This window comes from Engystomops pustulosus, chromosome 2 (assembly GCF_040894005.1).
Source record: "Engystomops pustulosus chromosome 2, aEngPut4.maternal, whole genome shotgun sequence".
Taxonomy (NCBI): domain Eukaryota; kingdom Metazoa; phylum Chordata; class Amphibia; order Anura; family Leptodactylidae; genus Engystomops; species Engystomops pustulosus.
In genome coordinates this window covers 213,861,223-213,997,951 of record NC_092412.1, presented here as the reverse complement: position 1 = coordinate 213,997,951, position 136,729 = coordinate 213,861,223, and the positions used below count along the sequence as shown (strand labels likewise).

Genomic DNA, 136,729 nt, shown 5'->3' with positions numbered 1-136,729 from the left:
TGTTACAAGCTGCCAGACGCAGGGGCCCTTTTCAGTACCAGAACTCTGCCATCTCCATTTTCCCTGACTTCTCTGCAGCATTGCAGAAATCCAGGGCATCGTTTCTGAGCGTTAAAAAGCGCCTCCGTGACTTAAACATCCAATACAGCATGATCTTCCCAGCAAGACTGAGAGTGGTATATGAGGACAACTCTCACTTCTTTACATCTGCGGAGGAGGCCGATGCATGGGTTAATGCGCTGCGGAGGTCACCACGCCGCTGAGTCCCTGGACTGTCCCACACAAAGTCCTGAAGAAGGTCTGGAGAGGCTACCCCTCTCACACCAAGATCTGCTACTTGGTAATATGCTCCATATATAACGCTATTTATTGCTACCCGCTATATATTGGCTGCTGCCTTAGTTAATGCAATAACAATAATGAACCCAAATGCTGGAGCACTAGTCTGATACTGTTTTATCTAGTACAGACTACCCCCTTGCTTACTTGCCACGTACGTCTTAGTTCTGGTTAACCCGTAAAAGGGTACTACAATGTCACCTGTTCAGGTGTTACACATGGTTAACTGTTTTGTTTTTTGTAAGTTGCTTGCTACTATAATGTATATTATTGTCCAATGGCGATAGATATATTGTCTTGGAATGTGAGAGGGATGGGAGAGACTAGGAGACGTAATATGATATTTGCATATATTAGGAGTCACTCCCCTAAAATAATATGCCTTCAAGAAACCCATCTCACCCCCCAAACCACACATTGGCTGCAAAAGCCCTGGATACAATGGGCTGCTCATTCGACTCACACATCACACTCTAGAGGGGTGTCTGTCCTAGTCCACCGGGCGGTTCGGTGGGAACTGGGGACAACAAGAACAGATACAGAAGGCAGATACCTTTTTATTCATGCTTGGGTTAACTGCGTGCCTGTGGTGATAATAACTATTTATAACCCGCCAGCCTCCTCTCTGGAGATCTTGTGCGAGGCAGCTCATTTTGCTGCATCTTACCCCAATGCGACAGTGTTGTGTATGGGAGACCTAAATCTTTTATTGGATCCTAGACAGGATAAGCTCTGGCCCTCTGGTACGCAACCCCCTGACTCAAGTGTCACCCCGCTCCAACGTTTTCTTCTTGAAATGGGTTGGCATGATTTGTGGCGCAACCGCCATCCTCACACTAAAGAATTTACCTGTTATACTCCGGGTAGAAACTCTCTCTCACGGATTGATTATATAATTGGTAACAACTTAGCTCATGTCTGGGCTACCTCGATAGTCCATCTCCCTAGGGGCATTTCTGATCACTCCCCGATCTTGGCCACTATACAATGCACTCCCCAACCCCCGAACAACAACATGAGGAAGGTGCACCCTTTTTGGCTCTCGCTGATTACAGAGGGAGACCAAACCCCGAGCCGCTTAGCGGAGTTTATTGAGACCAATGACCCATCATTTAGTCCTTCATCATTTTGGGAGGCGCTTAAGGGATGCCTTAGAGATTGCCTACAGCACGCTATCAAAAAGGTCAAGCGGGCCACAACATTAGAGGAGAAGGAATTGGCTAATAGGTGCACGAACCTGGAGGCAGCATACATAGCGGACCCCTCTGATACCCACAGGAATGAATGGTTGAATGCAGGGAGGAAATATATGCTCTGCTTGTATGAGAAACAGAAGAGACGCACATTCTTCACACAACAGAAGTACTTTGAGCATGGCAATCAGTCCAGCAGCTTGTTGGCCCACCTTATACACCAGAATAATGCCTCCCCGACGATTTTAAGGGTCAAGAGCCCTGACGGGACAATACACACGGACAACCCCGCTATACTGACAACATTTACCGACTTTTACAGAGACCTGTACAGCACACGGTGTGATAAGACTCAATTAGAACTTAAGGATTATCTGAAAGATCTGACATACCCGCGACTATCAGATGAGCAAAGACAGGGACTAGATGCCCCGATCACACTGACTGAATTACAAGAGGCCCTAGCAACTATGGCTAAGGGGAAAGCAGCCGGCCCGGATGGCCTTCCAGTGGAAGTCCTGGTTCAGTACCAAGAACAGCTGCTACCCGCCCTACTAGAGGTACTACAACGCTCTCTAGATAGGGGTAGTCTCCCGTCCTCTTTTTATAACGCCAATATTGTCCTAATCCTTAAACCAGATAAGGATCCAACAGAGTGTGGGTCCTACAGACCCATATCTCTCCTAAATTCTGATTATAAACTCCTCACCAAAGTATTAGCCTCTAGGTTGAACCGGGTTATCACAAATCTCATACATACTGATCAGGCTGGCTTTATGCCAGGACGAAGCACATCAGACAACCTAAGACGGGCTCAGATACTGACGCAGATTGGAGTAGCTGGGAAGAACGATTGGGCCTTGGCGTCTCTTGACGCCGCTAAGGCCTTTGATTCTGTAGAGTGGCCATTTCTACTAGCAGCGCTTGAAAGTTTTGGTATTGGACAGATTTTTATCAAGTGGGTCACGCTGCTGTATGAGTCCCCTAGTGCTTCCATATCACGTAATGGACAGACATCCCCCAGCTTTGAACTTGGGAGGGGCACTCGACAGGGATGTCCCCTGTCGCCTCTTCTTTTTGCCCTGGCCATAGAGCCTTTGGCCATACGCATTCGTAATGACCCCATATACAAGGGCATGCTACTGGCAGAGAGGGAGGAGAGACTAGCGTTATATGCCGATGACCTTTTGCTGTTGATGTCCGACCCAGACATATCTCTTCCAAGAGCTATCCAATTGGTAGACGACTTTGGAGCAGTTTCTGGACTTCTTATCAACTGGTCCAAGTCCAATGTCATGTTCATATCACCAGAGAGAATTGACACTTCACAATATGTCTGCAATTTGGAGGTATCTGACAAATTTAAATACTTAGGAATTGTCATAACCAAAGAATCTGCTAGATCACTAGATTTAAATGTTAACCCTCTCTTAAACTTATTCAAAGACAAATTCAAGACCTGGTCTAACCTTCCACTATCAGTACCGGGCAGGATTAATCTGGTGAAGATGGTGGTCTTGCCAAAATGCTTATATGTTCTGCAGCACATATATACCCCCGTTCCACATTCCTTTTTTAAAGCCCTAGATTCCCTATTAATAAAATTTATATGGGGGTCTTCCAGAGCCAAGTTGCAGCTGGGCAAGTTACAACGCCCCAAGGATTTAGCAGGCATGGCAATGCCGAATATCTTTATATATTACTTAGCGGGCCAACTTAAATTCCTGGGCCCATGGTTAGGACATGAAAGCCCAAACCCTCCGGAGCTACATCTAGCAATGCACCTGAATCAGCGTTCCTTATGGGGAGTGTTGGAGACCACTAACACGTTTGACGGGAGGCTCCTTCCAGTACACCACACGGCGCGGAAAGTCTGGAGAGCGGCCAAGAACATTGACCCGATAGATGGCATCATAGCCCAAACACCGTTATGGGGCAACCCCTCCCTCCCACACCTAGGAGATTTACAGGAGAGCCATTTTTGGTCAGTGTTGGGGATACACACAATAGCGGATCTATATGTAAATGACTCATTTGTTACCTTTGATTCCCTACGGGAACGTTGTGATCTGTCACATAGGCAATTTTACAGATACTTACAACTCAGGCACGCCCTATCGGCACAGTTTCCCAATGCAGAACTGCGTATCTCCAGGTATCCTTTGATAGGGGTAATTCGGTCTCAGGGCCCAGCTGGGCTTGTATCCCTTATCTACTCACATTTGATTAATGCAAAGGCAACCTCTACGCCACTGCAGGCGATTGAGAGATGGCACACTCTAATGCCTAACTTGGATACAGAACAATTGGAAGAAGTCTGTCAGTCACACCTACATGTGTCGCCGGCGGTGAATAATAAGATGATACAATTGCACATCATTCATCAAAGTTATCTGACCCCCCTGAGACTATTCAAAATGGGGCGTATGTCTGCTCCAGAGTGTCATAGATGTAGGCAGACGCCGGCGGCATTTCATCACATGATGTGGGAATGTCCCACCATCCAGAAATTTTGGGAGGAGGTGACTGCCTTATTAGCCTTGGTATTAGAGAGGCCCATACCGCATTCCCCAGAGGTATGTCTATTTGGGTTGCTGAATGAGGAGCTCTGGACCCATTATGAGAGAATTTTTCTTCGGCAGACCTTATTCTTAGCCAGGAAATCCATTGTTCTAAGATGGATGGACTCTAGGCCCCCCACCAGAAGCATGTGGGAAAACTTGATTAATACTGTCATTCCATATGAAAAGGTAGTTTTCAAACACAGGAAATGCCCTTCTAAATTTCATAAAATATGGGATAGATGGTGTGACTCAGCTGACACGGCCCCTGATACGCGGGACCTCTCTGAAGCCATCAGAAACTTGGCACAACCCCCAATTGCATAACTAGAAACCTGGACCCCCAATATATCTCTCACTGACCTGAGGCACGAAGCCTGACTTTAAAACCCTCCCTCTCTTAACCTGACCTAATTGCACATTAAAATCTGATAACCCAAATACTAAAAACTAAGTGTAGCAAGCGTGTTATGTCTAGTTAGTGTTAGTATGTTTAACTGTTCTATTTGAATGTTACTGTCAAGTATTTTTGCATATCAGGCTACTTGTACATTGGAATACTGTCATATTTTACATCTTTTATGAATATTGTATGTATGTAACCTGATTTATGCACTCATTAATAAAACTGAGTTTAAAAAAAAAGAATAGAGATATGAAGAGAATGCAATTCTGCTGCAAACATATCATAGGAACTTAGATCCTAAAAACAGATGGGATGTTGGATGCGGCGGGCTATCACTCCATTTTGGCAGACTTTCTATGGGATATTTGTGAATATATAGCTTTGGAAGCAATTTATTTAAAGCTGCTTATTTATTCTAATGTCAAAACTCCCATTAGAACACAATGTGAGATGTCTTTTCTATCCCACTATACAAGTTATATTCCTTAATTATATCTATTTCCATGAAAGCTCCCAAATGACAAACCTACCTGTTGATTTAGTGATACATTCCCTTATCATGTTTTGCTTAATAGATTAGCTCACCAACGTTTACCCCACTAAACTATAAGCCCCCTCAGGTAACGTCTTTTCTAGAATTACCTCTTTACGTGAAGTCTCCTTCACCTATAAAAAAAAAATCGCCTCCAAAGTCATATGAAAATGATCTGAGAAGAGTCATTTATTGCCTGACATAAGTCACTTTTAGCAGCAGAAGATGGACTGCCACCTCAGACGCCCCTATCTTCAGTTCTTTAAAAACATGATTTTTGTCATAAAACTTTTGCATTATTATGGCTCCCTGCCAGCAGCATGTGGTGAGTCCCAGGGGGGAGGCAGCTGTCTCCTCATGCATTCCTCTTCTCCTCCACACCATCCCAACTCCCTTCCCTGACTGTTCAATGCAGTTGACAGGAAGTGGGGAAGGGTGAAGGAGTGATATTTTTACAGGTAAACGGGTGAGATTTAACTTAAGAGGGAATACCAGAAGAGATATTTCATATGTTAAAGAGAACCTGTCACATTAGAAACCCCCCACAGACCTCAAGCAGTACCTTTATAGACTATTATCCATGTAGGAGTTTTCATATCCTGTATGCACTGATGTATTTGTTCCAAAATGACATTTATAAATGTCCTGTTTCTCTTGAGATCCAGTCAAGGAGGTGTAGGACCTCAACCACAGTCAAGAGCTCCCCCGCCACCACCCGGCTGTTGTGACAGGTTCTCCCTTTAAAATCTGGCGACAGAGGATGGTATCACACACAAAATTTGATCGAAATGTGAGATCTAGGCCATGACGGCTAGTACTTTTTGAGAGTAATAGTACAGTATGTTGTGTATACAGGTGTTGGAGCACATTAAGTTTTTACTTTGACCCTTCATCAGGCATGGGAATGTACCCGATGTAGGCTCCAATCCAGAGCTGAAATACTTGTGCTGTTTTTTAATAAAAAGCAGAGCGGAGTCTAGTACATTATGAATTGACCCTAGAATGAATTTTAAAAAACCTGATAGTAAGGTACAACAAAAAGCTGAGGGACAATCCCATATGGCAGCTATATTGGTTCTATGCCAAATGCCAATTCCTTCCAAGATGAAGGAACCAATCTACAGAGTTGCAGCCTTTCCATATGTTGTTATTGTTTGTTAGAAGGACTCAGTAACAGGTCCTGGTTATTAATAGGTTACCACCCTAAGGAAAGTCTATGCCGGTGTCCCGGAAGGCTTGTCTGCTGACTGACAGATCTGTCACCTTCGCTATGTAAATAACAGTGTTACATTGCACTAAGGACACTTTCAAAGGATGTGGCCCTGGGCTGCAACTAATAAATGAAGACATCTTCTGTGTGTTAAGGGGTTAAGAATCTCCTGCATTTTTTAACTCCAGAAGTTCTTGCTAGGAGCCCAGCGCTCCAGAAATCAGACACCAGGGGTCGGGGATATTAATAGAGTGACTTAGATGTGCGTCTGTCAGCAGCTGTGATTGCAGAGAGTCAAGTGACTGGATGCAGTCTCCTGTTTGTTTCTTACAAGTCCTGTTGCTCTTCTCAGATTTCTTGTCATTTCGAGTGGAAGGAACTGTTCATACTGGGGGCTTTATCCATGAGTGTTAAAATATTAGAAAAACTGTAAAGCTGTGCTGTAAATATAATTTTGGCTTTACCAGTCCAATTCTAATTAAATTCATAGGGGGGTCTTTATCATTGTAGTTATGTCCGTTTTCTGGGGGACAAATGTTTCACAGTCGTCTCCATTTTTAGTGACAGTTTCCAACCTACTCCACATGTAGTTTACTCACACCAGGTTTATCAAGTGAATCCAGATGTGGCAGACAGATTTATAAAGTGCAACTTTTCAAAAAGTTGCAAATTTAAACAAATTCACCCTCAGTCCTTTTCACCAAAATGTCTCATATCCAGTGAAGACATTAACACCTCATGTGACATATTTATCAAGCTGTCTAAGCCACTATGATATATCAAACAGACAACAGATTAGATGACGTAAGGTTGAAGGGGAGGACAGGTGATCTAGGACCTGAGAGGTGCAACGGAATACGAATACGTTTTCCAAGGTGTTAAATGGAAAACAATGCCTCCTTTTGCTACCTTGAAAGGCAGCCCCCTTAACACCAAGTATGACCTACAAGAAGTCTATAAACATGATGTGTGATTAACCAAACCAGTATATCTATTCCAGAAGGAACAGACTCCCATCTGTAGACAGCACTGTTTCCAGCTGTTTTGGTCTCCTCAGTACAGTACCAATTCCCTACGCTGTACTGTGGACACCCAACCCGGTCAAAACATTGCTGTCTACAGTTAGGAGTCTCTTCCTTCTGGAGTAGATATACTGGTTTGGCTTAATGCCACATCATGCTATTAGACTTCTTATAGGTTATACCTGGTGGGGGGCGTGGCCTGATGCCGACCTAGGAGGACGTGCACCGCGGAGCTCCCGGGACCTGGCACCCTATCACCCTTCCCAGGCAGCCATCCTTACCTGTACCCCCTCCAGTCTGCTCCCCGGTGCCGCGGGTACTTGCCCCCATACTCCGGTGGCGGTATCGCGGCGGTCACCGGCTCCGTGAGGTCCCCTCCAGCACTTCACCTCCTGCGGCCTTCCACGTGTCCCGCGCGGCGGCGGGACCATAGCCGCCCGGCATCGCGGCTGTATACCGGAGAGGTGCTGAATACCGGGGGAGGGAACCCCCCCCCCCGTGCTGTGCCGCCGACCCGCTGTGCTGCTGACCTGGGGGATCGTGGCAGCGCTCCAGCCAGCCCTGTATCCGGCCGGAGGCGCCATCTTACTGGACTCCCCTGCGCTGCCTGAGGCCTAGGCGCGCAGGGTTAACCCTGTCACTGCCGGACTGCAGCCAGGAATAAGGTAGGGAAGTAATTCCCCTGCTACTGCCCTCCTCTCACCTGGGGACCCCAAGCTGTGCAGCCCACCATACTCCCAGTGACCCCCTGCTCCTGGGTTTTGTTTTATATTAACCCTTGCAGTGCCGCTGCAATAGTCCACGTGGGTTTGGACTGTATCTCTGCTAATTACTGGACGCTAGGCTCCTCGATTGTTTATCACTGGCCCCCTCTGTCCAGACGCCATGGGTAACCGGAGGAGGACGGCTAAATTGCAAAAAGCGGCGTCCGGGGTGTCTGCGCCTCCATCGGATGATGAATCCATCCATGAAGATCCTCCATTCCAGTCCCTGGAACCCCTGGATGCGCAGGAATGCTCCACATCACAAGCCGTTCTTGCACAGATACAGTCAAACGCTGCAAAAAAATTGGGGAGATTCTCCCGCACACAGCCCTGCTCTCCTCAGGGGTCCCCAAACTCCTCTCCCTCCCTCTTTGAAGGCTCCCAGAGCCCGCCGCAGCTTGTAAGTTATGAGGAGGGCGCTGATCCGCCTGACGTGGCCACTGAACTGGACCGCAAATTTGCAGAGGTGCTGGCGGCCATTAATGGGTGCCAATCCAAACTGGTTACCAAGGTGGATGAGCTGCGACAAGACTTTGTTCTTTTAAGACACGATGTTCACAAAGCCAAAGAGCGAATAACAGAAACTGAACGCAGAATATCTGAAGTGGAGGACGTCCAGAGGCCTATGCCGGCACAGATAAGAGAGCTTCAGCGCCAAATGTCTGCTTCCATCGACAGAGCTGATGACCTCGAAAACCGCCTGCGACGGAACAACGTCAGAGTGGTTGGCCTCCCCGAAAAAGTGGAGGGGTCTGACCCGGTATCCTTTTTTGAAAATTGGCTCAAAAATATGCTGCCTGCAGATACCTTCTCCCCGTTCTTCACAGTAGAAAGGGCCCATCGTGTGCCATTCCGCCCTGGCCCCCCAGGGGGCAATCCAAGACCCTTCCTGGCCCGGCTGCTGCACTTTAGGGACAGGGACTCTATCCTCAGGGCTGTCCGTACCAAGGGAGAAATTCTCTATGCCAACAGCAGAGTGTCCTTCTACCCTGATTTCTCTGCATCCGTCAGGAAACAGCGAGCACAATTCACCGAGGTCCGTGCCCGTCTCCGTGACAAGGGGTATAAATACTCCATGATGTACCCTGCCAAGCTCCGAATAGTGGATGGTCAGAAGACTCGATTCTTCACTTGCCCAACCGAAGCACTTCACTGGGCTGATGCAGCTCCACGGGCTCCAGCTGCAAGGCCCGCACCTCCTGAGTGACTGGACTCACATATCCTTTTGTCTGATGTGCAGTGACTGTGCTGGACTTGGTCCTGAGTGGTTATCCAGGGGTCCCAAATCACTGTTACAGTATTCTAATATTTGTTTACACTTTACGTGCCTCACAAATGTACCCTGTGATTGATTTGCGCATTCTTCTTGGTCATCTTGACCAGTGCGCCATTTATGGCACTCCATTCTCTCCCTCCCTCCCTCCCCCCCCCCCTTCCCACCTCCCCCTACCATTACCTCCCCCTACCATTACCTCCTTGCGTCTTCCTCCTCCCCCCCCCCCCCCTCCCCTATTTCCTCTTGGTTCTCTCTAAATATGGCTGCCTAATAACCTCCTGATCATCTATTCATTAAGGGTTGAAGGTCCCGGGACAAATGGTGTAGGTTTGTCTTGAGTTAGGGACCACTGTTCTACTATTTGACTGTTAGTGGGTATAGGTCTACACTACTGCTGTTAGGGTGTTAGACAGGGGGTTTGTATTCTTGGGATTGTTAGTTCAGTTCTGTTATATTTGTTATGCTCACTGTTGTCTGTCTGTCTATGTCTTTGTGGTATGAAAGGATGAATGCTTGGTTGCTCACGTCTCCTTCCCCACACCCCTTTCCCTTCCGCTAAGATGTCTTCACTTAAGGTAATGAGCTGGAATGTGAGGGGACTTAACTCCAAATTCAAGAGGGCCCTGATGTTAGACGTCATTAAGCGTCAGGCCCCCCATATTGTATGTATCCAAGAGACACACCTTACGGGTCAGAAGGTCCTCTCCCTGAAGCGGGCCTGGGTGGCTAGAGGTTACCATTCCTCCTACTCTGTTTACGCCAGGGGAGTATCCATACTCATATCCAAAGCGCTTCCCATAGAGGTCATACAGGTAGCACCGGATCACTTTGGCCGTTATGTAGTCATACATTGTGCCTTGTGGGGTTTTACCTTTACTATTGCGTCTATTTATGTCCCACCTCCCTTTGATCCAGCAGTATTGCATCTAATATCCAGTAAGCTGGCTGCTATGCCTCCAAGCCCGTTACTCTGTATTGGTGATTTCAATGCCGTCCCTAATCCCTCCTTGGATCGTACAAGTGGTCTGGACACAGGCTCGGTCCGTCTGAACGAGTGGCTCACCTCTCTAGACCTCGCCGATGTTTGGCGTAGTAAACACCCTCAAGAGAGAGAATATTCATTTTATTCCTCTGTTCATAAGAGCTTCTCTCGGATTGATCTGGCCTTTGTCTCCCCCGATATGATGCAGCACGTTGACCAGATATCCTATTGCCCGCGCAGTGCGTCAGACCACTCCGCCTTGTTCATTAGTCTCCTTATAGGCCCTCCCAGCGACTCCCGCTTATGGCGCCTGCACCCGGCTTGGCTCCTGTCCCCAGCGGTCCAGAGTACTGTTAGGGCAGCGCACAGCGAGTTCTGGGATGTACACTCAACCCATCCTGATCCCCTTCTAGTCTGGGACTCGTACAAGTCCTCGGTACGGGGGGCATTCATGTCGGGGGTAGCTGGCCATAGGAAGTCCTTGAATGCCCAGGAGGAAAGGCTGACGGCTGTACTGGTGACTGCAGAAAAGGATTATCTAGAGAAACCTACTCCGGGGAATAAAAAGACTTGGGCTCAGGCGCAGAGGAACCATCTAGCTGTAGTGAAGGAGCGCACCAGCAAACGCCTGCTAGCCAGGGAAGCGTCCATCTTTGAATTTGGAGATAAAAACGGGAAGCTGCTTGCGTATTTATCGCGGGCTGAACGCCCCTGTGCTTCCGTTCCCTCTATTGTTGATGGTAACGGAGCATTGATCACAGAACCCCGGGCCATTAACTTGGTATTTCATGAATACTATTCTTCTCTTTACAGCTCCAGATTGTCCGCCTCTTCCGTCGAGATCTCCGGATTCCTTGACAGTCTTCCACTTTGGAGGCTCACACAGGCACAGTCATCGGAGCTTGATGCTCCGCTCTCGGCAGAGGAGGTGGAACTGGCCATCCAATCGTTGCCCCCCGGTAAGACACCTGGACTTGATGGGCTGGGAGGTGAGTGGTATAGGGATAACTGTGAGACTCTGGTCCCCCTTCTCCTCAGCCTATACTCCGATGCGCTTGATAGTGGTTCCCTCCCCGACTCCATGCGAGAGGCCCTTATTGTAGTTCTTCCTAAGCCTGGCAAGGATCCCCTGCTTCCTGACTCATACCGCCCAATTTCCCTCCTAAATTCAGATGTTAAAATACTAGCAAAAATTCTGGCAACAAGGCTTAACAAAGTAATACTATCATTGGTTCACCCGGACCAGACAGGCTTTATGCCTGGGAGGGGAACTGACATAAATATACAAAGACTACACCTGAACATTGCAGAGGCAGAGCGGTCTCCAGACCCTGGGTTTATATTATCCTTAGACAATTGTAAGGCGTTTGATTCTGTGGAGTGGCCCTATTTGTGGACCCTTTTGCCTAGAATGGGTTTTGGCCCTCGATTTACAGCATTGGTTAAGCTACTGTATAACGATCCCAAGGCTAGGGTGCGGACCAACCTTAACATCTCACCTACTCTCCCTATGGCCAGGGGCACTAGACAGGGTTGCCCACTATCTCCCCTCCTCTTCGCACTCGCCATTGAGCCCCTTGCTGTGGCGATCCGCCACTCTGAGGGCATTAAGGGCATAACTAGAGGTACTATTATTGAAAAGGTATCTCTCTATGCCGATGATACACTTGTATACCTTGGGGATGTGGGCCCCTCTCTGGAATCCCTTCTGGCCCTGATAGAACGTTATGGGGGGTTCTCAGGCCTTCGGGTTAACTGGGACAAATCGGCCCTATTTCCCTTATCTGAGGTAGGGGTACACTCCCTCCCCGTCCCAGTCCGGGTGGTGTCCACCTTTAAATATCTGGGAGTCCAGGTGTCACGCAAGGTCCAGGCATTTACGGAGTTAAACATTACACCCCTGATAGCTGCAACGGAATCGCGCCTAAAAGCCTGGTCCACTCTCCCCTTGTCTTTGTACGGGCGTATTAATATATTTAAAATGATTTTTCTCCCAAAATTTCTATACCTTTTCCATGCCTGCCCTATACTACTTCCTAAGAGTCTGTTTAAACGCTTGGACGGCATTCTCAGGTCCTTCTACTGGCAGAGTAGTGCCCCGCGATTCAGTCTAGCGCTGCTTCAGGCTCCCAAGTCTAGGGGTGGACTGGCTGCCCCGGATCTGTATCTTTATTACCTGGCTTCCCAGCTAGTATATGCCCAGTGGTGGATAGATATAGACATGGGTAATGCAGCTACTGCACTGGCTGGTGCCCTGGTAGGTTCCTACGAGGCCCTTACAAACCTGCTGTACAGGTATAAGTCCCCATCTGATACCCCACTTCCCCTACGTACGGTAGCGGTGTGCTGGCGTAGGGCACAATCCCTGGTAGAACCGAGCAGCTCCCCCCCCCTCTCGCCTAGGACTCCATTGTGGCTCAATCCGTGGCTCTCTCACTTCCTCTCCCTCCCAGGCTGGACAATGTGGGGGGCAGCAGGGGTGAAATTTGTAGGCCAGCTCTTATCCCCGGAAGCAGAGTTACTCAGCTTTAACGAGATAAGGGAGAGACATACTGTACCCAATACGGCCAGCTTCCATTACACGCAACTGCGACACGCATTCAAAGCCCAATTCGGCTCCTTCAGCCTGACAGTGAAATTCTCCAAACTAGAGACTCTGATGAGTACCCCAGACCTCCCTAAGCCACTCACTCAGTGCTATGCTCTCCTACAAGAGCAAAAGTCCAGACCGTTTGATAGAGCCTGTGAACGCTGGAGACAGGATATCCCTGACCTGTCAGATGATGACTGGAGGGAGGTCGAACTGTCCTACTTCACATCTGTAGTGAGTGCGAGGGACTTCCTGATCCAATCTAAATTCCTCCATAGAGTATACTTCACCCCTGCTAGACTATTTCGCATGGGAGCAATGCCTAATGATCTTTGCTTTCGCTGTCAGGCTGAAGTCGGATCCTTCCTGCATTGTGTCTGGTCCTGCCCTAGGGTCCATGTCTTCTGGTCCGAAGTGCTGGAGTTCCTTAATTTACACTTTGATTTCCCACGCTTACTATCTCCCTCTGTGTGTCTCCTCGGCATCATAAATGAAGTTGTCAATGGCCACTATGACAAAATTTTCTTTAGGTTTGTCCTATACTACGCCCGAAAAGTGGTGGTGATGACCTGGAAGGACCAGGAGCCCCCTCCATTAAAAAGATGGATACTTCTCATTAATAGTGTCATTCCCCACTACCGGTCCCTGTATACCAACAGGAAGTGTCCCCAGAAGTTTGACCGCATCTGGTCCAGATGGTGCGCGACTCCCCATACAGCCTTATAATCACATGTGACATATACTCCTCTCCATGATGAAGGAGACTGAGCGTGATGGTATGTGTGTGTGTGTGTGACTGATTGTCTACGTGTCAATAGTTATTTGTGTTGTATCAAGATGTCTGGCTGCAGTATCCTGCTGTTATCTACTATGTAATATCCCTCAGGTAGTTTTGAAACGCAGTAAGAACCTGACTGTTACCATGGCTGTTGTATAATAATCCTGTATTGGGGGGAAGGAAATATGTGACAGACAATCTTGATTTCTGGTTTTGTTTATTATGTTTGTATAAAAATTCAAAAACTGCAAAAATAAATACTTTTAAAAAAAAATAGGTTATACCTGGTGTTAAGGGAGGCTTCCTTTCAAGGTAGCAAAAAGGAGACATTGGGCCACATTTATCACTTTTGTGTGCCTAAGTGTAGTAGTTGCGCCTAAATTCGGGCGCACTGTTTTGCCAGAATTATCACAAGCTACAACCATCTGTGATAAGTATATTTTCTGCCTCTTATTAATCACTTTACTTTAACACAGTTTAGGCGCAGGTTAAGGCGCAGTTTAGGCGCAATGTTAGATTCAGGCACTTACATGTCATCCTGCTACAAGCTCCTCTCTGCTTCTCCCGCAGCCCAGAATGAAGATAACACTCACAGCAGCACCCAGGTGTGTGACACCCAGCACCCAGTGACCTCCTCAGCAGTGGCTTCTCCTGGAGGGGATCCCCCAGTGCTGGTCTCCTGCTGCACCCCTGTAATTCTGCACAATATCCCCCTCAGACACTGTGCAGAATTACATGGGGAACACTTGTTTGTAGCATCTGCAACATTCTGCAAACTTGTGCAAACTTCTCTTCTCTCTTGCTGTGAGCTCAGGAGTTTGCAGAATATTTTGTAAATAGAAGGTGATGAACTGTAAATAGTCTGCAGCTCCTGTCTGTAATGTATCTAATTGTATCTATTATATGTTCCAGTGTCTGGCTGAGCTTTGCTGCTAGAAATGAGCTCTTCTGCAAAGGGGCTCAGTGCTTTCTTCTCAGATAACGCCACCTTCGAGCTGGAGTGTTTTTGCGCCCGTTTTTGCGCCTAAATGCAAAAGTCGCATGTGATGAATATCATTAGGCGCAGCAAAACATCTGGAATTGAACGATAGATGAGGGAAAGGTGGTTATTTTAGCTGCACGGCTAATTTGACGTTTAATCGCAAAAATGGCGCAAAAACGGTGCGCCTAAACGAAAAGGCGCAAAAACAACAGAAAAAACAAGTGATAAATGTGGCCCATTGTTTTCCATTTAACACCTTGGAAAATGTATTTGCATACTTCCCAGAATTCCCTAGTTGAGCATCTATGGCTTTAAGTCTCCACACGACTATAAGGCGGCCTTAATTGGCAACCTCTCCATAAGAAGAACTCTTACCTTATGACTGTAATACAAATAGGAATAACAAATAGGACCTGCTCGATGTTGTGAAGAGATGTGGTGTGCTCGCCTCACCTCACCGTAACCGTGCACAATAGACCTCTATGGGGGCTAACTCATGCCTTGTGCCCCCCCATGTTATACAGTTGTGGGCACATAGCCTAAGGGTAAGTTTACAAGTTTTCAGTAAGTTCTGTTACCAGTTCCATTATTAATAATGAAAAGAATAGCACAGCAGGAGGAGATTTTTCTCTACTAAAGATGGATGTGTAATGGAATATTCATTACAATCTATGGGGAATGGAAGGTGAACAGAAGACTATCCCGTTAACCTTCCGTTTTAATTCTTTATTTTAAGGGGAGCGTAATAGAAAAACGGACTCAGAATTTATTAACGTAAGTAAAGGTGTCACAGTTTGTATGTTCTCTCTTTGTTTGCGTGGGTTTCGTCCGGGTCCTCTGGTTTCTCCCACACTCCAAAACATACAGGTAACTTGATTAGATTATGAGCCCCATTGGGGACAGGGACTGATTTGTGCAGCATTGTGTACTCTGTGTGCGCTATATAAATTAAGGAATTATTATCATCACTATAATCCCATCTAATTCCAATCTCATTTCAGTCATCTGGATGTCTCAGCAGCTATTCCTTATGGGAAGCTCCCTGCATCTTTCCAAACACCTAGGATCAATGATCCCTAAGTCATTTTCTAAAATCAGCTGGGAGACATAAGACTAAAATCCTCCTATTTTGTAGCTCAAAAATGGAGACAGAATGGTATCATTTTACCAAGTAGTTTCTCCAGTGAGGGGGACAAGGATGACTAAAGCACTTCTACTCCTAATATATGCGTTTCCTATTAGGTCACGCTAATAACGTGTCCCAGACTCCCATATGACAGGTCTTTAGCATCCTCTATTATCATTCACATAGCCCCAGTTTCCTTTGGTGTTTCCTGTAATTGTGATCTGTATTTCCTTCAGTAGCTTTATACCTCTGAAGAGGGCAGCAGGTCTGTCTGTAGAAGCCCATTTTCTCTGACATCAAATGTTTATGTGCCGTGATTATCTATTGTTTCCAGCATCATATCCTCCCTTGTGGTTTGTGTTACTGATGTCTTATATCTAGGACTTGGTAGAACATCTCACTAAAGTGATGTGAACCATTTCAGTGCAGTCAACACAAGACACAGGGGATCACCTTCATCATACTAGATCTAGCCATCTTAACTATAGGACACAGCATAATATATCAGATCATATCTTTATTGAGAAAAACACATTGCATATAAATAAATAGAAACAATGACATCTCTTGGAGCAAATGACCTATATTTGCCCTAATATCTGACTTTTATAACAATAAAAGAACCTAACGCATTTTATATCCGGTATTACATCAGTGCATTATACAGGCTCATGCCTGGCTAGTACTAATACTAGTACTAAATACTGTAAGTCAAACCAGGTCACACTAATAACCATAGAAGATCTATCCCAGTCCACATACAGTAACTAATTCAGCATGGCACCTCCTTTCATCTTAGCCTTTGGCATGCATCTTCACTTATTCCTAGTTTTCAGCATAGAGCCTTTCTCATTCAAGCCCCCAGCACAACCTCCTTACATTTCTGATAACCAGTCTGACTAAAAGACAAATATTACCTAATTCAATCCCTGTTGTTTGTTTTTATACAAGCAAAATCAGGAGATAGCATGTGCTTAGCACCTCAGTTGTGGACTGTAGTTCAGCATGACATAGACTCCAGGGGTCTCCAGCTCCCTGTACAGTGATGAACACCGACCTGAATCCAGACTTGTGGACTGTTATTACCCATTCCCTGTACTGGACACAATGGGGAACATTTACTTGTGCCAGTTTTCTGTCAGACTTTGCACATTCTTTCTAGTGCAAACTGCTTCCACAGGTATTTAAGAAGTGTCTGAGACACTTTCTGGTGCACGAAAACGTTTTGTAGCGAAGCCGCACTAGGCATCAAGCGGCACAAATTAGGGGGCATTCCGGTGCTCAGACAGACAGTGCACCAGATTTATCATGCAATACACAACGTTGGGGCACATTTACTTGCCCGGGCCGGAGGAGATCCCGAAAGTGCAATGTCCGACGACAATGCACTGTGCCGCGATTCAAGGAGATTGTTTGCCCGATAATCTGCATGTGTCACTTCCCCACTCAGTTCCCCTGGAGTTCACCATCTTCCTCCTGGTGCATGTAAATGCATGGCTTGCAATACAATTTTTAAGTTAAACCCCGCGGTTTGTCGGAATACGTCGGTCCGCCCCCCTCCCCCCCCAATTTGTGTCGCATGTAAGCCGGCGCGATTGTGACTAAATTCGATCACGTGCGACACAATCGCCTGCTAAATACCTGTCCCAGCGACATGATCCCTGAAAACATCCGTAATGCGGCCATGGGATACTTAATAAATAAGCCCCAATGTGTTGCACGCTCTACGTTAAAGGCGCACCAAAAAAAGTTGGTGAACTCTGTAGGGGCAGTCCTGGGAAGCACGAGATTCATGATTTTTGGCGCCTGCTCTTCAAAATTCTGGCGCACCCTGCACTATACATAGTCAAGCCGCATTTAGTCCCAATATATTCTTCACCAAATGTATCAAATTTCACAAAATAAATTTTGGAGATGTCTTCTTGGTTTCATTGCTATCATATTGTTTTAATGTGGAATATTGTGAAATGTTATATAGTTATATTGTAGTATTGTTTTAACCATTCTCAGTGTTTCCGCAGCTGTACACACAGGAGCTGCATCTATTGATTAAAGGGGTATTCCCATCTGGGCATTTACATTTAATTAAATTCATTTGCCATATGTAAACATTTCTTCAATTGGATGTTATTAAAAAAAATGTTCCTGTGTGAAGATAATTTCTCATAAATGTAGTTATTCTGTCCCTTAGAAACGAGATAGCTTCCTCGGATACGACCACGTCACACTCTGGCAGCAGTGGCCATGCGCTACAGAGTCCTGCCAAACCACCAGGATTCAGCGATCATTACCACAGGACGGTTGTGCGACATGTAGTAACTCCCGGACATTCTATATACAATAACCTTTTGTTTCTTTGTGCACTCAATCTATCATACGTGGCCGTATCCGAGGAAGCTATCTCGTTTCTAAGGGACAACATGGTTACATTTATAAACAATTATCTTCATACAGGAACATTTTTTTTTAATAACATCCAATTGAAGAAATGTTTATATATGGAAGATTAATGAAACGGAATGTAAGTGCCCAGATGAGAATAACCCTTTAAGTATTTGGATGTTGCCTAATAGTTTTATAGTATAATACAAAGGTTATATATTCAATAACAAATTTTCCCCTTGAATAGTATCTATTACATATTGGTGGTGCAAACCGTGGGTGCATTTCAAATATTACACCACTATAACTATATATGAATACAGTACTATCACCCCGAGCATTACTATTTCTGTAAATATGGGTACAGCACAGTACTACAAGTGCTGTGTAAATTAAGCAGTAACCTGGGATTATCATTGTATCAAAAAGGCCTGCATTTTCCACTTAAATGGGTGGTACGGGAATAAAATAGTCTTTTCATATATGGCTGGGGGGTGCTATGCAAATATAAAACGGAAACTCCTGCTTTAGCAGGCGCAAGGCTTTGGTTGGGACAGTGCCGCTGGTCTTTATATACACACAGAGGATGAAGTGACTATAAGAAAGGTGATTATAAGAGGTTTATTATTTTTAGAGCCTTAGAGCCTCAGCAATATGTTATTTTTTTTTTATTCCTCCCCAACCCCTCAGAAGACAGAATTGTGCCACATTTTTTGGTGTATAATAAATCTGGCAAATTTGGTAGTGTGTTTATACCATCTATTAGCATAGTCTGTGCCAAAATTTTTCAAGCCATGTTGCTTTCTTTCTGCGCCTTCTGCTAAACGAATAAGAAAATGATGCCTTAGTCTAACATGGGACATTTTTCACAAAAAAATTTACAACGTTTGGCAAATTTTACAACAAATTCTTAGTGCAAATCAGTAAATCTGCTTAAATGTGTCTTCCCTCAGGAGATCTACAATTTAGATAAAAGTAAATATCAATTGTTCAACAAATTCTATACAAACTTCAAATCCGGATTTCTACTTTCTAGTTCTGTCTTTTAACACAGGCAATTACAATGTCTCCAATCACTTGCTAAGATTGGATAAAAATGGGAGCAGATACTAATCCTACGATCCATATTCCATCAGGATACTAATCCTACGATCATATTCCATCAGGATTCTAAGGCTAATGTACCTATAATTATATATTTTGGAACAATAGAGTAAATTATATTTTCAAACTGTATTTTAAAACAATCCCAGGAATATAACCAATAATATTACAAAGAGAAGATCCCAGATACATATCCGTCGATGTTATATGGACACCAAACACAATATGAAGCAATAATCCTCAGTGCTTGTGTGTTTAGCATGGGGAGGTCAGGTACACACAATGACATCATTTCAAAAAAGAATAAAGAATGAACTTTGCTCCGTGTTTCCACTTAGCAGAACGTGTGTCTTGGGTAAATAGAGACTTGCCTATATGGGAACATGTGCCTTCTGTATGAGTCATTGTTAAGAATTGTTCTTTTTCAGATACCATTACAACTGCAGGTGGAGTGTGAAGTAGTGTGGGTAGTTATGTTATTTAGCAAGTCTTCATACCTAGATACAGTGCAGGGGAACTTACCATGGTACTGTGGCCCCTACATAGTAATAGTGGTTTATAGAGAGGGGGGGGGGGGTCTATCACTGCTTCCACTCCAGTTATTCTTTCACAGTATTAGAATTTGCAATTATATTAGTGACTACACCACCTGGTGTAGAGGGATGCGGTGGCCGGTGATGTGGGTGGGCATGTCCCGTATCTGTGTACTTTTAAAAAACCTGTAAACTTTCGTTTGCTGGTTTTTATGCAAAACTACACCTGGTTAGACCTGGGATAGTTTTGCCCGGCAGCCGCGACACCTGACGAATAAATCAAGAAGCTTTTGCCTCTTCATGTATTCGAAGGGACACAGGGGGAGGGGGGCATTGTGGCGGCTATCATATGCCGGCAGAGTCACACTTCCTGTATCTCTCTCTGCACCTCAGACAACTTAACTCTTCTGCAACCCCCTGCCCCAGTCCCTAGTTTTAACCCTTACTACTTACACAGCACAGACTATATACTTCATGTTATTTCACCACTGGTTTCTACTACTTATTCCATGCTCCTCTATGTGATGAAAGCTGTCATGTTAGGAATTATATAGATTCTTCATGTGCAGACTAATCAGACCTTGGTGGATTTACTTGTTGGATTTGTTACTTAATTCCTATATGAAAGAACACAGGGTATCAAGAGAACTGTGGACCAGATGTAATTGACTCAGCTTTAATGTAAAGACAGGAAAAGGTTAGTTCCCATCCACTTCTCTGCTACTGAGGAACAATTCTAACAGCACGGTGGCAGCACTGTGGGTAGCACTTCTGCCTTGCAGCACTAGAGTCCTGGGTTCTAGTCCCACCCGGGGCAACATCTGCAAAGAGTTTGTATGTTCTCTCTGTGTTTGCGTGGGTTTCCTCCGGGTCCTCCAAAACATACTGGTAGGTTGATTAGATTGTGAGCCCCATTGGGGACCTGGACTGATTTGGCAGCGCTGCGTCATCTGTGTGCGCTATATAAATAAAGGAGTTATTATTAACAAGCTGATTCAGAAAAGAAAAATCCCATAACTCTGAAATTATTCTGTTTGTTTTGAAATGGGGAATCACAGTATGACAATTTGCTGACAATCCTTACGGGCCCAGAGGAACACTTCAATAGTGCAAACTTAGCTGTGTTAAGACACTGTATTAGCCACTAGGAGAGGTCATCACAGGTCTTGTTTCAGAATAGGACAGGGTTTGCTGTATGTCTACTGTTATATGGGCTCTGGTCTGCATGCACAGACATAATACACAGCTAAAGCTCCCTCTAGTGGCATATACTGTAAACTAATAAATATCATCATATTAATTTTAACATCTCAATTATGTAAAGCCGTAAAAAAATGCTTTAACCCCACAATGCCAAAGCCCTTTTTTGTTTTTACGTTTTCATTTATTTACTCCCCACCTTCAAAATCTATATCTTTTTATTTTTCCATGTAAAGTGTGAAGACTTGTTTTCTACCTAACAAATTGCACTGCATAGTGACAATATTTAAAGGGAACCTGTCACCAGGGACCTCATTTTTACTAGAGACAGGGGTTGCAGAAGCCCATTACATCTTCAGTGCAAAAATGCCTTGCTGGCTTTTATAAGCATTTGCATTACAATATTATTGCGTTTTATAACTTACCTGGCACCCTGACACTTTGTGCCCCTATACAACTCCTCCCTCCTGTTCCTACACAGAGGTCACAGCCTGCTGAGATGACATCAGTGGGGGAGGGAGGAGTTTTACAGGAGCTAAGATCTAAGGAGTTATTAACAAAGACAAGTCACATGTTGTTTTTTAAAAAGCATCAAAACCAAAGCAAAACCCCTGTGACTACCCAAGGATTCTGTCAGGGTCCAAGGTAAGTTATGACACACAATTATATTGTAATGCAAATGCTCAGAAAAGGCAGAGAAGCATATTTTCACTACAGGTGTGATGGGCTTCTACAACCTGTTTTTAGTGATAATGAGGTTCCTGGTGACAGGTTCCCTTTAATATAACATGCCCGGTACTGGGAAGCATTATTTTCTTGTGGGTTTGGTTTTATGGCTTTCACTCTGCCCCCCCTCCCCCAAATTACATGTCTCTTTTATTCTTTGGCTTTGTGTGATCACGGATATACTACATTTGTATATGGGTTTTTTTTTATGTTTTCAGTCTTTACTTTTACGAAAACTAAAACCTTCTGTACAAAGAAAAAATTTTGTCAACTTTTGTCAATTTTGATAGATCTGACATTTTAAGACACTGCAATACCCAATATGTTTATGACTTTTACCGTTATATATATATATATATATATATATATATATATATATTATAGGGAAAGGGGGTTTATTTTTATTTATTTTTTTTACTATTTTTCCGTCCCCTCCAAGGGTACTTAAACTCTAGGTTGTCTGATTGATCCTACAGTATGGCAGTATGTGAGGATTTTGTACATCATCTATTACAATGTGCAAATCGCATATTACAATAGATAGCCTAAAACAAGACAGCCTTGGGTCTCTGTATGACCCAAGGCTGTCATGGTAACAGATCCCTACTCCCCAATGACATCACGGGGATTGACGATCTAAGCCAATCCCTCTTCATACACCCTCAGCCCTCATGTGATGTACTATTACATGCCCAAAGAGCTTTGTGACATGACTAGTAGATAATAGCTAAACTAATAAGTTTATACCCAAAGGTAAAGAAACACAGCTGTATTGATCTATAGGGAGCCGTCTTCTTTAAAGGGAACCTGTCATCAGAGGCTATATTTCACTGGGTCCAGGTTCCCATACACACTGTAAAGTCTTTTATAATACCTTAGTCTTCAGTTGTTATCCCGCAAAAAAATTCTTTAGCTGTTCCCCATAAAACCTGTAAATTAATAAATAATTTGCGTGTGTATATATAAAATCCCAAAATGAAACAGCACTCCAGATCCTAAACTGGGCAGTTTTGGAATAAAAACTCTTCTTCACTTTTACCTGCTTGGATCTGGAGTGCTGCTTCATTTTTGGATTTTATGCATACATGGGTTCCCACCCCAAACTCTGAGGCCTCTGCACATCCCCCTTGTAGGGGTACTATGGACATTGTGCAGCTGTGGACTTTCCCTTAGTAAAAGAGCAGGAATTCCTTAGATAGGAATATCCTAGGTCAGTGGTTCTCAATCTGTTTGCGACTACTTTGGGGGTATAATGGCTGTTTCAGATGGGTGGCCTAAGACCATGAGATATAGGTGCTTTCTGATGGTCTTAGGAACAGAGACAGCCACCTCCCATGTGTGGCAGCGGAGCACGGCAGCTTTGGGATCGCTGTGACCATCATTACGATTCATAACACTAGCAAAAAAAAAAAAAAAAAAAAAAGGGGGAGTTGGTGAAATTAGGAAGGTTGAAAACCACCTAGGTGGAAGTGCACTGTAACACACTGGGGAATATTTACTAAGGGTCGCGCGCTGCACTTTTGTCAGACCTTGTGCATTCTTCATGGCTAAAACGGCTTACACTGGTAATGTGTGCGTGCGCTGAGATTGTGTAGAGCACACAACCCCAAATTAGGGAGCGTGCTGTTGGATGGTCCAACTGATTATATTTAACTTGCAAATTGTGTTGCATGTCCTATGTTAAACATGCACGACAAAAAAGATAGTGATCTCTGTCGGACCAGTGCAGGGAAGCGACAGATTCACGATTTCTGGCGCACGATCTTAGTGAATCGCTGCACCCAGCTTTATCCACGGGCAGATCACTTTTAGTGAACTCAAGCGACCTTGTAGGTATTGTTCCCCAATATGTAGTATGTTATCTGTGATTAAACTTTGCCATCTAGTGGCTTTAAACCAAACTGCAGATTGTATTTTCTACAATTGTTATAGTATCATGAAAAAAAAAATCACAGAAAATGAAAAGAAAAAAGCAAAAAAGATCTGGTTCAGCTCCGTTGACATTTGCACCATGCAGTTTATATTGGAAACAGCAATGTATAGCCAGATCTGTCAGACACAACATACAACTGCCAGCAGATGCTCCTCACTGATTTTTAAATGAGCCCCATTGGGGACAGGGACTGATTGGGCAAGTTCTGTGCAGCGCTGTGTAATCTGTGTGCACTATATAAATAAAGGAATTATTATTATTAAATGGAATCTACCATTAACATCAATCACCAGGGGAACTGTGATTGTTGTAATCTTATATTTACCATCCATGGCCCCCTCCCTTTAAAAATCTACTTTTAGGATTATAATAATGAGCCAAAAAGGCTCTGGGGGCGTTACTAAAGCTCCTCCATGCTGCAGCTTCACTGGCTACTGTACAGGAGCACCCCCCTCCACACACTGTGTGCTGAAATGCCCTCTGTGAGATTACATCAGGCAGAGGGAGGGGGAAGCAATGAATCTGCAGCACGGAAGGGCTCTGGTAACCCATCAGCAACTTTTTGGCTTAATAGATTAATTGATTTTAGAAGGAAGCTATGGATAACAAATTATTTTGTTATTATAATTAGTATATTACAACAGGTAGGTGTCCCTGGTTAATCATGCTTGGTGTTGATGGTAGATTAATGATGAGATAATTTAACATGGTTTTATGCATGTCAGTTGCGATAAATCTGCATGTTAGATTTGTCACATGTGAGGTTTAGTTGTTACCATAGCCTCACATTTTTGCTACGGCCGGTTCCACACTTGCGAGAGTGATGTGATGAACTCGCATTACACTCGCAACGTATGCTGTTCGGATCGCACTACCCGAACGCTGCACACCGGGACTGAACAGACATGCTGAGTTCACTCCCGGTGTACAGCGTTCGGGCCGTGCAATCCCGGCAGCATGCGTTGCGAGTGTGATGCGAGTTCATCGCATCACACTCGCAAGTGTGGAACCGGCCTAAGACTCATAGTGTGACCTAATAATGGCAACTATAATCTAAGGTGTGGATGTCTAAGTAAATGCAATAAATGTCCTACTTTAAGACAAAGTCCAGTCCAGAGCATTTTCATCACCCCACATATGGCACGTGGTTGGTTTATTTACAACCAGGACAGTCGCTTAGGAGCTATTACTTTTGGCAAATAATAGCCATAATATCACACGATTTCATAGTTAAAATACATGATTGGCACAAATTTAGGGACGACAAACAAAAGTAAGGTGCTAGAGGTAAAAATAAATAACAATAAAATCTGTCCTTTACATAGAGCGGATGCAGCCATTCTGTGAGCCATATAGGATATACAGGGGTCTAATCAATAATCATGCAGCTGACAGTATGGCCGCCTCCAACACATAAGCTGTTCACAATTCACATACAAACTGCATTTATAGAATTGTATAGTTATTTTGCAGTGGTTGACTTTCAGGGCCTTTCCGCTATCACAATTCTTAAAAAGAGGTATTAAGGGAAATCTTCCACCAGGATGAAAGACTGTAAGCAAATGAGCCTGAGGAGCCCCATTACACCTATGGAGCCTGGAGCCCCTAAGGCTCATTTGCATACAGCCCTTCATCCTGGTGGTAGATGCCCATTAATTTCATGTTATCCACAGGATGGGATATAACTTTGTGAACTCTACGGATGATATGTGAGGGGGGGGGGGGAATAGTCTTGTAAACCCTGAATGAATGCAGTGGCTGGTTGCGTACCCATGGGACTGCTGGAGATAGCAAAGTGACTGCAGGAGTCACACAAAAGTTGATCGAGCGCCAAGTCAATGGGACAGGGTCTTACTTGAAATTAAAAGAAAACCCCATTTAAGTTTATATCCTAACTTGCACATGAAAACGGTTACAGTGCACACAGCAGTCAAAATGCATTAACCACATGTAACAAATGTGAATAATAATAACACGTGGATAATAACCGGCCCATTGTCATGTGATGTCACACAGGTGCACGGCTCGTTATATCACAGAGAGCTGTGTGTTATAATGAGCCGTACACCTGTGTTATATCACATGACCATGGACCCGTTTTTATACACAGGAAGTAAACAATTAAACTAACTGTTGAATGACAGCAAAACTGTGATAAATTGACACAAAAACTATGCATTAAAAATTATATACACATTTATGACAGTTTTCTAAATCTCTGTTTGCTGTCACTCAACAGGAAGTTTCATTCTTTACTTCCCGTGTATAAAAGCGGGTCCATGGTCATGTGATGTCACACAGGTGCACAGCTCATTATAACACACAGCTCTCTGTGATCCATACACCTGTGTGACATCACATGACAATAGAGCGGTTATTATCCACAGGAAGTAAACTATGGAACTTCCTATAGCAAATATCTACAAAACTGTGATACAGGAATGAGAAGAAATTATACAGAAACTATATTGGAAATTTGTAGAACGCTTCATTATATAAACAATATCAATTATTTGCGGAGGGTGGACAACCCCCCCCCTTTAAGAGGGAAATCAGCGTCCCCCAGTTCAGTTACTTGATAAGGTTTGGAGTTGTGCTTCGTATGAGCCACTAGTCATGTAAGGATAACTTACATCCCGTGTTCCTTTTCAGGAAAGCTGCAGCAATGTTTCTGGATCTGTAGACATATGCGAACATCCTTAGGCTCCCTGCATGTAGAATTTGTCTGTGTGGTATTCATTGATTTTTACAAGATAGCGCATGGACCATTGCTTTTCGATGGGTCCGCACACACCCATGGCTTGGGTAGGTTTTTCTACCATCATCATAAATACATGATTTTCTAGGAATAACCTTAAACCATCTGCTCCAGTGGTGTATACTAGACATCCTTTCTGTGTCCACCTCAATATACATTATATGGTGGACACACATGCTCAGTCGTATCTCTCTTTCTCTGCATAGAAATAGTTTAGATGTAAATTCAGACAATTATTATGGGTCAACCTCTTTGTGGAATATAAGTTCATTTTACATCTAGTCATGAATTTCAGTTTTTATCGATCTTTTATATGCAAGAACTCAAATGCTAGAAATAAAAAGCTGGCGTAATAAAAAAGGGGATTTAGGTCTTCAAGATTAAACATCACATTTTTGGGAATATGAGAAATTTGCTAAAAAACTGTCAACCCCTTTACTGGGAACATATAGGAGATATTGTGGTTGGTTAAAGAGGTATTCCCATTTTGGCAAATTTATGTTATTGTTTGTATTGTAAAAAGTTACATTGGAAAATTGTATACTTTCTGTATCAATTCCTAACAGTTCTAAATCTCTGCTTGCTGTCATTTTATAGAAATTTTCCATGTTTACATCCAGTGGACAGAAATCTGAACATGGTCACACAGGTGCACTGCTCGTTATATCCCACAGCTCTGGTTACTCTCTATGATATAATGAGCCGTGCACCTGTGTGACCATGGTCAGGTTTCTGTCCACTGGTAGTAAAAATAGAAGCTTTCTATAGAGGGACAGCAAGCAGAGATCTAGAAAACCGTGAGGAATGGATACAGAAAGTACATTGGAAAATTGTATAACTTTTTATAATACAAACAATAACATTTATTTCCTGAAATGGGAACACCCCTTTAAACACTTATTTAATTATCACCTACTGACCCTGATCAGTCAATTACCTTTGGCTTTGCATTGGAAGTTGTTGGCCCCAACATACAAGATTTTTGGCAAATCTGATAAGACTTAGGCCCGTTACACACTAGTGAGTGTGATGCATCCAACTCACATCACACATCCGTCCCGAACATTGACAACCGGAACTCATCTGACATGTAGAGATCAGATGGGGTTGTCAGCATTTGGGTGGGACGCCCATCTTTCAAGGGGTGATACAGCTGGGCAGTGTGCAATGCTCCATTACCCTGCAGTGATATGCATCCAGAAGTGGCACTTGACATTAACTCCTGGTTTAAGTTTTAAGGTGAATTCAGGCATAAACAGGTAAAATAATGCCACACAAAAAGGTATCTGACAATCAATTACCGTTGGATATTTGGCAGATTTAAGGCAAATCCATACATAAACACATACATACACATATACCATACAATGACAACAGGTTAAAATGACATTTTGTGATAATTTACAATATTTCCAACCAGCACAATTCAGAGCTTTAGTTGGGGGTAAAATAAAGATATGAAAATGAAGATAGAAAACAAGTGCGCCCACCGGGCTGAGCGGCTCACACACAAGCAATGTTAGGACGTCTTCCAGACTCTGTTAAGAACTTTAACTACTTCTTCATAGATGATAAAGACAATGGCGACATCCAAACACACTCTGCCCAATCGCGGTACCGTCCCCTTGTAGAACCTAAGGAGAGAAGATATTTTAGACTTGGGAAATTGACATCAATCTTAGACAGGATTTGTGTACAAGTGGTTATCATAAGTGTCATAGAATAGAAATTTTAGAATATAGACACCTGCAATATGAGGCTAGGCTAGAAATTAGGTCAAGTATTTTAAGGTTCCATATGTATATGAGAAAAGTCTGTCAAACCAGCTTATTTTAGTAGGACTACAGAACTAGATAATGTAAAAGAAGAGAATGATTGCTCACGTGAAAGGGAACAGACCACCGATTTTCATACAACTTATTTACCCCTTCCTGACCACACCATGTAAACTAATGTGCTGGGGAACTAAACCCTATGCCTACAGCCTGTCAAGTTACAAGATGCTTTGATGGTACCTGTCCGGCAGACAGTGCCGTTGGCGGCATCAGGCGGTCACACTGACAGCCGCATCGGCGCCGCTTTCATGCGACAGAAATGGAGGGTGTGCCGTTGGACGATTCGACTGATTCGGTCAGAGCGAGGGATTTAACAGTAAAATTGTGTCGCAAGCCATGCACTTGCAACAGGAGGAAGAAGGTGAACTCCGAAGTGTCTGAGCGGGGAGCAACACACGCTGGATATCAGATGCACAACCTACGTGAATCGCGGCAGAATTCATTCTCGTCGGACACTCCGGATCGGGGAACGCACAGGGACGGGTAAGTAAATGTGCCCCAATGTGTGGCACGGTCAAATATGTGTACATTGAATAACATTTGACCTCTCTATACGGTCGTGAACAAAAACCCTATTTTAACATTAAAACAGCTGTTCCAAGGTTAAAAAACATGGCTGCTTTCTAACAAAAACAGCACTACACTACTGTCCAGGGGTAGTACATGGCATTGTAACTCAACTGTATAGAGATGAATGGAGCTTAGTTACAATATCAGCGCTACCCATGGTCAGTATTCTAGTGCCGTTTTTGGAAGAAAGCAGCTATGTTTTAGTCTCAGGACAACCCCTTTGTTCCTCACAATACAGAGAAGTTATATGTTATATGTGTGCTACGTTCTTCTCCACTGTATATTGGGGCTAAGTACCCGACGCAAGCACCGTCCAAACTCTACTGGGTGTGCGGTACCCCTGTTTCCTGGATTATATGTTATGTAATACGCACATATTTTACATATAAATATTATTCAATGCGCAAAATAACCCAATCTATAGCAGAGGAGAATAAATTCTGCAAAACTATCAGATATTCTCTTCAGTGTTGAGTAATAAGAAGGCCCCATATGACCCCATAAGATAGTATGAGCAGCAAAGAAACTTCTCACTTATGTAACCTGATGGGAAAAGGTCAGAATTTGCCTGAAAAGTTACTTTTTGATTAATACTTGGTGCATGGATACATTTTGATTAAAAGAATGTATTAACTAAAAATACATTGCATCTGACAATAGTGTGCACCATGGTCCACATCTACTTGTACTACCAGGTTACAGAAATCCTTTGGTAGGGAACCACCAGAGTGTGTTAAATCAGGTAAAGTATTAAATATGCACTTGGTCTACTCTCTTGTCCCACCTCATCCTTTATTAATCCTTGTGATGGTACAAGATATTTGTTTTATTTTATATATTTAATTTATTTAGCACTTTTCAGGAAGAAAAGCATGAAGATGAGTTACTTACGCCAAGGGCCCCTCATTGCGGAGTATCTGGCTTGCACAGTCTAAAGTGCCCTTATATTTGTGAGCCTCCAAGCCCTGGTAAAGAGAACACAGTGACCACATGATATAAACTGAATTTTAACCAGAAACATTGTCAAGACAATAAGCAGCATGAAGGAGACAGCTCCATTCTTTATGTAGTGTGCAGTCCAGGTTACTACAGATCAACTCCTATTCATGTCAATGGGATCTAAGCTGCAATGACTCAGTTAAGCCACTACACTGAGAATGGCACTGTCTGCATCCTGTCTCATTCTCTAAACACATTACCTGCATCCTGGTCTTGATAACATCAAGAGGTGTATTACCAAAGACACTAGCCGCCCCGGCAATGGCACCAAATGTTCCTGTCACTATAGGATTAATCGGTCTTTGGGGATCATCACCTAAAATCAGAACAGGGACCATGTCATACATAGCACTTAGCAATAGGAGGAATTGAGAAAAAGTAGAGGCGGGTGGGATATAATTCCTGACCTTGCACCATAAACATAAACATATAGGGGGAAGTTTATCATACGCCACCATTGTACTTCAGTGTATGATAAGAGCCACACACTCCAGGACATAGGCCCCTTGCTGTATCCATTGGGCGGCGGCACTGCCAGGCAAAGCAACTTTAGCACAATTTTAAAAGGTGAACACCAAAATATCCAATACAGACAGTATCCCCGGGTTACGTACAAGATGTTTTTTTAGGGTTGTTCTTAAGTTGAATTTGTATGTAAGTCGGAACTGTATATTTTATAATTGTAGCTACAGACAAAAAATTTTTTTAAGCCCCAGTGACAATTGGAGTATCAACATTTTTGGCTGTATTGGGACCAAGGATTGTCAATAAAGCTTCATTACATACACTTTACAGCTGGTTATTGCCTGGGACTATAGTAACATCCATAGAGCTTCACCAGAGGTCACAGTGGGCAGAGAGGTCAGTCTGTAACTAGGGGTCATCTGTAAGTCGGTATCCTTAAGTGGGGGCTGCCTGTATATCATCGATTTTTAACACTCTCCTCATTATAAATATTATAGCCCACATGTTACAATTTTATTCTGTTTGTTATTAGCTCTTATTGTGACTAGATCTACCCCTATAATATACTTCATGTTACGTGGTTTATAAAAAGAAATCTGACACAGATGTCATCGTAGTCGTAGATACAAACCAGAACCCTGTAACCAAGCGACTACTCACCTAAGTACCAGTTACGTAATGAGGTCATGACGTAGAAACGGATCGCCTGGTTTGAGCCCTGCTTTAAAATAGTTGGAGTGAGTCCTTGATACGTTCCACGTAGCCCTATAAAGTAAAGTAAAGGCCCATAAGCATTGGAATTCAGAAAATTCTAAATATTGCTTGTTAAATGGATCTGTAAAGCAAACAACTAAATATAAGAGGTTAAATAAAAGGGGTCGTTTGGCTCCAGGGTTATGAAAATAACAAAAAGGTTGTTCCAATGCAGTTTGGCACCTCCTGTCAGAGGCGCAGTGGTGACGATGCACCCCCACTACAGCCTCACAGATTGCAGCCAGGGGCTATAGCAGGCACACATTGAGCTTCTGTATAGCAGCTGTGACACGAGGCACTCAACTGCACCAAAACGAGGAGAATATATCTTGTGTGTTGTTTTCAAACGCCCTGGTGCCCACAGTATACAGGCAAAAAAAAAAAAAAAACTGGAATCCCGGACAACCCCTTTAAGACCCTTCACTCTCTCTTCCTAACGTTGAGTGATTCAAGGGTCAAGAACCTGAACCCACCTTGCTCTCTGATAATTTCCCGTACGCCATGGAAGAAGCCACGGTAGCGGGGGGCAGAGGAGGCCTGGTCATGGATGAACTTCACCTGTCACAGTCAAGGAAACAACTGAAGATGAATGGACATGGTTTGAGTTATTCTAAAAAGTTCTATGTCCATCATTATACACCAGGGAAGCAAGTGTCTGAGATATGGCCCATTACATAGACTATACAGTAATTACAAATCTCATGTGTCCTCATTCACAATATTTTTTAAGGGTTCGGCTAATTCTAAGATCCTGTCAAACTCCAAAATTGTAATTGTTATGTTTTTAGCTTTTTGTCATGAACATGTAAAATCCTATTAACATCCACACAAAAAATCACATCATACAAATTTGGAGATTTGTTGCTAATCTAGTCAATGTCACCAATATCTGCAAAGGTCACATATAAACACAGCGCTGCACCGCACATGTCCAATATGGGGGATTGGCAAGGTGAGTACTACAGATTTTGATATGTTTGACCATTAAAAAAATCTCTAGGTGCTGGAACATCCAGCGGATAAGATTTTCAGGCCCATGTAAAAGGAAGACATAACCACATACCTTGATAGTTTCCATCGGACATACAATCAGAACAGCTTCTGCAACACCGGCCCCAAGACCACATAGAAAACTGGACTTCCCATCCAATTTTCCTGTAGAACTCCTGGCATAGTTACTAAGGAATTCAAATGTGCCGAACCTGAAAAGATCACATTATGGAGACAGTGCTGCATTACACGCCATCTTCTCTCTTACTCGGATTATACAGAATGTTACTTTACAGTCATATAATGCCTTACAAAAAAGTAAAAAGTGTCAAATCGGTAGAAGTCTCAAGTTACAGCAGATCTTCTTTCCCCTCCCTCAGGACATCTCACAGAATAGAGAGCAAGACAACTTTTTTAATATATGTCCACATGCATATATCCCTATGTCCCCTTACCTCACAGCAGATTTAGGGATGGATCCATATAGCAATGAGCTCAGACCTCGATATAACCCTCTGACTCCATGATCCTGTACAGTTAGTGTGACGCAGTGCCCTGTAGTGAGACATCACAGATTACAGTATATTATACAGAATCACCATACACCATCTCTCCAACATGAACTGTAGTATAGGAAACACAGTTTTCCAATTGTTATGGTATTTCTATTTGGGATGAGGGCTCTCATTGTATCGTATCTCATATAATTGCAAAAGCTGTGATTATATAGCTTATACCATCTTTGTAAAGTTATCCCCTCTCAACAGAACACGAAATTCCTTTTCAGCAAGGAACCCCTACCCATCATGAAAATATAATTCCCTGCAATTCAGACTACAAGGGTTTTTAGCTGGAGTAATGGGTGGAGCGGCAGGTCGAGCATGTGTCCTACTGCTCCATTCAATTGTAGAGTAGTGTTGGAAACTGCTGAGCACAGCGCTCACTATCTATGAGAGTGCTGAAGATAGTAGAGCAAAGCGCTCAGCAATTTCCAACACTCTCCTACAATTGAACGGATCAGCAGGAAGCTTGCTCCTATTGCCCCTGCACCCATTAGTGAGACAGGACCCCTGTTCTCCAGACTGCTCGTGGTCCTGTGGCTCCCAGAAGTTGGACACCCAATGATCAGCTTGTTATCCCCTATCCCGTGAATAGGGGATAACTTAAATAGTGGATACAGTCCCATTTAACCATCTTTAAGGGGTTGATGGTTGACAATTACCTACTGTAATTACCATGATCCAATTAAGCATTACTATATTTGCCCAAATAGTATTGCGCCACGTGTTTATAGGAATGTGAACGTCCACATATTGACCTATTGACACACCAGATGGGGCCATATTAGAAAAGTAAATTCTCTTTAAAATCCTCACCGAAATGTTTTCTAACAGCATATAAATGAGAAACTTTTTATTAAAGAAGTATAGCATAAAGATGGGACAAACACTGATCAACCCCCCAGTGCTGTAAAATCTAAATCCCTTATTATACATATACTCCTCTCCATTCGAGAAATGTGATTAGATCATTTATCCAGAACTTTTGTTTCAATCAAAACATGGCGGGTGGTCTATTTAAAAGACCATGGGGCTTATTTACAAAGGGTCCTGCAGCCGCATTTTCGTCGGATTTTCTGACTTTTTGGGGATAGCGCCAGGGATAGTGTTGCACGCGATCGGATTTTGGCGCATCATGCAACAGAAATGGGGGGGGGGGCTGACGATCCGACGGATTCAGACAAACCGTGGGATTTAAATTTGTGTCACAAGATCAAGCACTTACATGTACCGGGAAAAAGAAGGTGAACTCCGGCGGACCTGATCGGGGAAGCGACAAATGCTGGATATTGGGCGCACACTCGTAGTGAATCGCGGCAGCTGTGCACTAGAGTTGGGGAACGCACCTCGGGGATCGCGCAGGGACGGGTAAGTAAGTCTGCCCCATGTGATTTTATATTGGTAACAGGAATCAGGGATCGACTTGTATTAAGGCTCAGTATTACCGGTACTTTTTTTTTTTTTGGAAGGCTCCAGATCACACTTGTCCGAGTTCCTAAACAAAGAGGGAGTTATTCTGATATAAAGGCTTCCAAATAAAGTAAATATTTAAGTGGATATGTTGGATTTGTTTTTTCCCCCACTAGACTGCCTATCGTGCCTATACACCAGCAATGCACTTCACTCTGGAGATAAACATGTCTGAATATGACACTATGGAGCAGACGGAGTAGTTTCGCATAAGCAGTTCTGACATTTAATAGACAGAATGACAGCACAGCAGCTTTGTGCAATGATGCATGGCCCGACCATCCCTGCAGATCATCCAACGTCTGGGACAGCTCAGCTGATATATGAAAAGTCAGATACAATATAAATACGACCTACGTGAACAATTTAATTTTGTAGAACTTTGTATAGAAATAGCTTAAATAAAATATCTGATAGATTTGTTTTATTAGAAGGTCTAAAAATAAGGTGCAAACATTTCCACTGTAGTCTAAAGACACAGTAAAAGTGCTCTTAAAAACCATCTCTATAAGCAAGTCTTTCCCTAACTGCATGAAACTTTAACTCTTTCTTTACTAACCCATCCCATTTCCTCCTCCCATCTGTTACCTATCAAACTCCTAATACCAAGCTACAGGCTTCCCCGGAGCCCAATAGACCTTGGACCATAAGGGTGCATTCAAATGTCTTTCAGTTTTCAATTTCCAAACTAGGTGTGGAGTGGAAAAAAAGTGTGGGACTGGTCCCTGCACAATAGATGGGGAGCAATAAGCTCATTGTTCAAAAAGAATAGTGACTCTGTCCAGGTAGCAATCGCTTCTGGAGATTCTGTAGCTAAGAAGGCATAAGGGTATGCCACATATGAAGAATGCTATTACAACCCGATGGTCCCTATATTCAAAAATTATCTATTTAGGCTTTTCTCTGTAGACAGTTTGTTAGATATTTAGGGAAACCAATGATCTAGCAACCTCCCCCCCACCCCCCACCTAAGAAAAAAAAATTACATAGTCTGCCCACCACTGTTAACTTAACATGCTGACATATTTGTCCATATGCTATGGAATTCATTCCCTTCAATGGATATTACAGTAATAATTCCCTATTCGCAAAATAAGATTTAACTTGCACTTGGTGGGGTCTATCCCCTGGAAATGTGCATGAAAACAGATATAAGTTGCAGATACTCCATTGCTTTTAAGGTTCAATAGAACTTTATTGAAAAATGCACTTAGACATAAATACGTAATTATAGGTTTAAATGCTGAGTCACTTAGGTGCCGGCACAACAATAAGAACAGCATCAATAAGTGCAATACGTTATAAGGTATAACATGAAATGTATCCATAACATACAACAGTGATGACCGAATTGACCCAACTTGGCCAGTACTAACTAAACGCTGTAGGAGGAAAACACACACAAACAAGACAGGACACAGAAAGGAATGGAGGATAGGGTTACAGAGACAATATCCGAGGCCCAGGACGCCACCCTGGAACCGGTGGTGCCAGCTAGCCAAGTGTCCACAGTGGTTATGCAACAGACAGAAAGCCAAGAGGACCATGTCACATAAAAGGATTCATGCCTCTCATCGTTACTAGCACATAACTCTTCCATGTGCCTAATGGAGTCAGAGCCTCTATCCATTGCGCCCTGGAAGGGGCCTCAGGAGATCTCTAAAGTCGGTGGATTATTTGTCGCATTGCCATAATAAAGTGCCGGAGCATATTCTTTTTGAAATTTGGTATGGGGACAGGAAGCCTGGGTAGAAGCACCAACTCTGGGGAAGGGCAAACCCTCTAGTGGCAGATGTACAATTTAATGATGTCCGGTCAGAATTTTTGGATTGGAGTGCACTCCCACCAGATGTGGGATCTGGAAACATTCTAAGTAGTCTGAGTGGAGTTCTATACCACATGGTAAGTATCCTGTCATTTAGATCCTGTAAACGGCATAAAACTGATGCTTTGTGCGTTAGCACAAGAACTTTGCCACTGGTCGTCAGAAAAGGATTCAGATACTCCAATGTTTTTAATGGGACTGCCATAATGCACTCGGTTATTCCCCCAGAAATTACTGAAGAAGCTGCATATGTGCCCACAACCACTATATTTGTTGTTGCTATAAATGACCCTTTTTCGTGACTGGTGGGTATCTCCAACGACTGCACATTATGTCCTATACTGAGGAGAGGGGATAAATTAAAATGACTGGAATACCACTTTCAATACATGGAGCAAAGAAAAGTAGATGGATATGATGTATTTTATTTAAATTTATTTAGATTTTTACCTATTCCCCGATATCGAGGAGGATTGGCCCGCTCATCCAGCTGCAGCTGCGTCTTGACATATTCTGTAGGGAAGGTGATGCAGATTTCGATGCCCCCGGCGATTCCACCTGACAGACACAAATCACACTTTATATCAGTGACATCCTTTATAACAATGGGATACATAGATTCTTGAAAGGATGAATTTACATTTTACATGTTATTAATATATTTATATATAAATGCTAGGCAGCCAATTCTCATATATTACAGAATTACATGAAAGCTAGTATTGATTGACTTTGGCATGTCATCACTATATGTCTGCTTACTATTATTGGCTTATGGGGAACAAATTGATTTTCTTGAGTAGAAGAAGGATAAATCGTCATCGGAATCGGATAGATGGACGGAATCACTCATCAGGTGTGCAATCCTTCATGACAGCAGTAAACAGGCCATTTTATCATGTGTCCTTCAAAATCATCCCATTTGGTCACCTTATTCTTGTTCTTAAGTGAAATTTGTATATTTTATAATTGTAGCTCCCAATAAAAATGTTTTGGTCACTGAGAAATAAATTAATGAACTAAAAAAAGATATATATATCAGCTGCTCCCCCATTCATGCTGCCCTACAGCAGTCCTTTTCTCTTCTCTATGAGAGATTTAATAATTTAGGCAGGTTTCTTTGCTGTTATTTGTACATGTACATATTTGTCATGTGATGCATTGGTAATTTATCTAAATGTAATTTTGTTCTGTGTTTTAAATGTTAGAAATTTTGGTTATCTAATAAAGTATTAGGTTTTAAAATTATATGCATATCACTGTCCCCTTGTTTTATTTTCAGTACTATTGACATATTTTGGATACAATATTTAGATTGGCTGCGGTTACGTGTTCCGTTTTCCCCCTGCTGTGGATTTGTGGTGATAATATAATATAATAGCCATGGCCCGATGCCTTGTGTTGCATGGTCCTGCCTTGGGCTGCAACCAGGCATTTGGGTATTGCCTCTATAGATATATATCCAATATATCAGGAAAGCGTTTCTGGTAATAAGGTGATGGTGTATATGAATAATGTATTATAAAATGACCATAACCAATTTACTAATGGCACTGCTTACTTGTGGAACAATACAATAAAAGCAGAGTAAATCAATGGCTGGAGACATCCACTAAAACACAGCCAATAATAAAGTGCCTTTATCTTAATGAATTAAATCATGTCCCAGAATATAAAAAGGAAATGACGATCACTTTTAAGATCCCCCAAGGTTGAGATTTCCGTCATTGGCAGAAGACAAAATCTCTCCAGATATGGCATCCATTATCTATTTACAGGCCAAAATGAAATAACATTTGTTATGGTGCTACGCCAGGGAGGGAAGCGCTGTCAGAAATTGAATTATGTATGGATCACGCCGAGATCTTGTTATCCTGAAATACAATGACAACCTTCAGATATATAGCACAAAAAAAATCCAATTTAATTTACCTGACGTCAATAAAACTGCCCTGCTAGAAACGGGGAAGAAGTCCAGAAATATGACAGATTAGTCTGCAACTGTCTTTCATTCTTAGTCATTTTTCATCCCCATCTTTCCTCTTATCTTAAGAGGTTTTCCCAGGAATGTGACCTTTTCTACAAAAACAGCTACATGTAGTTTCCTTTCAGATGACCATGGTCCATCCATGAATCACGCACACATTTTCAGTCATAGATATACTTTGTGTGAACTATCCCCTAAAGAAAAGCAAGTTAGAATATGTACCTGTTAGACACATCTCCATAAAGGAGATCACCCAGAGCACAGAAGGGAATTTGTGATATCCGCAATATAGTCCCAACGACATATATATAAACAACCAATCATCAATCACAGACATTTTGGCTTAAATTCAACCATCTAAACATAATCTGAACAATAAATATATTCATGGAAATGGAAAAGAATTTTTGATTGACAGGACTCCTAAAAAACTGTGAAATGAGTTTCACATGGCAGTATTCATGTCAGTGTTTTGCATCAGTATTTGGAAGCCAAAAAATAAGGAAGGGGACCAAAAGAAAGAAAATTTACAAATAGTTCCATTAGAGCACACAAATACGTAACCCATTCGTTAAAAAGTAAGAGCACGTGCTAGTCAAAACCGCTTTCCACAGATCAGTCATAGACTATAGTTACCGTAAATGGGGTTTCCCACAAACAAAAATTAGGGCCTCACTTGCTGATCAATGCCAAGAACCCCACAGATCACGAAATCGAACGGCCGGATGGGGTCCCAAGTACCTCTGTCGGACCCCTCGTCACTCCGTCAGATTAACGGAGCAGACGGCCGCGCATGACCGTTCTGCTTCATTTAATCTCAATGGTGCTGACGGAGATCGCCGAGCGCCTTTAAGGAGGATCCATGGAAAGCACGGACTCACGTGCCTACTCTCAGTAAGTTCACAGACAGCATATAGCCAAAAGGGAGAATGTTATTAAAAAAAGATGATTACTAGGATTATAATTATCATCCTTCAATATCATATTAAAAATATAGAATGATAATAAAATTTGACAGATAAAATAGGATAAATAGCTAAACCATTAACTGATAAGGTGATTTACAGGCAAGTGGTCCAGGGGGAAAAAAAAAAGTATAAAAATAGGTTGGCAACCGTTTAGAAGACATTTGTCACGCTACACGACTTTCCGCAGGCTCCTGAAACAAACAGGTCCTCTAGATCCCTGGCAGAGGAAGCAGGTGTCAAGTTCTTCCTAATCTCCTCTACTTTGGATGGGGACCAACTGGAGGAGGGGTAAATAACCAGAAACAGCAATAGGGGAGGATTTCTGTTGGGCAAGATTATTGGTCCGAAATATTAGTCACTTCTACAAGTAAAGAAAGCCAAATTGGAACATAAAATACTATTTTTTTCCAACACAGCAAACATCCCCTGCTCTATTCTAAACACAGTAAACACAGCACCACCGGTGCAACTCCGTTACTTTGATGGGGTCGAACTGCAGACACTGTTTTTGGTAGAAATTTGCCACGTAATTTTGCAAATCTTTAACTTCTTTAAAGCCAAATACTAATCTATTTCCAGGAGGCCAACAGACATGAACAAAGCAGTTTTTTTTAGACACAGCAAACACATTGGAAACACAATGTCACACCATGTGTGAACATGGCCTGGTGTCCCATGGTAGTGCCCTCATTACAGCACTATACAGTATTACTGTATACACACCCCAACTATATTTCAGTGGTTGGAGGGGCATGCAGATATCCTTGGCACACCTGTCCAACCACTTCTATAGGTATTGTGATCACAGAGGGGACGGGTATAGAGTAATGACTGCACAACCCTTTCCGTCCACCGGAAAGCCAGCAGGACACAAGGCATCATAGGGAGGTCAAATGAACTGTTGGTCCCCACACCTTTACAGAAACTTTACCACGCCAAGTACTCTCTTAGTGACCATATTAAGATCTCGTTCTTAACCTTTTACCTCTTACCATTTCCCTTGGTTTCCCAAAAATACATATAGAATAGTACGAAAAAAATAAAAGTATTTTTATAAAAAGTATCAGTATAAAAAGGGTTGAAATCATGGGATTCGCAAAGCTAATACAGGTGGTCCCCTACTTAAGAACACCCGACTTACAGACAAACCCAAGATGTTGATAATTTACTGTACTTTGGCCTTAGGATACAATAAACAGCTATAATAGTTATCAAAGGTGTCGTTGCCGTTAAGCTTTATTGTTAATCCTGGTTTTTGCTCCAATCCAATATTTTTTAAATCCAATTGTCACAGAGACCAAAAAATTTTGTCTGGATTACAAATATAAATTATACAGTTCCAACTTGCATACAAACTCAACTTAAGAACAAACCTACAGAACCTATCCGGTACGTAACCTGGGTACTGCCTGTATACATAAAATGATTCTCATATAAACAAAAGTAGCAAATTCCCGCTACTGGTCCCAGCAAATGGCTGAAAATGTCACTAGTGTCCCCAGTAATTGGTAGCAGGAGGAATGGTGGTCCATTTTAACCCCAAATGTCTATAGTGGGAGGTCGGACATGCACGATGCTACTACATTCACTGCCTATGGAACTGACAGCGGTAGTGGAGTCCGGTCTGTCAGCATCTAATAGCTTTGTTCAGTTGGGGGTACAACAGACCGCCATTTTCATGATCTGTGGGGGTCCCGCCACTGAGCCCCCCCACGAAAATTGATGTGGATGGACAACCCCTTAACTAAAGACAAATGGACAATTGTTCACTACATAACTAGTGTACATGATATAGCCATATATCCCAATTTTGCTTTTATGACAGATTTGTATATTTGATGGTCATTCCATTGAGATGTCTCCCTGTGCGGACAGTTCTTGTACACCATGACCCACACCTGGCTCCATGACCTCCGCAGGTTAAAGGTGTTTACAAGTGTCACATATGTCCACAAGATGTTATATTGTAGAAAAAAAGCAGTGCCAGACACAACCGCTCTACAGATATGGTGCCATGTTGTAAGAAGTTAAGCAATGCCTCTCCCCGCTGGCAGCGGGCACACACAAGGGTATAAAGAAAACTCACTGGCATAGGTACGTTATTTTTTAAAATGTTTTTACCTATAATATACATATTTAGAGCTATACTTTTATATTACACCCATGAATATATGAAACCACCAGAGAATTCAATGGTTTTGATAGGACAATTAATACAATACATTTACACATCTGTAAGTGCAACAACGTTGCAGAGGTCAGCATCCATTTTTCACTGAACTGCGGTCTATGAAGAATCTGTGAAAAATGTCTCGGACTAGGGAATGTCATACTTTTTAATGGATCAGTCCCATGGTCTGTTACAATAACAGTGATGGGTACTGGTTCATTAACAAGTAATGCATCTTCCACTTTCTGACAGGTTGCTATATATTCTATGTAGTTTTTCTTGCTTCTGGGAAAGCTGGGTGACACTGCCCATCAGTGAAGATCTTACAGGAGGATGTCCAGAACAGATGTGACTGTCTGCAGGAATCTTTTCCCTGCTGTATTGCAGCACTGCCTTTCAGGAGTCTGGGAAAGATGGGTAAAGACCCATGTGGGAGTGGTAATAGGAGTTGTCACCCAACTTTGCTGGTTGTCTCCTGAATATAGGAGTAAAACAAGATCCCTTCTACCTGAGCATCAGGAGACCATGATGACTAGTGAGATCTCACAGTCACAAGACTTCAGGGCACATACTCACCAGCCAGTATGGCTTTGCCAGGGTGTGTGATTTTCCCTTTCCCTCCTCCCGGTGCTGCAGCAGCCAGGGACCGGGGGACCCGCTTGTTTCCAGCCCGCGCTAGCTCGCAGGGCCCCTCCGTGATGGTGAACGGCTGCAAGATGGAAGACATGGCAGCACAGGAGGCAGCAGCGCTGGAATAAAGGTACCGAGACCACCGAGCTGCGAGGACCCTGCGCACAACAACCACACCCCCTCATTAACATGCCACATTGATTCATGGCACTGAGGTCACGCCTGCTAATGAATATTAAGCAGGACGGTCCCCCTGAATCGCCACGCCCCCCCCTTACTCTTCTACACGAGGCTCATTAATAATACAGTAGGCGGTAGAAGATTATTGGCTCTTTTGGCGAAGTCGGTGTGGCGTCTACGTGATGGATGGCGGAGCGTGAGTAAATGGGCGGGCTCTGCTACCTGATTGGCTGGACGAGTACTAGGGCGATTTGCTGATTGGCTAGTGTCAGATAAGGCGAGACGAGAAGATGAAAGGGGCAGTGTGTGATTGATAGCGGATCGCCCGCTGCGTCTCGTCACCTCATAGACTTGACCTGATCTGCTGATCCTGAGCCCGCCATAACACGGGCGATGGGTGCAGCACATACAAAGACATCTATGTCTGCCAGTATAGTCATCAGCACAAGATGGACTTGTACTTTCCTTTCACATTATTACAAATTCTAAAAACTTTTTTTCTAAATAATAAGCGTCATAAATGTGTAGGATTCCACCTACAGATTTACAGTTACCGCTTTCATGGTAAATGTTGCCTGTTTATTATCTTTCCTGAGATGAGTCACTTTAAGAGGCTGCAGACTAAGCATTCCTTGTTTCTGTAGTACCCAGAAACATTGTTTAGGTGTCATATTAAAGATAAGAATCTCCTTTCTCAATTTGCACCAGGTTTTTGGTTCTGATAGCTACAGAACTAGATAGACACATATTTTAAGAAATAGGCAGGGGCTGGTTCTTTATCTGCAGCTCACTTTCCAACTATGGGGGAAATTTATCATACATATAGTAAAGGCCACGCCCCCTGTGAGCTTAGGCCTCTTGATGTAAGCTTCAGGTGACGCGCCCGCCGGGCAAAACTACATCAGGTCTGACCTGGCATAGTTTTGCGTAAAAACCTGTGAACAAAAGTTTGCAGGTTTTAATAAAAAGGGACTAGGCAGGAACTTGTGCCCACACACTCCGCTGGTGGCATGACACCCATCCCCCCCCCCCCCCCCCCCCGGTGCCCCTCCACAACCACAAGGCGTGGAGGTGGCGTAGGTGCTGTTAAAATCTCAAATTATTCACTGCTTCTACTACTGGCTTGGAAATCAGTGATATCCCCCTATGTTGTTAACATCTTGTATCTCTGGTCATGCAGCTCACAGAAGCACAAGCCAGGAAGATAATATTCTTATCTTTAATATGTTCCCCGGTAATATAGATCCAATCATAGGGAGGCATCTGCAGGTAGGGGGCTGGTAGTTTAGTGGAGTAAAGTGTCCCTTTAATTTAATTGGGCTGTGTTATATCTTTTCATGGGTCTTTCATGGCTCCCCATAACACTGATGACATGCATCTACGGGTTGCAGTGGTTTTAGCCTCATAGTATGTTGTGTTCCTATAAACCATATGTAAAATATTCTTACTTCCCCATCAATACATCCACATACATATGTTTACATGGTTTCTATTGCAGGATGCAGTTATTTATTGTTTCTATTAGTAGTCTTGCATTAATATTACAAGGTGCCGTAGTACACTTCCGATTTTGGGCTTCAAGTTTAACCTGACAAACCTGCTTTATGGGGGACATTTATCAGGACCTGTACACCAGTTTTCAGTGATGAGACCCCCACGGATCACGAGAACGGGGGTCTGAGGCGGCCCCTGGTCCCTCCGTCAGACCCCTCATCGTTCCCAGAGATGAATGACGGCCGTGCTTGTCCATTTACTGCATTCATTTCTATGGAGCTGAAAAAGATTGCTGAGTGCGGCGATGGGCAATCTCCGTCAGCTCCATAGAGATGAATGGAGCAGAACGGTCATGCGCGGCCGTGTGCTCCATTCATCTCTGGGAGTGAAGTACCTGGGACCCCGTCGGACCCCCCATTCTCGTGATCTGTGGGGGTCTCATCACTGAGACCCCCCTCCGATCAGCAAGTTAGGCTCATGTGGATAGAGCTTAACTTGATGGGTGGGAAAACCCATTTAACTTATCAAGTGAAAACGGCCCAACTTGTGTAACCCACCGTAGGCATGATACGAGAAGAGCAGGTTTACCCAGATCTGCTCAACCTTGTTGGTGTAACTCCCCACTGGCCTTGAATGAATGTATTCCCTTACATCAGTCTCTGTCTGAACACCATGCATATGCATGAACTCAACATACCAAATGCTGCAGTATTACAATGTCTTTTTAGATAAAATTAATGAGTTTATTAATGAGGTTATCTCTAGTGGTCCCACATTCACACAACGCCTTATATACACATGGGACTGCATTGTGAGTTTCACAGTGGTCAGAACATTTAGGGAAAATGTAAAAGAGAATACAGCAATACATCAGATTTGCATTGCTGTCATTCTCAGGATTACTGCGGTTTCCAAAATTGTAATTGAGGATGTGCTATATACCAATTTTGCATTGCTGTCATGCGCAGAATTATTGGGACCCCAGTTTTTTGAAAATTCAATAGTGTATATGGCTCTGGTTTAGCCCATCCACACCTTCAGACTGGGCCGCAGCAGCTGGAAAACAGAGACTGCTGCAGTGGAAGCAGGAGCCAGGGTAATACACTTTTTGTTCCCTCCTCAATGGTTCTCATGGTCTACACCACTATTCCTGGAAAACTCTATTAAAGGGAACCTGTCATCAGGAAGGTCCAAACAGCATAAGTCATGGGTTCCCTTTAAAGAAAATGTGGAACAGGATACAGTTCCAGGACGCATTCTCAGAATTATTAGGGGTACCAAACTACTTATAACCTGACCCCTTATCCTGGTAATCCATCAGTTTCACATAACATCTGCTAATATGCTAAAATTCATCCATGGCCAGATTTTGGTTTTCATTATTGCATTATTGGGACTAAACATATTCTATAAAATATTCTATCTATATTATTATGAAGTGTAGTGTTCATTGATACGCACGAGTACAGAGCTCGCCGATCTTCATCAGCACTGCGTAACTACAGTGGTAGCAGCCGCTATGGGGCCCACAGTGTGAGGGGGCCCCAGCATTTGGGGTATTGAGCGTATACGGTATGTGAGTGTGTGCTGTGTATATAATCTATGCTACATGTCTGTATATGGCATTTTGTGTATGTGTATAGTTGCTGTAAGTGTGTGTTGTGATGTGTATATGCTGTATGTATGTATGTATGTATGTATGTATGTATATGTGTATATTGTATGTATGTTTATGCTGTATGTGTGTATATGGTGTGCATTTTCTATATGACTATAGACTGTATATATAATCATATAATATGTACAATTTTTTAAGGGGGTAGGGGTCCCAATTCAGAAATTTGTTATGGGGCCCAGCCACTGCAAGTTATGCCTCTGATGACAGGGATGAATAGAGAAGGAGAGCGTATGTGCGACTGTATGATCTGTTAATTTTGGATAAAACTGACCCCCATTGTCATGGAGGTCCTATCACTGATATCACCTACCAGCAAGCTAGTCCCTATCCTCCCTATCCTAACTTGTTGTGACTGGACAACCCCTTTAAGCTTCTATATATGAGTTTCTCTGCCCATGTGATAGTGTTAGGCCAGAGGGGTCTATCCTGGGGTGTAATGGCTGCACGTAGGCCACATCCCTCCTGCAGCCATGCTGATGTCTAGACTTGGCTGGGGGCCATTTGTGATTTGTTTATGTTACTACAGCTGAGGCTCCAGGGATCTGATAACCTGAGCACAGACAATAGGAGTCTCCCAGATAACCTGAGGGGGAGCGGGGCGGTCACGGACAACATTGTGCCCGGGCGGAGGGAGAGAGCAGGCCGCAGCCTCGCCCTCTATTCTCATGGAGACGCGTCCCTGCCGCTCCATGGTAACCGCCTTGTTTTGCTGACAGGGGATGAACAGCTGAGATCATCTGCAGAGCCGGGACAGGAGGAAGATCATCGCACCATATCTCACAGATCACAGGTACCACCACTAGCTGCTGCTGCTGCTGCAGAACCTCTTTAGTAGAGTCCTGGGAATGTATACATGAAATGTATATGATGGTGCTTATCATAACATATAATAAGTGTAAAAGTCACACCTGGACACCTGTTCTTAAGTAGTTTTTGTATTATACACATAATGATACAATGGGTTATATTGCTGTATATGTCTTTATACTTATGGTGACATTTTTATAAGAAGGTGACAAGAGTGGATGTGTCACCATACTAAGCTTATGCTGGGGGGACAGGTCTGAACACCATCACATGATGGCATCTTCTAGTGCAGGGGTAGGGAACCTATGGCTCGGGAGCCATATGTGGCTCTTTTGATGGCTGCATCTGGCTCTCAGACAAATCATTGATTAATAGCAATCGTCAGTGTGTACATCTAAGACACACAAGTTGCTTTTTTTTGCCGTCACTACCTATTTACTTGGGGCATGTTTTGGCGCTACCTATCTACTGGGGAAATATGTGCTGGCACTACCTATCTACTGGGGAACATGTGCTGTGGCTACCTATCTACTGGGGAAATATGTGCTGGCATTACCTACCTACTGGGAGGCATTTGCTGTGTCTACTGGGACCTGGGGGCATGTGATGGGGCTACCTGCCTGCTGGGAGGTATTTGCTGTGGCTACCTATCTACTGGGGGCTTGTGCTATGACTACCTATCTACTGGGGGCATGTGCTTTGGCTACCTTTCTATTGGGGAGCATGTGCTGTGACTAACTATCTTCTGGGGGGTCATGTGTTATGGCTACCTATGTGCTGAGGGCATGTGCTTGGGCTACCTTTCTACAGGGGGCATGTGCTGGGGCTAACTATCTACTGGGGGAATGTGCTATGACTACCTATCTAATGGGGGCATGCGCTGTGGCTACCTATCTGCTGGAGGGGGCATGTGCTGTGGCTACCTATTTACTAGCAGGCATGTGATGGTGCTACCCATCTACTGGGGGGCATGTGCCGTGATTACCAATATACTGGGAGGCATGTGCTGTGGCTACCTATCTACTTGGGGGCATATGCTGGGGCTAGCTGTCTATTTGGGTGGATGTGCTGGGGCTACATATGTACTGGGGGGCTTGTACTGGGGCTACCAATCTACAGGGGGGCAAGTGCTGTGGCTACCTATCTACTGGGGGCCATGTGCTGTGGCTACCTATCTTCTGGGGGACAAGTGCCGTGGCTACCTATCTACTGGGGGGCAAGTGCATATTGTATGGCTCCCCACAGAATTACATTTTTAAATATGTGGTGTTCATGGCTCTCTCAGCCAAAAAGGTTCCTGACCCCTGTTCTAGTGATATGGGGATGGAAAGGCCACATTTAAAGATACACTTCCCCCCCTGATTCACTCCTGTCACTCACTTGTGTATGGTAATATGTCTGCTAATCTTGTCCAATGCAATGTGATCAGCAGGGGGTAATTTAGGCACAATACTGTCCTTGTATGTCATGGTGATTGCAAATACAAAGCTCCTTGTCATCAAAAGTCACTTCTATATAATAGGCCAGGGTCAGCAAAAATCTCAGACCCTATAAAATATGCGATCTCTAAACCTCTGGATAAACAACAATACAGATAAAGGGAGGGCTAAAATAATGGTTATATAGGGGGGAATGTATATGATAAAGGCCACTGAAGGCATAGTGGCCTTTTCAACTATGCCAGATCCGACTTTTTAATAAAGTACACAGGCAAGATACAGGAACTGTATGCCCTATCCACCAGTGGCTGTGCCCCTCCACTTGGCATGGAGGAGGCATAGGCGCAAATATAATTGCAATTTCTTGCAGTGCACAATAAATTGGAATTATTTTAGTGCTTCTATGTCAGAGACTGGCATAGAAACACTGATAAATGTCCCCCATGATGTCCAAGAGCACTGGCAATGTGTACATCTTTCCCCTAAAACATAGGGACCCATTCTTTAGATTGTGAGAGTCCCTGCATTTATACATTTCCTACCAGTCCTTTATATGGGTCATGAATATGTTTATGGAGAATCCCGTTTAAACAGCCAAATTGGCTGTGAGTTGTTAGCCATGGGAGGGGGATAAATCTGCCATCAGTCCTGACATATGTAGTTTTCAAGGCTTTTATTATAGGGTGGTTCCCTGAAGTAAGTTTAACTCTTGTGGCTTTCTGTGAATGGATAGCACACGGCTGCACTAAATGCAATACTTTTTAATGGATCAGTACCCAAGTTCATTATTTGCATATACCGTGCAACTGTTTTTGACCATAGATAATGAGGATCCATAAAAACAGGTGTCACACTGATGCAATATCGCTGTGAAAAACATCCTTCAACATCCATTTTCCATGGCCATTTTTTCTCTCTTTTGTGTAGATTTTGTCCGTCCACTAACCTCCACCTTGACCTACTATGCATGAGAAACCAGAATCTAGCTTAAGAATAATCAGAAGGGGCCTAAACGTTGCTTAATGTATTATGTTTACTTTGCTTTTCTGCAATACCATAAACCAGTGATGGCAAACCTTTTAAACACCGAGTGCCCAAACTACAACCAAAACCCACATATTTTTCGCAAAGTGCCAATGCGACAATTTAAGCAGTAACTTATTACTCCCTGCTCTGTCACAGGTTTAAATTGTATTGGCACCTGAGGACACCAATACAGTAGAAAGAAGGAGAAGAAGTTTGGATTATCATTGTAGCTTCCTTCTAGGGTCCTGGACTGCCTGGGACTGCAGGAGGTGTGAGTCCTGTCTGGCAAACTCTACCCTGGGGTGATGGCAAGGGTGCCCATATAGAGGGCTCTGAGTGCCACCCCTGGCACCCGTGCCATAGGTTTGCCACCACTGCCATAAACCAAAGATACTTAGGGTGATGCCACACGTTGCGTTTTGAACACGTTTTTGGCCCGTTTTTAACCCCTTAATGACCGCCCTATCGGGTTTTTACGGCGGTCATTAAGGGTACTTCTTCTGATGCGACGCCTTTCTACGGCAGCGCATCAGAAGAAGCTTTCGGGACCCCGGGTCTCGCTGGTGCCGGTGTCGGGCTGTGATATCACAGCCCAGACCCGGCGCTAACACCCGGGATCGGAAAAACTCCGATCCCGGGTGTTTAACCCCTTGCACGCCGCGGTCAAGCATGACCGCGGCGTGCAAGTGTGTCCCCCGTGTGCTTACCGGGGGATCCGATCCCTCCTGCCGCTGCCCCGGGTTCCGACGAGTGACCCGGGGCTGTCGGCTTCTCTTCTCACCGGGTCCTGCCACTGTATTGCAGTGTAAAGGCTTGAATAAGCGATCGGATGATCGCTTATTCAAGCCAAGAAGTAGAAAATGTAAAAAAGTTAAAAAAAAAAAAATTAAATCTTTTTATAATATAATTAAATAAATAAAATAAAAGTCCCATAATCTCCCCAGTAACACATAAAATGCAAATAAAGTATATAAAACACAAAACACGTACATATTTGGTATCACCGCGTCCGTATTAATCTGTACAATAAATCTAAATCAATATTGAACCCGCTCGGTGAACTACGTAAAAAAAAAAAACTCGAAAAACTTCCCATAATATACAATTTTTCATCAAACACCATCACAAAAAATGTTCTAAAAAGTGATCAAAAAAAGTTACGGTACCTAATATGATACGACTGAAAAGAACAACTGTTTTCGCAAAAAATAAGCCCTCAACCAGATCTGACAACAGAAAAATACAGAAGTTTTGGCCCTGAAAAGTTGTCAATAGTAAAAACAATGCGATTTTCTCCAATATTGGTTTTGCTCAGGAAAATTGAGCAAAATAAGAAAAACTATATAAATGAGGTATCACCGCAATCGTAGTGAACCAGAGAATAAAGATAAAATATTATTTTTACGTTACGGTGAGCGGGGGGGGGGGAATGCTCACAATCCAAAATAAAAATTGATGATTTTGTTTGTGTCCCCCTTGAAATAGTTAATAAAATCTCATGAATAAGCTTTAGACTCCCAAAATAAATTATTTATACATTGTATCTCATCCCATAAAAAATAAGCCCTCATATGATCGCATTACCAAAAAAAATAAAAATTTATAGGTCGTACAATGTGACAATACAAATCTACTGTGCATGGCGCCTCCATTCATTCTATGCTCGGCCATGCGCCCGTACAGCAGTCACCACCACATATGGGGTATCAGTACACTCGGGAGGAATTGGGCATCAAGCGTTGCAGTGCGTTTCATCATTTAATTTATTCTGAAAATGTCAGTTTTGGCCTAAATGAATGTATTTTCCAAAAAAATTCCATAGTTTCTAAATCGCAGGTCCATATTTTTTAACCCATGTGAAACACTTAAAGGGTTAATGAACTTAATAGAAGTTGTTTTACATACATTGAGGGGTGAACTTTCTATAGTGGGGTAATTTATGGGGTTTTACTATTATTTAGGCCTCTCAAAGTCACTTGAAAGCTGAGTTGTCCCTCAAAATGTGAGTTATGGCAATTTTCATGAAAATAAGAAAAATCGCACCTAAAGTTCTGCGCCTCATAACATCCTAGAAAAATGACCGGAAGCATAAAATATCATCCCAACATAAAGCAGATATTCTGTAAATGTTAATTATCAAACTTTTTGGGTAGTTTTACTTCCTGTCTGGAAACCAGAACATTGCAAACTTGGAAAATGAAGAATTTTTACAAACTTTTGCCAAATTTTCACTTTTTTTCAGAACGAAACGCAAAACTTATCACTTAAATTTTATAACTAACATGAAGTACAATGTGTCACGAGAAAACATTCTCAAAATCACCAGGATATGTTAAAGCGTTCCGAAGTTATAACCAATTATCGTGAGACATGTCAGATTTGAAAAATCGAGTCTGGTCATTGAGCTGAAAACTAGTGTCGGTGATAAGGGGTTAAGCAGTTCATCATTAAAAAAAAACGCATGTGTTTATTAACAGACTACTTAAAAATGGGCCACAAACACGTTCAAAGCGTGGATTTGATGATAGATGACCTTTATGTGTCATAAACACCCCGCATGTCTGTGTCAGTAAATCAAGTTATTTACAATAAAATAACATCTGGAATTAATTGTTTTCTAGAACTCAACATTGTACAGTTCCTCTGTAATTACTAATGGAATTTACTGTATAAATGTACAAACATACCACATTAACAAGAGGAACTCTGATTCTATTAGCACATAACATCGGAAGAGCACAATTCAGAAATCTAAGAGAAAATGCTCTAGAATTGTGGTTCACAGGTTCTCTTTACCACAAAATTGTCAACTTTTGCCATTAGATATTGGATGCTCGATGCGGGTGAATTATTGTAAAAGGAAAACAACAAAGAAAGAATACAGTATTCACTTTCTACTGCTTCTTCTTCGCTACAGAAAGAAATAAGACATAAGATTAAAATGTAAGAAAAATGTAGTCGGTGCCTGGCCACATAGGACTTATATAAATACACCAGTTTACTAGTGGATTAGTAAGTTTACACGTCTGGGCATACATTATTAGCAGGTAACATTATACCATTGTCTCATCAGTCACTGACCTGTTCTTAATCTTTTAATCATTAATACCTCTTGTGTTGTAGAAGATATGTTATCTACCTTTTGTATGCTATATCCTTGTCATCCTAAAACATCATCTTTTCTTTCAAGTCTCAGATTCACAATAGATGCTGAAAATGGCCAAGCTTGTCCAACTTCCACCCAAGTTCCTCCCTAAGGAGTGGAGCCTTGCCAACCAGAGCCAATATGCCAGTGCGGAGGTTCAGAGGTCACGATCTGAAAGGCTAGTTGCAGAAAGTCAGAGACTGGTGGATGAGATTGAAAAGACAACACAAAAAACACAAAAAGATGTCAACAAGAAACTAGGTATGACCTCTGTCTATGAGGCCTACATTAAAATGAAGCTGAATAAAGATTTGAGTAAATACCGTAGGCCCCTTTCACACTTGTGGTTTTCAAGTGTGTGTTCTGTGCGTGTATTTGACATGCAGAACTCACATTTGAGCCATTTGGGCTTATTTACTAAGGGTCTGTCGGACACATTTTCGTCGGGTTACCCGACGATTTCTGTTTTGTGACGAATTGCTCTGGGATTTTGGCGCACGCGATTGGATTTTGGTGCATCGGCGCCAGCTTGCACGCAACAGAAATCGGGGGCGGGCCGCAAACCGTGGAATTTAAAAAAGGATTTATGTCGCAAGATCAAGCACCGCGAAGAAGCAGGTGAACTCCGGCGGACCTCGGCGCAGCGGTGGCACATGCAGGAAGTCGGACACGCGATCTTAGTGAATCACGCCGGACCCGAATCCTCGTCGGACAACGCACCACGGAATCGCGACAGGACCGGGTAAGTAAATCAATGGGTTCTGTCAGACTTGCATTTTTTTTCACGCACACACGTTTTTTTTTAATGCACGTTAAAATTTCAGCATGCTCTATTTCTGCCACGCACGTGAAAAACGCACCATAAAAGTCTTTGGAGACACATCAAAAACGTAAGTGTAATGTGTTTTTCACTGATCAATTGCCATAGAAAAGATTGACCACAGTCTTTTTCAGGCGCGTTGTCTGCCCATGAAAAATGCATTAAAAATACCAAAAAAGTGAGTGAAAATCTGAGATAATAAACAAACTCTGAGGGTGCGTTCACACATTCCACTAGCGTCGTGTTCATAACGCAACGCTAGCCCACGGGGGGCGGGGCTCGGGCCGATATGCGTTTCCCGGGAAATGCATGTGATTTATAACCCGAATGAGATCATCCCGAGCCCCGCCCCCTGTGCGCTAGCGTCACGTTATGAGCGCGACACTAGAGGAACGTGTGAACGTGCCCTCACTGAAAACCGACTGAACTCTAATGAAAAATGTCAGTTTTTCACTGACCAAACCCTGATCACACCCTGATCAGACTCTGCAACCCAAGTGTGAAAGGGGCCTAATGAACACTAGTAGCTTAGGTAAATTAGCATGTTTGTTTTGTTGTGAATAAATGTATAGACAGTATATACATGTGTAAAGGTATGTATATACAAACACATGTTTCACTTCAGTGTATGTCCATATACATTTATATGTATATATCATCAGTGTGTACAGATCCTAAAGCGTGTCAATGGCTGTGAATTCTCTCCCACAAAATCTTTTGTTGGTCCCTGTTCCCTTTAAGTGGCTTGCTTAGCATATGACATATATTTCTACAGAGCAGAGGCTGGATGAGATCCAGTTTTGGAAGGGAGAGGTGGACAACAAGCTTGAAGATACAGTTAATGATATAGAACAGTTGCTGGCGTATAAGATCCGTCTGGAAAAAGCCCTGGAGAGCTGCATGGAGCCCCTGTCCATAGCACAGCAATGTTTAGTAGAAAGGTAATGATAGAAAGCTTTACAACAGAATTAACTTATCTTCTGTTATCTTCTTCTTTTGTGCCAGATTCCCAGTTAGAGAGTGAGGACAAAGCTTTTTGGATATTCGATCTGATCAGAGAGTGATCCCCATAGAGTCGACATTTAATTAGAGATGTTGATTTGTTACCTGTATTTGTAGGAACCTTCTGTTTTATCTTAGATGCTTAAGGAAAATCCATCATGATAAACCAGGGATACTAAGGCTGGATTCACATATATTCCCGCAGGGCCATAGCCGGGTGGCCATACGTCCGAGGACATGGAGAGGAAGAGGGTGACCCCACTCCATAGAAGTGCACAGTGTAAAGGCCGTACACACGGGGAAAGATAGGACATGTGGCAATTGCCATCTATGTTTGGTCGCAAGCTTGCGGACGTACATATATCCCCCATACGGTTGTGTGAATGTAGTCTTATTCATATCAAGGCACAGTGACTGTGGTAATCTAATCATAATGGTTTTCCATGGTCTCCTTCCTTCTAAAATCAACTTTTAAAATGATGCTAATGAGTCTGAAGGCTGTTACTCTGTCACACCCTCCCCTGCTTTCTCCTGCATTTTTGCAGTATCATTTTAAAAGTCTATTTTAGAATGAAGGAGGCCATGGGTAACAAATATAAGATAAAATTATCACTGCGAACCAGCAAGTATAATGCGTCCGACTCACATCACACTTGTGCTGGCTGGAATGTCTTGCCTGAACGTGTCAGTTCAGTTCTGGTTGTCAGTGTTCGGGTATTTGTGACAGCCAGTAAATGCTATGAGTGTGATGCAAGTTGGGCGCATCACATTCGCCAGAAGCCTAAGGGCTCATTCAGACAGTTGTGTGTTCACCCAGACCAGTTCCCAGCCAAACACAGGGCCGGAAGGAGCAGGGGAGTCGTGAGCTCTATTCACCCCTCCGCCCTCTATAGATAGACTAGAGGCCGCATGGCAAAACATTCAAAATATATGCAACGTCCTATAATTTGCAGTGCAGCTGCCCAACCCAGTCACAATGTGGTGACACACAGTGCGCTCTCTGCATCGTGACCAGGAATCATATAGGTCTATGGCAGGGGTCCCCAAACTTTTTACATAGAGGGCCGTTCACTATCCCTCTCATACCGTTGGAGGGCCGGACTAAAGTTTGAAAATAAATAGCGGTACATGTGACCGCATCCGTAATACACTGGGCCCCCCTCAATTAATTATTTAATATACTGCACCCCCTCGTGAACTATTTTATATATTGGCCCAATTAATTAATTAATTGGGTCAATTAATTTTGAAATATACGGGGACCACTCTCCATTAATTATTGAATAATGCTGCCCCCCCCATTAATTACTAGACTTCCCCTCATAATTATTTCCTATGCTGCCCCCCACCATTAATTATTTCATATGCTGCCCCTCCATCATTAATTATTTTCTGATGCCCCTCCATCATTAATTATTTTCTGATGCCCCTCCATCATTAATTATTTTCTGATGCCCCTCCATCATTAATTATTTTGTACAATGCCCCTCCATCATTAATTATTTTGTACAATGCCCCTCCATCATTAATTATTTTCTGATGCCCCTCCATCATTAATTATTTTGTACAATGCCCCTCCATCATTAATTATTTTGTACAATGCCCCTCCATCATTAATTATTTTGTACAATGCCCCTCCATCATTAATTATTTTGTATAATGCTGCCACAATCTATTTGCTGCTGGTAAAAAAAAAAAAAATCCTATACTCACCTCTGGCAGCGGCTCCCGCGTCTTCATTCGTCTGGCTGCTGTTGGACAGGAAGGGGTGCGCATCCAGGTTCAAGCAGCGATGTGCGCCGGGGTTGTCTTCCGGCCACATCTCTCCACTTGCAGTAATAGTGCTCGAGCGGCCGCATCGGCCGTATCGAGCACTATTCAGTGACGGGCAGGAGTGGTTTGGGGACCACTGGTCTATGGGGTCCCTGATCTGGTCACAAACCATGCCACCAGATCACTACCACCAGTATGGCCATGGCCCTAAGTATCCCTGGTTTATAATGCTTGATTTTGATTTCCATTAAATACCATATATACTCGAGTATAAGCCTAGTTTTCAGCACAAAAAATGTGCTGAAAACCCAAACTCAGCTTATACTAGAGTAAAAAAAACCTCACCTTTCCGGCTTCCCCTGCTGCTGGCTATGTACTGGGGCAGGGGGCTGGATATATACTGGGGCAGGCTATATACTGGGGGATATGGGCTGGCAGGCTATATACTGGGGGGCAGGGTCCGGCAGGCTATATACTGGGGAGACTGTGACCAATGCATTTCCCACCCTCGGCGTATACTCGAGTCAATAGGTTTTCCCAGGTTTTTGTGGTAAAATTAGGGGCCTCGGCTTATACTCGAGTATATATGGTAAATAATAATTCCTTTATTTATATAGCGCCTACAGATTACACAGTGCTGCACAGAGCATGCCAAATCAGTCCCTGTCCCCATGGGGCTCACAATCTAATCAATCTACAAGTATGTTTATGGAGTGTGGGAGGAAATCCTGGGAAACCCACGCAAACACAGAGAAAACATGAAAACTCTTTGCAGATGATGACCTGAATAGGACTTGAACCCAAGACTGCCAGGCTGTAGTGCTAACCACTAAGCCATCATGCAGCATTAATATTTTTTTCATCATTTAGATTTGAGGTGTTTTTTATATTAGATTAAAAATTCTGTATGTATTTATCTGTTTTGGATTTTTAATATATTGTATTACACTACTTCTCCGCCTCCTGCACTATTCACTTTCTTTAAATCTACTGCTACACTGCATCTTAAAAAAAAGAAGGGGTAAAACTAATTATAAATGCAGGACACAACTCAGATTATATTTAGTGTTATTCCTTATGTACAGAATAGTTTACACTGAAATTCATCTGCAAAAAAAGATATGTGTAGTAAACTCTTTTTTTCAATCCATTTGTCTAACATACTGATCACCATTTTATAGAGAGAAAAGAGTTGGTATAGATCTGGTTCATGATGAAGTGGAACGGGAACTGATCAAAGAGGTGGAAGTGATCCAGGGAGTGGTGGCACTGCTTCACAGGACACTGGAGCAGATCACTGAGCAGATCAGGTAAGTTACCATATACCATCCTATCCAATCCAGCTATAGAGCTTATTCTATAAAACTCCTGTACATACACTCACCGGCCACTTTATTAGGTACACCTGTCCAACTGCTCGTTAACACTTAATTTCTAATCAGCCAATCACATGGCGGCAACTCAGTGCATTTAGGCATGTAGACATGGTCAAGACAATCTCCTGCAGTTCAAACCGAGCATCAGTATGGGGAAGAAAGGTGATTTGAGTGCCTTTGAACGTGGCATGGTTGTTGGTGCCAGAAGGGCTGGTCTGAGTATTTCAGAAACTGCTGATCTACTGGGATTTTCACGCACAACCATCTCTAGGGTTTACAGAGAATGGTCCGAAAAAGAAATAACATCCAGTGAGCGGCAGTTCTGTGGGCGGAAATGCCTTGTTGATGCCAGAGGTCAGAGAAGAATGGGCAGACTGGTTCGAGCTGATAGAAAGGCAACAGTGACTCAAATCGCCACCCGCTACAACCAAGGTAGGCAGAAGAGCATCTCTGAATGCACAGTACGTCGAACTTTGAGGCAGATGGGCTACAGCAGCAGAAGACCACACCGGGTGCCACTCCTTTCAGCTAAGAACAGGAAACTGAGGCTACAATTTGCACAAGCTCATCGAAATTGGACAGTAGAAGATTGGAAAAATGTTGCCTGGTCTGATGAGTCTCGATTTCTGCTGCGACATTCAGATGGTAGGGTCAGAATTTGGCGTCAACAACATGAAAGCAGGGATCCATCCTGCCTTGTATCAACGGTTCAGCCTGGTGGTGGTGGTTTCATGGTGTGGGGAATATTTTCTTGGCACTCTTTGGGCCCCTTGGTACCATTTGAGCATCGTTGCAATGCCACAGCCTACCTGAGTATTGTTGCTGACCATGTCCATCCCTTTATGACCACAATGTACCCAACATCTGATGGCTACTTTCAGCAGGATAATGCGCCATGTCATAAAGCTGGAATCATCTCAGACTGGTTTCTTGAACATGACAATGAGTTCACTGTACTCAAATGGCCTCCACAGTCACCAGATCTCAATCCAATAGAGCATCTTTGGGATGTGGTGGAACGGGAGATTCGCATCATGGATGTGCAGCCGACAAATCTGCGGCAACTGTGTGATGCCATCATGTCAATATGGACCAAAATCTCTGAGGAATGCTTCCAGCACCTTGTTGAATCTATGCCACGAAGAATTGAGGCAGTTCTGAAGGCAAAAGGGGGTCCAACCCGTTACTAGCATGGTGTACCTAATAAAGTGGCCGGTGAGTGTATATGGCCGCTCTCTGCCATATGCAGTTGTCAACAGCAACAACATTTCAGCAGTGTGAGGAGTCTAAAGGTATCTGCACGCAGTCAGTATTTGATGAGGATTTTGAATCAGTATTTCTAAGCTAAAACATGAAATGGTCCAAAACATGTAACAGATGCAGATCTTTCCATTATAGCTTTTCTTGATGTAGGTTCCACTTCTGCTTTTGGCTTCAAACACTGAGGCAAAATCCTGATCAAATACTAACCATGTGCAGATAATAATAAGGGGTCATTGGTTGACAGATATGGTAAGTAATGTAGATAAAAATTGGAACAATTGGTCTCTTTGGCAAGTTAAATCTATTCCTTTATTTAATAACATTAAAGAAAAACTAGTTTTGGCACTAGTTAATGACAACTAATAAAATATTGCATCACTTATTGGAGGAGATGTATTAATGTGTGGGTCACACACGTCATCGTCACGTGTTCGGTCACGTGCATTGGGCAGGATACAGGCGGGATGTGTGTCCTCTTCGGACGGCATGCGCCCGATAGTACAGTTCGGACTTTATTACTAATCGCGGACAAAGTGTGGGCGTTTTCGCCATAGACCGCGGCAATCATAAAAACCCAGTGCTGTTACACACACAACACCCCCAGACGAAGGCTTGCGCCAAAACGAGCGTCGGGGACTTTTTACACCAGACGTGGGTAGAAAACCGATCATGGGTATGTGCAATATACTTCTGTATGTATCATGTATTTAGACATATAATAATGCTATTGGGTATGTGCAATATGCTTCTGTACACCAGTATGTAACATGATTAAACCTGAGTACCAGTCAATATTGGAGGACGGTATCTGGGAACTATTTAAATTCGTGCACCTTTTAAGCACTTGACACTTTCTTGATTAAATTAACATCCCGGATACTTTCTCTCTTACGCACTATGCACTTTTTAAGCTGTCCCAAATGTCTTGTACATTGATTTTGCCATCTTAGCATGAAATAGTCCCATGCATCACCCTGGATCATCTGGCTGTATTTTTGTAGTGTCCTTGTTTCCCTCAACCAAGATCAACCTGTCAGTATTTTTTAAATGTCTGTCCACTATGTATTATTTCAATAAAGATGTATTGTTACATATAAGTCGGGTAAATTGGCTTTTGTGTTCTCTAGATAGGTTCTGTATGTAGCCATACCGTAGTGCTAGATTTGGAGCGCACTATATAGGTAGAGTGTACGTACAGTCGAGCTGGATTTATTCTATAGAGATTGTTTGTAATACCAGACCAACATTAAATCCCGTTAATATTACTCTTGCCCTCTACCACATATATGCAGCTGCATTATTAGTGTTGTCTTTAGACCAGTGCAGAGTAGAACTAGACAGGTCTCTGCTGCCCCAGATTAATCAATGGGGCACATTTACTTACCCGCCCCATCGCGATCCCCGAGGTGTCTTGTCCAAGGAGGATTCGGAGCTGCCACGATTCACTAAGATTGTGCGTCCAATTTCCTGCATGTGTGGCTTCCCAGCTGAGGTGCGCCGGAGTTCAACTTCTTCTTCCCAGTGCATGTAAGTGCTTGGCTTGCGACACGTTGTCCGAATCCGTCGGGTTGTCTGACACCCCCCCCTGCTCCCCCCTAGTGGTACATGTGACCACACCTAAGACTCGTGAGTTGTACTTTGCACCTCCTATTAGTTGGTCTTCTTTGTTTCACTACAACATTGAATTTTCTACCACATGGGTTATTTTCTGGCACTACCAAACCCCCTTTTACCAAGCTCACGTCCCCTTTTTGGACAAGATGAAAACTGCCTAAAAAAGGTATAAAACTATCAATAAAATGTGGAGCAAATTACACCAGTAATACATCTCCCACACTGTATTTTCCCTGTATATAATGTTACAATTTAACACTATACAATTTCTTATATCTATACTCGCACATTGGTAAACTTTTGATTCTCCAACATTTGCAGGTTGAGTCGTTCAGCTAAATACGGGTTAGAGAAAGATATAAAAGACAAATTTGAAGCCTTAAAACTGGATAATCATTGCAGCACATTAACAAACAACACTCCGGACATCAGATATGCTTCTAGTGTGGTAGCAGTCCAGGCAAAGTAAGTAATATCACAAAAATGTTGATTTGTAAACTTTGTAACCAATAGTGGTCTTTGTCCATGTACTGTAAGAAAGCTCTCAGAAAGGCCATTTCAAAAGTGGGGCAGCGATAGGAAATGGACATTACTAGGAGAGTTCATTTTCAACCTATTTAAATTTATATGCAGCACTAGTGTATAGGAATGTACTGATCCATACAGGTTGGATTTTTTTAGTAGCATTGGACCAGTTTACATTGGTTAAATCGTAACTAAACTTTCGACAAAGTTTTAAAGAGAATAGTACAGAAGATAAAAATGGACTTTGTGTTATACTTTATGAAATATATATGTTCCTGTTTCCTTCTTTTTCCTCTTCCTTATAAAGTGTCTAATGCAGTAGTGGCAAACCTATGGCTTGTGTGCGAGTAGTGGCACTCTGAGCTCTGTCTGTGGGCATCCAGGCTGTTTCCCAGAAAAGACTCAAGGCTATCTCTTACAGTCTTGTAGATGTGTCCTGTTCATCCTTAGCTGCTTGGATCTGTAGGAGGTGGGCGACAGGCCCCACAATTCTGTACTTGGTATCCTGAAAGTAATCTACAATGATGATCTGAATTTCTCCTTTTCTACTGTATTTGTGTCCTCAGGGCGCTATACAATTAAAAACTGTGACAGAGCAGCTAGCAATAAGTCACTGCTTAAATTGTCATATTGGCACTCCATATTAGTGGATTTTGGTTATAGTTTGGACACTCTGGGGCTCATTTACTAAAGGTGTTTCCCAGGGTTTTTTTGCGCACACGGTCGGATTTTCATGCAACGCAAAGGGGGGGGGGGGGCGGCCTTCGGGCAAAAAGTTACAGAAAAGCCTTAATGAAGTATATTACAAAGTTTGCTTTTATCGTCTGCTCTGTTCATTTATTAAATTAATTTTTTAAAGATTTAGTTACACTTTAAGCTAGATGAGTATTAACACCAAAGTCCTGTGCTTGGGTAATCGCCAATCAAGTGATGACTGTGGCCAGTCGCCTAAGTGTTCAATGCAGCTAAAATGGTGACATGTCCACAAGGAGATTAAGGGGCTACACTACAGGAACAATGAGCCAGAACAAAGTAAATTGGATCTTTAAATCTGGATATTTAAGAATAAAAGTATAGGAAAACAGCCTTTTAATTAGATGTTAAATACATTTCTTTAAAGAAAATCTACCATCAAAATTCATCATGATAAGCCAGGAACTGTGACTGTGGTAATCTTCTTATATGTGTTATCCATGGCCTCCCCCCTTCTAAAATCAAGTTATAAAATTATGCTAATGAGTCTGAAGTGCTCTTGGAAGGTGTTACCAGGGCCCTTCAGTGCTTGATTGATTTTGAGCTTTCTTTCTCTCCCCTCATGGGGTTCTGGTCTTGCTTTTACAAACTAAATAGAATAAAAACCAATAAAGCACTTTTTGTACAAAAAAAAAGGCAACTGTAGCCTACAGTCCTGACAGTATTGTACTGCTTTTATTATTGTTAGCTCAGTGTCACCTAAAGAGTGGGAAGATTTCAGCAATGTGAACATAGAAAAAGCAGAAAAACAGAGAAACAACGCTGTAGCCCTGCGGACATTGATTGACAGCATCCTATCTGAAACGGCCGCTGACATGCACAAGCAGTGTGAGACAGTCAATTATGCTTTAAAAAGACGTGTCGCAGAGACCAAGGATGCGAAAAACAAGTTGGAAGTTCACTTGGCCAAGGTGATGGTTCTTATATGTTCTAATCTAATTTGTTCTTACCTGTAACCTTTACCTCTTTCACCGTCTATATTAGCTCCAACTCTTCTCTAGCCCCCACTGTTCCTAAGCAATCAGTGATTCTGTTTTACAATCAAATATGCTAAATAGATAGCATAATTTGCATATTGGTTGTCAAAACACCCCTGAACATTGTGAACATTTTATATCCACTACAGGCGGTCCCCTACTTAAGAACACCCGAGTTACAGACAACCCCTAGTTACAAACGGAACTCTTATAATTGGTAATTTAATGTACTTTAGTCTTAGGTTACAATAAACAGCTATTACAGTTATCAGTTATCAAGGTTTCTGTAATCAAGCTTTATTGCTAATCCTGGTTCTTATGACAATCCAACATTGTAAAAATCCAATTGTCACAGAGACAAAAAAAATTTGTCTGGAGTTACAATTGTAAAATATACAGTTCCGACTTACATACAAATTCAAGAACAAACCTACAGAACCTATCTTGTATGTAACCTGGGGACTGCCTGTACAGTATTTTTTAATGCTAGCTTCTGCAACAACTGGAGATTTTCTTACACAGTATGGGGGAGATGCCAGTTTTTCAGTTTTTATGTCAGTTTTCTGGGAGTAGAAAGACTGATGTGTTCCAGCGACCATGGCTCTGCCACACCTGCGAAATTTTTAAAAATAAGCAAACATTTGCAATACATTACAAAGCCCCAGTGCTACATCACAATGCCATGTTTTGATAATTCTCATTGTGACATCTGTCAGGAACCAGGGGTAGTGGACCCACTGGACCACCACGGACGAAAATGTAAGCCGGCACCTGTGAGCGGAGTCGAAGTGGTACCCGATTTTCTCCAGAGCCCGCCGCAAAGCGGGTTGGACTTTCTGTGGTGTGGTACCATCAGGTCGCTCCACATGCGTGACTTTGTCCGCGGTGGCTGCCAAGGCGAGGTACAGAGTCGTCAGGCAGAACCATGGTCGGGGACAGGCAGCAGAGGATCAGAGTCGGGGACGTAATGGTAGGTCAGGACAGGCAGCAGAGGAGCGAAGTCAGAAACTGAATCGAGGTCACAACGGGAAATCAGGATAAACGCACAGGGCAAGGAACACAGCTTTCTCTCAGGCATAGAAGCACAAAGATCCCGCAGGGGACACAGGAAGGGGCAGGAATTTATCAGGATAGAGGGCCGGCGGTAGCCCTTTAAATCTTACAGAGCCGGTGTGTGCACCCCCTTGGCAGACGGGAACGTCCGCCGAAGCACGGGGACTGCGTAGACCGCCGCTGAAGCCTGGGAAGGTAAGTGAGCGTGCAGGCCCGGCTCTGGGGGCACAGAGAGGCACAAGGGTGCGCCTGCGACCCGGGATATGGGTCGCAGGAGCACCCGTGACAACATCACAGTGTCTCAGTATGACAGCAAAATTAACTTTTGTGCATTCTTAATACTTCAACTTTTTTAATTATTTTTTTTATTATTCTTCTTATTAAACAAAAGGTTATGGATGAGATCAGTTCCCAAGAAAAGAATATAGAAGCGCTAAAGAAAGCCATTGCAGATAAAGAAGGACCTATCAAAGTGGCTCAAACTCGTCTGGAAACCAGAACACTGAGACCCAATGCCGAGTTGTGTCGTGACCCAGTACAATACAGACTTATCAGTGAAGTCCAGGAGATCGCTACAAATATTGACAGGTAAGTGAAGGATGTAACGTCATGAGTTTAATTTAGTTTTAAGCATAAAGATATTACAACGCCGCCATATTGAAGGAACACACTTTTTGTGTTGTAAGTGCAGCAGGTTGTGTACACTTTTTGGCAACTAAAATTAATAATTAAATTGCAAAGTACACACATATATACGTCTTTATTTTGCAGGCTGCGGGAAACTCTGAGCCAGGCTGAAGCCGAACTGAAAGGTTTAATCCGTAACCAGCTGTCTCTAGAGGAGGAGATCCAAGTCAAAGAAAATACCCTGTACATCGATGAAGTCATATGTATGCAGATGAGGGAAGCCATCTCCATTAACAACTTCTAAAATGAAATGGTTAATTTAAATGTGTGACTACAATAAATGGGTGACTCACAGCACCGTATTGGCTGTTATAACTTGAGTTCACTATGGAAATACTAGAATTTGAGAAAGTATAAACTAGAGTACCGTATTTTTTCGGACTATAAGGCGCACAAAAAATCCTTTCATTTTCTCAGAAATCAAAGGTGCGCCTTATATATGAACCGTACTTACAGACAACAGCTGCCTTGAGCTATGCACAGGTCTGCCACCTGCTGGTCATTCATGCATGTGCATAGGCTGACACTGCTAATACCCTGCAACACGAACGAAAATCAAAAATCCAGTACAGAATTGATGCTTTTCTACTATTCCCCCCAAAATGGTAACACGGGAAAAAGCATCCCGCAAAAATGCCATCACATGGCCCCAATAACGAAACAAAAATGTTATAGCCTACAAAAGGAGGCAACAAGAAAACTAAAATCCTGGCAGCTGCAGGGCGCTCCTTCCCTTCTGCGCCCTGCTGTGCGCCCATAAAACAAGTAACGTCCACATGGGGGGTCTCTGTCCACAGGAGAAATTGTAGAACAAATTTTATGGTGGGTTTTCTATTTTTATCTTTTGGAAATGTGTAAATTTTAGGGCTAAGTGAACGTATAACTGACACAATTTGACCATTTTAAATTTCACCTCCAATTTGATGTAATTGCTATGAAGATCTCAAGGGGTTAACAATCTTCCTAAAAGCGGTTTCTGATAGCTTGAGGGGTGCAGATTAGAAAATGGGTTGGTTATATAGGGGGTGTTGATGCTAAATATGTAAAATTTCATTCAAACGGTATTTATCCCCAAAGTGGTCAATTCTGAAAATACGGAAAATCGATATTCGATTTGTAAGCCGCGTGACGTCAAAATAAATTATCCAGACATTTCAAAAATGATGAAAAAGTAAAGTAGACACATGGGAAATGTTATTCAGCAAGTTATTTAGGTGGTAAATCTATCTGCCTGTAAATGTGGTGATTTTGAATTTCAAAAACGGCAAAATTTTCAAAAAATTCATCATTTTTTCTTTTTTCTGTAAATAAACGCAAAACTTATCAGCCAAAATTTACCACTAAAATGAAGTACAACATGTGGGGGGAAAAAAAACCCATCTCAGAATCGCTTTGATAAGAAACAGTGTTCAAAAGTTATAACCATATAAAGAGACGCAAGTCAGAATCCAAAAAATGGGACTGAGCCTTAAGCTGTAAAATGGCTGCGTCCTTAAGGAGTTAAAGGGAAAAAAATGTCTTTTTAAAATGTTTAACTATCCCTATGTTTCAAGAAAAAAAGGCAAAAGGTTTTAAAGGAAACCTACCATTTGATTTGATGCAGTATGAAGCAAACATACCTTGAGACTCCTGTAGCTACACTGATGCAGGATCTTATCTTAGTTAATCCCTGTGCTGAGTGGTTTTGCTGATAAAAGCGATATAACATGATGATAATTAGGCTCTTTCGCTTCTACGGCTGGTTCAGCGCTTCTCCTAGCAGGTGAGTTTTTCACTGCTGCACAGGATGTTGTAATCCCTGGGTTGTGCCTGGAGGCAGAATAATCAATTGCTGCACCATCTCAGTGATCCAGCTCAGGTTGATTAGTCATGCTTGACTAACCTCCATGTCTAATGCCAAGCTCCATGTGTAATGTGTTTATGTAGGCAGCCAGCCTGACCCAGCTTTCCCAAGGTCCTGAATATTATAATTGTTTTTTCAGCAAAACCATTCTACTCAGGGGTTAACCAAGATATGATCCTGCATCAGTGTAGCTACAGCATTCTCAAGGAATGTTTGCTTCATAATGCATCAAATGGTAGGTTTCCTTTAATGTATTGCACAAAAAAATGAAGTTATGGCCCTTAAAATAAATAAGTATGAATATTCGTTAAAAATGCTCTGGTCATTAAAGCCTATTAAAGGCCTGGTCAACAAGGTATTAAAGGGGTTTTCCCAGGAAAGAACAATCTCACATTTTAATCCCCTAGTGATGTTAATACAAAGATCATTACTTTACTTTACAATGTTACTCAGTGTTATTGCTGTTTTAGCTCCCATCACTCTCTAGGCTGCAAAATCCCATGGTGTGGGCGGCGCCTCTCTAAGCAGACACATTATGATCCATCTAGTTCTGTCGGGTGACAATGTGGTTAGATTATCAGGGTACAGTTGTATATACACTTTCATCTGGCCTCTGACATTGTACTAACACGCTGACACAAAGAGAGAGAGATGAGACAGATCAGAGATGATGAGATACCTATTACACAGAGGCTGACAGACTGTTACACAGTACACAGAAGTGATCAGTGTGAGCTCCGTGCAGGGGGCGTGGCTACAGGCTCAGAAGGAAAAACACAAACTCCACAGCATGGGCGTCACACAGGAATCCAAGATGGCGGCCTTGACCCTAAGGCCGGCGCCACATGTGGCGCTTTGTCTGCGCTTGCAAGTGCAAACGCAGATAAAGTCGCGCCCACCGGGGCGGGCCTCGGCCCGATCGCATCGGCGTTTCTATGGTTGGGCCAATCATTATAAACAGCTGGTCCCCAATAACTATAACAATAATTGTACTGCCCATAGTCCAGCCATGTTAGCCCTGTGTAAATAATATAAGCTGGTGACGGAGTTGCAGTGATGTGTATCAGCCACTAGAGCGGCGATGTGCTTAAAGGGAACCTGTCATCAGAAATTGGCCTAATAAACCACCACCAGTATGTTGTCAAGCAGCTTCTAGATGATGCTTCTTACATGATCCAGTGTGGTGGAATTATACAGGAAATCTACTAAATCTAAGTGAGATGTAAATTGGTTTTATGAAGTTAAAGAGGAGGAGAGTTTAATACTGAAGTCAAGCTCTCCCTGCCTTCGCTGTAATTGATGGTCCTGCAGCCAGGGACCTGAGAAAACATGATTTAGAAGCTGCTCACCTGCTAGATAATATACAGCCAGTGGTTTATTGGGACAATTTTTGATGACAGGTTCCCTTTAACCCCTAGGCGCACCAGGACGTTATAGTACGTCCCCGGGGCTAGATGCTTAGCGCACGGGGACGTTCTATAACGTCCTGCTTCTGGCACCGGCTCACGAACGGAGCCGGTACCAGAAGCAGCGGCTGTCAGCTGTCTAGTACAGCTGACAGCCTGCGCTAACACCCGCGATCGGAGCCGGCTCCGATCGCGGGTGTTAACCCCTTACACGCCGCGGTCAAACATGACCGCGGCGTGTAAGGGTGTTAGCGCTGTGGATCGGATCCCCCGTGCCGCTTACCGGGGGATCCGATCCTCTTCCGGGCAGCTCCGAGGACTGGCATGTGCCCCGGAGCTGCCCGGTCTCCATGGCAGCCAGACCCCTTCCGGGTCTGGCTGTAAACTGTCTGAGCATGCGCAAGCTTGCTCAGACAGTTTACACTGCTCTACAATAAAATAGTATTGTAGAGCAGTGTATTGAACTTAAACCAGTGATCAGAGCATCACTGGTTTAAGTTCAAGTATGTATAAGTAAAAATATGCAAAAACAGTTAACACTACACATTATAATAAATAAAAAATAAATACATAAAAATATAAGCCCCTAAAATGTCACTTTCCCATAAAAAAACTTAATAAAGTATAAAAAACATAAAAACACAAAAAAACCCCACATATTTGGTATTGCCGCGTCCGTAACAATCTGCATAATAAAACAGAATTGTTACTGGACCCGCACGGTAAACGCCGGAGGAAAAAAACGCAAAAAACATTCCGAAAAAAGATAATTTTTAATTAATACCCTATAAAAAATGCTCTAAAAAGTGATTTAAAAAATGTTATGCACTCCAAAATAAGCCCACTAAAAAGAACAACTGTTCTCGCAAAAAATAAGCCCCTAACAAGATTTATCTGCCAAAAAATAAAAAAGTTATGCATATAAAAAGATGGTGATGCTAAAATGAATAAGATTTTCTCCAAATTAGTTTTTATTCAGTACAATTGAATAAAATACACAAAACCCCCACATATTTGGTATCCCTGCGTCCGTAACAATCTGTATAATAAAACAGAATCGTTATTAGATCCGCAAAGTGAACCCCGTAAAAAACAACCTAAAAAAACTCTCTCTGATAAAGATGATTTTTTATTAATGCCCTTTAAAAATGCTCTAAAAAAGTGATTTTAAAAAGTTACGCAAGCTAAAATAAGACCACTAAAAAGAGCTATCATTCTTGCAAAAAATAAGCCCTTAAACAGATTTTTGAGGTGAAAAATAAAAAAGTTATGCATATGAAAGACGGTGATGCTAAAATTAACAACAATTTTGCCAAATTACTTTTTATTCAGTAAAAATGGGAAAAAATAAAAAAATCTATATAAATGAAGTATTTTCATAAACGTGGCGACCCAAAGAATAAAAATAATATACTATTTTCATGGTATGGTTAACGGCCAAAAAAAAAAATCACATAAAAATTTTCCTAAAAATTGATGATTTTCATTTCCTCCACCAACAAAGAGTTAATTAAATCTCACCAATTAGCTATAGATGCCCCAAAATTATGTATTAGAAAAGTGCATCTCATGTGGCAAAAGAAATAAGCCCCTATAGGTGCACAATAAAAAAAAGAAAAAAATTATAGCCTGTACAATGTGACATAGCAAATCTGATTTGAATGGCGCCTCCTTCCCTTCTATGCCCGGCCGTGCGCCCATACAGCAGGTTACCACCACATATAGAGTATCCGTGTACTCGGGAGAAATTGCGTATCAAACTTTGTGGAGCCTTTTTTCATTTTATTCATTACAAATGTTTAATTTTCCACCCAAAATTAGTGTATTGTGAAAAAATATTACAATTTGCAGACTCCACCTCCATTTTGTTTTAACCCCTATAAAACACGTAAAGGGTTAACAAACTTCTTAAAAGTGGTTTTTCATACGTTGAGGGGTGTAGTTTCCACAATGGGGTAATTTACGAGTCTCACTATTATTTAGGCCTCTCAGTGTCAATTAGAAACTGTGCAGGTCCATCTAAATACAGGTTTTGGCGATTTTACAAAAAATGTGAAAAATGGCACCCAAATTCTGAGCCTCATAACATTCTAGTAAAATATGTGGAATCTTAAAAAACCATGCCAACATAAAGCAGACATTTGGGAAATGTAAGTTATGAATTTATTTGGGTGCTATGACTTTCTGAATCAAAAGTAGAGAATTTAGAACGTTGAAAATAAAGAATTTTTCAAAATTTTTGCCAAATTTTGTTTTTTTTCATAACTAAACGCAAAAGATTTCATCCAAATTTTTAAACTAATTTGAAGTACAATGTGTCACGAGAAAACAATCTCAAAATCCCCTGGATATCTCACAGCGTTCCCACACTATAACCACTTATAGTGACACAGGCCAGATTTGAAAAATGGGGCCGTGTCCTTTAGGCCAAAAGATGCTGTGTCCCGTAGGGGTTAAGTTTCCAGTCTCCAGATCCAGCAGCTTTTTTGAAAGTAGTTCTTACTGGTCACGTGATCCCATCGAGACACGTCATTGGCTAATAGAGACTTTATATCTCAGATTCCCCTGGCGCCATTTTCCAGGGGAGGCGGAATTAAAATGTGTTTTATCCAATAGAAAAATATTGGAAATGACGTAAACACCCGTAGGCCCCGCCCATAAGAAAACACGGACTCGGTAAACTCTTTTCAAACGAAGCGGAGGGCGGAGGGAGCGCGCGTTGCCTAGTGACACGGGATGTGACGGAAGCGCAGGCTCGCGCGTGGTGCACGCTGGGTATTTAAGGCCTGGCGGGGCGCACGGCCGATCATGTGTCCGTCGGGAGGGCGGGTAGGAGGGGTTAGGGACCGGCTCTGGCGGCTTCTTAGGGGCGGTTTGAATCGCGAGTACCGACCGGTCGCCGTGCTCCTGCCCGCTGGCCTGCTGCTCCTGCTCTGTGTGTACTGCTTCCCCCTGCTCAGCGCCTTGCTGTTCTGTGTACTGGCCGCCTGCGCCTACAAGAACTCGGGCGGGCGCTGGTGGAGGCTCGCGGAGTGCGGACATCGTGGTGCCGGGGGGCGGCAGAGGCCTGTGCAGTACCGGAGGCTCCGGGAGCCGGTTGTCACGTGGAGTCCAGCCTCCCTCTTCTTACTGATGGGCAGCTACTTGGGGAAGCAGGAGCCCCCGGCCCGGGCGGTGGGCAGAGGCACCCGGGAACTGAAGGAAAGGCTGACCAGACCCAATCCTGCGGTGCCCACCCCGGCCCGCCGCCTCTCCTTCAGGTGGGTTGTCATTAGTGTCCTGGTGCTGAGGGTGGTTGGCCTTGGTCACTTATTCTAGGAAAAAGCATATGTCACGTAACCCCTGCGTCCTGTGATGGTGACCTGCATGGCGCGGTGTCGCGTAACCCCTGCGTCCTGTGATGGTGACCTGCCTGGCGCGGTGTCGCGTAACCTCCGTGTCCTGTGATGGTGACCTGCCTGGCGCGGTGTCGCGTAACCTCCGTGTCCTGTGATGGTGACCTGCATGGCGCGGTGTCGCGTAACCTCCGTGTCCTGTGATGGTGACCTGCATGGCGCGGTGTCGCGTAACCTCCGTGTCCTGTGATGGTGACCTGCATGGCGCGGTGTCGCGTAACCTCCACGTCCTGTGATGGTGACCTGCATGGCGCGGTGTCGCGTAACCTCCACGTCCTGTGATGGTGACCTGCATGGCGCGGTGTCACGTAACCTCCACGTCCTGTGATGGTGACCTGCATGGCGCGGTGTCACGTAACCTCCACGTCCTGTGATGGTGACCTGCATGGCGCGGTGTCACGTAACCTCCACGTCCTGTGATGGTGACCTGCATGGCGCGGTGTCACGTAACCTCCACATCCTGTGATGGTGACCTGCATGGCGCGGTGTCATGTGAAACACACACACACCCCTGTGTCCAATGATGGTGACCGGCACGGTGTCATGTGACCCCCGCGTTCAGTGATATGGGGGGGGGGGGGGTCCTGCGTGGTGCGGTGTCACACGATTCCCATATACAGTGATGATATGACCTCGCGTTCAGTGACGGTGACCCGCATGGTGCAGTGTCACATGATCCCTGATACAGTCCGGTGACCTTGTGTCCAGTGATGGTGTTCTGTGTGAAGTCGTCACGTGACCCCTGCCTTCAGTGATTGTGACCTGTGTGGTTCGGTGTCCTTACATCCATTGATGGTGACCTACGTGGTGTCACATGATCCCCTTGTACAGTTATTGTTACCTGCCCAGTGATATCGGAATATTGAGGTTGAGCAGAGATGTCGGCGGTTTCCCTCCTTTAACTACTGAGGCCACTGGCTTTAAAAAAAAAAAAATGCAATGTGCCTCTGGGACGGGAAGAGAGGAGGCTCAGGCTGTATTTATGCCTCTGCTCCCAGGCGTTTTCCAGAATAGATGGAACAATTATAAAAACGTGTTAAAAACACTTGTCTTGATACATGTATTGGCAATCATGATTGTAATTGGTGCCATTTGTATACTTACCTTGTAGTTATTTATCCAGATAAGGTTTCAGGGACATGTTGAGGGTTATACAAATAATGTTCAGGGAAATTTGCAGATAGAATTGGGTAGTTGGCTGTCTGCAGTGTACACCCCACAGCTCTCTTAGAGGTGCCAGCTAAACTAAGGAGATAATATATGAATCTTTCTGATGTAGTGATGGATGTTCTCTGCAATACATGTACATTATAGTCCAGTTACTTCAAAGATTGTCAATTCTTATTCTCTTTAGGGAGACTCCTGTTATAACGAATCGAACATTCATGAGTCCACGAAGACGGTATCCTACTCACCAGCCCCAATATAGTATGCCGGGATCTCTACCCACCGTGTATGTAGACGGATATCCAAGGAAAACCTTGCTGTCTCCTAAACATTCTCAGCTCCGGAGTCCGATGACTGTGAAGATCGCGCATCCTGATCTAAATATTGCTCGCTCACCTGTGTAAGTGATAAAACATTAGGTCCTTGTTTGTGATCTACTACTGGGGCTATAAAAGCTGGATGCTATGGCTCTGGAGCATCTTATGGTAAATCTTTTACCGTTGACATTGTTGTTCCCTATGGAGAGCAAGGTCATGGCTATTCCTTTTTTTTTTTTTTTTTTTTTTTTCCCTGTTTGGTTGTTGTAATGTTATTTTAACTGATGGGCGACTTTTCTCTGTCCAATACTAGGACACCTCTACCTGGATAGGTTGCTGTTCTTTTTTTGCTTTCAACAGGAAAGGGAAATGTCTTTAACCCCTAGGCGCACCAGGACGTTATAGTACGTCCCCGGGGCTAGATGCTTAGCGCACGGGGACGTTCTATAACGTCCTGCTTCTGGCACCGGCTCACGAACGGAGCCGGCACCAGAAGCAGCGGCTGTCAGCTGTCTAGTACAGCTGACAGCCTGCGCTAACACTCGCGATCGGAGCCGGCTCCGATCGCGGGTGTTAACCCCTTACACGCCACGGTCATGTGTAAGGGTGTTTGCGCTGTGGATCGGATCCCCCGTGCTGCTTACCGGGGGATCCGATCCACTTCTGGGCAGTTCCGAGGACTGGCATGTGCCCCGGAGCTGCCCGGTCTCCATGGCAGTCAGACCCCTTCCAGGTCTGACTGTAAACTGTCTGAGCATGCGCAAGCTTGCTCAGACAGTTTACACTGCTCTACAATAAAATAGTATTGTAGAGCAGTGTATTGAACTTAAACCAGTGATCAGAGCATCACTGGTTCAAGTATGTATAAGTAAAAATATGCAAAAACACTTAACACTACACATTATAATAAATAAAAAATAAATACATAAAAATATAAGCCCCTAAAATGTCACTTTCCCATAAAAACACTTAATAAAGTATAAAAAACACAAAAAACCCTGCATATTTGGTATTGCCGCGTCCGTAACAATCTGTATAATAAAACAGAATCGTTACTGGACCCGCACGGTACACGCCGTAGAAAAAAAACGCAAAAACGTTCCGAAAGAAGATAATTTTTAATGAATACCCTATAAAAAAATGCTCTAAAAAGTAATTTAAAAAATGTTATGCACTCCAAAATAAGCCCACTAAAAAGAACAACTCTTCTCGCAAAAAATAAGCCCCTAACTAGATTTGTCAGCCGAAAAATAAAAAAGTTATGCATATGAATAGATGGTGATGCTAAAATGAACAAGATTTTCTCCAAATTGGTTTTTATTCAGTACAATTGAATAAAATACACAAAACCCCCACATATTTGGTATCCCTGCGTCCGTAACAATCTGCATAATAAAACAGAATCGTTATTAGATCCGCAAAGTTAACCCCGTAAAAAACAAAACAAAAAGCTCCAGAAAAAAGATCATTTTCAATTAATACCCTATAAAAATGCTCTAAAAAGGGATTTAAAAAATGTTATGAACTCTAAAATAAGACCACTAAAAAGAACAATCCTTCTCGCAAAAAATAAGCCCTTAAACAGATTTGTGAGGCGAAAAATAAAAAAGTTATGCATATGAAAGACGGTGATGCTAAAATTAACAACATTTTTGCCAAATTACTTTTTATGCACTAAAAATGGGAAAAAAATAAAAAATCTATATAAATGAGGTCTTTTTGTAATCGTGGCGACCCATAGAATAAAAATAATATACTATTTTTATGGTATGGTAAACAGCCAAAAAAAAAACCCATAAAAATCTTCCTGAAAAGTGATGATTTTCATTTCCTCCACCAACAAAGAGTTAATAAAATCTCACCAATTAGCCTATAGATTCCCCCAAATTACGTACCAGAAAAGTGCATCTCATGTGGCAAAAGAAATAAGCCCCTATAGGTGCACATTAAAAAAAAAAAAAAAAATTATAGCCTGTACAATGTGACATAGCAAATCTGATCTGGATGGCGTCTCCTTCCCTTCTATGCCCGGCCGTGCGCCCATACAGCAGGTTACAACCACATATAGAGTATCCGTGTACTCGGGAGAGATTGGGTAACAAACTTTGTGGAGCCTTTATTCATTTAATCCATTGTAAATGTTTAATTTTCCACCCAAAATGAGTGTATTGTGAAAAAATATTACAATTTGCAGACTCCACCTCCATTTTGTTTTAACCCCTATAAAACACGTAAAGCGTTAACAAACTTCTTAAAAGTGGTTTTTCATACGTTGAGGTGTGTAGTTTCCACAATGGGGTATTTTACGAGTCTCACTATTATTTAGGCCTCGCAGTGTCAATTAGAAGTTGAGCAGGTCCATCTAAATACAGGTTTTGGTGATTTTACAAAAAATGTGAAAAATGGCACCCAAATTCTGAGCCTCATAACATTCTAGTAAAATATGTGGAATCTTAAAAAACCATGCCAACATAAAGCAGACATTTGGGAAATGTAAGTTATGAATTTATTTGGGTGCTTTGACTATCTGCATCAAAAGTAGAGAATTTAGAACGTTGAAAATAAAGAATTTTTCCAAATTTTTGCCAAATTTAGTTTTTTTTCATAACTAAACACAAAAGATTTCATCCAAATTTTTAAACTAATTTGAAGTACAATGTGTCACGAGAAAACAATCTCAAAATCCCCTGGATATCTCATAGCGTTCCAAAACTATAACCACTTATAGTGACACAGGTCAGATTTGAAGAATGGGGCCGCGTCCTTAAGGCCAAAAGAGGCTGAGTCCCGTAGGGGTTAACATAGATATTAGTCATAAATAGTCTCCAACTATTATGGCATATCCCGATGAGAGTAATGCTTATGTCTATTTACGGTTGATGGTTATGTTTGGGATCAGTATGAATCATGAGAATTTTTTTCCTTCTCCCCTTTCCCAAAGCTTAAATAATCTGCTATCTCCAAGTCCAGCTTCTCCATGTCCACCTCCAGATCCTTGTGCGAAGGAGACTGTGCTTAATGCCCTCCGGGAGAGCAGAAAGAGGATTAACAAAGATGAAGAATGCAATGCCAGCGGTGGAATGGAGAACAAGAGAAGGTAAAGGCTTATCACACATTGATGTATACCAGGCACTTCTGTGTAAGACTCGTGCAAAACTGTGAACCCCTTTCCGACGCGCGCTGTACTATTACAGTTTAGTGCAGGGAAGCTGTTATGGAGACTTCTCAACAGCCTTCTCCATAACACCTGTAGTAGAAGTGATCAGCCCTCCAAGGGGTCTGCAAAATGGGTTTTATTAGTTTTTACTTTTTGTTTCAAAGTTTAAAACTCTCCCTTTCACTACAACTTAAATATAAACCACAATATCAAACTGTTATGCCTATATTCCTATTTATCAACATATAAAATCTGTTATTCTTGGCGGTGAACATCGTAACTTTTATTTGCCTTTTTGCAACCTTTTAATAAGTGGTGACAATGAAAAAACAATCTCGTCCTGCAAAAAATTAGACCATGCACAGATTTGTGTGATTTGGTATTAGTTATTGCCGTTGGAACATGGCAGAATGGAAGGAACTCCATACAGGGCCCACAAAATGGCACAGATGCAGTTTTCGCCATTCTACCACTATTCTCCCTCTCCCCCCCACTACTTCCATGGAATAATAAATAACATCACTAGGAAGTACAATTTGTTACCTAGAAAACAAACCCTTATACAGCACTTTTCGTGGGAAAAATACATTTTTGGATTAAGGTTGGGAGCAAAAAAGGAAACACAAAAATGAAAAAGGGCCCAGTTGTCAAGATGACTAGTTATGGGATAATTTCTAATGCTGTGTTACCCCACAGGACAGTTGTTGCCGGACTATTGTTCTTATGAATGCCTTCTCTAGTTTTCATCACGTTTCTTGCCCAATGTATAAACTAAATACAGGCAGACAACACATTTACTTCTGCTACAAAGTTCTGCTCAAGTCTCTCACTTTTAAGCTCCTACACTCAGGTTTTTTAATCTTTGCTAATATCTTTCTCATAGGAGACAAGTTAGCAGTGGAAGTGGGGGGTCTTCATCCGAGTCTCCATTAATTAATGGTTCCTTGTCCTATGTCTCAAGGTAAGTAATGAGTCTCCTTTATCCCAAGTTAATTCCCATTTATAATTTTTGCCTGATTAGTTTTTAGTCTGTAGACCGTGAAATTGAAATTTTTCCATTTAGGGGCATCTGCAGTTTTCCTCACACGTGCCCCCATAAGTTTCTTTTATGGCAACGTGACATGCTGCTAGAAATTTTCAATGCACTTTATTGATGACCTGGCATTTACAAGTAAATGGTCATCCTGACTACATGTCATTTAATGTCTTTGTTAACTGCCTGTCTTTACGCTCATTGTTCCCATTAGATCGGACACCTTGAAAAGAGCATTGAATACACAGCTGGTTGATGAGATGGTCAACAAGCGCTCTCGTACCTCCTCCAATAGTTCGCTGAATAGCGGTGCAATAAATGGATCAACAATGCCGTCTCATAACGCAATCACAAGCTCCTTTAGTTCCAGCAGAGTCCTACTACCGGTATTGTATGCATTAATAATGGCTCAACTTGGTGGACATTTTTACAAGGTTTTAATAACTTGGGTTCTTGTGCAATTGTGTTCTTTTTTTTAGAAGAGAAAGAGAAATTACCAGAGTACTTCTGTAATTTCAAGTCCACCATCATCTCGAAGCCAAACGCCAGATCTATCAGCCAAAAAGTCAAGGTAATACTGATCAATTTTACATGTTAATGGCGAGCTTTTCCTATCCATGTAAGGTATGGATAACATTGACCGCAGGTGGTAGAAACATAAGAACTAATGCTACCTCTAGTCCAGCATTGCCTTGGTATACAGAGGTCAGTGGTGGCATCCCTTATTTTTATCCCTTAGTTGTATACTGAGGGGAAGAAAACTGGATGGAAAGATGCTGCAAGTTCTGTCGGTGTCCTGCTTCCTCTTGCTGAGTAACACATATGCTCTCTATGGCATCCATCCCTAGCCTCCGTTAAGTGTACACTCTAGGACAGGGGTCCCCAAACTACGGCCCGCGGGCCACATGCGGCCCGCGGACCGTTTCTATGCGGCCCCCGTCGCATCGGACCGCAAACTTCGGCAGTCGGGCAGGAGCCTCCGTCCGTCCGGACAGGAAGCTCCTGCCAGTCACAACATAGTGCTCGATGCGGTCGGAATCGGCCGCTCGAGCACTATTACTGCAGGTGGAGCGATGTGGCCGGAAGACAACCCCGGCGCACATCGCTCTTTGAACCTGCATGCGCGGCCGCGTGATGACGTCATCACGCGGCCGCGCACCTTTTCCTGTCCGGCAGGCACAAGAAGAAAGAAGACGCAGGAGCCAGAGGTAAGTATAGGATTTTTAAATTTTTTTAAACAGCAGTTAAAACATTGTGCCGGCTGGGGGGCCCTAATAATGAAACAATTCATGGTCGGTGGGTGGTGGGAGCATATAAAAGAACTAATGGTGGTGGGGGGGGGGGGGGGGCACATAAAATAACTAATGGGGGGGGGGGCATATAAAATAACTAATGGGGGGGGGGGCATATAAAATAACTAATGGGGGGGGGGCATATAAAATAACTAATGGTGGGTGGTGGGGGCACATAAAATAACTAATGGTGGGTGGGGGGGCACATAAAATAACTAATGGTGGGTGGGGGGGCACATAAAATAACTAATGGTGAAGGGGCAGCATAGGAAATAATTAATTTTAAGGGCCAGTCTAGTAATTAATAGGGGGGGCAGCATATTTAATAATTAATTGACCCAATTAATTAATTCATTGGGCCAATATATAAAATAGTTCACAAGGTGGTGCAGTATATTAAATAATTAATTGGGGGGGGGGGGCAGTGTATTACAGATGTGGTCACATGTACCGCTTTTTATCCGGCCCTCCAATGGTCTGAGAGAGACAATGAACGGCCCCCTATGTAAAAAGTTTGGGGACCCCTGCTCTAGGAGGTCCCGGAGCTGTAACTGTCCACCCTGAACATTGGCAGCAATCACTGGCTACTGGTGGTCACTCCTCCCCCTCTTTCAGTGCAGAGGAGCTGAACATTACAACTTATGGTCATACAGTGGGATACATTCTAACCCTCTATTTTATGGATACATCGGGAATCCTCCAGACATATCCTTACAGCAAAGGGCTAGAAACGAAGTGTTGACCTACAAGCTGCATGTTTATGCTGTCACTGATGTGACCAGAAGAGCCTCAGTGAGGGAAAGGGAATAAGTATGGCCTCTTGTTACACCACCTGGTGCCAATAAACCCAAAAATAAAATTGAGCTAAACACTTTTAGCATCTTTATAACATGTTTATTAAAACCGCAATTAGTGCTTCCTTTTCAAAATTTTTGGGTTGTTAGACATTGCAACAGTTTTGAAGTGTAATTCTCTCATGTTTTCCTACAGAGAAGAACTACATGAGGCGAGCCAGTCTACACCAGTGAGATCAGCCAGTGGGGATCAGTCTGGGCAGTGTAAGTAGTGCATGATTAATTTGTGAAATGTCAGAGCTGTGTAACCATGCCTCTGTGTTAGCAGCAGGATTGTGAAAAAATTTTCCTGGATTGCAGCTTTAACTTTATTCCCTGGTGTGAACACACATCCCTTCCCTCTACTGCTTAGATATTGGAGCAGAGGAGAGGGACTGATCTGTTGCTCCAAACACAGAAGTTATAACGGCCAAACCAGGCTGTACCCTATGGAAAATTTTAATTTGATGTTTTGGGTCGTCTTAAAGGAAACCTACCACTTGAAGTGGCAGGTTTCAGAAGAAAACACAGAGCACCAGCTCAGGCTGAGCTGGTGCCGGTGCTTATTTTTGTTAGTGTTTTAAACCGCTGTACCGCGGTTTAAAACACTTTTTAAACTGTATAGCCGGCGCAGGGAGGTACGCGCTCGGCGCTTACCATGCACGCGGCTCTCCTTCACTTCCTATGTAGCCACGCGCATGGTAAGCGCCGAGCGCGTACCTCCCTGCGCCGGCTATACAGTTTAAAACACTAACAAAAATAAGCACCAGCTCAACTTCAAGTGGTAGGTTTCCTTTAATCTTTTTTCCACTGTCAGAGGGGGGTGGGGGGGCTTTAAAATTTGTGCAAAGGGCTTGAGTAGATGCCTACAGTTTCCATTTGAATTAACAATTGTCACCAATTTCAAAGACCTTTTGCTAAATTAAATGGTAAATATTATTCTAACTTTTTTTTTTTTTTTTTTTTTTTTAGTGATTGAAACTCCTTCCTCCAAGACATGTAATTTAAATTCCTCTGATAATGGAAGTGGTGGGCCTCGAAGAAAGAAGGTTTTGTTGGTTTGTTCCGGACGAGGTGATCAGTACCCACTGGTAAATATTAGTCTGTTCCTGCTCTCCCTTCCCAATGTAAATCATAAGGTTCTTAACCCCTTCCCGACATTTGGCGTAATAGTACTGCATGGCAAAATGCAGTACTATTACGTCAAGCTTCTGGCCCCGGCTCCTGAACGGAGCCAGGGCCAGAAGCTGCGGGTGTCGGCTATATATTATAGTTGACACCTGCCTCTAACACCCGCGATCGGAGAAATTAACCCCTAACACGCAAGGGGCATTTGAGAATGACACTTCATAAAAGTTGTTATGTACGTTGAGGGGTGTAGTTTCTATAATGGGGTAATTTATGGGGTTTTACTTTTATTTAGGCCTCTCAAAGTGATTTGAAACCTGAGCAGGTCCCTCAATAGCAGGATATTGCGGTTTTTATGAAAATGTGAAAAATCGCACCTAAGGCCCATAACATCCTACAAAAATAAGAGTATGCATTAGTTAACATCAGTTAATGTTAGTTATGTATTTTTGCTATTATGACTCATGTGTGGAAAAAGTAGAACATTTTGAAGTTCGAAAATCGAGAATTTTTCCAAACTTTCACCAAATATCTGGTTTTCTCATAAATAAATGCAAAACTTACCACCAAAATTTGTCAACTAACATGAAGTACAATGTGTCACGAGAAAACAATTCTAAAATCACTTGGCTATGTTAAAGCGTTTCAAAGTTATAACCATTTATAGTGACACAAGGCAGATTTGAAAAAATGGGCCGGGTCAGGAAGGTGAAAAGTGGCTTTGGCGTTAAGGGGATAAATATATTTTTCCCTTTGCAGCCTCCTCCACCTGTGGTTGGATACAATATTACATCAAAGGATCTGGACTCTGAGAAAAAAGCATTTTTACAAAGGCTGAACAAGGCCTTGGAGGAAACTGCTGGTGAGTAGGATACAAACTCTACTTCCTAGATAATTTACATGCCTGCATATCTAAATATAATTTTTATTTTATAGAGCCTATCCCTGCCAGCTCTGCTCCATCTACAGCTGCAGTAACAGCATCACCGCTTTTCAGTTTATCAACAACAGCACCTACTCTGACAACACCCGCTCTGACATTGCAGACCTCCACTGCAAGCAGTAACCCCTTACTACAAAGTCTGGCTAAAATGCAGAACAAAGAGGGATCCCAAGGTGAGAAAACAATGTGTATGCCAACTTATTTTTATAACTTGTACTTTCTAGCCTTGCCCACTTTAAGTGATGAAAGAATTTTATAAGTTGCTTAAATCAAAAACCACAATTGTGTAAAACTTTTTTTTTTTTTTTCTCCATTGTAGAGGCGGCTCCAGCTGTTGCAGCAACTTTTACCAACAACAAAGTTCCCTCTTTGGGTTTGGCTTCTAATGTTGATCCTGGTCCCAGTCAAAAGGTTTCTCTCCAATTGCCATCCCAACCAGTGGCAGCAGTGCCCAGCAATTCAACATCTCAACCAGATGGTGCTGTCCAGACCAAACCTGAATCAAAAAGTAGCCTCCTCCAACTTCTTACACAGCCTTTAGGAAATGATTTGCAATCTAGCTTTAAGCCACTATTTCCCAGTAATGTGAGTGTTAATCCACCAAGTGTTTCCTCAAGTGCTCAATCTGCACCCACAGTCTCTTCAACAAACACTTTCAAGCCAATATTTGGAGAGCAAAGTGTGCAGCTGAGTCAACCTGCAACTACATTTAAACCAATATTTGGGGAGTCCACTGGGCAGCAGCCTGCAACATCTGCATCCCCCTTCCCATTCCAGATGAATTCTAATCCCGTTTCCACTGCCCCTCCAGCTTATTCTGGGTTTGGTGCTACAGTGACAAGTACAACTCAAAGCGCTGAGGGCACCACGAAGCAAACCCTTCCTTTACCCACATCCAGTAATGCCACCACTGGTTTTAATTCTGCCTTCTCTGGGGGCCTCTCCTCTAGCAGCACAGCAACTTCTGCTCCTACAAACACGTTCTTGGGAAGCAGCACGGCTTCAGATTCCCAGACAAAGACCACATTTGTATTTGGGCAAGCGCCTACCTCACAAGGAACACCTGGCTTGAATATGTTTGGGAATAAGCCGACTGCTCCAACATCTCAACCACAGGCCTCTGTGTTTGGGTCCACAGCCTCTGCGTTTTCAGCTACACTCAACTCCAATCCCCCTCCATACCCTGCTAACTCTGGTGTGGCTGCTTTTAACAGTAGCTCAGGTAATGGTGGACAAGCAGAGAAACCTGCCGCTAACCCACTTGCCAGCTTTGCAACATCTGGAGGACAGTCTGCATTTGGATCAGGCACGCAACCCACTTTTGGAAACGGCTCTCAGACAACTTTTGGTGCAACTTCCCAACCAGCTTTTGGTTCAAATGCAACTTTTAATTTTGGATCAGCTTCTGCAGCACCAAACCCAACACCATTTGGCACACTGAATAGCACACAAACAAACAGTACACCCACAACAAACCAATTTGGAGCCTCCAAGCCCTTCACTTTTGGGGAAAAAGCAAACACTGCTGTATCCTTTGGTGCAACTGCAAGCACTGTGCCTGCCCCAGCCTTGACTTTTGGAAATTCTTCTGTAGCTCAGAATAGCACATCATTGAGCTTTGGGACTCCTGGACCAACAGAAAACAAAATGTCTTTTGGTGAGTGTCATCTACAACTTATCTTGCGTTATTCTACTTCACTGGTGTATGACTATTGCTGCTTCACTTTTTAAATGGGGGTGGTGCGCAGTCCTTTGGAATTGCCTGGAGCAGTAGTAATGCATTTGCACCTTTTGATTTGTTTATGGTTTTGGGACCTCAGTTCTTAAGGCTTACTGGCGAAGAGGCTGCAGTTTTTTTTTTTTTTTTTGTGGTTCTGCAACTACCAAGACTGGGAAATTCTCTGCTCAACATCAGCTATAAACTGCTGAGATGGGAAAATTTTTATGTTTTGTGTCCAGCCTCTTTGTATAAATGACCTAGTGTTGATGGCTTGCAGGTACAGCTAGGTTAATAGTAGATTTTCTGATCTGAGGCAAAAACCTCAATGCTCCTCTAACTTTTAAAGGTGTTGTCCATGATATAAATATGGGCTACACCAGGCCCAGTCTGCAGGACTTCATTGGAATTGTAGTTTTGTCATGTAAACACACTAGAAATACTTGTTTGTTCAAGCAGGGGGTGGGGGTGTCTGTATTTGAAGTGTTCTCATAGTGATACATTTTTCTGACAAACGTCTGGAACTTTTCCTTCAATAAAGAGAAAGTTGTGGAGCGGCAGCATGTAAAAGCAGTAGGGTGCAGGTCTTCACCAGGGTCTGACGAACCCCACCAGTACCAGCAGAGATCGATGGATGAAGCAGCAGTCCAAAGAAAATTAAGTGAAAACTTTTTATTCCCCCGTGGATGCTTGAAAATGTCTTTATAGAAAAGATGAAACGTCGCATCCACGGTGGAATAAAAAGTTTTCACTTAATTTTCTTTGGACTGCTGCTTCATCCATCGATCTCTGCTGCTACTTTTCAATACTGTCTGAGTTTTTTCCCATCTTCTAGGCACAAAGGTCTGGGCCATGTGGGATGAGACTCTGGTTTTAGGTTATGAATGTCTTGCCAAGTTTAATTTTTTTTTTTTCCCTGTAGGAACACCTGCTGCACCCTTTGGTCAGAATCCCGCCCCAGCACCGGTTACTTTTGGGACTCCTACACAAACTTTTGCAAGCCCCAACGCCTCGTTTGGTAAGACGCATGTATAGTCTGACATAGTGCAGTGACCTGACTATAGAATCTGATCTGTGAGTCCTGTGGCAGATTTGTTATAAACTTTGCTGTCGGAGGATCCTTTTAAAGGGGTTTTCTGTTATTTCTGATTTTACAGTATTTGCATTGGCTTTCGTTATCATTTTTGGAGGCCTTTTGATGACTATTGGGTGGATGGGGGTGACAACTAGAACCACAGAATAGTCTGTCCACTAGGTAGTGCCTGTGCCATATGATCTAAAATTGAGGACTAATACAGAGAAATGGTCATACAGATCAAAATCCTGAACCCTCTGCTTTGGAGTTTGGCTTCTGATTTCTTTCCAAAGTGATTAAAGATCCAGCTGCTGTGACTCCTCCTGTCTATATAGCTGCTCTGAGATTTAGTCCATCTTGCTAGCAAGAAGGCTAAAGGCAAAGGTTTTGTGGTAAAAATGGAGAAGCATTTTGCGATAATCTCAGCAGTAACTTCTTGAAACATGGACAAGTTTCAAGAAATGGATTAAAGTAGAAACTGAAATGACAAGTTTCATAACTACTTGTACATTTTTCTCCCCTAAATGCAGGTCAACCAAGCGGCTTCTCGATCGGAGTGACCTCTAAAGCTTCGGGAGCTCGGCAGCGACTTATGGCCCGGCGCCAGCATACACGGAAGAAGTAGAAGTTCGGCACTGTATCCACTGACTATGTACGATCAGGGTACACATGTGGCACAGGTCTTCTTGAAATGAGGAAAGACTGAATGTGCCGAACTCTAACCCAAAAAAGTGGGGGCTGACTTTTTTTAAGGAGTGATGTGGCTACTGTAAGATGCATGGTGACACTGCCAAACTGTTCCGGTTGGTCTTGCTGGTGTCATTGCCACCTTGCTCTGTGCACTTTCTCACCTGAGTGACCATCCTGTGGCTGGGTGCAGCAGGCTTCAACTTGACTTGTGTATAAATGTATTATGTAGAACTGCTTGTACTTCAGTTTTTGGATTTTGTTTACGATTTAGTTTCTTTGCAGAGCCTTTTCTTTTTGCCTGCTTCCACTACTTGATTTAGGTAACTTGATATTCCACCTGTTGCTGAGCTGCTCAGTAAGGGAAGGAGTGCCAAATGCCTGGACCCACTGTACCATGACCATAGCAATGTTCAGAATAAATTTGTCACAATATTTTCATTATTTTTTTTTACAATCTTTAAACTGACAGTTCTGAAGTTCCTCGAGGTGACTCTTTGCCTGGTTCATAATTTCTTTATGTATTCAAGAGAATTGCCTTTTTTTGGAATTCTCTTTCCAGTCACACCAGAACTTTTAAAACTACTATTCCTGTAAACTATCAACCATTTTCTATGTTCTGAGTCTGAACCAATTTTCTTTCCTCTCCACTGCAGATTGTAAATTCAGTACTAAGCAGGCAACATCTTGACGTATGACTGTCCATACTATGAAATTGTCAGTCACTTTATATGTGTTGTGAAAAAAAAATGTATTTGTAAGCTACCTCTAAGGGAAAGAGTGAAAGTGAACTGCATGTTAGGATGAGGATGTGTGCACAGCAGGTCCTAGGGTCTTCAAAGATTTTGGCTTTTGCTTGTCCCACACATAAACACGTGATTACAAATATTGCTCTGGTTTATGCCAGCACTTAAAATGTACACATTGTGGAACTTTCCTATAACAAGTTTAATGCTCTGGTTCTACCAGTCTAAATCGTACACATTTATGCTGGGGTAAGTCATGTAATTCTCCAGCTGTTTATCATTTTGATAGTTGTACAGTTTTGGAATGGCACCCATGTTGGGGTGGGGAACTTAAAGGACATCTACCACCAGGAAAAGACTGTATGCAAATGAGCCTGAGGGGCTTCAGGCTTTCATTATGCAAATGAGCCTGATGTGCTCCTGGCTCCATAATTGTTAAAGTCCTTTAAAAGGGCAACTACCACCAGGATAATTGATTATGTGGACACTACCACGCAATAGAGCTTGAAGCTTTTATCTAGCCACATGCTGGGACTGGTAGTTATTGGAAGGAGAATTGACCTCTTCTGCCAAAAGGCTGCATATAGAAGGTGCTCAAATGAGTGCAGGCGCATGTTTGACTACAAGTCTGTGGTAAGATCACACGATCTAGTATTTATTGCCAATCTGGTAGTGATAAATACTTTTGGTCAGGGTACCATTTTTGACAGGTAATGTCCAGATTTTTTTTCTTTAAGAGCTACGGTCAATGCTCAGTTTTGTCCAGTGTGGAGGGAACACTGCATTGGCATCAAGACTCAAAACTGGGCTTGGTTCTGCCTTGCTTCTTGACAAGTACAGCAGGGTGTAAAGCAGTGACATACCATCCCCATTATATTCTATGTAATATGAGTTACTTGGTGTCCATTAACAATCTGCCTCCAGAGTAGACAAGTGGAAAGCCCAGGTCGTTGCCCAGTATTATGTTCTAGCTCAAATGGAGCCTTTTGGACCTCTTCAGCCCAGAGCACTGTGAGGTTAACAGTACTGAAATCTGCTGTGGACATGTGTGGCTTTATGTATGTTGGAATGTACATAGTTTTGTAAGCTTGCTTGTTTTTGCCTGGATTAGATTTGGGAGGATTTTTAGAATTTTTTTGTTTTTATAAATTCTTATGTCTTAAAATTCTGATTTTAAATAAAACAAAATTGTGTAACTTGTTTGTCATATCTTTACATTTACATGTCTTGTCCTGGGGCAAGGCTGTGAATTGTGTTCTACAGAATTGCAGCTGAAAGACTCTCTCGGGGGGGGGGGGGGGGGGGGGGAGGGGAGGGGAGGGGAGGGGATGTATGATGTTTATGGGACGTTGAAATCTTTCCATAATACAAGGCTCTAGAAATCCAAAGCACTCATTATTTGACCCTATAATTGGCACGCATGACCCCACTCTTTATCACATGGCCGTGTCAGTCCCCCTGCAGCCTTTGTGTATATATGTATCATGAAAAAGAATGCTATACAGAATCTATTATACCTGAGAACTGTGTTCCCTTTTTAATATTTAGAATAGATGATGAAGGCTGCATAGCAGAATTGTGGAATGCTGGGGATCATAAGTTGGTTATGGTCTGCTTAAAGGACACCTGTCATCAGGTCTCTGCCACTTGTCCTGTCACTACTACCTGTTGGAGCAGCTCACAAGGATCCCATCCCAGCCTTTATCTAGTTATTTCATACATTATTCATTGTAAAATCACATTTTTTTATCATGTAAATGAGGCTGGTCACATGGTCAGAGGCAGTGATGTCACCCCTGTTACCCCTCCCCTCTCCTCCCCCTGCTCATGTCTGTGTGTAATGTATAGTAAAGCATGGCTAGTGTGTACTGCATCTGCTGACATGCTGCATCCTCCTAATATACAGGTGAGAGACAGACATCAGCTACACATGAATCTGACATGTTCTGCTGTAACATGGCTGCCTGGAGCTGCTGTATCTCTCCTAAACACACACACACAGGCTGCAGGGGGTGTGGCCACCAGCACCAGGAAGCACATCATTATACAGCCTCACATCATTATACAGGCTGTCAGTCAAGCACTGGGGGTGTGGCTGTGCCTCCCACTCATGAATAAGCTGAACAGCTTGAATATGCTAATGCTTCATTGGACATTTCACAGGTCATTTGCATACAGCTTTAGGACCTCATTGCTTAGGTTTACAGGCATGTAGAGGGACAATGAAGGGATAGAGGCAATGCTCTCTAATGGCAGTTTATGAAAATATATTTAGTTTAGGGGGTTATTTTGCATGACGGGTTCTCTTTAAAGGAGTTTCAGTCAAAACAAGTTAAACCCTAACCACAGGATTGATAATTTGCACATCTTTGTGGGATCCCCTCAGATAATTAGGTGATTGTACCCCCAAATGAATGTAGCAGCAGGTCATGTGCCCTCCATAAAGTATCAAATATTGACAGATATAATATACCATAGAGATGAATAGAGCAATAGGCGCATGTGGGACCAACTGCTCTGTTCATTTTAGGGGGTTCAGTGGATCTGAGTGGTCCTCCCTTTGGACAGCAAGTTATCCCCAATCCTGTGGACAGGGGAAAACCTTTAAATGCAGAATTCCAAGTGTTTGGCATTATCAATCAGAAGAAAATCAGTATGTTGGGCATTTCACACAAAATTGCAAAGCTGAAGACAGTCTGATGCTGCTCTAGCTTTATCAGTCTGGCCATGACTCCTGTTGCCTGGTGGTGCAGCCAGGAACCCTTGCAGTTCATCTAGCACCCAGACCACACTGATGTAAAGGGTTTCGGTACCTTTTACCTCCTCACCGACCTGTGACATATAAGTACATCATGGTCACAGGGCGAGCCCTCAGTACAAGGTGGGTGTTTGTTGCATATTGCAGTAAACACCCAAGTTGTTTCTGGCACCAATTTGCAGGTGTTAACCCTTTGATTGCTGCTGGCAATCAAAAGCTGCCGCGCATGGGCTTAGATCGATTGCTGCAACGTCATTGGGGAGCGATCATCTGACGCCATTTATAAAACCAGAGGCTGTTTCATTTCTGTAGATCTGTAAACCCGGCAGAGACACATTGTAAAAGATGATAGGTAAAATCCCCAGATACTGCCAATCAGATAACATAGAGATAAAATACTCTAGGTGGTTTGCAAGGCCAATAAAATAAACCCTAAAACTTGAAATAAACCCCAGACAAAACTGTGAATCATAGACCAGACATTTTGGGATGTAGGGATACCTAATGTTTATCAAAATATAATAACTGATATTCCCGCCGCTGAAACCTGTAACGGAAAATAATGCATATATGTACAAAATTACACTTATTTTTGCCATTTTGCAACATATGAAAAAAAAGTGATAAAAAGGTCATACAGTCCCCAAAATGGTAGCAAAGAAAAAGTCAGCTCAATCCACAAAAGAATGACACTTCACACAGCTACGTACAGTAAAATATGAAAAAGTTATTAGTGCTAGAAGATGGCAAGACAGAATTTTTTTAAATGTATCAAATGAGGAGACTAATTAAAGGGCATTACCACAAGGATGAAAGACTGTATGCAAATGAGCCCGAGGGGCTCTAGGCGCCATAGGTGTTAACGGAGCCTTGAGCCCCTCAGGCTCATTTGCATACAGTCTTTCCTCCTGGTGGTAGATGTTCTTTAATACCAATTCTAATTTAACCAGGAAATTAGTTGGTGATTCTTTGATAAAACACTTGATTTTTGCCATAAAAATATGGTTAAAAAAAAAGAGGTCTATCAAGTTCAACCAAGGAAGGAAAATGATTGAATGAAAAAGGGATTTAAGGGAAACTTTTCTATATTGTAAGTTATCGTACTATTCTCTCTGATTACTCTCTCTCGTGGAGTGCAGGAAACTTTTTTTTTTTACAATTGTGCCTGGAGTGTGCGGGCTAAATTTCCGAGCAGAGGTGAGCTGGATTGTTTGTTTTTTTGGCAACTTTTATTATATCATAATGTCAATTTCTTTTTCGTCCGTTCGGCAGCACACATATGGGATATATCCCCTAGGTACAACTCAGAAGAGAACAGGTTAACAAGCAGTAGTAGACAATTAACAATTAGTGTCTTGGCTGACTCCACCTATATAAGGCCGGAGCACACACACAACCCTTGTATTTCTTTTTCTCTTAAGTATGACAGAAGAGTTCAGGTCCTGTGTGTCTACACAGAAAGAAAAAAAAACAACAACTATCCAGATAATAAGTTTTCTAGGTCCTCTGTGTCTTCACACAGAACACTTGGATGGACCGGCCCGGGCTGTATACGCTTGCATGCGGTCCCTCGTCCCGGAGGAGCCTGTACAGCTATCCTGTCTTTACAGGGGTAATAGCTGAGGCTGTGGTATGTATCTACCACCATGTACCCGGCACATGAGATCGCTCCTGCATCTCCTACCTGCTGGGCCTTGTGGTTCATCACCGTGCGTGCCTCACCATCGGACGCCTGGGAATGGCATTGGAGAGCGATCCTCTCATATCCCGGCAGCAGCACTCCTCATACAGTGAGGTTACCTGCATATGGCTTGTCTGTACACATCTTTACCTCATACTAATGTGTCCTTTGTGTTTTCACTAGACGTCCTTTCCTGAGCGGCTGTCACAGACCCCTATGAGAGGTGGAAAGAGGAGGGAAACTAGGCAGAGGTTATGTCCTCACCCATTGCCTATTGAGAATGAGTCTTATATCTATTCTCCTGTGTTACCCCAGGATACAGATCCAGAGATCCACACAGATCCCAGGCCCAAGCCTTCTTATCATGGATCATCTCCAGACATCATTCTCTATTGCAGATTCTTGTCTATAGGAATATTAAATCTCAGAGATTAAATCTGATGACCCAGATCTTCCTTCTGAGGAAGGAGAATGTGACCACCAGTTGAATCCACTAAAGATACTGAATGGAAACAACAGGGAAAGGATGATTCTACTTTCCAGTCACTAATGATGACGTCTTCCCTACTCGCCCAGTCCTGTCTATATATTCTCAGCGTGGATGGACCACACCTGATAACGGCATTAGAGGTCCAGTGACCAAGGGATGAAATCCTACTCTGTGCTACCACTGGCCATGTGACCTGTCACAATAGCTATCTGATGCTTGTATTACCAGCATTAAGGATTCCTCTGAAGTCCTGGTTGCTTTGGTTGTGGCAAGAAGAGCTGTATGGACAAAGCTCTGGAGTAAGGACGCTCCACCAAAAGGATTATTTGAATTTTCAAGATATAGACTCAAAAATCCAGGAAGAGTTTGTCGTTCCATCACATTTGACTTGGTACACAGGGTCGGTTCAGACACAGGCAACACCTTCCATGAGTAGGTAAAAAGCCACTTAACTCAAAACCAAGGGAGTTAGTGCATCTGACCTGGTGGAATATCAACAATAAGAAGTCAGAGGTCCTTCTCTTCAGATTGGCCAAAGTCTTTATCAGACGCCTGGTGTCCTCAACAATACATTGAGTATAGACTCTGTAACCTTCCCACCTGACAGATCCTGACCAGCAATCTGCTAGTTGTGTATCTCTGCCTCAGAGGTATCACTGCGCAGCATCAACTGTCCTATCAGATCTTCATATTCCCATCCTGCCTCCACATCGGGAGAATATCGGGATAGCGCTTCAGACTCCTGCCCACTGCATTGTCAGTCATGTCCTTAAAGGTTCCATACCTGGAGGACTGGTTATTTCCATGGAACTTCTGAATCTTCAACTTCAAATTTGAAGAAGAGTAATGAAAGTCTATAAATGTATTTTTGGAAATATTTCCTCTGACTTCAGCTAACAAAAGTTGGTGAGTGACAAGAGCACTGGCCAAATGCCTGTCACCATAGATGTAGTGCAATGAGCAAAGCCCATATCTGAAGTGACGGTACCAGTCCCAACAATTCATGGCAAGAAAATTCTGGATTCTTCATCCTCGCACATTAGCCAGAGGGATATGTCTTTCTGAGGCTGGGGTCCCATGTAGGAGATGATGAGGATCATAAGTCATGGAACACTCAAGAGAAGATATTGTCCTCTATTCATCGGGGGCTGTGAGCCAATCAGACCAGCGTTACAATACTTCTATGTTATTATTCTAACACATCTATCACAATGTGCTGCTGCCTGCATAAGTCATTCACTATAAAAAGGTTCCTGAAGTCTCCAACTTACAAGAGAATGCAAAACCCTGCCCTAAGCAGAGGCAAATCTTCAGCTGTTGACACTTGATGTCCTTAATCATATTTCTGACATCCAGAATAATAATTAGTGGCGTTACTATCGCCGTACCAACCGTAGCAGTGATGCTAATGGCCAGCCCAGGACCCACGACCGAATCATAAATTATGCATGTCGTGTACCTAGGCGGGCCTGGCCCTATTGACCAAAGCTGCTGCAGCCGCAATGCTGAGAGGGCTGCCGTCCCTAAGCCTTCCGCACCTGGCTCCACCTGTGTGTCCAGGCAGCGGGCCGTCCTATCTTCTTCCTGCATGAAGACATGTGACGTCACATGACACATCCCGGACGGCGCTGAGTGGAGGTCCAGGGCGCCTACTCACAAAGGATATATCTTGTGTCTCCACTAAAAGCCAGAAGAATCCTCAAAAGCAGCCTATCATGTTCATGCTTGATGGCCACGACATCGTCCAGGAGGACTGCACATTCTGCCAAAAAGCATCATGTTACTTTCCTGCTCAGCCTTCATCCAACCATTTCTACAGTCTTCAGAACAATTCTTTTAAACAATACATTTTCAAATAATTTTTATAAGGGGGCAAATTGTCCACATGGATCATTGACTCCATGAGATGCTCTCTGGTCATGAAGCTCCAGACCAGCTGAGAGCCAACTCTACATCAGCTTCTATAGCTGAGCTCTGCCACGTCTATCAGTTCTACAGAGCAGCCACGTGGTCCTCTCCATCCTCGTCTATAGATCTCTGCAGGATGGACTTCTCTGCCTCCTAAGGCTTCAGCCTTACACAAGGCGGGGCTTCAGCAGGCAACTAAGATCCCTCCCTGAAGTACTGCTTGCTACGTCCCATATGTGTGCTGCCGAACGGATGAAAAAGAAGGAGGAAATTTGCTTACTGAAATTTCCATTTCTTTTAGTCCGTGAGGCAGCACAACTTTCCCACCCTTAAATGATGAAACGTTATTGCTATATACCAGTGATGGCTAACCTATGGCACTGGTGCCAGAGGTGGCACTCAGAGCCCTTTCTGTGGGCACTCAGGCCATCACCAGAGATGACTCCCAGGTATCTTCCTGCAGTCCCAGACAGCCCAGGACTTGCTGTGCACAGAGGTAATTTAAAGTGACAGCGCTACCTGGGACTATTTTCTGCTTTATTGGTGTCCTCAGGTGCTGGTATCAATGAAAGCTGTGACAGAGCAGGTGGTATAAATCACAAATTAAATTTCTGTGTTGGCACTTTGCGATAAATAAGCGGGTCTATGTTGTAGTTTGGGCGCTCGGCCTCTAAAAGGTTTGCCATCACTGCTATATACCATACAAGGGTTGTGTGTGCGCTCCGGCCTTATATAGGTGGAGTCAGCCAAGACACTAATTGTTAATTGTCTACTACTGCTTGTTAACCTGTTCTCTTCTGAGTTGTACCTAGGGGATAAATCCCATATGTGTGCTGCCGAACGGACTAAAAGAAATGGAAATTTCGGTAAGCAAATTTCCTCCGTTACTTTGATGTAAAAAGGTTTTAGGCTAGTCCACAGATTCGCAGTTCTTACACCAAAGAAGTCTTGTTAAAGGGGCTGTCCACTTTCAGCAAATAATTGATATAGTAATTAAACGTTATACAATTTCCAATAAACTTTATCATACCTATAATGTCCATCACTTTATAACTATAATCAAGTGATGGACATGCAGGTGCAAAGGCTATTAGCATCACACAGCTCTGATTACTTTCTTTGAAATGGCTTTACAGGCCGTTACACTGTTTCACCCTCAGCACTTGTACAGTGATCACTTCCTGCTGTAATGGGGGAGCACAAGACAACATGCTGCAACAGTCTGTAAAACCAGATCAGAGTGGCCAGGGTAGCTCCTCAGCATCATTAACATAATTTTAAAATTTGATTTTAGAAGGGAGAAGGCCATGGATGACAAATATAAGAATATTACCACAGTCACTGTGCCTGGATCAATGAGTAAGGTTTCTTAATGATTACTCTTCCTTCTATGAAGCCTCTAAGGAGTTACTGTCAATTCCAGAAGAGTGTGTGAGTGTGTGTGTGTAATTCCAAACATAGTCGGCCATTCCTTTAAGTATGTTGTACCCTTGTGGGGTTCTGAGGGTCTGTCTTTTGGAATCAATAAATGTTTTATCCTTTGGCTTATTAAATAGAGATAATAATTCATTTCATAATGTTTTAGTTGGTTCCTGTGTTTATACTTACTAGATATCTGAATCATCTATGATAGTGAGACACTCCATGGGGGAGATGTATCATAAGTCTCTTAGAGCAGACCTGTTCTAGTTGCTCACGGCAACCAATCAGAGCTCAGCTTTCATTTTCCCACAGCTGTTTATAAAATTAAAGCTGAGCTCTTATTGGTTTTACCTCAGAAACTTCATGATAAATCTCCCCCCCCCCATGTATGGATTGGAGTTGTAGTAATCCTTTTTTTCTGATGGAACCCAATAAATAAAAGGCAACGCGTTTTTCTATGGAACATTTTTTTCATTTATAAATCCATTTTAAGAGGCATAAATACAATTAGGACCGGTCCGTTTTACGTTTCTTCTTCTTACGTTTTTTCTTTGTGCTGCTCGCTGAATCTTGACTGATCTGTTCAGATTTCCTTTTGGACTGAACTGAAGAATCTGATGTTACTAAATCCTTATTCTCATTCTCTCTGTTTGAGGCCTCTTCTTGATGTAGATCTGATTGCTTCAGCTCCTCATATAACCTGGAAATGTAGTAAATATACACACACCATTATAATCATATGATACATACATTCACAGTGTGAAAAATACACTTCATTTAGGATCACAAGTTACCAAGTGTTACAGGAGGGGCACCTTATACCTACTGCAGCATAGAAAAGGCTTACAAAAGGGGGTCCCAAAATAATTTTGCTGTACACAATAACTGTACCTGGACCCCCAGTAATAACCTAAAGCAGCAGCTGTGATCTGGGGAAAAATTTAATTTAGTGGGCCAAAACCACTCGAAGTATAACCGTAAATAACCGATGATAGATCTGACATTTTGGGACACGGTGATAACCTAACATGTTTGTCATTTTTACTGTTTATTTATATTAGTTCTAGGGAAAGAGGGGTGATTAAATTAAAAAATATATATATTTTAGACCCCCCCTAGGGTACTTTAACCCTAGGTTGTCTGATTGATCCTAGGTATGGCAGTATATAGGGATTTTGCACATCATCTACTATTACAATGTGCAAATCGCACATTGTAATAGATTGGCTAAAATCCGATAGGTCTTTGTATGACACGAGGCTGTTATAATAAGAGATTGCAGCTCCCTGATGACGTCATGGGGAGCAACGATCTAAGCCAACATGACGGCGACCACGCATTAAAAAAGCTGGCGGTAGTTTTGCCTGCGGCGATCGAAGGGCTAGCACCAATCATGGGCGTTATCGGAGGGTATTTGCTGCAGTATGCAGCAAACATCCACATTGTATGGAGGGGGCTCAGCCTCTCAGCTTACCTTCTTTCCTCTGGGCTCCTGCGCTTAAATAGCGCTACAAAAAATCCATTAGTCAGAGTTTCTGTCAAAGAAGCCCGTAGACAACACTCTGATCCTGCGAATGTGTCCAGCCCCCGCAGGGGCCATGATGGGAGGACATTAACCAACCTGCAATAGACAAGGAAGTTATATAGCAATATCTCTAGAGCATGATAACCCTTACACACCACAAACTCATAATTCACATACCCAAAGTCTGGGTGCTGCTGCAGAATATCTTTCACCACGTCCTCGTTTTCCTGCTGGTGTATGGAGCAGGTAGAGTAGACGACATACTGCACAGAAGGGAACGATAGGGCATGGGACAGAGCCCGTCTCTGGAAAGCTGACAAAGCCTGCAGCCTCTCTTCTTTCTCAGACCCCGCCTCATCTGTGAGGACTCTCATCTGATCTGGCATGCCTAAGAGACGTAAAGGGACATAGTCACAAAATTTTTTTTTTAAATCAACAATGAACTTTATGGGATAGAACGATGAAAGACAACATTGCCACAAAGGAAGCACAAACAGAAAAGTCCCTAAATTAACTCTTTCGTGACTAAGGGTCATTGGTACCTCCACGTCTAGGTCAATTTTTTGCAGTTCTGTTCTACTTGTCTTTAAACAATATATTTGAAACAGCTTTACATATAATAATTGTTACCTTTTTTTTTTTAAATGAAATTTTAGACTTTAACTTGATAGAATATTCTATTAATTACCGGCCTTTCTTTATAGAATTAGCAGAAAATAAAATTGTGAAATATGTTTATCATTTTAAATAAACTTGATGCTGTTAATATTTTTAACATATTTTTTTGTAAAGGTTTAATCAATCTTTTACCATTTCTCAGATATAGCTACAGATGCAGAGGGTGCATGAACTCCTGAAACTGTCAGCTCTGTCTCCCTGCAGCTCCTTCTCCATTCTGCCTTCAGCTGTAGGAGCACATTTCATGCCTGTACCTTCTGATCTGTGGCATCTGATTCACAGTTCTGTTGTCATTTTAAAAAGGATAATTTCCCCCTAGGTGCCACATTTGAGAAGTGCGTCTCTCTTGACGTCTATACACGTGCTATCTGCACAATGTATTTGCAATTAAGATGTATATAGCTGTATGGCAGTTTTGAAGGAGTTAAATTGAAGATATATATGCAAGATGAATCATAAGTGGGAATCGGACACCAGAGACCCCTTAAACACTGTACAGAGCCAGAAACAGGTGCTCCGTACAGTACATAATGGAACCGAACTGCAGTTTATATTCAAGTGAACCAATGCAAATACAAATATTACAAAATAAAACACTACTGATTAAGGTGTAATATGCACTAAAAAGCCTGACTGCCAAGGTGGCTTGTAGATTATGGCCACCTCTATGAATTATAGGGCTCACCTGATCCACTACATGATGGATCTACCAAGATGTGGCTGACTTTTTGATATTTTGGGTCACATGGATTGACCTTCAGAAAGTCCTGGTTGGCGAGTTCTTGACATGTGACCCCTGCACGTAGCAGCAGTGTACTCATTGTCGCCAAGCGTTTTGTGTCCAAGTCGAAGGCAAATACCTTTCTGCAATTATTAAAAGTGTTCCAATGTTATTTTTGCAACAAGGTCAGTAATCTACTGCAATGGAATTAGATGTAATGCAACAGCTGTACATAAGGCTCCATTCACACGACCCTATTGGGAGCCGTGATCTGGCTATAAAAATCACAGCCATATCACAGTTCCCATTATGGTCTAGTATACCAGGAAAATATATATACTATTTTTGGCCTGACTTGTGGCATGGCCACTCAGCTTCCTATGCTACTGGGAAGGGTAAGGAACGCTCACCATCCCCTTCTCCACTCGGCCAGTGTGATTTGGCCTGGATGAAGAACATGGTCGTGTGAATGGAGCCAGTTTTGCATGTTTCACTTACCCCTTGTTCTGTACTATGGCAGCCAGCTGACTTGTTTTGTTCCCAGGGGCAGCACAAGCATCAATAACACAAGCACCGACAGGAGGGTCCAGAAGTAATGCCGGGAGGCAGCTTGCCTGGGTAAGAATAGGAATAATAGTAGTGTTTCTGAAGTAAATAGCAATAGTTCATGATATGGATGAATCTAAAAATATCTACTCACCTTATCCTGCAATATGAGATGTCCAGATGTGTATAAGGAGTCCTTGTGAAAGTCTGTACTGGGAGGAAACACCAGCAGGTTGGGGATGTGAAGATCCTGAAGGAAGAACTTTCCAGACTTCTGTGCAAAATCAACCAGCTCCTCAATACTACGCGAGAGCAAAATAAATCTCACTTTATCATACTTGTGTTTTAAATTTCAGGAAATAATCTTATCAGCTGTGGCTTACTTGACGGGGTTCTCCAGAAATTGTTTTTTTTAATTTTAATATGGGTCCCAAAGGTGTATAAAACTAACAAACAAAGTATACCCGGCTCTCTCCCACCCCCCGGTCTTGCACAATCGCTCAGTAGTGACGTCACATCTACAATGGTAGCTTGCTACATCTGAATACAGGTCACAGCACGAGGTTGTAGTATGTGCGAATTGTCAACATCACTGAGCTGCCATACTGCACCAGAAAAAGTCGTTTTTTCCAACCCGTGTCCAAATTCCTGGAACATCCCCCTATGGTCTCCAGAAGGGCACTGATGGTAACAGAAACATTGGAGCCAAGAAGAGCTTGCATGATTATCATCACGTTGTGAACTTACCCGCGAGCTTTGCCTTTGTTTGCATAGCCTTGACGCTTGAAGTAAGTTATGACATCATCCAAAGAGGTCTTCAGTGTGTTGACACGTACATAACGTGGTAACACTCGGCCTAACATGAGAGTAATAGTTAGACTGGCATCATAGACTATTTAAAGGTTTGCCACTTACAAGTTGCCCTACATACCAGCAGATGAGCCGCCCATTGATGTCACCAAGTCCTGGTTGCTGCTGACTTTTTTCTTGACTTTTAGCTTTGCCAGCTCTGCATGTAGTCTCGCCCTGTGTGCTAGGATGGTTGATTTCCAGCGACCCCCACATTGCAGTCCTTTTCCGAATAGCAAGTCATACACCAGCACCTATGAAAGTAAGAAACCACTGTAACTACACCCTAAAACCATTTTTGCTATTCCAGCTGTGATCTATACATGAGAACCACCCTATTCATTTTCCCTGAAAGCACATATGTACATCAAGTGTTTAATTTTACCCACCACATCTTTTACTTACTTTAGCCAAGTTCATAGGCAACTTCTTTGGCCCACGAATAAGTTCTGCACTACTGATGATCTCCTCAATCACTGAAGAGTAGCGCAGGGTCTCACAGAGCAGGGCGTACAACTGGCGCACATTCTAGGCGAAGAAGAAAACGTTACTGTGTTTGATTCATAAAATTTACCTGTGCATGGTTGACCTAAAAATCAAGGTCATAGGGTAACTGAACAGTCATAGAGAAATCTAGTTTCAGCAAATCTGTATATAATACATGCAACTCATTGTAGAAACACTCCGCCACAGGGACCGGTTTCCGCTGTGGATTTTCCACATGAACTTATGCATGGAAAGTCAGCTGAAATAACCTCCAGTATGAAAGGGTCTATGGCAGTGATGGCGAACCTTTTAGAGACCGAGTGCCCAAACAACAACCAAACCCACTTATTAAAATGCGATGTGCCAACATGGCAATTTAAGCAGGCAATTTTGCAACGGCTTTTAATTGTATTGGCATCCTGAGGACACCAATATAGTTAAGAGAAAGAGGAGAAATGCAGATTATCATTGTAGCTTCACTTCAGGGTACCCTGAAAGGGAAGAGTTGCGGGGCCCATAGCAGGAGCTCCAATAATAACAAAGCCTTGTCTGCACCTCCTTGCTCCTCCTGTAGACCTGGGCTATGTGTAGCTTTAAAATAGCACTGATCACAGCACATCCTGGGTGACCAGGGACTGCAGGACGAGGCTTTGTGTCCTGTCTGGAACTCTGTGCAGAGGTGATAGCCTGGGTGCCCACAGAGAGTGCTCCGAGTGCCACCTCTGGCACCCGTGCCATAGGTTCGCCACCACTGGTCTATGGTCTAAAGCTACATTCACATGACCATTGCATGGTCCAGTCCTCAGCAATCTTACAGGTCCATGGAGCCAACACACTATGTTTATCTTATACGCCAGCGCTCGTGCGTATGATAGCCCGGCCACTGCTGATGTATCCGGCAGGTGTCTGTGCCGCTTTTAATTTCTACACCTGGTTCTTACCTGGTGTAGAAATAGACACACTTAAAAAGTTGCTGGCTGCAGTGAGTGCTCCGGTGCAGGGACATGAAAGACCCATACTGGACCCCCCTTCCTTTAAGCCCCCCTGGTGTTGAGTTGACATGAAGGGGAAAATAATATGCTAGCATTTTGCGATTATTTCAGGGGTTCTACGTCAGTGTTCTAGCGCTTAAGCCCTGATAAATAAGCCCCAATCAGTTTAACATGGACTGACCACGGTTGTGTATGGCTGTATATTTACACAATTGTTTGCTGTGGCTGAGGAGCAACAGGGTGCGACTAGAACCATGCCGCCATAGAAGGCTAAAAGCACGGTATCCTGTGAAATGTTAGTCCTTATCACTGAACTAGTTACTATGTCCAGCCTATGTACAGACTCTCCTTAGGATAGGGGATCACAACAATCAGATTGATTGGGATGTGACTGCAGGGACCACTGCCGATCACTAGAAGGGGGATCCTGTTCTCTCTTACTGAATGCAGCGGTAGATACTTTCAGAAGTTGGGACTTGTCAAGTGCTAGAGTGCAATAGCTAATACTCCTGTCTATTAGACATCCCCTTTAAGCATCATTCCGGCATAGTAATAGTATCTGTATGAATACAATATACACGTGTGTGTGCTGTTTATGGACACCCTCCTCCCATACCAGTGTGTACCTTATAGCCGCTGTCATATACGAGGGTCTTCACAGCCCCCTCCTTACGCTGCAGTTTCTCGAGGATCCCGGCCGCAGTCTGATAGAGAGCCATGACTTCCCCTGCACACACGTGTCTCCTCTTCCTGCGGCCATACACTGTGCACGCTTTACGACACCAGAAAAGTCTCGCTGTACGGCCACAACAGCAGTGGCCGCGTTACGTGCAGTAGCTGGGTTCTGTGCCAGGTGGTGCAGTTCATCTGTACATAGTGTATTATGTATAATGTTAGGAATGTATTATGCAATGTACAGGATAAAGTGATAGCACCCTGAGCCTCGGCTGCAATGTTCTAGCTGCCAGGACACTACAAGTACCAGCATTTCTCATGGGGTGTCCGAGAACATTACCAGCATATAAGGAAAGAACTACAACTCTCAGAATACCCATATGTGATTAGAGGGGCTTTAGAGGATACTTTAGCAAGGGGTGAGGGGTCACAAGTACAGAATGGCCACATTCAGAATATTCATCAATCTGTTGGGGATTGTATCATTGTTAGAGATGAGTGAACTTTTCTAACAATTGGATTTGACCAGTTCTCCAAACTTTTTGTGAAACTTAGATTTAATGTATTGGTTATGAATTATAAGCGCTACGAGAAGGGTATGTGCATTTAACTTGTTGCTGTATTTTTTTTTCCTTCCTTGGAAGGTTTTTACTGCCCTCACCACTATCCAAAAAGGGGGTTAGATAAGAGCGGGAAAAGGGTCCCCTTCATAAAGGACATCTACCATCAGTTTGTAGCACTTACCCTCGCTTGGCTTTATGCATTAAGTGGAACTGTTCATAGTGAAAAGAAAAGTAGAGAAAAAATATGTAAATTAGCCAGAGGTGCTCAGGCTGGCTTTAAAGAGAACCCGTCATGCAAAATAACCCCCCTAAACTAAATATATTTTCATAAACTGCCATTAGAGAGCATTGCCTCTATCCCTTCATTGTCCCTCTACATGCCTGTAAACAGGGTCGGACTGGGGTACCTGGGGCCCACCAGTGAAATTGATTTTGGGGGCCCACCTACTACTACATAGAAATATTCTGGGATAAGGGAATTTCTAAGCACTAGCGGGGGCAGTGAAGTAAAGCATTAGCCAAGCCCTTTCTCTCTCCCTCTCTGCTAGTGCTCGGCTCTTGGTTTGTGTACAGGGGCTGCAGTGGTGACGTTATCTCAGATCGTTAGTGTTAGGGATAGTATAAGAGTTACCCCTGGTTCCTGGGCTTTTGCTGGTGGCTGGGCTGTGGTTAGGGATAGTATAAGAGTTACCCCTTGTTTCCCGGGCTTCTGCTGGTGGCTGGGCTGTGGTTAGGGATGTAAGTGTTCGCACTGCACCAACCTTCCAACAAGGAAATGCTTAAACCGTTTACAAGAACTGATGACAATAACCCTACTCTGGTGTCCCCACACCACACAGACAAGTCACACCTGGCTCTCTGACCCTATAGATATAACAGTACATAAGCTGAGAGCTTTCTCGCACTAGAAGGTTAGCCAGTGACTACAATACAGATCTGACACAGGAAGAAGTAGCATCTTGTACCTGTATATTAAGGCCCCCCATGCACACTGCCATCCCCCCTCCATATTATATTAAGGCCCCCCATGCAAACTGCCACCCCCTCCATATTTTATTAGGCCCAAAACCTCTCCATATTTTATTAAGCCCCCCCCTCTATATTTTATGAAGCACCCCCCAACTCCATATTTTATTAAGGCCCCCCCTCCTCCATATTTTATTAAGGCCCCCTCCCCTTCTCCATATTTTATTAAAAATTATAAACGTTAACTTACCTCAAGCATGCAGGTCCAGGGCTCCCGCTCACAAGCTTCAGTGCAGCGTCTACTGTACAGCAGCAGGGACGCTGCCGATGTGAAGTCATCACACTGGCCAATGTCCTGTACTCGCTCTGTCTCTCAATTACATCGCTAACACAAGGATACTGATGTTTTCAGATGATCCACCAGAGTGTGCTGTGAGCCCTTCTAGGAGCTCTGGGCCTGGCACTTGCTTGGGTAAGCCGGTTGCGCCAGCCATGACAGGAGGCCACAATATGAGGGTGATTTAGGACAGGGGGCCACAATATGAGGGAAAGACAGGACGGCTGCAGGAGTACAGAAAACTCAGGCATTATTAGTTTGGGGAGATAAAAATGGGGGAGCAAAAGTATTATATTGCATTATGGGGTTTTCTATGGACCCATAGGAGAGTTGGCCACAGGAAGGGGATATTATACTGAGAAGGGGCCATTAAGGACTATATAATACTATGTTTGGGTGTGGTTAAGGGAAAAGGGGAGGGACTTTTAGTCCATCTTTCTCTAGCCCAAAAGTTGAGAAGTATACACAATGCACTAGATCAGTGATGGCGAACCTTTTAGAGGCCGAGTGCCCAAACTACAACATAGACCCGCTTATTTATCGCAAAGTGCCAACACAGAAATTTAATTTGTGATTTATACTCCCTTCTCTGTCACAGTTTTCATTGATAGCAGCTCCTGAGGACAGCAATAAAGCAGGAGATAGTCCCAGGTAGAGCTGTCACTATAAAATATATCTGTGCACAGCAAGTCCTGGGCTGTCTGGGACTGCAGGAAGATACCTAGAGTCATCTCTGGTGATGGCCTGAGTGCCCACAGAAAGGGCTCCGAGTGCCACCTCTGGCACCAGTGCCATAGGTTAGCCATCACTGCACTAGATGATTCCATCATCTCTCGTGGATTGTAACAATTTACAAGATAGTTTTTTTGCTGTTTATTTTTTTAAACAGGAAATTAATTATCCCCTTAGGATAGAGCATACCTTTCTGATCTGTGGAGATCACAGTTGTGGGACCTCCATGGATCACAAGAACAGGTGGTCCTTTACAAGTCCTACTGCTCTATTCATCTCTATGGCACTTACAGAGATACCCAAGCGCAAGATTTGTCTACATCCATAGACAGTGAAAGGTGTACAGTATGCCTAGCCTGAAGATCCATTAATTTGGGGTACAAATGTTCTTGTGATTCTTGGGGGTCCCACAGCTGGACATCAGCAAGTTATCTGATATCCTGTGGATAAGTTAAAACTTGATGTGGTTGGACAAACCCTATAAAGGGAGTCTATAATCTCCCAGAATCATCCCTCAAATAATACCAGCCTTTTGTAGTGCACTTTTAGCTTTCCAGACATTTTACGTTTCCCCGCGATCTGTAATTTCAGAAACAGTTCTTTATCTTTATACAGATGAGCCTCTCTTCACCAGAGATGGCGCTGTGCTGCTGCTGCACCTGTTTGTCCTTTCTACGACTCCTTTCTTCAAGGGGTGTAAGTCATTGTGTAATACATGCCCCCCATTAAATTCAGACAAGTGAATAAAGAAGTATTAGTGATGAATGGCCTTTATTTTTTACTGCAAAAATTACAAATTTTACAGATATAATGATTTTTTAACCATAGTGTGTATTATGAAATACAGAGTTTTCGAAGTCTTGTTTGTATTTGTAGTTTGTATTTGCTTGCAGATAAATAGTCCTTGATGGTGATTGGTCCATATTCTCCATAGATTATCCATTTATTAAAAAGCACTGTTCATATATTGTAACAGCATCATCTGTAAATTTAGCTTCACATCTCCACCAACGTGAGATGCAGATTTTTCCACATTTGTGGTATGAGGCTTAATTGTCCATAAAATATTACAATTTGGTTTGCATGCTCTGCCAGTCTCATAGCACCCAAAGCCCGTTATTATATCCTTTCATAATGTAAAATACTGAACCTTATTAAGGATGCTAATGATTTCTTACCTCGTCTCTGGGGACCGTGTTGTATGGGTGTCCATGAACATAATAGTGGAATATGATGGAGAGAGAAGCTGGATTTTGTGGTACACAGGTTTATATGTAAACTCTGACAGGACTCCTAGGAGAGACAGTAAGAGTCCTAATATAAACCTAGAAGTGGATTATAATATAGGCAGTTTGGGCCTTCTAGGAGACCCTTGGCCACCCAAACTACCCATCAAATTTTATACTCAGATATACTAAGATATACTCAGGTTTTACCTTCACCCATGAAATCTTCGTACATCTGTTCCTGCATTCAAAACACATTAAGGTCCTCCAAACGTCCTGAAACTATTCATACAGGGCCCATGTCTTAATCCACCCCTGTATAAACCAAATATATGGATGAGGGTCCTCACAAACAGTAAAGTGCGGTAATAGTTAAATGTGATTATCGTCTATTTGTCTGTAGCCAAATCCAAATAGATTTAATCTCTTAGACACAATCTTCTAGCCTATGTAAAATGAGTATTATACAAAACAGTGCAATATAAAATAAACTCAAACTTAAGAGTCAAACACACATCCATCACACGTACATTATAAATAGTATATTGTCACATGATTATGAAGTATTGATTAGAAGGTATATAAGTGGTGTGGAGCCTCTTGACTTGTTAGCTCATATCTTACATTAATCCACCAGATATTTCAGTAACCATTGGGCACTACTGGTGCCCAGGCCTTAGATCACACACAGGTGACACCCCGTCTGTTCATGTCTTAGCTAAATATTGATATTTCTATAGATTATTCGACTTGTGGTTATACTGTAATGCTTAGGTGTTTCCATAAGTATTTTGACCAGTTTACTTATCGGAAAACAAAGATTTTTATATGTAATTTAAGTCTCAATATTCCTTGAAGTGATTTTTGAACTGGAAAATATACAAGAGGTAACTTCATTGAAAGGTTTTAAAGGCTTTACACATTTTCATCACTAAACTAACAGCACCCTTAAGGTAAGTTAAACATTGCCCATTTACCAACAAAAAACTTCTATTCAAAGTCATATGCAAATGAGTTAAATAAAGGCCCACTAGGTGCAGTTTGCCTGTGTAGTGTGCAGAGGGCACCCGTTCTTCATGAATCTGGCGCCCCCTGCACTGCTCCAACAGAGTGCACCAAATTTTTTTGGTGCACCTTTAACATGGGGCGTGCAAAACACTTTTGTCGGACTTTGCATGCACGTTAAATGTGACGCACGGTCCGATGGAGCACCAGGACGCCCATTTCAGTGCAGAATTATGTGTTACGTTGGGCATAGTGCAGCTGCGGCACAAATGTGTCCAGGAAACTTCTTGCACCTCTTACAGTATGCACAAGAATGTGCAAATTCTGAGAACTGGCCCGGGGGCTTTTGTAAATCTGGGCCAAAGTCTTAAATTGCTTGGAAAGAGACGTATCTTGTGTGAGATGAGGCAGGCTGAGACAGCAGTGAGGAAGCTTCAATGCAGACGCTTCATTTTTAGGCTCCATAAAACCTAGAACTATAGTTCATAATTCGATGATCATTCTGTGTGATGTATACTGCCAGTTCAAATTGGATTGAAACTTGAATTTCCAATTATGGCCCAGATATATCATTGTGTATATGCCAGAAAGTTTGCACCAGAAAAAGTGTCCTTGGAGCTTGCACATGTATTTATGATGTATTTTTAACCACCTAAAGAGACGTGGTAGTGCTTTTTGGTGCAAAGCAGGGTGTAACTGTGTTCACATTCTGAAGTCAAACTACACTAATCCAGATTGCACCAGTTTTCAAATATCTGGGACCTATGGACCTAGGTGCAAAAGTGGTGCACGGTCTTCATTAATCTGCTCTAAAAATGTGCATTAACTTTAAAGGAAACCTACCACTTGGGATAGGGCTTATAAGCTGGACATGCCGTGCACCAGCTCAGGGTGATCTGGTGCCGGCGCTTATCTCTGTTATGTTTTTAAACAGTTTTAAAGTGTTTTAACAGTTTATTAATGTTTATATCCTTACTGGCTTTCCCGCACCAGGGTCCGCGCTCAGCGCACCATGCGCGCTACCACTTCCTATTCAGATGCATGCACGGTCGCGCGTATGGTGCGACGAGCTCGGACCCCGGTGCGGGAAAGCCAGTAAGGATATAAACATTAATAAACTCTTAAAACACTTTAAAGGGTACCTACCACCACGAATCTACCTATAAAGGTAGTGGTAGGTGGATGTATGGGACGTGAGGATAGCCCTTTTTAGAGCTAATCCTCACGTCCCCGCTAGCGTAGCATAAACTTTATTGCCCTAATATGTAAATTTTATTAAGCGGCTACTGGGGCATGGAGTAGCCGGACACGAGGCTACACGGCGCGGCTACTCCACGCCCCAGTAGCCGCTTTCCCCGCCTACCCTGTGATCTTCAGCTCCTGGCAGCTGCGCGCCCTCGTCCGAGAAGCCGGAGTTCTGCGCATGCGCAGTAACTCCGGCCTCGTTCCCGAGATCGCCCATGCGCAGAACTCCGGCTTCTCGGACGAGGGCGCGCAGCTGCCAGGAGCTGCGCGCCGAAGATCACAGGGTAGGCGGGGAAAGCGGCTACTGGGGCGTGGAGTAGCCGCAGTATATATGAGCGACCAGTTTGCACTTTCTTTCCAGAAAACTGGTCAAATTCTGTAATAATTGTGGGCCTATATCTTTAACTGCTCGGAATTCTAGTCCTATAGAACACTGTGGGAGAGATTTATCAGTTTCTGGGATAGAAGCACTGAAATAGTTGCAAATTCTTGTGCACTACACCACCTTCATGTCATGCTTATGCAGCCATCGGCATTTCTGTCCTGTGCACTTTTTAAAAACCTGTAAAGTATCATTTGCGGGGCTTTACACAAAACTATGCCAGGTCGGACCAGGCGAAGTTTTGCCTGGCGGCTGCGCAGGGCTGGGCCTCTGCCTCTTGATGTAGCCACCGAGACAAGGGGAGTGTGGCCTTTATCAAACGCCAGTGCACAATAAATTACCCCCTGTGATCTTTAAAGTGTCACCAGAAGCATGGTTATAGCAGCCTAAGATAGGGGCAACTAAGATAGAGCTACCATCCCCAGGAAGAATATAGTGATGAAGGGGGGGGGGGGACCTGGTACATAAAATACCATGTACACAATACACATTGGACACAGGCTGTGCTCTTCATTTGAGTAGCACTCTGACCTCCCTCTTAAGCTATAAAGATGGTGAAATGCCTAGAAGAGAGTAGGGAGATTGTAAGGATGGGTACATGCACCGAGGGCTAGGTTCCAGTGGTAATGTCAGGCCAAGTGCTCAAACTAAATACCATGTGTGATACAATAAGATCTTCACTATTTTATAAGTTTCCTGGCCCTGTATGATACTTCTCACCAATTTTGCATATGACAAACAGGAGATTTTTAACATAAAAGAAGAAAATCTTAAAGGGATATTTAATTCCTTGCCTGGAGGTGCTGTGGTTTAGTGGTGAAATTGCTGGTGATAGGTTCCCTTTAAGACAATCACAGAGCTTTAATGGCTACTGATGTTGGCAATATCAGAGGCTGAGGATTGGTTCCTCTCTCTTGCCAGCACACATCCAAAACTGGGTAAAGCTTTCCTTGGAACTCTGCATGAAATGTATAGAGAGGGATCAGTTCCTCAGGGTTATCTGCATTATAAAAAGTAAGCTTCCCTTTTTCATAATTCAAGAAAACGCCAACACGCTGTGGACGGGTTTGGATGGGCAGACAGACGCTGGGAGATGTGAAGGCTTCATAACGTCCATCTTTAAGGCCAATGAGCCACGCTCCTGCCTCTGGTGCTCGAATCATCTTGCCCTTGCGGCTTATTGTGCCCTTCACCACACCGATTCTCCACTTCTGTTTGGTGCCAACTATAACTTCCCAGTAATGTTTGCCTGTAGAAAAGCCCCGTGTCGCCAGCACACAGCTACTGTTTTCAAAGCCCTCAGGATTACTGCCACGACGGCCTGCGGGTGACTTGCACTGCACCACAGTGTCTCCCCTGGACAACTGTAGCAGTGGATGTGCCGTCAGGGGGTCTAGTTTTAGAATTTCTGGAGCTGTAAAAATCAAAGAAAAATACACAGCTAAAAACACAGAAAATAAAGTATACAATTAAACACTATGCATAAACCTGGATTCTGGTGAAAATCTTGTTCAACCTTTCTTCTTTCCATGCTGTTTCCATGACACACATACAACTACCTCCACATGGGATTGGGGTGACGCCATTATTAGTACAAGGCTTTCACGGACTGACTACAGTGCAAAGGACGGCTCTCCATGCACCATCTTGATATATGATGGAGTCCCTGCTTCCCTGCAGAACAATAGCACAGCGAAATGTAATAATGCTCTGAGTTCAGCACTGCTGTTCAGTAGGTAAGAAAGGACTCCTTGCATCATATATCACTATAATGCATGCTGTCCGTCCACTGCAGTTAGGTTGGTATGTGAAACAGGACTATGTAGTCTGTGATTCACCAACCAAATAGGTTTATTTCAAACAGCCCTTATAGAAAGATCCTTTAACTAAACTAGTGTAACTATTTACTACATTAAACATATGTGAAGATGCTCACGGGGAAGGACTCTGCGGTGAAGGCGTTTCCAGACTGTAAGTTTGATGTCATCTTGTCGAATCCCAGGCTTAAAGGACACGGGACTATAAGATGCGTCAGCACAACGAGGCGACGGGGGTTGACAACTGTTAGAAAGTAATAGATAGGAATGTAAGTTTCATTTTATTAGAAACCTCTACTATTCAAAATCTTACATATGTATGTACTTACCCAGAAGTCACTGTAGCATAGTTCTGTCAGAAGAAAGAAGATGGAAAAGTGGTTAAAAGATTTTTTTCAAAGAAGCTTAAATTATTATGGATCAAGAAGAAGTTTACTGTTGGGCATAGGACAGACCAGCAAAGATGTTATATACAGTATATATGGGGGGCATTTATCAGGACTTGTACCCAAGTTTTTTGGCGTACACGTACAGGCCTTGAAATAATTGCAGTTACAGGCAAACCAGCAGTAACTGCGATTATGGTGCACATTTAATGTTCCCCTATGTACCTGTCTTCTGCATAGCACACTATCCTGCTCCATGAGGACTTAGGACTCCCATGTTGTGAGATGCTAGCAATAGAGCCCCCAATGATGAAGTAGATCATCTATGCAGTTGATCTTGTATGATACTTTTATTTATCCTTAATTGGTCTACTGAAATAAGAACATGGCAACATAAGAGTATACCACAAAATCATAGATTTAGGCAGCAGCAGACGTGTGCCATGAGCCGCAAGCCAAAGTGAGCCAAGCCCACAAATCAGGGCAGGAATAGGAGCTGCCCTATCTTCTGCGGAGCGGCTTCATGGCTCGGACAAAGTGTGGTGAGACACCATGGGGCACATTTATTAATAACGGTGAAAACTGTACTATATGCAGTTTGCCTATGTAGGGTACAGAGGGGACCAGATTCAGGATTTCTGGCGCATGTTCTTCATGAATCTTTGGCTCCCTGCACTGCCCTGACTGAGTGCACCAGTTTTTTTTGTGCACCTTTAACATAGGGTGTGCAACACATTTCTGTTGGCCTCTTAAATCTGGTGCATGGTCCAACTGAGCACCGAAACACCCCGTCAGTGCAAAAAGTTGCGTTGCATGATAACTAGTGGAGCCATGACACAAATGTGGCGCAGGCACATCTCAAATACTTATGCAAGCAGTTTACACTAGAAAGAATGTGCAAAGTCCAACAGAAAATGTGCCCCATTGTGCCCCGGTTTCTGTGCATGTCTATGGCGGCCATGTGCTAAATGCCATCATGGCGGCTCCTTCTGGACATGTGAATTCACCCTAAGATTGAGATTAAGGTCTAATGCATTAATGGCAGAGATACATGATATGTCAACCACGTCTGTCCGGAATGTTGTCTACATGCATTGGCCAGTCCCTGCTGTTCTTTTGGAACCCAGTTCTACTTAGGGCTATTTTATGTTTCCGGACCCAACAAAAAGTCTGGGCTGGTGAAGCATTTTCACTCTGGCTCCTTTCTGCTCTGACATTCTGCGTGAGTTTCTTATTTGTAATGGAGATTTGTACTAGTCACTCTCATTCATTGCACATCTGCTGTTATACACTGCTGCTGAGGTAGGTGCAAGTTCTGTATTATGCCATTTTATGCTTACTTTTAATCCTTCTTATCTCTCTTCCGTCAACTACCAGCAGCTAAACATTACGATTTTTCTTGTGAATTATTTTTCTCTCTATGATATATTTTAAGTATTGTATTTAATTAAAAGGCCACTAGGGGCCAGTAGAGATATAAGATATACCGTACTGTACATTAGTCATTTTTTTTGGGAGAAATTTAATTTCCAAAGAAAAGTAAAGATACTGTACAAGCTAGATACTAGTCGTCCACACTTAGGCAGAGCCAAGCATGCGTGTATTTTCTAAATGAAGACATAGTAGCAAGTCACCGTTAGACACCGATGGCAGCATCTCATCTCTCTTTGCTGCCTTACTAGGATTACTAGATGTTTGACCCCTCCTTATCTCTAGTGAGAGGACATATCAATAATAATATCAAGCCCAAAAAATGTGTATGGTTTTCAGATGCATTCCTGGAAATACTCCCTTAAGAAATTTTGATAAAGAAACAAAGCCTTGTAAAACCTGTGGTCTTCAAAATCAGAATGTAGTTGTTGATGTCACAATACACAGTACAACGAGCAAAATCCTCAAAAAAAAAACAATATTTAGGAAGAGGTATGGATCTTTTCCCCCTCTTTCCTCCCTTAGAGCCTTCTAATCACATCCATGAAGACTAATGTCTCACCTGAATAAAGTGCAAGTGATTCTCATTTCCCAGATTCTCGAGTTGCCTCTCTTTGTCTTGTACAATGCTTAGAATCTCATTTCTTTGCTGTAACTGAATCTCGATGGAACTGATGAGTTCTGTAGCTTTTGTGGACACCAACTTCAGAAAATGAGCCTCTTCTTCTGCGATGTATCGCTGGAGCTCACGGAATTCCTTGCAGATTAAACGCTGAAACACATCTGATTCATTCTAGAAAGTAAAAGAGACGGCACTCATTATTTTGTAGGTATTGTATGTGATTACCATTACATTACTATTTGCTTGATCACTCCCCATATAAAAATAAACCTGTGAATGGATACAATCCAATATATAGATATCAGAGCCTGTTTTTTAGGTAATCTTTCAAGAGCACCTTCAGTGTTTATTTTGGAAAACATACTTCACATCCATGTAAAATGGTCTGTATATAGACCCATCATAGTCAACGGGGCTAATTTATCATTAGGCAGGCTCCTTGTTACAGTCCTGTGTCTGTCTTTGGTTTTCTGGCTTTTGGTGCTTCATAAATCTGCTGGCAGTGTCTTATTCCATGGGGGCTGTTTGTTACAGTTGCATAAAAAGTCGCAAAATATTATCAAAAGTCGCAGAACATAAACCAGGGTGTAGACTGGAACTAATTTGCGCCAAAACTTGCACCTAAAGGGAATGTCGCAATTAATGAATTCAGTCCTATTGTGAAAACTAGTCTATGCAAATAAGGTATTTGGCGCAAGCAGGGTCTGTCTCAAAGTGACTTTGCACTGCCTTATGTTCATTTGGCGCAATTAAAAATGGGGCAAAAGAGCATTTGTCCCACGACTGCGGCAAGACATGATCTTTTTTTTGTGAGCTAAGCTCAGCTATTCAAGTTAACAGGGATGCTAAAATAAAGGACTGGGCATACTTTGTCTGTTTTTACAATCCATCTTCTGAAAACAAGAAAAGTTAAACCAAGCCGTTTTGACGGGAGAAAAAAACATGTAATTAAACAGGTGACGTAGACTTATCACAAAAAGTTAAGGATAGTTGGATGAAATGTATGGAAAGTTCATGATACAGTTATATAATATCATGAAAATGAGGCATTTAAAGAGAACCTGTCATGCCGATTTGGGACCCTAAACCAAGTACAGATCCTGTGGTTTAGGGTCCCACATCAGCCTGTATCTGGTCTCTACGGATAGATGTAAGAAAAAAAAGAAACATTTCTACTTACCTAGGTGAGGCACACCTGATTCCTATGTGCAGCTATGTCCGCCACGCGCCCCTTCGTATGATGCTGTGTGCAGGATAACTGCACTTACAGCAGAGCACCACCACATGGAGCTCGGGAGGGAAAGTACGGTATACGGTATAAGTATTTTTATTTATTGCAACCACGTAGGAACCTCATACAGGCTAATTGGGGGCACTTAACCGCCAGTCCATAAAGACCTGTGGGTGCCCTGAATCGCCCTGACAGGTCCGCTTTAGTGATTTCTTCATCTCAAACCTTTTATTGAAATAAAAGCATATAACAGTGATGGGTATACCCCTATAAAAATGTGTTCCATTTACTTGCCTTAAGCGTCAATTACTGTTTGACAACAACATCTCATACTGTTCACAAGCCACTTATGAGGCATGTGGTCTTACACTTCTTGAATTGTGGCCCTCTGGTCACTGAGGATCTCTGTGCTATAGAGTTATGGGCCTATACATAGTAACACAGCAGATTCCACTCAATCTCCAGTGTCCAGCAGTCATTACCTAATTATGCAGCGTTGATAATCTGGTGCATTGTCATCCATGAAGATAAAATTAGGCCTGTGTTCATGCAGAGGCCCAATGGGTATACCCGGCATGTGCCAGGGCCCAGAGCTGCCGGGGTGCCTCATAAGGCTGTACATAAGGAATACATGAAAGTGAGGGGGGCTGTATATAATGAATCCATAGGTGGCTGTATATCCAATAACCATGAGCTGTTAACCATGAGTAAGATAAACTAGGGAATATTTTAGGGACCAGGAGACTGTCTTAGTTTCTAAATTTTAATGCCGCCATTTGAATTCAATGCAAAGGGGCCCACTGAGGCTCTGTCGCCCAGGGGCCTACTGAAACCTTGAACCAAACCTAATGACTTGATTAATGATGTTATGTAGGTAGTATGGACTTGTCTCTGTACTAATCACAAAGTTTAATGCAGTTCATCATTAACTAGACACACCTGTCCATAGTGTAACCCCACCATTACCAAAGGCTGGTCAGTAACAACAGTGGCTGATGCATAGCACTTTCCTTGTCCTCTCCACCATTGTAGGCTGCCATCATTTCTGCTCTGCATGAATCGACTTTGATCAGATGCTCCGAGACCTTTGTAAGACAATGTCGCCTGTGCCTGGTGGTGTGGTCAGGTACCCTTGAGGTTTGTGTAGCATGCTGACCAACCTGTAAACAGTTTGGAGTGGTCTGAAGTGACACTTGGGAGGTCTCTCACCTAAGTGAAATATGGATGAAGTTGTGTGGTATTCATCAACCTGTTCTGCTGGTCACTGTACATAGCGAAGAGAAAATCGCTGTGGGATGTGGTCAAAGGATGTTCACTTCTCTACCTTTCTCTGTACTGCTAAGTGTTGTCTTGTCATCATCTCAAAATGTGAACAGCATGATTAGGAGGACTGTTTAAAAGCTAATTCTAATTGGGCTATTCATGGATCAAACCCCTGTTGTGAATTCTGCTGTTAAACTCTTTGTTAAGCTCCACAGATTTCATCACAGTTAGAATTTTCTCTTTGCCCACCACATTAATAAGTAATCAATGTCATTCTGTCACATGAGCATTGCCAGGCATCTGCTCCAGCCCAGGACAGCAGAGCAATTGTTCCAATGTATCTCTGGCTGTTTTGCTACTAATCATCTATAGGACATGAAAATCCCTTACATTAGTGTTTCCGTAATTTGCCGGGTTGAATGAAGTTGTATGACCTCATGCAAGCCACGGTTTGTTATCCAAACTACAGATGTGCATAGTACAATCACAGGGCATAAAGGTAATTAAGTGGGAATATAACTACTGGAAAATATATCAACTTTTCCTAAATATCAATATACGGGATGAAAGGTAATGCCAGAGAACGACTCAGTTTTCAAAACTGTGAAAGGAATTTTAAGAGAAATAAGTCGCCTCGACCTTGAAACGTCTATGGAAATTAGGGAAAGTTGCCAACCATGTATAATTTGAAAGTCACCTCGGCTGGATGATTTTGAGGCAGATATTTTTGTTATTGAGTTTCTCTGTGAATAATCACCATATTACCCTCTGTTGTTTGCAGGTGCACTAACCACACCCCTAGCATTACACCAAGGTACCTATCTCTGCCTGGTAATCTCAGTCACAAGTTATTTCTTACTTTCTTACCACAGTGGCATTGAGTGTAGGTTGAGTTTCAGAAATGCCTTATAGAGGGTTTTACCACCTTATCCACTGGTCATGCCATAAATGCAATGCAACCTTGAGAATTTAGCTTCCCTGACATCCCAGTAGCTGCATTCATATAGTGGAAATTACAAAATTACAAAGACAATTGGGTTTGCTGTGATACTCTCTTCTCGATCATCTTCCTGGTAACCTCTGTATTCATACGCGTAATTGTTTTGGCAGCCAGCAGCTGCCTAAACAGGCTTGGGGACGTCTATTTATGGCATTGCTGTTGATTCCAGAGGTGGAACCCACATTTATAAGACCCTTTATACATGTTTACTGTTACAGATTCCACCATTGACATACAAAATGTAAGCTGACTGTATACATTAGGTAGCTGTATATACTTCCTCAGCTGACAACTACCTCCCCCAACACTCAGCCAAGCAAGTATATAGAAAACTGCTGGCATTGGCTCTTTTATCCAAAAACACAAGTTGAAATCTAACCTCTGATCTCCTCACTTACACCACAGATTACAATAACCCCTCTATGTAAAACATAATACAGACGGTCCCCTACTTAAGGACACCCAACTTACAGACGACCTCTAGTTACAGACGGACCCCTCTGCCCCCTGTGACCTCTGGTGAAGCTCTCTGGATGCTTTACTACAGTCCCAGGATGCAATGATCAGCTGTAAGGTGAACCTTTATTGATAATCCTTGGTCCAATTACAGCAAAAAAAAAAAGTGAAATTCCAATTGTCACTGGGGCAAAAAATATTTTTGTCTGGATCTACAATTATAAAATATACGGTTTCGCCTTACATACAAATTTAACCTAAGAACGAACCTCCGGAACCTATCTTGTATGTAACCCGGGGACGGCCTGTACAGTAATTTACTCCACCACTGACAATAGTTGATGTAAAATGTATCTACATCCCTACACAGAACACGTCTAGAAAACTCATCATAGACCTGAATGAGTCGTCTTTAGACCATTGCTACCTATGGCCACGAGGCTGCAGTAGTTTATTCTAGATGTTGTTACTTGAGTTCAGGTCAGATGATAACTTCCGCTGTAATGGACAGTAAATAAAAGAAAAAAAGTCTACAATCAAAGTGAAACTAAATTATACAAGAAATATGTGCTTTGTTACCAGCTTTTAGTTGGTGACACATTCCCTTTAATTAGGCAATGTTTTCTCTTAGGTGAAAAGCTCTTTGTAAACTGTGTCCTGAAATAATTGTATCTGTTAGTATAATACATGAGTCATTGATTTGCTTGTTCTTCTATAATCTACATATCAGAAAAGGAAGGCGCTCAGCCTATGGGTAGGACCACTGCTCCGCACCAGAACAGCCTTATCTCAAACCCTATGAAGGACAAGCTACAAGGACACTTGCCACCGTGATTCACTGACCTAATCACCAAGTAGGAGTGTGATTGTGTAAACTTGTAGAAAGTACATAGTGAGCTCATGTTGTACGAGCACAAACAAGGCATTCTAGTACACAACAGGAAACTGGGAAGTGGAAAGTTTTGACGGAAATACAGCATTAGGGTTAAGGGGTTGACCACGTAAGAAGTTCTGCTGGACATTACAGCAAGGCAAAATTTTTTTTTTTGCTAAATGCTTTTTAAAAGCAGCAATGATTTCAATTTATGGGGATAAAGTAAGGTATTAACACATTTGTATAGGACGGTGATGGGCATTATTAGAATTCAATTAGTGGAGCTGATCAACAGTGGCGTAACCTGAAGCTGCCCCTAGTGTAAAATCTATGCCATACCCCGACTATTATGTATGGTTTATAGTAACGTATATGTACTTAAGTTTAAGCCGACCCGAGTCTGAGCCGAGGTACCTAAGTTTAACACAAAGTGGGAAAACCTATTGACTCAAGTATAAGCCTAGGTTGGGAAATGCATTGGTCACAGCCTCCCCAGTATATAGCCAGCAAGCACATACTCCCAGTATAAAGCCAGTGCCTGCCCCCTAGTATATAGCCAGTAGCCCCCTTCCCCAAGTGTATAGCCAACTGCCCATGTCCCCCATAGCCAGAAGTCCCCAAATATATAACAAGCCCCCTAGTATATAGCCAGCAGCCACCTTGTATATAGCCAGTGGCTGCCCAATAGTATATAGCCAGCAGCCCCCTTGTATATCGCCAGTGCCTGCCCCCCTGTAAAGAGCCAGTGCCTGCCCCCCAGTATATAACCAGTACCTGCCCCCAGTATATAGCCAGTGCCTGCCCCCAGTATATGACCAGTACCTGACCCCCCCAGTATATAGCCAGTGTCTGCCCACCAATATATAGCCAGTGCCTGTCACCCAGTATATAACTAGTGTCTACCCCCTGTATATAGTCAGAGCTTCCCCCTCGTATATAGCCAGTGCCTGCCCCCCAGTATATAGCCAGTGTCTGCCCCCAGTATATAGTCAGAGCTTCCCCCTCGTATATAGCCAGTGCCTGCCCCCCCCCGTATATAGCCGGCAGCCCCCTGCCCAGCCTAAAAAAACAACAACTCTGTATTCACCTCTCTGACGCCCCCCTCATGTCCTCTTCTGTCTTCAGCTAAAGCTCTGTCTTCAGGTCGCCGTGTCATGTGCAGCGCGCACACTATGAGGTTATAGGGCGGCTGACGTCATGGTGTGTGCAACGCAGCACACGGGACTTGAAGACGGAGTCGGAGCTGAGTATAAGACGAGTTAGGGTTTTTCAGCAAATTTTTTTGTGCTGAAAAACTCAGCATATACTTGAGTACATATGGTACTAGCCTTCTCATATGGAAAAGTGACAGCTCATGGGCCCTCTAAGCCTCTTGGACCACTGCACAACTCTACCCCTTCAAGCTACGCCCCTGCTACTCAACATGGCTACTAAAAGGGTAACAATTCTATGCCACATTTCTGGCGTACAATTCATGAAAGAGTTGCAAATACAGTACATATTTCGCAACTCTCTGAGGCTTTTAGGTCCTTTATACCACTTTTAAGAAAGTAGTCTAGGGACAGGGTGGGCAGGTGCAGGTATGCCTGGGCTAGCCAAATTTACTACAGCCTCCAGGATAATGACGCAGGTTATATCTCAAATCCACACCCAGTCACACCTGGTGTACTTTCAATTCAATCTGAACATGAAATGATTCAGTGTTAATAAATTTCCTTCGCAACACGCAAAAATATATAATAGTAAGTTGCCTATATTGTTCATTCCATACTGTTTTTTTTATTAAACAGCTTTATCAGGGAATCAATAATAGGATATAATATCAGGGAACATGCATAATTATTACAATAACATTTCTTCTGAAATAATTGCAGTGTTCTAGCATCCTTCCCAAAGACTTGGCTGCATATATTTCCCCACAGCTTTTCATGCGTTTAACACCAAAATAACATGTTGGATGCAACATTCCCGCCCAATGAACAATGTAACCGATAAAAACAATTCATAACAAATCCAGAGCATGTATTTCATCCTTCGCGTCTTGACTTCTTGCTATCTATGACTCTTCCCACTCCTATTAACCCCCGCCAAGGCCATCTGCTATTAAGTGACCCTAAGCCTTCCCAAAGTGCTTTTTATACCTACGGTTAGGTACCATTTTGTGAATTGAAATTTTGACATTAACTCCATTATTTCCGCCCCGGTCAAATGTTTCTTGATATATACTGTACAATGAGGGGAAAATAGATTTTGGGGCTAATTTACTAAGGGTCGTGCTGCTCACTTTAGGCAGACTGTACACCTTTTTGGGGGATTACACGGCTAGCACAAGTATTTGACAGGTGTCTGCGCTGGGATTTTGGCACATGCAATCCTTGGCGCTGCCTTCCATACAACACAAATTAGGGGACGTGCTGTCTGACGATCCGACTGATTCGGACTGTGCGCGGAATTTAACTTTCAAATTGTGTCGCAAGACAATGCACTTACATGCACCACTAAAAAGATGGTGAACTCTGTCGGACCTGAGCGGGGAAGCGACACATTCAAGACTTCGGGGGCACAATCTCAGTGAATCACAGCACAGTGCATTATCATCCGACAATGCACTTTCTATGTACTACAGCAGGAATTTAAGTAAATGTGCCCCATTTGTTATTATCTCTCCCCTTTTCCTGTCTGTCCACATATAAATAATGTGACTCTTGCTGGTTCACTTCTGCCAATGTTGGGAGCACAATCTCTAACCAGTGCATCAGAAGGCTTCTTTTGGCTGTTAAAAGTTTTATGTGGATAATATTGAAGTATAGTGTTCCCCTGAGCTGGGCGCATGAAAGAGCATAGACCTTGGCATGAGATCACTGTATGTGTCTTTCAGAAAAGTAAATACACTTTTCCAAAAGGTCTGGACCCTAGGGCAGGTCGACATCGAGTGAAACAGGTCTGCCGCTCCCTGTAAAGAGCACTTGGGACAACAAGTTATCCTCTCTGGTTTAACGGGATTCGGGGGAAGTTAAGGGCGTAAATAGCACAGCTATTTAAAGCTGTGTTTCCCTCCAATGTTCACTTAATATCCACCTTTTTACCGAATTCCATCCATGCAAAGGTCAGTTGGAGATGTGTGGCACCCTGATATTTGTCTCCCAATAGGTGAAAGACAGTTGGGAGTGTGTAGGCTCAATCTTATGCCGAAAAATTTGGTACAGCTCAGATATGGCCTTTTTAAAATCCCTATCTTGTAGTATTTTCTGTAAAAAAACAAAAGTATTGTGTCAGCTCCTCTAATGTTTGGAGCCTTGGCTCTGTATCATTCACCAGCTGGCCTGAGGTCGTTATCCCATGTCTTTTCCATGTTTTAAACTATTTACAGTATGCTCCTACCGGGAATTCCATATGGTGCCACAATGGTAAGTGTTTAGACACTAGGTGGGAAAATTTGAATTTCTTCCGCACTTTCTTCCATGACACTGTGTGACAAACAAGAATTGATCGTTTCATTCTGGGGCAAATGGCGTATGAAGCATTGCTGCCAGATTGTGCGGGCCTAACACTGCCTCTTTGAGTCATGTGTTAGAAAAGTGTTCAGTCTGTTGCACCCAGTCTCTTATGTGCCTGCAAAAACATGCCAGATTATAATCCTCAATATATGGGAGGCTCAGCCCCCCTACACTTCTGTCCTAGGATAATGTCACAAGGGAAATTCTTGCTCCCTTGTCCGGCCACAAAAATCTGACAAATGTCTTGCCCCACGTCCCTTTAGCAACAGAGGGAGAGTTTTTATTAAATGAACCGACCCATCAGGTTCAGTGGTAGGTTCTCCCATCTATGCAGTTTAGTGACTATTTTTCTGATTAAGTTTAACATACAGTATATAATGATTCCAGTGTTTAGACAATCTTTATCCCCAGATATTTAATGTTGGTGGTCACCATTTGACACCAACATAACCATCATATAATCATCTACCCCAAGTTATTGCATCTCACTCACTAAGATCCGGATCTTGTTGTTGGTAAGTTTGCTTATCTGTTCCTCCAGACCTTTTCTCTCCTTCTGTAACTCAGTCATCAGCGCAGACACTTCTTCCTATAAAACAGCACAACAGTCATGTAACAACTATAAAGCTTAGTGAATTAAAAAATACTGTCAGAGCAAGTCGATACAGTGATACAGTGCTGTGGCTACCTATCTACTAGTGGGCATGTGCTGTGGCTACCTATCTACTAGTGGGCATGTGCAGGGGCTACCTATCTACTAGTGGGCATGTGCGGGGCTACCTATCTACTTGTGGGCATGTGCGGGGCTACTTATCTACTTGTGGGCTTGTGCAGGGGCTTCCTATCAGCTGGTGGGCATGTGCAGGGGCTACCTATCTACTGTGGGGCATGTGCATATTGTATGGCTCTCACATAATTACATTATACATAAAATATATGGTGTTCATGGTTCTCTCAGCCAACAAGGTTCCCGACCCCTAATCTAGTGTTAAAGGAGCATTACACAAATTTTTGTTTCTTTCATTATTTTGCCTTTCCCATATTACTCTGTTGGCTCCTGGTGTCAATATCGGCACTTTTCCAAGGCATCAATATAGATCAATTTGAGGCTCAAACTGCTTTGGTTGGTTTTCCACTGCAAAAAAAAGGATTGTACAGTACCTGATACTGGATACTTTTCTAAGTATCTACTTCAAGCTAGTTACTAAATGATCCAAAGTGATATTAATGTGTCAGAAGTCTAAACTGCTCAGCTCTTATTGGTCAACATCAGCTGTTTCACAGGGAGAAACATGTATTTTCTGCAGAGTGAAAGCAACCACATGGTACAACTTCTTTTTAAAGATAATATATGGAGCAGGGTGATAATGCTGTTACACCCATTAGAAAAATATGCTATAGCTGCCTGTGTAATGTAGTGCTGGGGTATCATGGAATTGACTACACTGCAGGAAATTAAAGTGTAACTAAACATTTATTTTTTTTAATTGCATTGGATAACTTTAATATTTGTAATGTACTCCATTAAGTAAAGCAATTTCTCTGTTTCATTTTTTCTGCTTTTTCTCTTGTAGTGAGCATTGTATCTGAAAACTTAATCAGGTTCAGCTATCGGTGGAAACAGGACAGACAGTTTGTGAATAAAATAAATTATCCTTGAATATTTGTCACTCCGAGTAAAGGTTGTGCTGTAGTCAGATTTACCTTCATTCTACTGTACACACTGCTAAGTGGTTTAATTGGGTGTTGTCGGTGGTCCCCGATAGTTCCACATAGGCCACAGATAACTTCTTGGTCTTGTTCACAATATAGACACAGTGGGTTATTATGATTAGGACATATCTCTGTTGCTGCTTGTTCATCACTCAGTATCTTCAAGGTCTCAATAAGACGCTTCAGTGTAACATTGGGAGGAGAGGAGCTGTAGTCCACTTCTTGCCGACACACAGGGCATAACAGATTGATATGCGATTCCTTCATTAGTCCCCATAGGCAGTCTCTGCAGTACGAGTGGCCACACTGCAACATTGCAGGGTCCTTAAATACCTCCAGGCAGATTGGACATGTCAACTGGTTTTCTAATACAGGGATCTTTATATTACATGCCATTCTTCTTAATATGGACCTGTAATGGGGGATTAGGATTGTTACATTTTAACCGCCAGAAGTAATAATAAAATAAAACAAAGGAAAATCTTACATTGTGGCGAATGATATATTACAATACATGTCTAAGTCTCAGTTTACATTTACAATCAAGGCTAAGCCTGGAATGTCCAACCATATTTTCCATTGCACATTTTAACATTTCATTAGTATTTAAGCTTTGTTTAGGAATATTGGCAAATATAAAAGGGAACCAATCAGGTAAAACAATGGTCTTACTTACTTGCAAAGTGTGCATTATAGTTTAAGCAAAAGCTGAGGTTCACTGACAGATATAATGTTTTAACCCCTTTATGACCAGGCCCTTTTTAATTTTTCCCTCCCCACCTTCAAAAATGTATAATTGTTTTGTTTTTCCATGTAAAAAGCTGTGTGAGGGCTTGTTTTCTGTGTAACAAGTTGCACTTTATAGTGACAGTATTCCATACCAAGTACTGTAAAAGAGAAAACACTTCCAAATACGGTGAAATAGGTGAAAAAATGCATTTTGCGCCATTTTCTTGTGAGCCTGGATTTTACTGTGCACCCCAAATGACAGGTCTGCTTTATTCTTTGGGTCGGTGCGATCACTGGGATATTAAATTTATATAGATTTTATAATGATTCATACATTTACAAAAATTAAAACCTCCTGTACGAAAGAAAAATTCTTCATTTTGCCATCTTCTGGCGCTAATAACTTTTTCATACTTCGGTGTGTGGAGCTGTGTGAGGCGTCATTATACGAGATGCGATGTCGTTTTCAGTGCAACCATTTTGATGCACTGCCTTTTGATCACTTTTTATTGAATTGTTTATTGAAGTTGCAAAATATCGAAAAAGTGTCATTTTGGACTTTGGGCGCTATTTTGGCACATTGTAACAAACAATCAGATGCTATTGCCAGCAGCAATCACAGGGTTAATACCCACAATTGGGTGTTACCAGTGGGTGTTTGCTGCAATATGCAGCAAACACTCACTGTGTATGCAGAATGTTCAGCCCGTGAGCTCTCTCCAATCACACACAGCCGACGTGTGACGTATAGATACGCCACACGTTATTAAAGGTAAAGAGTCCAATGGGAGGGGATAATAGTCAATATATACCGGTAACAAAGATTTCCCAAGCTGTTAATCTTCTCCTATTCAATAACATGCAATCCAACAAATATACTTACATAGTTAATAAGGTTAAAAAAAGAAATTTCCCCTTCAATTTCAAACAGGGAAGGCTAGGAAAGGGACTGAAGGAAGGGATTCAGGGGACCACAATTATATATTATAATATAACCATAAATGTTATTTTGATGTAAAAAGGCATTTAGAAGCTTTTGAAGCTCTCCACACTCTCTGCTGTGACCTGCTTCTGAGCTCAGCTATTGCACAGATTAACAGTTGTTACAGTAAAGAGGTCTTGTTGTCTCTGGAGATTAAAACTTTATTTCTCCAGATAGAAACAATACCCCCTTGATTTAGGCTCCTTTCAAATGAATATGAAGTTCCAATATGTGGCCATGCAGTTTGCGGCTGGATATGGATCTTCACCGAAGCCTATGGCTTCCAGCATGCTCTATCTTTTCCTGTGTTTACGGCCAGGTGCCATGCCTCGCTTTGGAGAGGGGAGGGGTGAGCAGCGCCCCTGGCCCAGACGTAGCACCCGTTCGTGATAAAGTATCCTTAACCTGTATACTGTTTGTGTAGAAAATGTATATATTTATATAAATTATTCATGTCCGTCTTAATCAGCTCTTCTCTAGATTAAATAAAATAAATTATCTAAATCTATCCTAAATCTATAACTGAGACCCTCCATACCCCTTTTCATTCTTGTGTATCATCTCCAACTCCAGGGCATCTCTTTTATGGACTGGGAGCACTCTTAGGTAGGGTTTGAAATGTCCTTTTGCATGTTAACGCTTGCCCATTTAAAATAAAATAAAAAATCACCTGAAAATTCATATGCAAATTAGCTTTAAAGACTTTCTTTTTGCCTGAGATGTGTCACTCTTTAGAACCCAAGAGCCATACTTTAAGATGAGAGTCTAATCTTACAAATCACATAAGGATTGTGATTCTATGTGCTACTAAACCTAATCCAAAAACAATGGAGCTTAGTTTTAATATCACTCTGTACCCATGGTCAGGAAGAAAACAGCCAAACTTCAGCTTTAACTGCTTGTACTGTATCTCTCCTTCTGCACGAAGAACCACAACCATGACCCGAGCATGTTTGTGTACAGGGTAAGCAGAGCCAGCCAAATCATCTGTACCCACACTAAGAATTTGGCAACAATCTATATTAAAGGGGTTATAACAAGTATGGATAAGGAATGACAAGGTGAGACATTGACTGCTGGGACCCCCATAATCATGGGACCGTATCGGTAGCAATCTGGAGAATGGGGTTCCATTTTTATTAATGGGTGAAGAGGTGGATTCATTCAACTTTGTTTGGGAGTAGGAGATAACTGAGCACAGCACTCAGGCATCCCTGGCACTCACACAGAAAGTGATTGGGGGCGCCAGAGATAGCCAAGCGTTTTACTGATGAGTAGAATGACCTGACTCATGCTCAATCTGTTGCTTCATCAACGTATGACAATGGCAGTCAGTCCCTCACTGATCAGAATGTTATCCCCTATATTGTGCATAGGGGATAACATGTAAACATGGTACAATCCCTTTAAGTGTATGTGCTGCTTTAAGGTGTAAAACACTAAATACATTTTTCTACAGTGGATACAATTTCCCAAATATTTGACCATGTAGAATGTAGAACATCTTTGTATTAAAATTAGTCACATATGTGATAAAAAATAGGATAGATGATTTATCCCTAGTCTAAAGAACTTACCTGCTGTGTGGTCAGCAGGCAGCCAGCGCGGTCCTTGGAAATGTACTGTACCTGTGTGTTACGACTCCAGTCTCTCCTTATCTATAGTCATGTGAGGTGGGTGCAGTTGTTTCGTAAGCTGCTAGTGGTGGGAAGGTACTATGAGGAACAATACGTTTGTATAACACCAACCAATATTAACCCTAAGTAAGTCCAAAAGTAACCTCACTATCGGGATGAGTTTCTGTTTTACAATTGAGGACAGCATTAACACAGTCTGCCATGAAAATTCCTACCGATTCTCAAGAGAACCTACATTATGCCCCAAATCCTTACCTGGCCACAATATAAAGAATAAGATGAACCCAGCCTATATCTAGGGCTGGCCATTTATTGCATACAATGAGGCACATATACTTGGGGCACCGAAAGTGCATTGTCCGACTTTATCCTGATATCCTGCATGTGTCGCTTCCCCGCTCAGGTACGACGGGGTTTACCTTCTTTTAAGTGGTGCATGTAAGTGCATTGGATTGCGACACAATTTGAAAGTTAAATCCTGCTCTCAGTCGGAATCAATCGAATCGTACGACGGCACGCCCCCTGATGTGTGTCTCATGGAAGCCAGCACAGCTGCGCCCAAAAATGATTGCGTGCGACACAATCCCAGCGCAGACACCTGTTAAATACCTGTCCAAGCCGTGCAAATCCCAGAAAAGACAAACAATTCGACAAAAGTGCGATCCGCAAACCTTAGTAAATGTAAATGAACCCCAATATCTTGGAATGTAATTTACACAAGGTACAGTACATGCATTTTTCAAAAATGTCATCAATAATATTCTAAATATTATTATCATCAGAACCCTACTATGTTGGAATTTTTAGACCAGCGTCCGCCAACTGCTGGACCACGGCTCAAGAAAAGACCATGGCACACCTGGTCTCAGCTCATGGCCAAAGAACCTTTTGAAAAAAACACCAAAACATATAATTCGCTTTCCCCGCTGGAGCAAGAATCTTCTCTATGTGCGGCTCAGAAGCCTGCACTCATGTCATCACATCATCACATTACGTCTGCCATCTTCAGAGCCACACACAGCCCTGGCAGTGCTCTGGGAGAACAGGCAAAGGTTACTATGTTATATACTCCCTTTGCAGCCAAAAATTGGGCGGCGGGCAAAAAGAGGGTATTTTCAACGGTGGGATACTTTAAGTGGGGGTGCAGTAATAGGGGATTTTAAGTGGACAGGGAATTACAGTTAGGTTCCTTTAATATGAACGTGTGAAGGACCGATTTCTGGCTGCACAGTTTGGGGACAGATATTGATTCCCATAAAAGAATACAGCACCTGGCTGCAGTACGGTGACTACACACGTGTGCCACCATACCATACCGCCCAAAGGAAAAACAGCATGCTCAACCTTTTCCCGTGTTTACGGATGGGCGCCATGCCTCGCTATAGAGAGGGGAGGAGTGAGCAGCGTCTCTCCAGCCGAACGTGTTCTACACGCAGGTCCCGGACAGGACATAGCACACGTTCGTGTGAAAGTAGCCTAAGGAGGGAATTGAGTGGGACTGCTATAGAAAAGAGGGTATTGTACAGAGGAGGCTACTGAAAAGGGGGTAATATGGGTTAGGGGTGTCATGGGAAGATGGCATTACACTTTGTGGGGTTATAATATAACATGGGAGCCAGTAGGGGGGTATTATAATCTGATCGGTATGTGATTTCCACCTACCATGCAAGGATTTTATTCAAATGACATCCAATAAAACGATTTTATGTAGGATTGGTACATTTATGAGGCTTCTCCACTAAACTGCATGAAGATAAGATGCATGTGATGGATTGTGGAGCACTGGTCTAACACCACTTCTATTTACTTTACTTTACTGCACTTCTATACTATTTCATGTGTATATCTCAGTGTATGCAGCATATATCTATCCATATATATTCTATAATAATATATATATTTCGTAATTCTGTTAAATATACTGGGAAATGATTGAAAGCTTCATATTCTATTGGGAGACATATGAAGGGAGAGGAGCGTCCTGATTGGGTGTGCGGCAGCTCTTTCGCCCAGAGGTGAACGTTGATTGGCTGATGGCACATACCCGCTCACTAGAGGGCGCTGGACCGCGTGGAGGAGGTCACGCGGTGGCGGGAATCGCTGCAATGGAGACAGCAGGGACTGACCGCAATGGCAGCGCGAGACATAATGGAGTCCCGCGGGGCCGAGTCAGCCATGGATTGGTGAGGGCACTGCGCGTGGGTGTCGCCTCTCCCGCCAGCGGAATATTAGTCCTGTACGGTCACTGTAGTGCACGGCATTGCGCATGTGCAGGGCGTCATGTCCGTACTAATTACAATAAACAGCCTGGAGGTGGTTGTAGTTGGGGGCAATCTGGTTATTATGGGAAACTACATTGTATTTCCTTTATTGTATACATAGCAGGGGTGGGCTCCAGAAAAGTATATATTAATATTTGTATACAACCTTGGCTTCCTTGGGGGTTATTTCCAGATATACTACTAAATTGTGACAATGGTGACATAATGGGCAGATTTTACGGACCACATGCGGCTGCACTAAATTTAGTAGTCTGTAAAGGATCTGAACCCACAGCTGTCGTTTTATCGGACCGCACGGCGAGACTGTTAAAGGATAGAACAGGTCCTGGTCAGAACCAAATTTCACGGATCACTCATAGATTATGGCTTATGAGGATCCATAAAAACAGATGCCGGACTGAAGCAAATATTGTCCTTTGTCAGATAATTGTTGGCTCATTCCTGTACAAGTAACTGTGCCTGCTACAAGATCCTCAAGAAAATGGTGCATACAGTTTTGTACTAGTTTTTTTCCCCCCGATTTCAGGTATTGTTTCACTAATTAAAGTAATTTGTTTTTGCAAAACCCTGGGGCAACCACTCAGCACTAATCAGAATAGGTTACGTTCTTGTGCGTTTATCTTTAGGGTTAAAACTTGCGCAGTCCATTAATTTCAGACTGTGTGGTGCTGGATTTCAAGGAATGAACACTGGGGACTGGACTCCTAGCATCATAGTGATATACATTGCAAGGAACTGCTGCTAAACCACTGGACAACCGCACTGTACTGAAAACATGACTACCATTCGGCACGGTTGTCCTACAGACAGAGGCCGCATTAATCCCTGTGCAAGTGATATAGACGCTTTTACAGGCAGTTTTACGCTTTGAAAAACTTCTCATGCCTCTAACTCCGTTAGATTTGTCCCTGCTTTTAATAGCTTCCCGAATGCAGAACAGAAGTGCAGGTTCCTGGTACATCCAGTGACATTGCTTTACTCGCAGCCAATGGTTGGTCAGTAAAGAGCTTTATTATTAGTAAGGGAGCTGCCACCAATCTGGGGGATCCTCCCATCACAGGCAGCATAGGAAGATGAATGGAGGGAGAGCAACTTGATGATGTCCCCAGACCTACAGCAGGAGGCTGAGCCTTTTTTTTTTTTTTTTTTTTTTTTATAAATCAGATCATTTTTATTAAGATTTTCAAAACAAAAATACAGTAACATACAATTCCCCCAAAATGAAAATCATGGAAAACCCCTCTATGGACTTTTTGAAGCCCTGTTGTATTGGTGAAATAATGTAATGGTACCCTAAACGCCACTGAAGTCGCTTTGTGTGTTGTTTTTCTAGTCTGTATTTGAGAAGCTGGCACTGAGCATGCAGGATATATCAGGGGATAGAGGAGTTCTGAAAGAGATGATCCGAGAGGGAAGTGGAGAAAAGGTTCCTTCCGATGCCACAGTAATTAGTAAGTACATAAAAGCTAGTAAAATGTGGGATTCAAGTTAAAGGGGTATTCCCATCTGGGCATTTAAATTTAATTTAATTCATTTGCCATATGTAAACATTTATTCAATTGGATATTATTAAAAAAATGTTCTTCTGTGAAGATAATGGGGCACATTTACTTACCAGTCCTGTTGACGCCGCTGATCCGGAATGTCCAACGAGGATTCGGAGCTGCCGCGATTCACTAAGATCGTGCGTCTAATTTCCTGCAGGTGTCGCTTCCCTGCTCAAGTCTGCCGGAGTTCACCATCTTCTTCCCGGTGTATGTAAGGGCTGATCTTGCAACACAATTTTGAAAGTTAAATTCTGTGGTTTGTCCGAATCAGTCGGGTTGTCCAGCGGCCACGGCCCCCGATTTGTGTCGCATGAATGCCGGCGCCGATGCGCCACAATCTGATCATGTGCGCCAAAAAACCCTGTGCAATTCAGGGCAAATTGGAAATATTCGGAAAACCGACAGACCCTTAGTAAGTGTGCTCCAATATCTCATAAATGTAGCCATGTTGTCCCTTAGAAACGAGATCCGCTTCCTCGGTTACGACCACCTGCACTTTGGCAGTGGTGGCCAGACATGCGCTATTGATCCCTGCCTGACCATCTGGATACAGCGATCATTACCACGGGACGGCTTTGGGACCTGCAGTAACTCCCGAACATTTTATATTCAAAAACCTTTTGTTTTTATTTGCAATCCCTCCACCAGAGGTGGTCGTATCCAAGGACACTGTCTTGTTTCTAAGGGACCAAATGACTACATTTATGAGAAGTTATCTTCACACAAGTACATTTTTTTTAATAACATGTAATTGTAAAAATGTACATATATGGCAGATTAATTAAATTGAATTTGAATGCCCAGACGAGAATACCCCTTTAAGGAAAATATAGGGGCAGATTTATCAAGCAGTCTGAAAGTCAGAATATCTCCAGTTGCCCATGGCAACCAATCACAGCTCAGCTTTCATTTCACCAGTGCTCATGAATATTTTAAAGGGGAGCTGTGATTGGTTGCCATGGGCAATTGGAAATATTCTGACTTTCAGACTGCTTGATAAATCTGCCCCATAATCTTTAACCTATCAGATCTTGAGTTGCATAATAAGGCAAATTATTATACTTTTTAATAGTTCAATGGATATTGAACACATTTGCCGTATATACTTGAATATAAAAGCCGAGTTCTTCAGCACAAAAAGTGCTGAAAAACCCAAACTTGGCTTATACTTGAGTAAAAAAGAAAATGAAGTGAAAACTCGCCTTTTCGGTGCCCCCCCAAATGACATGTGTCAATGACATAAGTCATCACTATAACACCAATGGGGAATGCAAAATCAGGCACCCCACAATCCGTTCAGCAAGTAGCATATATCCCTGTCTGAGAATTGGAGTCACCCTGAACTGCCACTACACTATGGATGTTGGTCTGATTCCTGGTCCTTAGTGTGTAACCGATTGTGTCATTGTCACATGCCCTCAGATCTTACATCTGTGGTGATATATCCTGTAGAAAGACTAAAATTGTGTTTGGGTTTGAAAACCCTGAAAGTACTTTGGCATCCAATAACCAATTAACAGTACACCTCTTTTTTTCAATTACTGTATTCCGGAATGGTGTAAAGTAAAGTTGTGTTCATGATTTCCTCTGCAGTAAAATTTTCTGGATATTTGGAACATTCTGACCGGCCATTTGAAACAAATTGTTTTCATCGAAACCCCCGACTGATGAGGCTTGGCGAAGGTGAGACCACTGTATACCATGCTATATACTATGGTTTAAAACAAACCTGATATCACATATATATTCTATACGTTGCTGACTAGTCATGTCACTAAGGTGTTATAAAGGCGACTTGACGTATCTGTATCTCACAGGCAGAGGCTGCGCCATACATGGTGGGTGTTAGCTGCATTATGCAGCTGACACCTGCTCGGTGCTGACTCGCTGGTGTTAACCCGTTAACCCAGTGCCGCAAGTGATGTTATCAGAGGGCACAGGCTGGTTTCTATGACAGCCAAGACCCTTACGGAGGGCTCCTTGGCTGTCGTAGCAGGATCTTTGAAAGCACTTTTAGACCGTTTGAGTCATTTTACAATATACTGCAATACATTAGTATTGCAATATATTGGATAAGTGATCAGACACCTTAGGGTTCTGGGAGCTGGAAAAACTGTAAAAAAAAAAATGTGATCGCTACTTTTTCACCATTTCACAGCATATTGAAAGTTGGGGGGGAGATTAACCCCTTAATGACCGGGCACTTTTTCCATATACAGAGCTGTGTGGTGTTTTTTTTTGCGTAATAAATTGCTCTTCATAGTGATGGTATTGAGTATTCCATGTCATGTACTGGGCAGTGAGGAAAAATTGCAAATGCAGTGAAATTGGTGAAAAAAAGCGCAGTTTTCTCGTGGGCTTGGATTTTAAATTTTTTACTGTAAGCCCCAAATGATATGTTTGCTTTATTCTTTGGATCGGTACAAATCTGTATAGGTTTTATAATCTTTTTATAAATTTATAAAAATAAAATTTGACTTTGCCATCTTCTGGCACAACTTTTTCATACTTTCGGTGTACGGAGCTGTGGGTGGTGTCATTTTTTTTGTGACTTTTGATAACATTTTCATTGCTTCTATTTTAAGGACTGCACGACTTTTTGATAACTTTTTATTGAATTTTATATTTTTCAAGATGGCAAAAAAGTGCCATTTTAGACTTTGGGTGCTATTTTCCGTTACGGGGTAAAAGTCATTGAAAAACTGTTATAATATTTTGGGTATATTCAATATACACTGGCGCAAGGCTGTGGATAGGTTTGACAGATTGCTTTAAATATGCAAAAAAGAGAAGGAAACGTTCGCTGGTAAGGACAGTGTGCCTCTCCACTGCTACAAATAAACTACTTCTGTAAGAACAAAGATACCTGCGCTGGCTATAAAATTTAGACTATAAGGTTCGAAAAAACGCTATACCACTAATGGTCCTACAATGATTTAAACATCAGTGTGCACAATGCACTAACCTGTATGCGGCACCCCTCCTGTATGGGAAGTTCAGTTCCTTCCGTTGATGAGGTTTAGTCCCGTAGGTCCCGTAAATCTTATGTAGAGCGATAGTCTTTTTGTGAAGTATATTCGCTATCCTAAGTGGAATATACTTCACGAAAAGACTATTTATATTTTGATAGATTGGGTATTTTTGGACGCAGCAATACCTAATGTGTTTTATGATTTTTACTGTTTATTTATATGACTTCTAGGGAAAAGGGGGGATTTAAATGTTTAGGTTTTTTTTAATATATATATATTTTTTTACTATTTTTCAGACTCCCTAGGGTACTTTAACCCTAGGTTGTCTGATTGATCCTATTATATACTGCCATACTACAGTATAGCAGTATATGGGGATTTTCCTCCTCATTCATTACAATGTGCGAATCGCTGGATCTCTGGCAGGGGGTTGTCTATGTTAGGCGTGCATAATTAGTAGCTGAAAGAGCGACAAGTGCTAATTGCCATATTTTAAAGCTCAATTTTTCTGTGTAACAAAGGGATTTTAGCAAAGTCCCGGACAGCAGGCCCGCAAGTATGTGTCTCGGGTTGAAATCTTGTCTACCCCAGTGGTAGATTTCCATTAAACTTGCTATTTCCTTGTTGACTTTAGTGTCAGATTCTTTGTGTATATATTGTTTTTTTAACAGATATCACTCTTTTGGGTATGGAGGTCAGTTTGCTGACAATGCAGCGTGGAGAACTGTCTCGTTTCCTTTATTCACCGGACTATGCATATGGAAAAATGGGATGTCCTCCTGTTATTCCTGCTGATGCCACAGTTCTTTTTGAAATCGAGATGCTGGACTTCCTGGATAGTGCTGAATCTGATGCATTTTGTGACTTGCCTCCTGTAAGTGTTGTATATCATCACTTTTATTATATTATATTTTCATTAGTCTTATCTGCGTGCACTTCTTCTGTCGCAGCACCTACAGGAAACTTTACCTCCTGAAAAGGTCCTAAAAATTGCATCTACTGAGAGGCAGTTTGGAAACTACTTCTTTAAACGGAACAGGTTTTATGATGCCAAAGATCGATATAAACGGGTACGTTGCGCTTTAAGTAGAATTCTTAAAATATATCTACCATCGGATATACTTAGGGTAGACTCCTGTAACTCAAGTGTCTGACTTCTTCTCAGTTTTATAAAACGCTTTTTATTGCTGTCCTGAGTAGAAATGTAGACTTATGTTCAGTATGCTAATGAGCTGGAATTACTCAGGCTTACGTCACGTGAGCACCTCCTGGCTCCCAGGGCTTATAATATGTTCATGCCCCCTATGTAGCTGGGTCTCACCCCGGTATCCTTCAGACTGCCGGTGACATCACCCAGCAGTCTGTCAGTCTTGCATGCACAAAATGAGACTTTCCTTGCACAGCCGCACACTCCTATCATGCCAGCTGTGCAAGGAAAGTCTCAGCTTGTGCCCACAAGACTTGGGGACTGCCAGGCAATGTCACTGGCGGTCCGGAGGACCTGGCTACTAAAGGGAGTTCAGTAAATCATGTTTTTGGATCATTATACTACAATTCTGGTAAATCTCCCACAATATGCTTTATACAGTTTTCATATTAATATCTGTGGTTACATTAATATTTGTTGTTCTTTGTAAACAGGCTTTTTCCTGTCTGTCACGTAAAGGGGCTTCAGAGGAAGAGAAGGCACGGCTTGACGCCGCTCGTCTGCCTGTCAACTTGAATCTAGCAATTACATTTCTAAGGCTGGAGCGCCCTTCTAAAACCCTGCAATGGGGAGAGAAGGCTTTAGAAATAGACAATAAAAATGTAAAGGCCTTGTTTCGCTGTGGGCAGGTATGTATTTGTAGTGAGAACATCAGCTGCACTTTATCTTAATAGTTATTTTAAGTTCTTACAAATAGAACGTTAAAAGAATTCCCATTTCAGCAAATCAATGGTAGTGTTTGTATTATAAAAAGATGTACAATTTTCCAATATAATTTCTGTATCCATTCCTCACGGTTTTGTAGATCTCTGCTTGCTGTCCCTCTATAGAAAGCTTCTATGTTTACTTCCAGTGGATGGAAATCTGACCATGGTCACACAGGTGCACGGCTCGTTATAACACACAGATCTGATTACTCTCTGTAACATAACGAGCCGTGCTCCTGTGTGACCATGGTCAGATTTCCGTCCCATGGTAGTAAACATAGAAGCTTCCTATAGAAGGAAAGCAAGCAGAACTCTAGAAATCTGTAAACCTGTGTGATCATGGTCAGATTTCCGTCCCATGGTAGTAAACATAGAAGCTTCCTATACAAGGAAAGCAAGCAGAGATCTAGAAATTCTCAATACACTTTCTGTTTAACTTTTTATAATACAAACAATGACATTAATTTGCTGAAATGGGAATACCCCTTTAACCTTGAATTGAAGTGGTGCAACTTACTGAAAGTTCGATTTCGAGTAAATGGAACCTTCAACCAGATTTTGAAACGGTCACCTTTAGGTAGGGTATAAAATAGAAGAATCTGAAGTGACAATGATGAGTCATTTGAGCTTCACTTAAATGTTTACTTCAGTAAGGTGCAGTTCATCTTGGGAGAACTATATTGGTATCGGAAAAAGAGGAGATAAGTGGATCAGGAAGAACGTCTCATGAAATAGATGCATTATTCTCTGATGTAACATGAGACATAAATCCCTTATATCCTTGTGTTCTGTTGATATAGGCAAAATTTGTTTAAAAGTGACCATTTCAAATAGGAATATTTCCTACTGCAATTCAGCTCTTAGTTTCTTTATACTGTCTGTAAGCTTTGATAGAATCAGATGTTAAGTTGCGGTGACATCTGAGAATTTTCATCTTGTCTTAGGCTTGTCTTGAGTTGAGAGAGTATGTGAAGGCGCGCACTTTCCTCCTGAGGGCTCAAAAGTTGGAGCCGTTCAATCTGGAAATTAACGGTGAACTGAAGAGGTTGTCACGGTACTGTATTACTTTCCATTATTAGAAGATGCAGAATTTGATTGCAAACATTTTAGTCTTAATAAGGATTAGCTTACAAAATCAGGGAAATCTGCCATTTATTGATGAATAGAAATCACACTTACCTCATATCAGTGAAACAGGGTTTATATGCCTAGTTATTCAATGTGTCTCTACCTCAGTCAGTAAACTAGCGGTCCTGATGCTGTCTGAAAGCAGTTTATTCCTAATAGAAATGTAATAAATTAAAAACCCCTTCCCACACATGGACGTAGTAGTATGTCCTTGTTGGAAGATACTTCCAACATCGGGGCGTGCTATTGCGTCCAGCTTCTGGCACCAGAGTGTTAACCCCTTACACACCGTGGTGAAGCATGACTGCGGCGTGTAAGGTCTTCCCCCTATGGAGTGGATCCCCCCCATGCTGCTTACTGGGTGATCCAATCCTCTTCAGGGCACCCCAGAGCTCTGCCAAGTGCCCTGGAGTTGCCAGATGCCTGCAGCAGTCAAACCTCTTCCAGGTCAGAATGTAAACTGTATGTGAATGTGTGTGCATGCCTGGAATGCAGTGTCTTGGATTTAAACCAGCGATGCTCTGATCGCTGGTTTAAGTCCAAGTTTGTTTAAAGAAAAAAAATAAAATGGCACATTCACGTACAAACCCTTATTCAAGTATGAAAAGCACAAATACACAAAAAACACGCCCACATATTTGGTATTGCAGCATCTGTAACAATCTGTACAATGAAACAGAATCCTTATTGGACCCGCACGCTGAACGCCGTGAAAAAAACCTCCAACTGTTCAGGGCAAAAATTTTTTTCTTAAACGCCCATAAAATGCTCTAAAAGTGATGTTAAAGGAAACCTACCACTACGGATCTACCTATTAAGGTAGATTCGGTGGTAGGTGCATCTAGCGTATGTAAGGATAGCCCTTTTTAGGGCTAATCCTTTACTCCCCTCTATCTTTTTAAATCTTTAAACAGGGTAATATGCAAATTTGTGGCGTGGAGTTGCCGGAGCTGAGGCTACACAGCACGGCTACGCCACGCCCCAGTATCCTCTTTGATCCTCCTACCCAGACATCTTCAGTGCGCAGCTAAGAGGAGCTGTGCACACTGGTCTGCGAAACCGGAGTTCTTTCTGCACATTCTCCGTGTAGCCTCAGCTCCAGCTACTCCGGGCCCCAGTAGCCTCTCTAGAAAATTTGCCTTTTGCCCTGATAAAAGATTAAAAAAGATAGAGTGGAGTAAAGGATTAGCCTTAAAATGGGCTATCCTTACATACATTAGATGCACCTACCACTGGATCTACCTTAATGGGTAGATCCGTGGTGGAAGGTTTCCTTTAAGCTGTCAAAAATAAGACCACTGAAAAGAAGAACTCTTAACAAAGAGTTAATAAAATCTTAACAATTAGCTATAAATACACTTTTCTGGCATATATTTTGGGGTATCTCATGTGGCAAAGAAAATAACCCCCTATATGTCCACATAAAAAAGAGAAAAGTAGCCTGTACAATTTGACAATGCAAATCTGTCCTGGATGGCGCCTCCATTCTATGCCCGGCCGTGTGCCCATACAGTAGTTTACCACCACTACAAACTCTGGAGAAATTGGGTATCAAACTTTGTCGAGCCATTTGTCATTCAATCCATTTCAATGTTTCATTTTCTGGTCAAAATGATTGTATTGTCCAAAAATATTACAATTTGTAGACCACACCTCCATTTTGTTTTAACCCCTATAAAACACGTAAAGGGTTAACAAACTTCTTAAAGGTGCTTTTTCATACATGGGGGGGGGGGGAGGGGGTTGACTATCTGCTTCAAAAGCAGAGAATTTAGAACTTTGGAGAATGTTTTAAAATTTTTGCCAAATTTCCGTATTTTCCCATAACTAACCACAAAAGATATCATTTAAAATTTCAGACTAATTTGAAATACTATGTGTCACAAGAGAACATTTTTAAAATCCCTTGTATTTGTTGAAGCGTTCCAGAGCTATAACCCTTTATAGTGATCCGGGGCAGATTTGAAAAATGGGACCGCGTCCTTGAGGCCAAAATAGACTGACAACAGGAGCACATAGTTATTTACCCCTTCAGGACTGAAAGGGGTGTTTACATACTCAGACTGGAATGGTTGGCACTGATGTCAATGTCGTGCTGTTCAGTGCACCCCCTTCCTCTACCTAATGGTTACACCCAGCTGTCAGTTAATGCACAAGTTTATATTATGAATCAGAGGAATATCCCATTAGAATTGCTGTTAACGATTAATTGTTTCGATTTCTTGTTTTTCCGATGCACGGGATTCCATCTGGTGACAGTATTGCAGGAATATGGCAATGGGCAGGAGGATAGATTGAGGGGTCAAACCTGAAAATTGCACCTATTCCTTTCTTGCAGTTATTACAAAGAGTACATGGATCGTCAGAGGGAAATGTGTGTCCGTATGTTTGCTCCTCAGTCATCTGCAACCCTGCAACATTAAGGGAGGTGTTTGGAGTCTATCCTCTTGTTTGCAGTCAATGCATATTTCAAAAGATTGTACATCTCAGTATTAACAATTGTTTGTTTTTGTTTGTAAATTTTGCCTGAGAAAGTGTTTTATGCTTTATGAAAATAATAAAGCAGACTGTTTTTGTCTGACACCTGACTGACGTTTGGACTGTTTTTCCTAGATGTTTATGGATCCTCCTGTTTATGGTGAGAAGCAGATTAACCCGCTCACATGCTGAGCCCTCTTCATACAGAGGTGGGTTTTGCTGCATATTGCAGCAAACACCCAACACTAAGGCCCCTTCTACACTAGCGAGTGTGATGCGATGAACTCGCATCACATTCGCAACGCAAGCTGCCGGGAACGCACGGCCCGAACCCTGCACCGCGGGAGTGAACTGACATGCTGAGTTCACTCCCGCGGTGCAGCGTTCAGGCCGTGCGTTCCCGGCAGCTTGCGTTGCGAGTGTGATGCGAGTTCATCGCATCACACTCGCTAGTGTAGAAGGGGCCTAATACCTCCTGTCGGTGCTAGCAGTGATTAGGGGTCGGACCCACGGCTGCATGGCATATGCCAGTGGCTCATAATGAATACTGTGTAAAAATGCCGTCCCATTCTCACTTATGGTTGGAAATTGCTAAGTTCTGTGTTGCCAGCAATTTCCAACACTCCCTTTTATTGAATGTAGTGAAAGGCTCTCGCTTTATCTCACCTTATGCACACGGCTTTGTGTGCAATATGGGCTGCAAATGGGAAAGGGATCCCTTGGTTAGCACAGCTCACTCTGCCCATCTCCATAGAAAGTGAATAGGGCAGGAATAGGACCTGCTCTATAATTTGTGTACGGTTGTGACTGCACAATGAACCTCCATGGGGGTTCCCAATTAGTTGCTATTTTTGCGGCAAGTTTGCGGCCCCCAAAAATGGTTGTGTTCCTTAGGCCTCGTACTGTCGCTCCAACCAGGTTGATGAGTGTGTTATCCCCTATCTATGTTAAAAATGTTAGTTTGGGACACCCCCTTTAAGGGAAGTGGTCACCCTTATTGTAACACACTATTATTTGCCACCTACCAGCTCCTAGATACCAAATATTAGACTCAGCAAGCGATATCTCAGCTGTCACCACCAAAAACTGTCTTCCAGTACCAATGGACCTGACTTATTTCTGGTGTACCCCATGTGTGAGAACACCCTGCTGAGGAGGTAGTGGTTGATAAACACTAAACTGCTTGTGACAGGAGTACAACCTCTGTGATCCGGAATTAAAAAACAAAATTCTTCTAGTTCTATCCTCGTATATAGAAAAAGACAGGATACAGATCTATTAGAAAGCATCTAACATTAGGAATATCACCTGGGAAGCAGAATATCCTCTAGGAGTGGCAGTCTCTACTTGATATCCAGCTTTTGGGTGTCTTCTTTTCTAGGATTACTGTGGGGTTATGTCAGAATTACATCATTGTTATGTGCATCTTCTGGTATTAAAAAAAACACATTCTACCATTGGAAATAATTGCAATTTATGGTCAAGAAACATTTTATTATATTCTAGAACTGCATTCGGTGAACTTTTTATTCTGCCAGTGTTTGACCGTTCCCATAGTAGTTAATTAGGAACAGATCTTCAGCGATGTTGGCAATTGGAGTAACACACTGAGA

The 136,729-nt window shown here is 42.7% G+C and overlaps 6 protein-coding genes across 10 annotated transcripts; 3 read left to right on the top strand and 3 right to left on the bottom strand.

Annotated features, from left to right (window-relative positions):
• Positions 1-24,763: 24,763 nt before the first annotated feature.
• Positions 24,764-41,813, bottom strand: LOC140119250 (tricarboxylate transport protein, mitochondrial-like). Its single transcript, XM_072138087.1, has 9 exons — positions 41,566-41,813; positions 36,315-36,422; positions 32,465-32,564; positions 32,083-32,221; positions 31,493-31,577; positions 30,927-31,031; positions 30,002-30,117; positions 29,694-29,767; positions 24,764-28,031 (listed from the first exon to the last, which is right to left on the bottom strand). The coding sequence occupies exons 1-9, from the start codon at positions 41,714-41,716 to the stop codon at positions 27,917-27,919; spliced, it is 993 nt and encodes a 330-aa protein (XP_071994188.1). The 5' UTR covers positions 41,717-41,813; the 3' UTR covers positions 24,764-27,916.
• Positions 41,731-63,525, top strand: TEKT1 (tektin 1). Of its 2 annotated transcripts, XM_072138085.1 has the most exons (9): positions 41,731-41,749; positions 45,688-45,761; positions 51,434-51,649; positions 52,984-53,149; positions 56,165-56,293; positions 59,558-59,701; positions 61,203-61,425; positions 62,936-63,132; positions 63,316-63,525. In XM_072138085.1, exons 3-9 carry the CDS (start codon positions 51,451-51,453, stop codon positions 63,473-63,475), a joined length of 1,218 nt encoding a protein of 405 aa, XP_071994186.1. In that variant the 5' UTR covers positions 41,731-41,749; positions 45,688-45,761; positions 51,434-51,450; the 3' UTR covers positions 63,476-63,525. The 2 variants fall into 2 exon arrangements, with proteins under 2 accessions (XP_071994186.1, XP_071994185.1); XM_072138084.1 differs by lacking the exon at positions 41,731-41,749 and having other exon boundaries at positions 45,492-45,761.
• A 5,544-nt stretch (positions 63,526-69,069) lies between these two features.
• On the top strand, positions 69,070-85,166 carry POM121 (POM121 transmembrane nucleoporin). The gene is made up of 13 exons (XM_072138083.1): positions 69,070-69,740; positions 71,230-71,442; positions 74,301-74,456; positions 75,400-75,477; positions 75,764-75,935; positions 76,029-76,120; positions 77,832-77,899; positions 78,647-78,765; positions 79,562-79,664; positions 79,739-79,918; positions 80,065-81,402; positions 82,385-82,480; positions 83,068-85,166. Exons 1-13 carry the CDS (start codon positions 69,289-69,291, stop codon positions 83,160-83,162), a joined length of 3,162 nt encoding a protein of 1,053 aa, XP_071994184.1. The 5' UTR covers positions 69,070-69,288; the 3' UTR covers positions 83,163-85,166.
• Positions 85,167-92,679: 7,513 nt separating this feature from the next.
• NSUN5 (NOP2/Sun RNA methyltransferase 5) lies at positions 92,680-98,878 on the bottom strand. The gene is made up of 10 exons (XM_072138082.1): positions 98,653-98,878; positions 96,954-97,076; positions 96,631-96,802; positions 96,447-96,555; positions 95,854-96,001; positions 95,652-95,767; positions 95,118-95,296; positions 93,932-94,142; positions 93,704-93,850; positions 92,680-92,929 (listed from the first exon to the last, which is right to left on the bottom strand). The coding sequence occupies exons 1-10, from the start codon at positions 98,743-98,745 to the stop codon at positions 92,737-92,739; spliced, it is 1,491 nt and encodes a 496-aa protein (XP_071994183.1). The 5' UTR covers positions 98,746-98,878; the 3' UTR covers positions 92,680-92,736.
• A 6,185-nt stretch (positions 98,879-105,063) lies between these two features.
• On the bottom strand, positions 105,064-124,997 carry TRIM50 (tripartite motif containing 50). Of its 2 annotated transcripts, none has more exons than XM_072138078.1 (7): positions 124,840-124,997; positions 119,439-119,859; positions 118,228-118,323; positions 109,354-109,584; positions 107,304-107,326; positions 107,094-107,218; positions 105,064-106,571 (listed from the first exon to the last, which is right to left on the bottom strand). In XM_072138078.1, the coding sequence occupies exons 2-7, from the start codon at positions 119,841-119,843 to the stop codon at positions 106,009-106,011; spliced, it is 1,443 nt and encodes a 480-aa protein (XP_071994179.1). In that variant the 5' UTR covers positions 119,844-119,859; positions 124,840-124,997; the 3' UTR covers positions 105,064-106,008. The 2 variants fall into 2 exon arrangements, with proteins under 2 accessions (XP_071994179.1, XP_071994178.1); XM_072138077.1 differs by lacking the exon at positions 124,840-124,997 and adding an exon at positions 122,736-122,839.
• Positions 124,835-135,219, top strand: FKBP6 (FKBP prolyl isomerase family member 6 (inactive)). 3 transcript variants are annotated; one of them, XM_072138080.1, is made up of 8 exons: positions 124,835-125,031; positions 126,411-126,528; positions 128,218-128,307; positions 130,268-130,470; positions 130,547-130,666; positions 131,238-131,432; positions 132,455-132,564; positions 134,977-135,219. In XM_072138080.1, exons 2-8 carry the CDS (start codon positions 126,438-126,440, stop codon positions 135,059-135,061), a joined length of 894 nt encoding a protein of 297 aa, XP_071994181.1. In that variant the 5' UTR covers positions 124,835-125,031; positions 126,411-126,437; the 3' UTR covers positions 135,062-135,219. The 3 variants fall into 3 exon arrangements, with proteins under 3 accessions (XP_071994181.1, XP_071994180.1, XP_071994182.1); XM_072138079.1 differs by having other exon boundaries at positions 124,836-124,978; XM_072138081.1 differs by lacking the exon at positions 124,835-125,031 and adding an exon at positions 125,451-125,603.
• Positions 135,220-136,729: the final 1,510 nt, after the last annotated feature.

Bases quoted from the DNA above. Each gene is read 5' to 3' on its own strand.
- LOC140119250 (XM_072138087.1), bottom strand. From the start codon at position 41,716: ATGTCTTCCATCTTGCAGCCGTTCACCATCACGGAGGGGCCCTGCGAG. The intron at 32,565-36,314 runs GTAAAAATCTAA...GTCTCACTACAG, and splicing joins TCCTCGATATCGGGGAATAG to GGCACTGCGTCACACTAACT. The intron at 31,032-31,492 runs GTGGGTTCAGGT...TTTACTTTATAG, and splicing joins GGAAATTATCAGAGAGCAAG to GGCTACGTGGAACGTATCAA.
- TEKT1 (XM_072138085.1), top strand. From the start codon at position 51,451: ATGCTGAAAATGGCCAAGCTTGTCCAACTTCCACCCAAGTTCCTCCCT. The intron at 51,650-52,983 runs GTATGACCTCTG...ATATTTCTACAG, and splicing joins AGATGTCAACAAGAAACTAG to AGCAGAGGCTGGATGAGATC. The intron at 61,426-62,935 runs GTGATGGTTCTT...ATTAAACAAAAG, and splicing joins TGGAAGTTCACTTGGCCAAG to GTTATGGATGAGATCAGTTC.
- POM121 (XM_072138083.1), top strand. From the start codon at position 69,289: ATGTGTCCGTCGGGAGGGCGGGTAGGAGGGGTTAGGGACCGGCTCTGG. The intron at 71,443-74,300 runs GTAAGTGATAAA...CCTTTCCCAAAG, and splicing joins AATATTGCTCGCTCACCTGT to CTTAAATAATCTGCTATCTC. The intron at 79,665-79,738 runs GTGAGTAGGATA...TTTATTTTATAG, and splicing joins GGCCTTGGAGGAAACTGCTG to AGCCTATCCCTGCCAGCTCT.
- NSUN5 (XM_072138082.1), bottom strand. From the start codon at position 98,745: ATGGCTCTCTATCAGACTGCGGCCGGGATCCTCGAGAAACTGCAGCGT. The intron at 96,002-96,446 runs GTAAGTTCACAA...GCTCTCGCGTAG, and splicing joins AACAAAGGCAAAGCTCGCGG to TATTGAGGAGCTGGTTGATT. The intron at 92,930-93,703 runs GTAAGCTGAGAG...CTACATTTCCAG, and splicing joins AGGAGCCCAGAGGAAAGAAG to GTTATATGAGGAGCTGAAGC.
- TRIM50 (XM_072138078.1), bottom strand. From the start codon at position 119,843: ATGGCATGTAATATAAAGATCCCTGTATTAGAAAACCAGTTGACATGT. The intron at 118,324-119,438 runs GTAAATCTGACT...GCTGTTTTATAG, and splicing joins GTGTGTACAGTAGAATGAAG to GAAGAAGTGTCTGCGCTGAT. The intron at 107,219-107,303 runs GTAAGTACATAC...ACTTTCTAACAG, and splicing joins TATGCTACAGTGACTTCTGG to TTGTCAACCCCCGTCGCCTC.
- FKBP6 (XM_072138079.1), top strand. From the start codon at position 124,901: ATGGAGACAGCAGGGACTGACCGCAATGGCAGCGCGAGACATAATGGA. The intron at 131,433-132,454 runs GTATGTATTTGT...ATCTTGTCTTAG, and splicing joins CCTTGTTTCGCTGTGGGCAG to GCTTGTCTTGAGTTGAGAGA. The intron at 132,565-134,976 runs GTACTGTATTAC...CCTTTCTTGCAG, and splicing joins GAACTGAAGAGGTTGTCACG to TTATTACAAAGAGTACATGG.